Consider the following 144,179-nt stretch of genomic DNA (forward strand, 5'->3'; position numbering starts at 1 on the left):
TGTCTGCTCTCTGTGTCCATTTGCTATACATTCTTCTGTGTTCTTTTTTGTTGCATCATCTTGTTGCATCAGCTCTCCGCACAGGCCAGCTCTCTGTGCAGGCCAGCTCACTCTACGGGCCAGCTCGCTTTCACCAGAGGACCCTGGGAACCAAACCTTGGACCCTCCATATGGTAGATGGGAGCCCAATCACATGAACCACATCCACCTCCCAAAATGTCAGTTCTTAAATTAATGGACATATATAATGTAACCCAAATAAAAGTGTGAAGATAGGTTTTCTTTGCAACTGGACAAATAATTTAAATGTTTGTGCGGAATGAAAATTTATAAAAGTTTGTTGAATAAATTTGGAAAAGATTAATAAGGGGAACATTTACGTTATCAGAGAGGGAGCACAAAACTTACTATGAAACTACTAAGATCAGAAAAATATAGCTGTGACACAACTGGAACAGAATCCAATGGCAGATCAACTATATTTGAGAACTTGGATAATAACATTTGTGCTTCAGTTTAGTGAGGAAGAATGTTTATAAAATGGGGTTGGCATAATTAGCTACACATCGGGATATTTAGGAGGGTAAGGCCCAGAGTACAACTGTATGGGATCAAATACTACTTTTGTGCCTCAGCTGTGTAAACTTGGCTAGTGTCTTAAATTCTCTAATCCTTAATTTTCTTGTCTATATGAACTGTGTAAAGTGCTCAACAGAGCACCTGACATAGAAATTGTTCAGTAAATGCTAGCTATTCTTACTATTATTTCCCCACACTATATAAAAATAAATCCCAGATGGATGAAAGATCTAAGTTTTAAAAAGGAAACAAAAATAGAGGAAAATATAGGAGACTATTTATATAACCTCAGTTTGGGGGAGACTTAATCCATAGCAAAACAGGAAATCCAGAAGTCACAAAAGGAAAAACTGATGAATTCAACAATATAACAATTAGGAACTTTTGCCTGGCCAAAAAAGAAAAAAATGTAATCAAATTCAATATAGGACAGACAAGGAATTAATATCTTTAAAATACAAAGAACTCCTACAATCTGATAAGAAAATAGCAAAAAAGAAAAATGGGCAAAGGATATGAATAATCAATTCACAAATGAAGAACATCTATATTATCATATAGATAGTAAACATATAGAAAGATCTCAGGGAAACGGACTTTGGCCCAGTGGTTAGGGCGTCCGTCTACCACATGGGAGGTCCGCGGTTCAAGCCCCGGGCCTCCTTGACCCGTGTGGAGCTGGCCCATGCGCAGTGCTGATGCACGCAAGGAGTGCAGTGCCACACAGGGGTGTCCCCCGCGTAGGGGAGCCCCACGCGCAAGGAGTGCACCCATAAGGAGAGCCGCCCAGCGCGAAGGAGGGAGCAGCCTGCTGAGGGATGGTGCCGCCCACACTTCCCTTGCCGCTGATGACAACAGAAGCGGACAAAGAAACAAGACGCAGCAAAAAGACACAGAAAACAGACAATCGGGGGAGGGGAGGGGAATTAAATAAATAAAAAAATAAATCTTTAAAAAAAAAAAAAAAAGATCTCAACCACACTAAGTCAGGGAAATGCAAATTACAGTAGCAGTGAGAGCTATATTTTTCTTTTCTTTTGTTAAATATCTTTTCATTACAGAAGTTGTGAACTTATAAAACAATCATGCACATGTGTAGAATTCCCATTCAACACCCCTTTCACCAACACACCACATTGTGGTGGAACATTTGTTACAGATTATGAGATAATACATTAGGCATATTTTTCCATACCCCCTTCTTGTTACCACAGTACATCTTTTGCATTGATGCAAGAATATTAATGTATCGCTGTTAACTCTAGTCTTTAGGTTACATTAATTGTATTTTTCCCATGCTTCTCCATATTCCCACCACCCTGCAATAGTGACTTACATCCATTCTAGTTCACAGGTGGACATTCTTGAATTTGTACTGTTAACCACAATTCTCATCCACCTCTGGGTTCACTGTATTATATCTTATTTTAATCCATCACACTGTCAAAAACTTATAAATGTATCAATATATCATTTCACAAGATGGTCAACATCTCGCACTGGCTGGAGTTTGGAGAACAGGCAATCCTTGGTCTTGCTGGTTAAGAGTGCGACTTGCTACAATCCTTGGGAAAGTTAATTGCAAAATCAATTCTAGTTAGACATGCACATCCCTTTTGACCCAGCAACCCCTCTTTTGAGACTCTAGCCTATAAATCTCTATTAATTAAGGGAGAGATGTATAAGAAAATTTAGTATGCCATATTTTGTGCCCCACTCCCTCAAAAACACCACCACCACCACCACGACCAACAACAACAGAAAACACCCTGGAAATCATCTGAAGCTTCTGTTATAGAAAAAGGATTGAACAAGGTGTGGAAAATCATGCACTTCTGAAAAAGAATGACTTACAGATGTATGGATTGACCTGGAGTGACAAAGGCAAGTTCCAGAGTGATGAAAATTTACTAGCACTAACAATGTGCAGGCCACTTATATATAATATTCTAGTTAAACATCATTGTGAGGGGTTTCTTCTTGCCTATCTTTATCCTCCTCCATGGTGTATTCTGGGTTTTGACTTTCTCTGCTCTTTTATCTGATTTGTCTTCCAGAAATGCATGGTCCATTAGGGTGACTTCATCTCTTATTTTCTTTGCTGCTTTAGTTTTATCCTTTCTCCCTTTAAAAGATATGACCTCTGGAACAACAGGAGGCAAATATGTATGTTCAGTCCATTCTCTTGAACTAGAAGCCTTTCATTTCATTTTGTTAAGCATGAAATAGGGGGGAAAATCCTTGCATATGCATTTGCTTACATTGTGTGCAGCAGAGGAAGGAATGGAAGTAATATTTTTACTTCAGGAGGGTAGGCTGCTGATGCTTTGGAACCTAGCAATATACTGTCCTTGAGTAGAAAGGACACATGATTTTGTAAATAACATTATTTCACTTTGCACCTGTGGCTATAGCTGCTGATGCTTTGGAACCTAGCAATATACTGTCCTTGAGTAGAAAGGACACATGATTTTGTAAATAACATTATTTCACTTTGCACCTGTGGCTATAACCTGAATCAACAAGGCACTATATCTATTATCATCATATTCCTTTGTCAGTTTTGAATTAGTAACTCACAAAAGGCAAAATACTGTAACTGTCTAAATCAAATAATCAAGTCATCCTAGGGCCTTCATGCCAAACAAAGTCTTTGAAATCCCAACTGCTAGGAATAACTATCATCTTGTTTAAGGGTACTATTCCTCAGATTTCTACCTGACATTTAAAAGACATCAGTAGAGACAAGCTTATAAGAAAAGGAAAAGAAAACTACATTTTACATGTGTTCTGGGAGTGTAGGGGGATTTAAAAACTATTTTAGTTTTCTTAACGTGTGTGCATTTATAAACTTGTTTTCTTCGCTTCTCTGCTAGTCAGGGGAGTAAGCTCATTAAAAGTCAGGGGAACAGCATGTTCCATTATCAGTGCACTAAACCACAGGGATTAACGAATATTCTAGCTAAAGCAATCAAATTTATTAATGCCCCCTTGGAGCTGTGGTCTAAAAGATAAACATAATAGTTTGGTATCCATTAATCAAATAAATTAATTCTTCCATCTACCATTTCTAGTATACTTCAAATTCCCTGATAATAGAAAGGGAACAAAGGGGAAGGAAGCAGTTTGTTCACTTTAAAAAGGATAAATTTGGAAGAAGAATAAGCCCAAAGGAGTGTAAACAATTAATTTGCATTCCTTGGCGTAGTTTTGGCAAAACCACATGCAAAGATTTAACGAGCTCAGTTGACTGCATTGGTAATCACGTTCTCTAGTTGGAAGGACTGGCAGGAGCTTAGAACCAAAATGACTGCTTGGAAAGGTCAGCAGGGGACACACAAGATGACAGCAGAGAAAAGGGCAGTTTTTCCCTCATTCATTCACCCAATGTGCATTAAACATCTCCTTTTTACCAGTGTTAGGTGGTACAAGCAGCTGTGGCTCAAGCAACTGAGTTCCTGTTTACCATATGGAGGATCTGGGTTCAAACCCTGGGACCTCCTGGAAAAAAAAGAAAGAAAAAAGGCATCCTCGGCTCTGCATAGTGTGGAGAAGTGCAGGCCCCCGAGCAGCAAAGCATGGCACCAAAAAGACTGTGAAGCAACCAGAAAAGAAACAAAAAACGAAAAAAGATCTCATTTGCTTCTTTCACTAACCCTTGCAGACGAAGAAATCAGATGAGAGGGAGACAGAGAGACACACACATAGAGAAAGAAAGGCATGCACACATGGACAGAGACAGACAGAGAAAGAGAGAGGGAGAGTTGACCATAGTCACACGACTGTTAAGTGGGAGAACATAGTTTCAGATGCTGAGCAATCTGATGTCAAAGCCAGTGCTCTGTTATTCTCTTATCACATTGTTCGTGGGCTGTCGTCTACCCCTGCAATTATTTGCCTAATCTCTGCATCCCTTGCTAGAGGGTAAGCTCTTTGAGAGCAAAGCCTGTGTCTTGTTAGTGCATGTGTGCCTCATAGCTCTGCAGGTTCCTGTAGGTGGCCTCGAGTTGGGTGCAGGGCGCTTCCTGCTGCGTTTATTTGCCATCTGGTGCAACCTGCCCGAGGGTTTATTTATCTGACTTCGGCCAGGCCCCTAGTGCCCCTTTTCAGATCCGTCGTCGTTTGCCTGACTCTTCCAGTCCCATCTACGGTCTCCTCCTCTTCCTGTCACCGCAGGCGGCAACTAAACCTTGATATGTACCGGGCTCTTTGCACTTACCCTTATCTTCACCTCAAGCTGACAGCTTCTGAATTCTGTCTGTCCCCGTTTCGGAGACAGTCTTTTTGCTAAGATTAGCCCCCTCAGCAGTAGACAGGAATGAAGGTGATGGCTCAACACATGAGGCGTGCGTCTTCCTCTCCTGACAGACACTGCTTTCTGGCATGGACTCTGGGCAGTCTGGCCGGCTCAACGTGGCCCGGCTATGACTGGCCCCAGGGGCTATGGAACCGATGGACAGGAGCTGCTAGAGAAACCCCTTTTCCTCTTTGGTTCCTTCCGTGCCTGCTGCTATGTGATGATGCCTGCCTGCAGTGGGAGACAAGCAGGTGGGGAGAAGTGGGGTCCCAGTGGCACGGCAGCCCCCGCGTTCTCTTGCCCTAGCTTCACCCCTGCCCTCGGTGGTAGAGCAGCCAATACATGGCCTTTTGTGCTTGAGCTGGTTCAACTTAGGTCCCGGGCCCTTGCAAATGGAAGAACCTGGGTGACACACCTTCCATTAGTCACTTCCTCGTCCCCATCTGCACGAGAGTCCAGTCATGCCTGAATTCCCACAACAGCCTTTTACCTGGAATCACTGCCATCATTCTGGCAACTTCCCAGATTTCCCAGCAGGGCAGGGGTGTGGCCGTGGCCGCAGAGGTGAGGGGAAGGGCGCAGGTAGGAGCTTGAGACTGTGGTTCAGGACAGGGCTCTAGTTCTAGAATGGGAGATGGAAGGACCAGACAAGCGGCCAGTCACAGGCCAGGGGCAGGGACAGGCATAACCTACCTCGGAGCCTGAGCAGACTTGAGAGGGGACACGGAGAGCAGTGGTGCTTGGGTCTGCACGGGGCCTCAAGCATCTTCTCTCAGGGCCTGTGCTGGAGTTCTCTTGCAGCAGAGACCACCTGTGGACCAATGAGAGCAAGTGACCAGGCCCCTAAACCCATGGAAGGAGGGGAGACTGAGCTGGGAGGCAGAGCCAGGGAGCATGGAAAGACAGAGAAGGAAGTGGGCATGCATTTTCCCCCTGGCACTACTTTCTAAGTGGAATTTATCTCAGGGATAACAATGAGCATATAGTGAACACCAAACTCAATCACCTCTGCCCTTCCCAGGGGCTGAAAGAGTATCTCGTTGTTTCAATTGGCATTTTGCAGATGGCAAATGGGGCTTGGCGTCTTTTCCCTGCATGGACCAGTGGCCCTGTGTCCGCCCTTGTTCAGGCTCATGGAGAAATTCCCCGTTCCACCTTGACGAGGGAGGAAGACTTTTCCTTCTGTTAGAAAGAAAGCTGCACCTGTAAGAGAACAAAAGTTCACCCGATAGTGGAGGAGAAAACGATTTTATTAACGGTCTTCCAAAAATGGGAGTGCGACCTGGATAAAATGGCCGGCACGCCAAACAACAAGAAACACTGACATTTAGACCCTAAACCTAACACGCAGGCCCCTGCCTGTTCCCCAGTGACGGGGTTCTTCAGGGGTCACAGCCTATCCGAGAGGTCTAATGAACTTACCCGGTTCCTGCTCAGAGTCCCTGCTCCTGGTTCCCTACCCTTTCACTCCTGACGCTGCTTTTCAAATTGGGGCTGCTGCCCACCATTGGCCCCACCCTCGCATTGGCACCACTTTTCAAATTCTTGGCGCCAGCGCCTCTAGAACCCCTTTCCCTCCCTCCTCCGACTGCAGAGCTGGCTTTGGCTTACCCTTTATGTGAAAACTAAACCTAACCCTTTCCTTTTCACACTCCCTTTCCATGCCCAAATGCCCCAGTCCCTCCTCTCTGTTTAATGGGGACTATTGCATAGCAGGGGGTGGGTGGAGAAAAGGGGGGGGGGCAGCCCGGGGCCAAGCCCCGTCCACTGCACAGCCTAGACCTCAGAGGGAAGGTCTTTCTCCTTTTTACCCCATGAATTCCCAGGGCCCCTCACCCTCCTCTCTGGTCCTGTTGCTTCTTCAGCCTCTTTTCTCCCCATCCCCTCTCCCAGCCTAATCTAATATTTGACCATGGAAAAATCGCCTCTGCAAGCTTAGAGCTGGTCAGCAATTTCCGAGATTTTGATTCTGCTTCAGTGTGGGTACCAGTGAAAAAGCAGAGACCAGAAACTTATGCAGGAAATGAACAGATTAATGTCACAAACTATAACTCTGCCAGAGAGGGTTGTTGGCAATTGGAATTTCTTTTTCTGTGAATTGCTTATCCCTATCCTTTGCCCATTTTCCACTGGATTATTCTTTCCTTATTATTTTTGTCTGTAACATATATGCAATAAAATATGTTCACCCTGTCCTTTTGACTTTTTAAAATGGTGTCTTTTGCCATAGAAAAGGATTTTGAATTCCCTTTTTGTGATCACGACCTATTTCTGAACACGACTTCCCACCAAGCTTGTCTGTCTTTCTCGCAGATTCCCCATCTCAGTAAATGCCACCATGAGGCGTCAAGTTTCTTTAGAAGGAAATTTAGAAGCATTCCTCAATTCCTCTCTTTCCTTCACCACTCTCCCTCCCCCACCCCACCCCACCCCACCCTGCAATCCCCCAAACCTTGAGCAATTGCTGTCAACTCTATCTCCAAGCATATCTTTTTTTTTTTTTAAAGATTTATTTTACTTATTTATTTCTCTCCCCTTCCTCCCCCACCCCAGTTGTCTGTTCTCTGTGTCTATTTGCTGCGTCGTCTTCTTTGTCCGCTTTTGTTGTCGCCAGCGGCACGGGAAGTGTGGGCGGCGCCATTCCTGGGCAGGCTGCACTTTCGCGCTGGGCGGCTCTTCTTACAGGGCGCACTCCTTGCGCGTGGGGCTCCCCTATGCGGGGACACCCCTGCGTGGCTCAGCACTCCCTGCACGCATCAGCACTGCACGTGGGCCAGCTCCACACGGGTCAAGGAGGCCCGGGGTTTGAACCGCGGACCTCCCATGTGATAGACGGACGCCCCAACCACTGGGCCAAGTGCGTTTCCCTCCAAGCATATCTTGAACCACCCTTTGCTCATCTCCCCCGCCCCTTCTTAAGTACAAGTCGCCCTCATTGTTTGCCTGGACAATGGCAGTAGCCTCTTCTCTGCTCTCCCACTTCCACGGTCTCCCTACAAATCATTCTCCATGCAGCAGCCAGAGGGATCTTTGAAAATGTAAACCAGTTCCTCTTGACCTCAGAATGAAATCCAGAGCCTTACTGTGGCCTCCAGGTCCTATGACAGCCTCTGCCCACATCTGCCCCGAGGTCCCGGGGCTCCCCCTGCCTCCCGTGCTCAGGTCATTCCTGCGCTGTCCCTGTTTCTCTTCGCTCTGCGCTTTCTTCCACTTTGGAGCTCTTGCACCAGCTGCTTCCTTTGCTCCTTACTCCCTCTCTGCCCCATCCCAGCGCCCGCAGACAATCATGTCCGGGCTGCTTCTGATCCTTCAGGTTCCTGCCTCAGGAGCTTCATGGGGGATCCCCAAACTCCCACCCCTCGTCACTCTCCCTATCATTTGCCTTCGGGACTCATTTTGTCGATTTGCCTGTTTACTTCCTGCCTCCTTCTTCTGTACTGTAAGCTCTCGAGGGCAGGCATGTCATTTTATTCCCAGTGTTCACAACACAGTGCCCGGCTGGCATGTAGTAGCTGCTCCATTCAGCGAACACCACATTGCCTTATTTTCGTCTCCTTTTCCTTGCTTGCTGTCTTCCTTTACCTTCCTTTTCTTTACTCCTATCACACCAAAGCTCTGTGGGGGTTCTTGGTATCTTCTACCGAGGAGGCGTCATTTGAAAGTCACCGAAGGTATGTATCTCACCAGGAGCAGGAAAGTGCCGACAGCTTTCTTTGCTCAGCCAATGTAAGTTCCTCCATCCTGACTTTGATCTCTTGGCTTTTATTTAATTGACATTTACCGTGAGTCTTTGCCACAGGCCAGACACAGTTCTATTGAACACAATGTCGCTCGTTAAATCTGTCATAATATGTGAAGTAGGGAGTGTTATAATTCCCATTGCACAGGTGAGGAAACTGAGGCGGACAGCAATTAAGTTGGTTGCCTAAAGCAGAGTGACAGGCAGAGCCAGGGTTCCCTAGCAGGCAGGCTGGCTCCAGAGCACCTGCTTTTCTGCCAGGAAAGACCCGACTGCCCTGTCTTCCTCCAGCAGTGCTGGGGCAAACTGTCAAATTCTGGCTCTTCCTTTTTTTTTTTGGAGCGCCAAGCCTGAATGATGTTTTTTTTTTTTTTGGAGCGCCTAGCCTGAGTGATGATTATCAACAATTACTCTAGCAATTGACAAGATTATGACTTTCTTAACATTCTCCTCTGTACCACTTAATTCTGCCCTAAAGATACACAACCTGGCCCCTGTGGATTTGTTTAAGAGTATCCTAGTTTTTGTAACTGAATTGGGAGACTTGGAGCCACCTATGCTGATTTTTCTTAGTCTGTTAGATTGCGGTGCTTCACGGCGTGCTTGTGTATCCTGTCCCTGAAGATTTTGTTAAAGTGCAGACTCTGATTCAGTAGGTTTGGGGTGGGGCCTGAGCTTCTGCATTGTTAATAAGCTCCCAGATAAAGCTGACACTTGGGATCCAGGAACCACACCTGGAGGAGTGGTGTGTGAAAGGGAAACATTTTCTGACCTTGCCTCTTACGGGTGATTAGATTGTTTGGGGCATCCATACATTTACCACAGATACATGCAGTTACAGATTATTTTTCCTGCTTCCTGATGACATCTGAATCTCACCAATAAGCTCTCTCCAAAACATTATATGAATAGGCTACTTTTTGAGAAAAATTGTCAAAACACAAAAACGTGTTTAGACTAGTAGACATACTGGTGTATCCACCACTCAGAACTGATAAGAAAAGGTAGATCTTTGAAATTATTCTGTGTGGTCCATTCAGCCTTTCAATTGAAAAAATATATACATAATGTAAGGCAAGCATGTTCACAGAGTCATATTGTACAGATTGTGTAAAACAAAAGGTAAAACCAAGTTTCTCGTGTATCCTTCCAGAACAATTGTGATGCCTATGTCAGCATAAATAGATATATGTGTGTCTCATTTTTATTTACCCAAATAGAAACCTGCTAGAGATAGGTGTTCATTACCTTACTTTTCTCACTTAAGACAGTGAATTTTGGCAGGACTGTGGTGGTTTAGAGTTATGTGCCTCATTAAAACTTGCTCTTAATCCATTCCTGGGTGTGAACCCGTTGTACGTGAGACCATTTGATGAGGTTACTTCAGCTACAGTGTGGCCCAACTGAATCAGGATGAGTCTTTATCCTGTTATTGGAGGTCTCATAGGGAAGGCCATAGAAAGAAGCCATGGGGAGCAGCGAGAAGCCGAAGGCCAATGGAACCCATTAGAGAAAGGAGAGATGCCACCATGTCCCATGTGGCAGAAAAGCCAAGGAACACCAAAGATGGCTCACCAGTCAGAAGATACCAACAATGGAAGGAAGGAAGCCTTCTAGCTTCTCAAACCATGAGTCAATAAATCCCTGTTGTTAAGCCAACCCACTGTATGGTATTGGTTATAACAACCATGAAACTAAGACATGTACTTTAAGACTTCATTATTCTTTTTAATGGCTGCATAGTATCCCATTGTTGTAATATAGCAAAACGTAATTAACCAGTCCTCTATTTTTTTTTATTTTTTTTTATTTTTTTTATTTTTTATTTTTTATTTTTTTTAATTGACTTTGTAATAATATTACATTAAAAATATATATGTGAGGTCCCATTCAACCCCACCCCCCCACCCCCCCCTCTCCCCCCCCAACAACACTTGTTCCCATCATCATGACACACCCATTGGATTTGGTAAGTACATCTTTGGGCACCTCTGCACCTCATAGACAATGGTCCACATCATGGCCCATACTCTCCTCCATTCCATCCAGTGGGCCCTGTGAGGATCCACGATGTCCGGTGATCACCCCCGAGGCGCCATCCAGGGCAGCTCCACGTCCCAAATACGCCCCCACCTCTCATCTCTTCCTGCCCTTCCCCATACCCATTGTCCACCATGTCCACTTTTCCCAATCCAATGCCACCTCTTCTATGTGGACATTGGATTGGTTGTGTCCATTGCACCTCTATGTCAAGAGGAGGCTCAGATTCCACATGGATGCTGGCTGCCATCCTCCCATTTTCAGTTGTAATCACTCTAGGCTCCATGGTGTGGTGATTGTCCTTCTTCAACTCCATCTTAGCTGAGTGTGGTAAGTCCAATAAATCAGATTGTAGGTGCTGGAGTCTGTTGAGGCTCAGGACCTGGCTATCACATTATCAGTCCAGAGATTCAAATCCCCTAACTATATCTTAAACCCCAACGTTAACTGCACCTCCAGCAGATTAGTATGAAAGTCTCATGAAGGGAGATCCCATCTGAGTCCAGATTCATCACACATAAACACCATTTCCAGAGAGGGGCCATCTGCCCTGGTAGTAAACCCCATCGGCCATGACCATAACTCTCATGGGTCTCTTTAGCCTTCATAGGAACCAATATCTGGGGGTTGTATCTGCTTTATCTGTCTCTCTGACTCTGCTCAGTTGTGCATGAGGGCAATCCTTCTGCCAGCCTCCAGACTCTTTTTCAGAAACTCGTAGCCATATAAACTCATTTCTCCTTTCCATTTCCCCCTTACTTTAGGTCAAACAGCATTTTAAAGTCATGTTATTTTATGTAGACATGGATATTCTGCTGATCCGCATTGAACCTTCCATATAAGGTCCTTTTCCAGTTGCATCATCAGTTGGTATTTGATAGTGGTCCCTCGTTGCCAGGGAGGCTCATCCCCGGGTGTCATGTCCCACGCTGGAGGGAAGGCATTGCATTTACATGCTGAGTTTGGCTTCGAGACCAGTCCTCTATTAATAAGCATTTAAGTTGTTTGCACTATTCTGCAAACAATGCTGCCATAAGCATCTTTGAGTAGCATTGCTAAATTTTTTTGGTATATACCTAAATTAAATTTCTAACATGGGAATCCATGGATCAAATCATATGTGTGTATAAAATGTGGATAAAACACTATTAAATTGCCATCTAAAAATTTTGTGCCTATTTACTTTCCTACCAACAGACTGAAGATCCCCTGTTTTCTTAGAACCTCACCAGTACTGGGTATTATTAAACTTTAAATTTTCTGTCAATTCTGATGGGTAAAACATTGCATCTCATTTTAAAATTTGTTTTTCTTTAATTATCCTAGAGAAATTCACACCTGGGGAAGCACATAAAAGGATGTTTATTGCAGAATTGTTTGTAATACTACAAATGAAAACGACTTAATGTCCATCAGTAAGAGGAGCCTATGAACTATAGTATATATCCTCTGTACTTCAGAATATTATGTAGCAGTTAAAAAGAATGATGTGTGCACGGTGGGAGTGTAATTTGGCACCTGTGGAAGGCAATATGGCACCAAGCTTTTCATTATTTTTGGTGTATACCAAGAAGTGGGATTGCCAGGTCATGTGGTAATACTGTGTTCAACTTTCTGAGAATCAGCCAAAATGATTTCCACAGTGGCTGCACCATTTTACACTGTTATCATCAATCAATGTAGAAAGGTTCAAATTCTCTGCATTCTTGACAATACCTGTTACTCCCTTTTAAAAATAATAGCCATCCTAGTAGGCATGAAGTGACATCGCTTGTGGCTTTGATTTGCATTTCCCAGATGACCAATGATATTGAACTTCTTTACGAGCTTATTGGTCATTTGTATCTCTTCTTTGGAGAAATGTCTATTTAAGTCTGTGGCAGTTTGGTATTGTTTATGAATTCTAAAAATAGATATTGGATTGTGTTTGTAAACTGGTCTGTTCCTCTGAACATATTAGATTGTATTAGATTCAGAGGTTTCACTTTTACTTTACTAAGTGAAGATAAGGGTTTTTATTTGACCATGTCATTAGGGTGACTAGGTTTGAGTCCCCGCTCACCCCCCCCTTTTGGGCTGTATAAACAGATGCTCAGTCAAATATGGGAAATAAATATACAGAGAAGGAGAACACAGAGAATTTAGTTTTGGATCCTGGAACCCTGGCGAGAGAGCTGAGCCATCCACCTGATAGTTAGCAGCTGAAGAGACCAGAGCCCTGAACAGCTGAGAAAGCCTGGAAAGAAACAAGGCCAGGGAGAGAGGTGGGCCTTATGCTAGACCTACAGCTGAGATTGGAAAAAGATGAGACCATGGATCCTAAGGAAGGAAAGGAAGCCTGAATCCTCGTAGAGGTTGGCAGCCATCTTGCTCCAACATGTGGCAATAGACTTTGGCGAGGGAAGTAATTTACTCTTTATGACCTTGTGACTGTAAACTTCTACCCCATATAAATACCCTTTATAAAAGCCAACAGAGTTCTAGTACTTCACATCAGCACCCCTTTGGCTGACTAATACAAAGTCCTATGCTCATTTTAAAACTGAGTTGTTTGTCTTTTTGTAGAGTTGTAGGAGCTCTTAATATGTTCTAGATAGTAAACCCTTATCAGGTATGTGGTTAGCAATTATTTTCCCCCATTCTGTAGGCTGTCTTTTCACTTTCTTGATAGTGTTCTTTGACAAACAAACATTTTTAATTTCTTTGTAGTCCATTTTATCTTTTTCTTTTGTTGCTTGTGTTTTTGGTTTCATACTTAAAAAGAATCACCCCAAATTTAAGATTATGAATGTTTCCCCCTATGTTTTCTTCTATGAGTTTTGCAGGTTTAGCTCTTAGGTTTATGTTCTTCATCTACTTTTCTATATGGTGTGAGGTAGGGATCCAACATTGTTATTTTGTGGTTTATATTTTGTTAACCCCACAATGCTCAGGCTCTGACCACCTAATCCTGGAGTGGCTATAGCCACTCTTGGTCTTCAGGTTCTCCCCATGGTTATTGAGCCCAGGGTGTTTAGCATGCTTTCCTTGGACTACAGATCCAGGGGCTTGTACTTCTCAATCTTGTAGAGCTTCCTGAGGTGGCCTTTCTAGGTCTCGTTTTTAGCAGTGAGAGCATGGACAGAGGATTTGTGGATCTTGGAGAACTTGGATGTCATGCCCTCTGTTGTTTTGGTGATGCACAGTTGGGATGCTCCACCTACAAGTTGTCAAGCTGCAAATTTGCAGCCCTCCTTGCTGCAAAGGTCCTGTGCCTTGATCTTGGTCATTGCTGCTCTGCCAGCTACTGCTGCTGCCACCTGCTCCAAGAGCCTTTTTTGGATTGTAAATATATTACCTGCTCCGGCCTTCCCCATATATACATAATGAAGAAAGAGGTGAGTCTACTTGTACTGATGTGGAAAGTTTTGCATGCATATTGTTAAGAAAAGCATACAAGTTACAGAGCAATATGCACATGCATATCAATGTTTAGCAATACAAGGGAGCAGGGGTCGGAGAAGGGACCTGAGATTGTGAGGTATGGGGATGGCCAAGAAGGACTTCCTGCTGAGCTACAAGGCTAGATTTTTTTTTCCAAGAAAAATGTAGTATGTCTTTCTTATTGATTAATTGTAAACGAAAAGTGAAAAATGATTTATGAGGTGGAGTAGTGCCTGGTTGTGACCAGATCAAGGTTTAGGTTCTGGAAGTAGGTGATTGAAGTGAAGTGTTGGTGAGGTTGGAGTTAAAGAAGTTTAAGAACTGGTCATCCACCTTAAAATATTATGTCCAGTGAAAGAAGAGAGTCACAGAGGACCACATGGCTGTATGATTCCATTTCTATGACATTTCCAGAATAAGCAAATCCATAGAGACATCAAGTAGGTTAGTGGTTGCCAGGAGCTGGGGGGATGTGTTAAAGGGGTGATAGAAGGGGGCATGGGGTTTCTTTCAGGAGTAATGAAAAGGTTCTAAAATTGATTGTGGTTTTGGATGAGCAACTCTGTGAATATATATTGAATTTGTACACTTCAGTTTTTTTTCATTTTCTCCCCCCTGCCCCCTTTCCCTGCTCCTCGTTTAAGCTCACTGTCTGCTCTCAGTGTCCATTTGTTATGTGCTCATCTTCTTTTTAGGAGGCACCTGGAACAGAACCAGGGACCTCCCATATGGGAGAGAGGTGCCTAATCCCTTGAGCCACCTCCACTCCCCTGAATTGTGTACTTTAAATGGGTGAATTGTTTGGCCTGTGAACTACACCTCAAAAAAGCGATTAAAAAAGAAAAGAATTGTTGAGCCGAGCCATTTCCTTGATGTCCAGAGATGTTATTAAGCCAGTGTGATGCTGGGAGTGGGGTGAGACACCGTGGGACAGCTTTGAAGCCTACAGAGAATGAGGAGAATCACTAAGAGTCTTTTATCAGGAGAAGCAGCTCCGTGACATCCAGGAGGATACGGCTGGAGGACTAGAGCTACAGGCCAGGGCTCTCCAAGGAGAAAGGACTTTACCAGATGGGGGAATAGAAATAATTTAGACTTGCACTGTCCAGTATAGTGGACAAAGGACACATGGGGCTGTTAAACAATTGAAACGTGGCCGATGTAACCGAGGAGTTGGATTTCTTATTTTTAATATGTGCTATATTTGCTGAAATTTTTAAATTGCATTGCTTAGATTAAATATATTTTATTTATATTTTCTGTATTTGCTGACATTTCATTAGTTTAAATAGCCAGATATACTGGATTATCACATTGGACAGCGTAGGCCTGGGCCGAGGCTGTGTGAGGAACAGCTCTGGTGGTCTGAGGTGTGGAAGAGTAAGTAGCTTCCCCTAGGAATGCCTGAGGATGGAGCAGCGCCCTGAAGAGAGGGCCTAGGCTCTGTTGATACAAGAAGGAGGTAATGTATTCCCAGGAAAGAGTGCATATATAGGAGAATATTTATATTTAGTATTTCCATCAGTGCAGAGTTTTGTGGGACACTGCTGGTCTAGCCACATACTGCTATTGAGTCCTTGAAATATGGCAAGTCTGAATTGAGATGTTCTGTGAGTATAAGATACACACCGGGGCCGGCAGTCCAAGATGCCGAAAGGAAAGAAGGCCAAGGGGAAAAAGGTGGCTCCGGCCCCTGCTGTTGTGAAGAAGCAGGAGGCCGGGAAGGTGGTAAATCCCCTGTCTGAGAAAAGACCCAAGAACTTTGGCATTGGACAGGATATCCAGCCCAAAAGGGACCTCACCCGCTTTGTCAAAAATGGCTTCGTTACATCCGGCTGCGGCGGCAAAGGGCCATCCTCTCCAAGCGGCTGAAAGTGCCCCCCGCCATCCACCAGTTGACCCGGGCCTTGGACCCTCAAACAGCCACGCAGCTGCTCAAGCTGGCCCACACGTACAGACCAGAGACAAAGCAGGAGAAGAAGCAGAGGCTGCTGGCCCGGGCTGAGAAGAAGGCTGCCGGCAAAGGGGACGTCCCCACCAAGCGGCCGCCTGTGCTTCGAGCAGGGGTGAACACTGTCACCGCCCTGGTACAAAACAGGAAGGCCCAGTTGATGGTGATTGCACATGACGTGGACCCAGCTGAGCTGGTTGTCTTCCTGCCCGCCTTGTGCGGTAAAATGGGCGTCCCCTACTGCATCATCAAGGGAAAGGCCAGGCTGGGATGGCTCGTCCACAGAAAGGCCTGCGCCACAGTTGCCTTCATGCAGGTCAAGTCGGAAGACAAAGGAGCACTAGCTAAGCTGGTGGAAGCTATTGGAACCAATTACAACGACAGATAGGACGAGATCTGTCGTCACTGGGGAGGCAATGTCCTGGGTCCCAAGTCCGCGGCTCGCGTTGCCAAGCTGGAGAAGGCAAAGGCTAAAGAACTTGCCACTAAACTGGGTTAAATGTACACAGCTGGCTTTTCTGTACATGAAAATAGAAGTTCTCTTTCAGCTAGTGTCTATTTGGTATTCTGGGCTGGAGGCAGGAGGCAGAAGGCATGCCTGTGTGTGTGGGGGGATGGTGCTGGGGATGGTGAGGCTGGATGCAATGGCTGGTACAGAAGCCTGGAAGGGCAAGACTTGTGTGGGACTAAATTTGCTGTGCATGTCACCCGTGCAGACCACATGTGACAACCTCATACTCTGAACCCGGATTATCCAGTTACTAGCTTGTTTTGGTAGAAATAAAAAATACAATGTGTGAAAAAGAAAAAAAAAAAGATACACACCAGTTTTGGAAGACAGTACAAAGAGTTTCAAATACCTCCTTTTATGTTGGTGATTTATTGAAATGATAATAATTTAGACATATTGTGCTCAACAAAATATATGATTAAAAGTCATTACCACTGCTTCTTTTACTTTCTTTAATAAGGCTACAAGAACACTTCAATTGCACAGGTGGCAAATTTTTTTGGGCGGGGGGATGAATAGTGTCAGAAACACCAGAAGTGAAGGAATGAGGCAGACGCTAGGTCAGAGCAGGGTTGAGGATTCCGGGCCGAGAGGCACTCTGGAAGCCGTGGCCTTGCTCGGGTTCCGGAGGTGTCTGGTCCTGTCTTGGTTTGATGGAGAAGGGTCCCATGACATCTGCTGAGAGGCTGGTGGTGGGAATTTAATTAGTACATCCTTTAGGGAAGACGGAGTGACAGTGCTTATCGGAACTTTAACTGTACCCTTGGACTCAAACCTGGTGTTTACCCTATGTACTTACACAGCGCAAAATGGTGGAGGTTCAAGGGCCTTCACTGCAATAGTGTGTATAAAATCAAATGAATGGAAACAACTTAAACGCTCACCAGTAGGGACTGTTGCAATAAATTATGGGCATAATTTCCATAGAATTATAAAATAGAATGCACTTTCAGTAGCAGGCAGCTACTACAAGTAATAAGGCAAATTTCTATGAACAGACATAGAAGAATCTCCAAGATATATTTAGTGGAAAAATAAGCAAGGTGAGAACGGTGCACTAGTACACTAGTGGGGGAAAACTCAGCATATTTACTCAGCTCTATGTTTGTAAGATTATTTCTTCAAGGATGCATAAGAAGGAATTAACAGCGGTTGCCTCCAAGAAGGGAAAATATTGTGGGGAGAAGAGAAACTTACCTTTTACTACTTACTGCTGTGTAGCTTTTTAACTTTTATGATATGCATATATTGCTAATCCAAACAACCGAAATACAAAATTTAAAGACTTGTGTTTAAGTCAGGAATTGAGTAGAAGATTTACAATTCTATAGAGCTTCTTTTGCCTACACTTCACAATATAGCTCTTCATTAGAGCCACAGCTCTCTCTTTTTGCTTCCTATGGAGTCAGAGAGAGTCTCTTTCCACTTAGTAATTGGACATGACAATTTTATTTATTTATTTAGATTGTCGAGGACAGTATCTGGATTTATCAGTTTTTGGTTTGAAGGATTTTGATTTTTTAAAAAAATCTATTTTGTCCTATTTTCTCATAACTTAAACATTCTCTATTATGTTAATGAAATTTTTCTAAAACATTTCCATGGGAAAAATTGCTTTTCTCTAATCTTTGACGTTCTATCGAAATATACATTATGTGAAATTGAAAAATGAAAACCCAAATGCAATGTGCCCTCTAGTGGTTAAAGAAAACACTTTCTCAAACTATGTTTTAAAAAATCAGAGTGAAAACTCTAAGTTCTAAAGCAAAAAAAAAAAAAAATAGAAAAGAAAATCATGAGAAACATCAACATACTGAGTAGGGTTTCTTATATCAGCAACAGATAATAATTAAGGAATAAAACTATGAAAAAACATTGAATGTGAATTACCATCTACCTTTCACGAGCCAAATGTGATCAAATGTGATCTTCCAAAGTCTAGAGTCAGTTATATGGATAATGTAATTGAATTGGAAGTGGAAGACTAAATTAACTGTAACTTCAGGACTTCTTTTTGGGAAAACAAACAAACAAAACAAAACAAAGGATGCACCGGAAATAGCCATTGGAATCCGTTCATGAAAGAATGCCTGACACGTGGTAAATGATCTAAGAACAAAACTCATAGAAATTTTTAAAAAATTGTGTCATGGACACATGATGGCCGAGGCTTTTCGTTTGCACTAAGTGTCCTTGCGCCTGGTCATGGTGACCAGGGTTTCTCTGGAGAGGTCTGGAAGCCCACGGAGAGTTTGGACGTGGCCTTCTGAGAGCACGTTTCTCCGCCAGGGCTGGACGGTCAGCTTGGAGTGGAATGAGCTTTTGCCCCACCCTGATGACGGGGATCAGTGATTCCACCTACGTCAGAGGTAGGAAAACAACATCGGTGTGGATTCCTTTTTCAATGAAGGACACCTGTGTGTCACCCTTGGCCTCCGGCAAAAGTACACATGATATTAACATGCCACATTAAAAAAAAAATGTAACCCTGTAAAGGTGGTCCTTACACCAAGGTATAACCCTTAAATGTATCTTCTTCCCTGGGCTAGCCGTCCTTCTCCATTCACACTTTTTTTCCCCCTGAAATTGACAATTCTTTAATAGTTGATGATGACAAGAAACCTTGAGTGAGAAGGGAAGGAAGAGATGAAGGAGCTCTCGTAGCTATCTTTTTTATTCCTTGACCTCAAGGGCCGAGGTTTTAGGTCGTCACTGTTGGGGACTGAATCACATCTCCCACACAAGCAAGGCATGTTCGGGTCCCAGCCTCTGGACGCGTGGGTGTGAACCCACTTGTAAGGAGGAGCTTTGAAGATGCTGTTAGTTAAGCTGTGTCCAACCTGAAGGAGGGTGGGCTTTAAGTCAATGTGGCTGGAATCCTTAGAAGCCAAGGGAATTGGACACAGAAGGAGAAGCCATGGGGAACAGCCAGAAGCTGGAAATCAACAGACCACAGAAGAGAAAAGAGAAGATGCCACCATATGAATCGCCCTATGACAGAAAAGCCAAGGACCAAGTAAGTCTCCCCACAGCCGGCCCAGAATGAGACAGTATTTGGATAGAAAGCATTGCCTGGCTGACTTCTTGATTTTGGACTTCCCCATCCTTAAAACTGTGAGCCAATAAATTCCCATTGTTACAGCCAACCTATTATATTTGTTTTAGCAACTAGGAAATGAAGATAGCTGCACTTCTCAATTCAGGGTATATTTTATTGTTTGTCTGAGCAAGTCTCCTCTCGTGATTTATTTATTTTTTATCTCCTTTCCCCTTATCTGCTTCCCTTTATTTTCCCCAAAGGCACCCATTCTAATGGGTTTAATGTGTATTTTTTAATTTGTATGTTTCTTGTAAAAAATGTATTCTTGTTTGTGTGATGTATTTTTAATTGAATGGTATTATATATCTCATTGCTTCTGTTCATTCAGCATATGCTTTTAAGATCCATTTATATTGCTATGTGTATATTTATTCCATTGTTTTTAACTGTTGTGCAATACTTTGTGGTATATAGCCGTACTTCATGGTTTTTAACAATCCACTAACCAAAGGATATATACCCAATTACCTCCAACTTCCTGTGACCACAAATAATGCTGTCTCCTTATGAACCTGAGTGAGAATGCCTTTGGGCTATATATGCATAGGTAGAATTGCTGGGTTTTGGTATATGAATATATTTCACTTGACTATAATACCACATTTTTCTCTAGATTGCTATAGATTGGCATAGATGAGCCAATCTATACCCCTGTAGTAGAGGACAAAAAAAAAAGGTCTACAAATCTTTGCAGGAACTCTCATGAAAAGATGGACCCCTAGACATGCAAGTGAGCAGAGAGCAGCTAGACCAGAAAACTGCCAGTTGAGCCTGGCCCAGATTGTGAACCCATAGAATTGTGAGCTAAATAAAAGTTATTGTTTTAAGCCACCAAGTTTTGAGGTGGTTTGTTATGCAGCAATAGATCAATGATACACCCCATTAATAGCACGTGATGATTTCCACATCCCCACCAATACTTGCCATTAACCAGCTTTCTAATTTTTCCAATCTTATAGGTAAAAAGTGATATGTTGCTTTAATTTGGATTTCTTTAAGATTGCTAATAAAATTGAGTGTTTCTTCATATGACTTTGGGCTTACTCTTCTTAAATTGCCCATTTGTAGCCCTTCCCAGCTTTTGTTATGAAGTTCCATCTTTTTCTTGTTATAGGTGTTCTTCCATATTCTAGGTATCAATACCATTTCATTTCTAGACACTACAAATACCTTCTAATATTCTTTTATCTATTATTTTTATCCATGATGTCCTTCTTAATTTTTGATATGATCAAATGCATCAACTTATAGGGTCAGTGTTTGTAAGCTGCGATAGCCATTTTGTGACTCTGAGGGGAATGAGCCTGAGGAGAGTCTAACCCACTGAAGATGGTAGAACAGAGAGACAAAAAGAACCTTGGTCCTTGATGAGGCTGAACTGCTGAATTAACTAACCCTACAACAGCCTTACCTCTGGACTTCTTGATGGGTAAATAATAAAATTTCCCTCCAGTTAAGTCACACCAAGTGTGTGGGGGGAGCCTTCCGTCAGCTGCAACTAGAGGTAGCCTATATGTACATCCTAAGACAATGGGCTTATAAATCCTCAGACATCTCTTACGAGTTTGTCAAAAACGTAAGCAACCTCTGTGGGCTAAGCTTGTCAACTCACCCTGCTTTAACCTGGATTATGCACTGGAAATGCAGAAGTGAAAAGGGCATGTTTTGCCACAGACCTTATATTCCTGCTCTTTAACCTTCTCCTTCCCATCTCCAAGGACTTACTAATAGGGAAGTTGAAAAATGACAGTATAGTGGGTGAAAACCTATCGTACAAGTATAGAGATAGCCCAGCAGAGTGAGGGGGCCATCTTATTTGGGATATACGGCTAGGAAAAGAACTACTGCATCAGAGGGGAAGGGAATGAGGTGGGTTGTGGTAGAAGTGGGCAGACAGTGACAGAGAAAGAGCCAAGAGTTGGCTCTCACATTTTGTATAGGAGTTGTTAGGGGAAGGGATCTTAGAGGAAAAGTATTCCAAGCTGAGAGATGGTGTAAGTTAAGGGACAGAGACAGGAAACAACACGATCCAGTGCGGGAACTGGAACCCTTGGTTGTGGCTGGAGTGCAGGGGAGCCAGGCCAGGAGAGGCAAGCGATGAGCCTGAAAGGAAAGCATTTTTCCAAAAAAGGCAAAAAGAAAGGCAGTCTCCTTTTGATATGAAATTAGGTGACATGAGCCCAAGTTAGAGAAAGCATGAAAGAACTTCTTTATGGGTGGTGAATGTAATGTAGATGTATGTAAAAAAAGTTCACATGAGAATTTTAGAAATGGGCCTTTGGAATGATTGTTTTTGGAGGATATTAAAATTATTATTATTTGCCTTTTTATCTGTTTGTGGAATAAGCAATACATTCAAATTGCCCAAAGGGCATATAATGATAAGTAAGTTTCCCTCTTCCCCTGGCCCCCAGAATCCTGAATTCTCTTCCCCAGAGGCAAGCACCACTACCTATTTCTAAAGAAATGAATGCATGCATAAACAAACATACATATTTTGTTAATTGTCTATCGCTGTGCCACAAATTACCCCGTGACTTTGAGGCTGAAAACAATCAACACATGATCTCACACTTTCTGTGGGCCGGGGCTCCCGGCTTGGTGGGGGCCCCTGGTGCAGGGTCTCTCACCGGTTGTGGTGGAGCTGTCAGCTGGTCCTGCAATCACCTCTGAGCTCCCCAGCTCACTCAAGCAGCTGTAGGCAGACTCAGTTCCTTGCTGCTTATTGGCAGGAGGGCTCCATCAGTTCCTAGCCACGTGGGCCTCTCCATAGGGCAGATCACAACATGGCAGCTGGCTTCACCTGAGCCAAGGTGAGAAGAGCCAGAGAGGGCAAGCAGGACCAGAAGCCAAAGGCTTTTTGTAATCTCATCTCAGAAGTGTCATCCTGTAACTTTGACGGTATCCTATTTGTTAGAACCAAGTCACGCTGAGCCCACACTCGAAGGGAGGGGATTAATATAAGGGTACACATACCAGTGGCAAAGGACTCTTTGGAGGCTGCCTACCACACAGGTGTATTCTATATTTATATCCAGAGATGCCTTTGAAACAACAGCAACAACAACACAAAGTTCCGTGCGTTGCTTTCGTCACACAGCAATGTATCTGGGAGCAATTTCCAAGTCAGTACAGAAAGATCACTGTCACTCCTCTAATAGTAGCATAGCATTTCAGCCCCACGTCCACCCTGAGCATTCTTTGGATATGTGAGACTGATTAAATGGTTCCTTGTTGATGGATGCTTGGGGCGTTTGTTTCTTTTGCTACAATGATCTTTGCTGTGCATATTCCTTGCTTGCATGAGGGTGCATCTCGAAGGTCAATTCCTGCTGATACAATGGCTGGGTCAAAGGGCATGTGCAGTAACATTAAATCTAGTGAAGCGATGGCCAAATTGTCATCAAAGGGATTTGTACCAATTTGTTTTCCAACCCCAAAGGATGCAAATTATATGTATCACCACACTTTTTTGAAGCATTTTTTTCACACGTCATGAAAAAGGAAAAATCAAGGGAAAAAACTGTAAAATCTAAATCAGACAAATTGCAGTCATTAACTTTTATTAATGCAAAGTGGAACGAGGCCCTGTTGCAATGTTCATTTAATTTGATTTGGATTCACCTATGTATTTTCTTAGTATAATATGTAAATAAGAGTGACACACCCAGTGATCTACTCTGGCTCCACTACAAGCTAAGATAAGGTTTCCCGCTCTGAGAGAAGTGCAGCTCTTCTAGCAGCACTCAGCAGTTAGCTTATCAGATTCCAACTTCCTCTGGAGGACAATGAGTAGCAAACAAAGGTTACATCAAATAATTATTTACTTTGGAAACTTTACAGCTTCGGTCATTTTTATTTTTTCTCCTGCTTCAGGCACTAGAAAGATGGAGAATGCGGGGGTGAAAGAAGTCTTACCACCCAGATATACCTCAGATAGTCCAACTCCCCTCCAAATTCTGGAATCCTTTCTACCACCAGTCAGCTTCTATCTATGTATTTTCACTGAGACATACTTGTTTCATTAAGGTAGACTGTTCCATTGTTAAACAGTTTCAGTGCTAAAAAAAAAAAAAGATTTTGTGCATTGAGTTGAAATCAGAAACCTGGGGCTCTGTCACCATTCAGCGCTTCCTTGTCTGCCTTAGGGAGGAACAAGCAAAAATTCCTTGAAAACAGATCCCAGAGCTTCCTCAAGTTTGCTTTTCTCTAGACTGACAGCTTTGACCTACATCATTCCATCTTCCCCAAAATTGATTTCCAGGCACACCACCACACTGATTCTTCTCTGAACACATTCCTGTTCGAAGGTTTGAAAAAATATCAAGCATGCAGACTCCATAATGCCAGTTTTTCTGGTGCGCCCCATGATACAGGTGCATTTTTAAGACCATTGATTGAAGTATGCATAACAGAGCTGTTGTGAATTCAAGAATTGTAGCCTATTGATCGTGGTAGCATCTCCAAATATTTGCAAACTAGTTGTGCATGTGAGTGAGACCTACTAATCACACACTCCACAGTTGCTCTTAGCCCACGCCCCAAACACCACCCTGGCAATCCCGTTCAGAGCCTCTGGGCACAGGTGATTAGACCAGGAAAGAGCAGCTAGCCCAAGCCAGACTAGTCAGAAACGCATGCCTGAGAGTTTGGAATTTGGTACCAGAAACTTTTTGTTAGTCGTGTGTACGGGTAAAAATGCAGGGATGTATGGCAGGCACCGTCATCGGGACTGGGATTCAGCAATATCTCTTCCCTCCTGGATATTACAGTCTACTGAGAAGCAGAGCAAGTCTCACTGTAGAGAAATTATTTCTAATACTTTTATCATCGCTAATATTTTACAGACCGTTCTTTCCTAAATTAACAGCATTGTTGTGGCAGTTTGATATTATTTATGAATTCCAAAAGGATACATGATTATGTTTGTTAACTGGTCTTTTCTTCTGAGCGTGACAACCCTTTGATTATATTAGATTCAGCTGAGATGGCTTTGATTAAATTATGTTAAGATTAGGACTCTGAATTCATTAGGGCATGCAGGGTTGAGGCCCACCCCCGTTGGTAGGCTATGTAAACAGATGTTCAGTCAAGAACACACACCGGGAAGCTGACTTGGCCCAGTGGATAGGGCATCCGTCTACCACATGGGAGGTCCACAGTTCAAACCCCGGGCCTCCCTGACCCATGTGCAGCTGATCTATGTGCAGTGCTGATGCGCGTAAGGAGTGTCCTGCCATACAGGGCTGCCCCCCCCAGGGGAGCCCATGTGCAAGGAGTGCACCCCGAAAGGAGAGCTGCCCAGTGCGAAAGAAAGTGCAGCCTGCCCAGGAATGGTGCCACATACACCGAGAGCTGACTCAGCAAGATGACTCAACAAAAAGAGTCACAGATTCCCGTGCTGTTGACAACAGAAGTGGACAAAGAAGATGCAGCAAATAGACACAGCGAACAGACAACTGGGGCAGGGGTGGGGCTATGGGGGAGGGGAGAGAAATAAATAAAATAAATCTTTAAAAAAAAAAAGAACACACAGAAGTACATACCCAGGAGAACACAGACGAATAGCGACAGCTCCATAGACACAGCAGAGGCCCTGGAAAGAGAGATGAGCCTGCAGCTGCAGCCAAGCCTGGAGAGAAATGACTCCTGGGAGAGAGACGAGCCTTTTGCCAGCCCAAAGCTGAGACTGGAAGAAGCTGGGACCATGGCGCCTTAGAGGGAGAGGAAGGCTGAGCCCTCGCAGACATCGGCAGCCGTCTTGCTCCAACGCGTGGCAACAGACTTTGATGAGGGAAGTGACTTACTCTTCAGGGCCTTGTGACTGTAAGCGTCTACCCCAAATAAATGACCTTTATAAAAGCCAACAGATTTCTGGTACCTTGCATCAGCACCCCTTTAGCTGATGAATACAACTGTATACCATGGCTTTTTATCACATTTAACGTCCTTGTCTAGGTTATTTTTCAGCATGTTATTCAGCACCAGTGCTAGCGGAATCACTTGATGAAAGCTTGCTTTGCGAAAACAGGATATTAGAAAGATTTTTAATAATAACAATGAATGGGACAAGAGCACCACAATCACTCACAAAAGTTCAAGTGTGTGTTCACAGGGACCTACAAAGGATGATGGTTGTTTTTGTTTACCAGCCGCAGTAGGCCACCACATGGCAAAATACTAAATGAGGTTTACAGTCCATTGAACCTGCCTGCATGGAAATTACACAATTTTTTGAAAAAAATTTCAAATTGGGAATAAGAGAAGATTAGTATTATTTAAAAATTGTAGGGAAGCAGACTTGGCCCAATGGATAGGGCGTCCGTCTACCACATGGGAGGTCCACGGTTCAAACCCTGGGTCTCCTTGACCTGTGTGGAGCTGGCCCATGCGCAGTGCTGATGCGCGCAAGGAGTGCCCAGCCACGCAGGGGTGTCCCCCGCGTAGGGGAGCCCCACGTGCAAGGAGTGCGCCCCATAAGGAGAGCCACCCAGCACAAAAGGAAGTGCAGCCTGCCCAGGAATGGTGCCTCCCACACGGAGAGCTGACACAACAAGATGACGCAGCAAAAAGAAACACAGATTCCCGTGCTGCTGATAAGGATAGAAGCAGTCACAGAAGAACACACAGCAAATGGACACAGAGAGCAGACAACTGGGAGGGGGGTGAAGGGGAGAGAAATTAAAAAAAAAATATTAAAAAAAAATAAAAATTGTACATGAAGGGAGACTTTTCAGTCTGTTTCAAATTAGCATAATTTGAATTTTCTTAAAATGTAACAAAACTGTGCTAGGATCTCCCTGAGCCACCTCTAGCAGCTCTGGGACTTAGCTCCAGAGATAAAATCTTGAAAGTCGGGCAGACACACCCAATGGTTCTATAGCATCCTTCATGAGGCCTTTCCTGGCCCCGCTCAGGCAGTGCCAGTCTTCTTCTAAAAGAGGTCTCAAAGGACCACCTCTGATGTTTATTTCATTCACTAACACATACTTACCGCGTGCCTGCAGTGTGCTTACTCTGGTCTGTTTTAGGCCCTGCGGAAACAGCAGTGAACAAGCCAGACTAAAATGTCAGCCTGTTACTGTGACACATCTATCCACTTCATCGCCCAGTAAACCCTTTGGCCGCTGGGACCCGTCTCGTTGCATCTTCACGGGAAGCATGCTTTGCACCTGTTGAGTCTCAGAACTCAATGTATTAGAGATGACTGTATTTATTAGGACAATTCCCACGTCAGTTATCCAGTGAGAGCAGAGCTGTGCCCTGGCAGCTGGGAACGAAACACAGGTGCAGAAGGGTCATTAAAGATCCTGTGCTAGAATGAATAATGGTCCTCCAAAGATGTCCATGTCCTAAACCCTGGAACCTGCGAGTGGCAAAAGGGCTTTGTAGATGTGATTAAGAATCTTGAGATGGGGAGATTATCCAAGATTATCCCAATGGGACCAATGTAATCACCAGGGTCCTTATAAGGGGGAGATAGTAGTGTTACACAAGGCCTGAAGTGGGGGGTGGGGGCAGTGAGGTGAGGGGTGGGGGAAGATGCCTGGAAGACAGAGGATGGCGCTGTGAGGCAAGAAGTATGGGTAACCTGTAGTAGCTGGAAAAGGCAAGGAAAGAGATTCTTTCCCAGAACCTCTAAAGGGAATGCAGTTCCACAGACACGTTTTTAGATTTCTGACCTCCAGAACTGTAAAACAACAAATTCGTGTTGTTCCAAACCTCTAAATTTGTGTTAATGTGTAATAGTAGCCCTAGGAAATAAATACAGATCGCTACCTGTCCTCTTTCTAATCTGCCCTCTATCTTGTCCATTCTCCTGGTGTGCAGAGCAGGCCATTTCTACTTTGTTTCCTTATTTTCCCAGGTCATGGAGGTGTCCTCCTGGTTTACTGATCTTTACACAAGTCTGTAACAGTGCTATTCTAACAGGATTGGCTGACCATTGGCATTCTTTGGCATATCTTTGGTTTCCCTGAGTTTTCTATGAGAATTAAAAATTCTGTATTTTCAATGCTATGACTAGCTAAAAATTAATATGTAATTCACTTACTACCCAACAGTCAGTTTCATCCTCGTGACAACACTAAAAACATTTTCATATTCAAGTCAGGAACAAGACAAAGGTTCTTTTTCCCCTCTCTTATTTAATGTTATTCTGGAGGTACTGGGTATCACAAGAGACATAAAGAATAGGACAGGAGGTAAACTTGTCATTATTTGCAAATGAGATGATGGTATGCCTCAAAGCCCAAAAGAATCGACTGAAAAACTGCACAAATAATTTTAAAAATTCAGCAAGGGCCTGAGCACAAAATTAATGAATAGTAATTGATACATGCACAAATTAGAACAGATATAAATAATGGAATAGCTGATTCCATTTTTGGTAACAACAGAAAACAAAGAATACCTAAAAATAAACCTAAGAAGAAATATGCAAAGTCAATGCAAACAAAAGAGACGAAAACTTGAAAATGAAGAAAGGTATGCCATGCATTTAAGATCACAGCAATTGAGCTTCTGTTACTCAAATGAAAATGTTGCAACCAAATGAAATTGCTAAGGGAAATAGGCACCTTCTTTCATTTTCTCTTTACAACTTCATTCTTTACCCAGCCTTTTATATTATGTGGTCCTGTCTCAAGAGACTCAGTTTCCCTGGGGATACACAGGCTCCAAACAAGCCAAAGGGTGGTCCAGGCTAAGCCCACCTTTAGAATGCCAGATCACAGCATGTGAGGGCTCCCTAAGAGATGTGGCCTGCTGCTGGTTCTCATGACTGGCTATGGGCACTTGCAGCCCTCCTATGATTTACACACACACACACACACTCAGGAATGCCCATCACCCTTTTCTGGTTTGGAAAATGCTCGGTTTTATTAATCTTGATGGGTGCAATGATGGCTCCATAGTCTTCTCAGCAGGTGACAGGTAAAATAGAAATTTTATTGTTTTCAACATTTGTCACCAGCCCATTTTCTATAAGCTTTTTGATACTGCTTTAACAAATCTCTTACTTCCCAGGCATTTGTAGTTTTAAAAAGTCACTAATTGTTATTGTCAAAGAAATTCTAGATGTCATCAATAAGTAAGCTGGTACATTGTTTTGGTGTTGGAGGGGAGAAAGGCAGAAGACAGGCTGTTGCTGACATTTAAACCTGACTGTAAGGCTAGCAGTGTGGGGTATTGTGGGGCAGGCAATCAGGTTCATCAGAATCTTCCATGCCACGAAGATCACATCCTTAAAGACTGTTCCCTGACTATTCCTAGACACAGCTGGGATCAAAGAGGCTAGATTTGATTTTTATCTGTCCCTCCTGTTTTCCCTATCTCTATCCCTTTCTTTAGAGTCTGGCACATGCCAGAAATTCAATAAATGTCAAATGAGCCAATGGATGGGATTGTGCTTTCACCAACCTATATCCTCAGTCCTAGAGAACAGGGAGACGCTATTAAAATTTTTGACAGAATAAAAGTGCCACGGGAAGCTGTTGTGGCTCAAGTGTTTGAGATTCTGCCTACCACATGGGAGGTCCATGATTCTGGTACCTCCTAAAGAAAACAGCGAGCTGGTGTGATGGGCAGGCGCAGCAAGCTGACATAACAAGATGACACAACAAGAGACACAAGAATAAAAACATGAGACACAACAAAGCAGGAAGCAGAGGTGGCTCAAGTGATTAGGCACCCCCCTCCCACATTGGAGGTCCTGGGTTCACTTCCTGGTGCCTCCTAAAAAACAAAGAAGATGAATAGACACAGCAAGTGCAAACAATGAGGGAGTGGGGAGTGATAAATAAATCGTAAAAAAAAAAAATGCTACAAAATATAAGTTCTTTGGCACAATACCGGAGATTTTAGCTTTGGAGGAATCATTTTTAAGGTCTTTAATATATAGCATATAAAGGCACCAGAATCATTAATTTTGTTAAATGGCTGCTTTTGTCCCAGCCTCTTCACTGCACCTTTAAAAAATTATTTTAAAAGAAATGAAAACATTGGGGGTGGGGGGGTGGGAGGAGTTGCTGAAAGTATTGTGGGCCCTAGGCACTGAGCCTTTGTACATAATGGATAAAACCATCTGGTTGGTAGTTGGGGGACTAGTTGTTAAAAGTATTGTTCATCACCCTGAGTAAGACTTAAACAGTATATCAGAAGCAGAAAACTCAAATGCTTAAAAGCAGATTGAATGTAGGGCATTTATCTACTCTACACGGTGAGTGGTAAAGGCTCTACGAAACTGGAGTGCATCATCTCCTTTCCAAGATGTTCTGATGGCTCATCTCCAGTGGATTTTTGCCCAGTGTTGCCAGAACTTCCCATTTCATGTGTCAACTTGGCGAGGGTATGGTGTCCACTTGTTTGGTTAAGCAAGCACTGGCCTGATGGTCACTGTGAGGGTACTTCCTGAATTTAAATTATTGGTGAGTTGATTGCATGTGTAACTGGTTATATTTTCAGTCAACAAAGGAGATTGCCTTTAGCAACGAGAGAAGTCTTCTCATCCAATAATTTGAAGGGAGAATTAAGGATTTGAGCCACTTGCTTTGACAAATATCAAATAGAAAGAATTTCTATTTCTATTGCAGTCAGCCAGCTTCTCCTGGGAAATTCCACGTCACCATCATAGAGTTCCCAGCTTGGGGCTCTTCCTGGGGAAGTCAATGTCAGCCTCATTCAGTTTCCAGTTTAAGGCATACCCTACAGAATTCACACTTACCAATCCCCGTGGTGTGTGAGCCAATTCCTGTGATAAATCTCCTAATACTTACATATATGTATCCTGTCTATTGTTTTTCTGGAGAGCCTTCACTAATATACCATTTTCCAAGAAAGTTGGAAATCTTAAATTTTATGTAAAAGCACCCAATTAAAAAAAAAATACTAGCTCAAATTTCAAAGACCCCCCCTCCTCCCCAACTGGGAAAACAAAAACAAAAACAAAACAAAAAATAACCCCAATGGACTGTAGCTGGCACTATTTTGTAATCTTTTAAAACATAGTTTCAGAGAGAATCTTTGAAAATGGTTCATAGGTGTGGGATCTAAAGAACCAATACACCAGGAAGAGAAAAATGGCATGGTTTTAGTGACTGTAAAAAAATATATTAATTGCAGTAAACTATATGCATTTTTTACTAGTTATATGTAGTCCTTTGGTGATAATAATTATGAATCTAATTAAATATTTGAGATTCTGTAAAATTTCATTTGGATTCTTTTCATGCTATCTCAGCCTCTTTAAACTGTGGAATGAGTAAAAGGCTCAAGTTTTCATGATTTAAATGTATCAAGTAGAACTCTACTTATAACTGTGATTGTGAGTTTTTGAGAGTGCTCTTATTTAGGCCTTAATAAAGACTGCATCAGTTTTGCCACCGGCTTTGATAAATATCACACAATGAGTTAGCTTAAACAACAGGAATTTACTGCCTCCTACTTTTGGAGGCTAAAAAGGCTTGCTTCCCCCCATGACTGGTAGCCTTCTACCAGTGCTGGCTTGCTGCAATCCCTGGGGTTCCTTGCTTGACTCCCTGTCTCACATCACATGGCAATGTCCTCTCCTTTCTTTTATGGGTTCCCGCTGACTTTCTGCTTCTTCTTATCGCCTTTTCTGACTCAGGATTTTGTTTTTTTCTCTTTATAAAACCTTCAGTAATCCAGATTAAGACACAACCTCAACTCAATTGGGGCACACCTTAACTAGAAACAACATCTCCAAGAGATCCTATTTATAATGGGTTTATACCCACAGGAGTAACCCATGGATTAAGATTAAGAACACGGCTAAAGTGGGGTACATAATTAATCTACCACAAAGGCCTATATATTACTTCTCGTCATATCACCTTTGTCTCACTTGCTTTGGGATTTATTGTAAGAAAAGGAGAGATTTTTAACTCATAGGGGTAAATGTAGAAACTGCTACTTACCAACCCCCTTGAAACTGTCACTTACTAACCCACTTTTCAGATTAGCCCCTCCTTTACTGATTTGTAGAAGTTTCTAGAGCTTCTATTTCCCTTTTGTTCAAACAACTACCTCCTCATGTTTATTCATAAGAGGCTTGCTGCCTTGGGAGATAAATTACTCTCTCTTCTCCTCCTTGCATCATCTGCTAAATCCAGGTTTGACAGATTTTAGTCACTGACCTGCTAGGCCTCCATTTTAAGACCAATGATCACTTGTAACTGAGCGTGTTCTGTTCAACCCCCTTTCCCAAACTAGATTGGCCTATGTCATCTCCCCCTATCCTTAGCCACTCCCTTAAGCCCACCTTCCCCAGACCCTATAAAACCCAAGTATCCATTTTGTTCAGTAAATTGATCTGAGGCTTGCCTCCAGTCTTCTTGCTGGCCACCTAAGAAGAAACTCTTTTCTCGAAATTCTGGTGATTCATTATCAGCTTCTGTGTGCACGGGGCAAATGGGCCCTCTTGGTGGTCTCAGTGTTTAGTGAATATTATTATTATTTTTTAAGAGAAGTAGGATTTTGGTGATTTAAATAAAAAGCATGCATATATTCACTTCATAGCAATAATGCCAGAGGCATTTCCAGAATACTACTAGGCAAACACAACTGCATTCCTTCCCTCTTCATCTCAGCTGATGATTTCATTTTCTATTCCTCAGCTGTAACCAGAAAATTAATATCTAGTATGATGAGTTTCTTGAGTGGAAAAGAAACAGAATTAAGGTCTCTACTGCAGACTTGGTGGGGAAAGGCTTCCCATATGTGGCATTTTCAGTAAGAGTAAAAGATTATACTTCCAAAAGAGGCAAGGTTGAGGGTGGGGAGAAGAGGCCCAAAGATGAGAAACTGATAGGATCCAAGACTGGAAAGAAATTCAGTTAGGTTGGAGAGTAGGATGCATCATTATTTTAATTTCATGTGTAGCATTCTAACACTCATCACTTCCTCTATTTTGCTTACTTGTGTATTGGCTGTTTTTCTATCTCACTACCTATCCCCTCACTTAGAACTGGATCCCTAGCCTGCTGATTCCTTGGCACTTAAGTCATAAGGAATGTTGACCTTTTCTGAAGGCTCCCACGGGTCAGACCCTATTCTAAATGCTTCTCCAACCCTTCTTAACCCCCACCACCCCAACACACTCCCATCCAACAGACAAAATTTTACTTCTTCAGAGCTGTCTCAAATCCATTCCGTCTGTGAAAACCTCCATTTCCTATCCATCCAAAGCTGTCAAACTATTTATTTCAGAGTTCCCACAGCACATTGATCTTTCCTTGTAGCATCAATTTAATTCTGCATAGTGTGTAGTTTCCTTGTTTTTCTCCCCTATTCCTCACTAAGTTTTAAATCATAAGAAGACTGTATTTTTATTCATCTGTATAAACCTCACAACACTTAATGCAGCATTTTGTATGCAAATATATTTGGAATAAATGAATTAGGGAGAGAGCATCATGAACCTTTCTTCCTCTTCAGTACTTTGGTCTTCCCACCTTAAATCCTTCACTGTCCTCAAAGCAAACTTTTAAAATGAAAATCTGACAACACAGCCTTACTTAACCCCACTGAAGACAATCCTTCCCATTCTCCGTGGTTACCTTGGAGCCTTGTTTGTGTTAATTGCTTCTTCCACCTCTCCAGCCACATCCCTTCTTCTACCTTCTAGTTTAATTAAACTCGACTGCCTGTGGGGTCCTGCATGCCACAGGCTTTTATTCCAACTTCTCCCTTTGACTGAAATGCCCTTCCCACCTTCTTTGTCTGGTTGGGCTCAGGAATGCCCTTCTCAAGCAAGCTCTCCTCTGAATCCAGATCCTGATTAAGAACGTTTTAAAAATCCTCAGTAGGGAAAAGGGTATGGCGCTTTCCCATTTATGTGATAAAAAACTGAAAACAATTAAACCTTAGAGTGTAATTTTTAAGTGACATAAAACTTACATACATGTTTAGATTTGGAATACCGTCTTTCTATAGTTCTGATTTTCCCATTCACCCTCTCTGCGCAAAGCCTATTTTGCAAACGCCCTACAGAGTCTGTATGGGGTAACGGCACTGCCGGATTCTCTGGCTCTGCCAGGCTTTCCAGACACAAGTCTATCTCAACAGTGACCATCTTTAACGCGAGCAGACAGCAAGTCTGATTTTCCCACCAGGGGCTGAGCTCCCGAGGCGGCGCGAGCGAGCAGCGTCTTCGTTCACGAGTGCGAGCGCCCCACTCCCCGCAGGTTCCAGACTTGTTTTCTGAGTTGAAGACTCCCCCCCCCCATTTGGTCAGTGCTTTTTTCCTTTAAGGAGTGGCTCCATCCCTGTTCAAGAAATACAATTAGCTTGCACCTATCGAAGGGGTGACGATGGAAAGAGTGTGAGATATCAGCCGTACCTGAACGTGAGAACAAGCAGACTCTACCTAAATTTACCAGTCTAACAACCCAAACAGACCAGAAGACGTCAAGGAAAACGAGCGGAATGGGCGGGGCCGGATTTTTACTGGTACCGGAAATCACGTGGGTCGACCGGCCTGCACGCAGTATCTCGGCCATCGACTACTCAGCCTTGCGGGCATCTCTGGCGGGCTCCGCTGAGATCCGCTTTTTCGGTGCTCGACTTACCCGTGCTGCTGCCGCCGCCGAAGGAGGGGCAAAGCTCAAGATGGCGGACAAAACGCCAGGCGGCTCTCAGAAAGCCAGTTCAAAGGTAATTTCTTAGAGGACTTCGGAAGTCTGTGGGTCTATCACAGTTGTCCGGGGCCTGCAGACGCTTCTGGTCAGCGGAAGGCGAGCTGGGTGGCGGTCCGCGTTCTGGTCGTGGCGGAAGGCCCGGGCGCCGCCGCACCGTGGTGCGCAGGTTGAGAGGCCTCATATATCCCCGTAGTGCCAGCCTGGATTCGGCTCGAGACTGGCGGGCCTCGGGGCGGGAGTATATGGACGGGTTATGAGTAGTTTGGCCCGCCCTTGGCTTTGGAGTGAAATCGGTAATTCGGGTTGAGGTCTTAAGCCTTGAGAACGCGCCCCTGTATCCCTGCTTGTTGCTCTCTGAGGCCTCGGGATAGCCCATGGGAGAGGCGGGAATCGCTTCTCGGTACTTATATGGTTTCTTCTTTTCGGTACTTTGGTTTTAGATCTCACATTTTTCCAGTTTCGCTCAATATTCCTCATGCCCTCCAGGGAATAAATAATCTCTAGGGCCGCAAGTTGTGAGGGGAGGACTAATAGTGGAGGGACGCGAGAGGGAAGTGCAGAGGCGGGAGCAGCTCTCCTTCGCAGTGCTGCGTCGCCAAGGTTAATGCTACACTTTACACGTGTTCTGTACTTCGTTTTAGAGGAAGTATATAACATGAGCACTTCTTTGGGAGTCGAGGATCCCACCATCACTATATTGTGTGTTCCACTCAAAAGAAAACTTTCATAGGCTTGGAAGCCACCTAAGATTAGGAAATTGCATTTGTGTTTATAGGGAACTTTCTGCGTGCACATACTGTGAAACCAGTGGAAGTAGTTTAGCACTAGTAAGGTTGTAGTTAGCATCAGATGTTAGTTGCCATCTTGGGCTCTTAAGTTTATTGATTCCCGTGCAAGAAGTTGTGTAATACTTACAGGTTCTAGGGGCTGTTCTGTTCTACTTAAGGAGTGTTATGATTATAAGACGGTTATTAGAAAGTGAGCAAGTTTATGGTAGAAAGGGCAAGTGTTTACAATTTGTTCTTAGAAAAATAACCCGTTTTATACTTGCTTTTTCAGTTTCTAATCTGAATCTTTATGCCATTTGGTGAATGATGTTCGTAATTAGCTCGTAATTAGTCATACATTCTTTAGTTATTTAAAAACTGGTTGAAGGCGTTTTGGCGGCGTTGTATCAAAGACCTATACTCCATGTTAGTTTCCCCTCTCCCTAGTACTTTTCCCTTTAGTTTCCCCTCTCCCTAGTACTTTTCCCTTCTTGAGTAAGGGTAGGGGGATAGGTAAGTGTCTCACTCCTCTGCCCCTTCTCAGTAGACTCATCAAAAACAGCCCCATATTTCCTACATGTAGTGCACAGTTTTGCTTCTTGTCAAAGTAATATTTTAAGTATCTCCTATTTGAGACTTTGGATACAAAACTTCTTTCTGTAGTAGTATGTCTCATGGTTATCAGTGTGTGACTGTTCCCTGTACGCCAATTAATGAATCTTCCAGTAATAAATCTTTTTCAACTTACATTGTTGATGCTGTTAATAAATTTATCCATATCTGTAAAAGGAATCACTCTCTTAGAAGTAAAATGATATTGACACGATTTTCTTCCTTAATATGGAGGCTTCATGATGTAGTGGAAAGATTACGGACTTTAATAACAAAAGATTTGAATTCAAATCCTGATTTGGTAACTAACTAGATTTGCAATATTAAGGGATTGCTAAAACTCTTGAACCTCAGTATCTGTAATATGGATATGATTTTTTTAACAGTGTTGATATAAGGAATAAATAAGTTAATATCTCTAAAGTGTGTAACAAATCTTAGTTCTTTTCTGTCCTTTTTGTTCTTAGAGGAGATCAAAAGTCCTTACTTTTCAAAATATTGGGATAAATTTTGATCCTGGTTATTATAATGTTAGCCCAGAGTGTTTTTTATTTCAAACACAAATCCAGAAACTTGGAAAAGTCAAAAGTCATTTTGGCTAATATTACAGTATTTGGAATTTCTAACCTTTGATCTCCGTGGTTTGATCTCTCTCCTCTGGGGAGAGTAGATGAGAGGCTTATGTTCTACATTACAGGTGGAGTGAACAGATACTTCTGTTTCATGCTTATCTGCTTCTTTGGTAGTTAGATTCCCATGGAAATGGGTAGGGATGCTTATTAATCATATTTCTAGACATTGGGGAAATATTAATTTTAAAATTCAAATATACAGGATTTTGCTGTGACAGTAACAAAATCACTTATCTCATAATTACAAAATAAAATGAAGTTAGATAATCTCTACAATTCCTTTTAACTTTAAAATGAACATTTTATGTATGTATATTCAAATAGATTACATTGATGCATAGTGGGCCCTAATGAAGAGGCCTTTTGCCCTTTTATTTTCTGTGTAATTTACCTGTAGTTTTTGTTTAGTTTTTGCTTTAGCCTGGCAGGTGTAAAAACTTAGTAACTGTTTCGGAATGAGCTAAAAAAGACCTCTGCATTTATACCTTTTTAACCCCAACCTAGAATATTGCTTTGGGTGGTGATGGGAGATGCTGATGCTATGTTGTAGCTTTGATTTTGGGAGAAGCAGAGAGAGAGCATATAATTGTTTACTTAGAATATTGTTAAATATATATATATCTCTTTCCTTTGGAATTTAATATATAAGATTTAATTTACTTTTTTATATTTAAGCATAGTTTTTTTTGCATGCTCAGCAAATGAGGGTAAGAAGAGAATGTGGTATTTTCTTCTGTATCCCTTGTGCTAATAATTCTGCTAATATAATGGAATTTTGTGGACTGTTATTTCACTCTGACAGTGCTTATTTTCCTTCATATTGTCAAAAATTGAGTTAGACAGGTGAATGGATAAAGTAAAAATACTTCTGGCTTCTTTGGACATCTAATGCTGAATTGTTTTGGGAATGATATTGATCAACTGCCTTTGCTGATTAACAAGAGTATAGTTTTTAAGAAATAAGTAAAATGAGTACCCATTTAAGATATGATCCTTAGGGTTTTTTTTTTTTTTGGTTTGTTTGTTTGTTTTTACTGCCAATGTACATTTTTTGTGGTATCTGAATATTTTAAAATATAGTGGAAAAACTTGAAATGGAAAACAAACCTTAACAATTAGACTCTTCATATTTTGCCAGTTTTAGTTTAAATTAAATCTTCATTATGGTGTGGTTGTAACTGTGTCTTACGGTATGAGGTGTTTCGTCTTTTGGATGGAAAGTTGTGTTTTTGGATGGAGGGTGAAACTATTGACTTCCATTTTCTTTTTTGGTGCCTTAGAAACTTTAGTGTCTATAGAACTGGTACTGGAACATGACTGTTGCTAATGCTGTGGTCTTTAATTGTTGCTGAATAAAATAGGGATAGTTATTCCTTATTTTACTGGATTCACTTGATCTCTGAAAGTACAGTTTTAATGTACTTTTATTTTTAGGTGGTACGTGGGATTGAACCCTTGACCTTGTGCATGGGAAGCAGGCACTCAACCACTGGGCTATAGCCACTCCCCAGTGAGAGTTTTTTTTTTCCTTCATTTTTTTGTTTTTAGGAGGTACTGGGGATCAAACCTTGGACCTCGTACATGGGAAGCAGGCATTCAATCACTTGAGCTACATCTCCTTCCCATAATGTACTTCTAATGAAGGTTTTTGTTTTCGCTGGAAAGTAAGTCTAACAGAGCTACCGATTTACCGTATTGACAATGAGAGGAGGGATCGTTTGATTGCAAGTTGAAGACTCCTGCCTCTGCCCCCTTTTACAAAGAGCCATCATTTTTGAAATAAAAATTAAAAACTTGCTCTAAGATATTAAACTAAAAAACATTAATATTACAAACATTTACCCTTTATACTATTACTAATAATGTTAACATTTTGTTGCAGACCATCCTTGTGCAGGTATTTTGCTAAAATAACCTATTTAAAAGGAAGATATATTTGTCAGTAGCACTTGAGGTATTTGATATCAGTTGTCTCTTGTTTTGAAAAGTTAATTTTTTTCACTGGGCCATTTCTCAGTTTAGATATTCTAAGAACATTCAAAATATATTTGTAACTTTTCATATATGAGTATTGTTTGGGTTGTAACTTTAAAAAGCATTTCAGGTTTGTTGTTATGCATAGTTCATGCCTCATTGATCTTCCTTTGGAAGGTTTGGCTTTGGTTAGTGGTATTAAGCTAGGTAGCTGCTACTTGTTATTTTTTTTGGTAAAGATTATTTATTTTATTTCTCTCCCCTCCCCTCTCAGCCCCGGTTGTCTGTTCTCTGTGTCTATTTGCTGCATGTTCTTTGTCTGCTTCTGTTGTTGTCAGCAGCTCGGGAATCTGTGTTTCTTTTTGTAGCGTCATCTTGTTGTGTCAGTTCTCCGTGTGTGCGGCGCCATTCCTGGGCAGGCTGCACTTTCTTTCGTGCTGGGTGGCTCTCCTTATGGGGCACACTCCGTGCGCGTGGGGCTCCCCTATGCGGGGGACACCCCTGTGTGGCACGGCACTCCTTGCGCGCATCAGCACTGTGCATGGGCCAGCTCCACACGGGTCAAGGAGGCCCGGGGTTTGAACTGCAGACCTCCCATGTGGTAGACGGATGCCCTAACCACTGGGCCAATTCTACTTCCCTGCTACTTGTTATTGAGTGTACAGCATATGTGGACAATGTGAAGTTTAACTTTTCAGGGGAGGTACTTGTTCTGATAGAATAAATTAAGTATGTTAAGTCTTTGTTGCTTGCCAGAGTTCTTCCTTTTAGGGAGATGTTAAATAAGACTGTACCCATTTGGAGGATCATGCTGTCTAGTAGAAGAAGACAGTCAACCCTCATAATAATGTAAGGCAGAGCTATCAGAAGTCTCTAGAAGTTCAGAGAAAGAAGTGACATCTTGGTGAATGGAGTAGGAAAGGTCTTCAAGAGTATACTGGCATTTGATTGAGTCCTTTGAACAATGAGCAGAGTTTTGAAGGGTAGAGATAGGAGTGTAAAGGAGTGGATGAGATGAGGAAAATTAATTGCTGAAAGAAGGATTGGCAAATGTTCTGGTTTAGTCAGGATATAGGGAATAAAAGGAGTTGAGATTAGAAAGGTTAAGTTGGCGCCAAATTGTAGAGGCCTTTGAATGCTAGGAAATAAAATAGCCATGGAAAATTTGAGGCAGGAAAGTCCCTTATGAAAGCCTGTTCTGGGAGCTGGTGGTGAGGACGACTAGTTTAGAGCTTATTGCAGTGGTACAGATAAGTATGGAGGCATGCTTCAAAATCTCACCTCACATCCTCTCCTGGAAAGCTTTTCCTAACATTCACTCACTTCATTAAGATTTGCCTGCCCTTCTGTGCTTTAGTGGCATAACCACCTTGCTTTATTTCTTTTTTTTTAACTTAATTTTTAAATTTATTTCTCTCCCCTTTTCCCCATCCCTTCAGTTGTCTGCTCTCTCTGTCTGTTCGCTGTGTGTTCTTGTGTCCACTTGTATTCTTGTCAGCGGCACAGAGAATCTGTGTCTCTTTGTCGCATTATCTTTCTGCGTCAGCTTTCCATATGTGCGACCACTCCTGGGCAGGCTGTGATTTTTTCGTGTGGGGCGGCTCTCCTTGTCGGGCGCACTCCATGTGCATGGGACTCCCCTACGTGGGGGACACCCCTGCTTGGCAGGGCACTCCTTGCGTGCATCAGCACTGTGCGTGGGCCAGCTTACCACATGGGTCAGGAGGCCCTGGGTATCAAACCCTGGACCTCCTATGTGGTAGGCGGACACTCTTATCAGTTGAGCCAAATCCGCTTCCCTGTGTTTCTGTTTTTACTGACTTCCTGGGGCAGGTGCTATATCTTATTTTACTTTATATCTCCAATGCAAGACATAGCACAAGCCTCAAGAGTTGCCGGGTGAATGGTTGAATTAAGGGAACATTTGAAACCCAGTGATATCTGTAGAAAGAGAAGAGTCATGGAAGAGCTACGTTAGAGTTGGGATGAAAGAGCTGGGTTAGAGGTGGGATGTGTGGGATCTGACTACCATTTGATAATGGAGGGTAGGCAGGAATAGCAGTCCAATATGACCTGATTATAATGCTGCTGCTGCTGCGGTTGCTGGTGAACACTTACTGAGCAATTATTATGTACCAAGCACTCTACTAAATACTTCACCTATATTTGTCCTTCATTACACTCATATGAGGAAGTTTCTGTTCTTTTTCACAGATGAAGAAACTAGGCCCAAGTTTATAAAACTGGGATTCAAACCCAGGAACTCTGGCTCCAGAACCTGTGCTTTTAACAACATTCTTCTTCAAGATTATGACTGATTGAGAGTTAGGACCCAGTGCTGGAAATAACAAGGTCAAGAAGAAAAGCCAGTTTGGGAGGAGTTTTGGACAGGTTAGATTTGAGGATCATGTAGACATCCAGGTAAAGATGTTTAGAAGGTGGTTTGAGAATAGATTGAAACTCAGGAGAGGGATGACGATCAAAGGGAGCCATCAGTATAATAAAGGTGTTGATGAGCTCCCTTTGGGAGAAATTGTTAAGCTTGTGGAGATGAAAACTGATGCTTTGGAGGGTGAGAGGAGAAAGAAGACATATAGGAGATAGGTATATAGTAATGGAAAGCTGACTAGGCAGAATGGTGGTGTTGTAGGAATACTGTGGATAGCTTGCTAACTTGAGAACTATGGTTTGGGCCTTTTACTTGAAGTGAAGTAGGAACAGCCAGGAAAAAATGGTTTTTATTTTCAGTCTACAAGATACTGGGCCATGTGGTGTGGTGTAGTTAGTTTCTCCTTTTATCTCCTTTTTCCTTCTGGATTTTCTTGCATACCTGTACTATCACCACATCTGTACTGTCTGCTTTCTCTAACCTAATTCCTCCTGTCTGCTTTTTTCATTGCCTCAGATCTCCCTTTTTCTATACTGTTTTGTTTTTTGCATTTGGGATTTTTATTTGGATAAGGAATTGTACTGTAGATGTCTGTTTTAGTTTGCTAAAGGTGCCAGTGCAATACACCAGAAATGAGTTGGCTTTTACAATGGAATTTATTAACTTATACACTTACAGTTCTGAGGCTGAGAAAAATGTCAGGTGAATCTCTCTCCCTAAAGGTGGTTGCTGGCAATCCTGGACTCCTGCCATGTGGCAGAGCACAGTGGTTTCTCTGCCCCTGCCTTTGTTCTCCTGGTTGTGTTGCTTTTAGTTTCTTACCTTCCATTGGCCTTCTATCCCCGCCTCTCAGGGACCTCTTTTTGTGTCTCTGTGCTCTGCTGATTCTGGCCTCTGGCTTTTAGGACCTTCTCTCTCAGCTTCTGGGTTCTTCTCTGTCTCTGCAGCTACATTCTGTGTCTGTGGCTTTTATTCCTCCATTTATAAAGGACTCCGGTAAGAGGATTAAGACCCACCCTGAATCCCAATTAAGGCCCTTAACTGAAGTAATTTAATTAGAAGTTACCACCTACCATTGGTTTATATGCACAGGGATGGATTAGCTTCAAGAACAGGATTTTCTGGGACCCACCCAGCTTCAAACTGTCTTGTCAGAAAATATTTAGGCATCATTAGTTTGTGTTCTTCAATTAAAAGTTGAAAACCCAAACCCAAGCAAATAATACAGTTCAGTTGTAGGTTAAGAAGAGGGAGGAGCTCAGCTTCTGAAGAAGCAGTGTTATATTTACTATTTACCTCATCCACTAGCATCAGAAGTAGGTTATTGCTCTCTTTAAAATCTTACTAATATTTTTATCTCTCTAACTGTTCTTTGCCTAAAGAAGTTCCATTCTGAATGCCATGTAGCTGTAGCTGTACATCTGGTTTGCAGTGAATAGCACCAGTGACATCTTAGGTTAATTGAAATGACCTAAAGGATGCTGTTACTTATTGGCTCAGCTTGCAGATTCATCAAATTATGTTATTTAGAAAGCTGACAAAACTTCAGCTTTTGAACTTCTATTTTAGAGATTATTTACCGATTTGGTGGATAGTTATATAAGTGAGTTTCTTGAAGCTTGTATTACAGAGCTTCATCTTAAATGACTTAGAGTCAGGAAAGATTTAGCTATATGAAAATAGCTAGATGTTTAGGTTCTTGTAGCTTTTATTTTTAAATTACACAACTGATGATTTGGATATAATGGCATAGAAGATCAAAGAAAGACAAGTACTTTCTTAGTAACTTAGCATGTTTATTCTTCTGGGTGAACTCTAGAATTATTTTGTCATTTCCTTGCCCCCTTAAAAAGATTTCATTTTGAGATTTTGAGCTCTTGAATGAAATTGCATTGAATATATAAATAAATTTGGGCCTAATTGACATTGTTTTAAGATGTGTGTTTTCTCATCCAGCATATGATGGGGTTTTTTTAAAGGTGACTTGAATAAATGAATTCTTCAGTAAAGTCTGTGTTTTCTTCACATAGGTTGTCACACTGCTTAAATTGGTTCCTAAGTGTTTTGTATCTTTTGTTGCTTTTATTATTAGGCTATTATTTTTGTTGCCTAACATGCTAATATGTCTAGCACAGTTGGAAAGCAGTTTTTTCTTTCCCCATTCCATTCAGCCTCTTAACTGAATTTGTTTTTTCTTTTCTCTTGGATTTTCCAAATATCTGCAAATAGACACATTTCAAGGTATCTTTCAAATGGTTTTGAAGTGCATTCCACAGAATTAAGTTTAAATATCATAAAATATTTCTTTTTCCATAGCATCTTGCCTTTTAAGAAAGGTTGGCTGGAGAAAAAAAGTGAATGATGTGGAACATGGTGAGAGCTGAGGACAGAAAAAAGATGGAAAGAATGGGGTTAGGAGGTATCTGAATGCTTGGTTGTCTTGAGCTGATTTTACTTTGGGCCCAGTACAGTGGGGTTCAGATTCATTCAGTGTGAAATCTAACTACCTTAATTCTTGGTCTTTAGAGGCATAGGGAAAAAGCAAATAGATTATTACATGCCATATATAATCTGCAATGTAGATCAATTTAAAAAATAAAGGTCAAATTCTACTAGTTGACATTCTTGGAAAGTGCAGTTATTTGAATTATTTGATGAAGTCCAATCTCTTCCTGTGGTATGCTAGAGTAGAAGCAGCCCCTGAAAAACAGCTTGCAAATGGTGGTCTGTCAGGGATTTGACAATAGGGTTTTCTTTGTCTTGAATTATTTCCTCAGTAGAATTTGTACTTCTTAGTAGGCAGTAAGGGTTTGTGTGTGTATTTCCTTGCTGCTAAAATCTGCTTTATGTGGCTTTGTGTCATTAGAGAAAGGGAAGGTTTATTTGCTGTGTTTGTTTATGGCAAAACAAGAAGTTGCTGCTTGGAGCATCAAAGAGTATAGCTTATGAGTTGGAAAGAGCATCTGCACAAAAATTCTGTTGTAAAATAGGCTAGGTTTCCATTCTACACTAATGACTTTATTTTTTAATACTTTCAGACCAGATCATCAGATGTTCATTCATCTGGATCTTCAGATGCACATGTGAGTATAAAGGGCAATCTTTGATATTTTTCTTAATAGTTTTTCTTTATATAGATCCATACACCCATGATTTTACTTGATACATAAATATGATTATATTGTGTGTGCCTTTTATCTTTTACCCGTTACTGGCAGCCTTTTTTTTTTTCATGTTCTAGTGGGATAAGTTGGCCCTCTTATACCGTGTTTATGACCTAGTGTGTTTCCTTATGTTTTATTGTGCTCATATAATTCTATTCAGACATAAGTGTATGTACCTATTCATTGGTTATGAGATTGCATAACACATGCTCTTTTCTTTTCTCACTACACAGTACACCTATTGGAAATCCTTGCATATCAACTGGCATAACTGTAATCTGTTCTTTTTAATGACACCCTAATGTTTCATGATGGAGAGGTGCAGTTATTTATTCAGCTCTTTCTCTGTTAATAGGCATATGCTTTTTAAAGCTTTTTGACATTTTAAATAATAGTGGGGTAAACATTCCTTTATATATGTTATTACAGCAATGCCCAAAGTATGGTCTGGGGTCCCTGAGAATCTTTCAGGGGGGTCTCTGAGTCTAGAATTATCTTCATAACAATACTAAGAAATTTTTTTTTTCCTTTTTGCTCTGTTGACGTGTTTACCATTGGTGCAGAAGCAATTGGGTAAAACTCTTGGCACCTTAGCATGAATCATGGCAGTGCGACCAAAATGTACTTGCTCATTGTGTTCTTTACCATAAGGCACAGTAAAAATATGCCAGTTTCATTTAAGCATGTTTTTGATGAAGCAGTAAATATAATTTATATTGTTATATCTTGACTTTATGTATGGGCTTTTTTTTTTTTAAAGATTTATTTTTTATTTTTGTTTATCTTTCCCCATGCCCTCATTGTTTGCACTTGCTGTATCTGTTCATCTTCTTTGTTTCTTTAGGAGACACCAGGAACCAAACCCGGGACTTCGGATGTGGGAGAGAGGCACTCTAATCACTTAAGCCATCTCCTTTCCCTGCTTTGTATTGTCTTTTGTGTTTTTCTTCTTGTTTTTCTTATTGTGTTAGCTTGCCATGCCTGCCCATTGCGCCAACTCGCTGTCTTCTTTAGGAGGCACTGGGAACCAAACCACAGTCCTCCCATGTGGTAGGCGGGAGCCCAGTCACTTGAGCCACATCCTGTTCCCTATGTACAGGCTTTTTAAAGATTCTGTGTGATGAAATGGGAAGTACATGAAGTACTTCTAATTACCAAAGTGTGATGTTTTTCTTGAGGAAAAGTTCTTATTTGATTATTGAGTTGAGAAGTGGCTGCTTTTTCTGTGGAATACCATTTTTACTTTATTTCAGAGTAAAGTATGGTTAATCGGGCTTGAGTATTTGGCATATATTTTTTGAAAGTGAAAGATATGAACCTGTTACACTTAACAGAGAACTACTGACTGTTACCACTAATAACATTTGAGCCTTCAAGGGCAAATTAGAATTATTGAAAACTTTCCCTGTACTTAACAGATTTTTCTTAAGAGATCAATAGTGATGTTAGGCAATGTGATTTTTGATAGTCTATGATGAAATTTGTCAACATTTGGACATTTGGACTGTTTCTAGTTTTCAGTGATATATATAAATATATATATATTTAAAACTTGTTTTACTTTTCCTGAAGATGGATGCATCTGGACCCGCAGATAGTGATATCCCAAGTCGGACACGACCTAAGAGCCCAAGAAAACATAATTATAGGAATGAAAATGCCCGTGAAAGCCTTTGTGATTCTCCCCATCAGAATCTCTCAAGAGTGAGTATTAAGAAAGGTTAGAAAAGATAGTTGATTTTAATTTGTCCTGATTGAATCAGGTGGTTGAGTATTTTGATTTTGTACTTTGTGTAATTTTTACCTTGTTTAAACTTTTTTTAAACTTTATTATTATTTTTTTTTAAAAGATACTTAGATTACATAAATGTTACACAAAAAATATAGGGGATTCCCATATATCCCTTGCTCCCCACACCACCCACATTTGCCCCCGTTAACAACATCCTTCGTTAGTGTGGTACATTTATTGCAATTAATAAACATGTTTTAGAGCATTGCCACTAAGCATGGATTATAGTTTACATTGTAGTTTATATTCTCTCCCACTCAATTCTGTAGGTTATGGCTGGGTATATAATGGCTTGTATCTGTCGTTGGAGTGTCATTCAAGACAATTCCCAAGTCCCGAAAATGCCCCCGTATTACACCTTTTTTCCCTCTCCCTGACCTCAGAACCTCAAGTGGCCACTGCCTCTACATCAATGATAACAGTTCTTCCATTGCTAGAATCACAATAAGTCTGTAGTAGAATACCAGTAAGTCCACTGTAGTCCATAGTTCATTTCCCAATCCTGAAGATTCTGGGATGGTGATGCCCACTCTATCTCTAATTGAGATGGGGCTTCAGTCCCATATGGCCAATGATGGGACTTGCTTGCAGTTGTAGGCTCTTTCACTTCCTTGGTGTGGTGGTTATCCATCCTCACCTCCTTGTTAGTTGCCCTGGATGAGTCCAATAAACTGGATAGTAGGTGTTGCAACTCTGTTGAGGCTCAGGGCCCATCTGGCACATCGACAGCCCAAAGATTCAAGTCTCTTGGACGTACGCCTGCCAACTCCATCACCAACTATAGGTTCAAATAGAAGGAACTGAAGAGCCATGTGTAGGGAAATCACAACTGAGTCCAAGTCTGTCACACTGGGGAGCACGAACCTCAAAGTAGAGCCGACATGTTTAAACTTTTGGAGTAGAAACCGAAGATGCTGGATGGTGGCAATTTTTTTTTTACCTACTTTGTGGGAAAAATTACTGTGATTCTGTTTCTGAAACCCAGTATTGATTTTTGGGTCATTAACTGCTTTATATTTTCACAGGATTTTAGTAATAACTTACTTGATTGAACAGCTAAAGAGCTATAGACAATTTATTCAGGTCATAATTCAAAAGATACTGTTTCTTTGTTACATAAATGAAGATTTCATGAAAATACTATTTTCTTATATTCAGAATTAATTATGTAGCTTTACCTGAGCTGAAACTGGAAAAACTGTAGGTGATACATTGTCAGCAAAGTAAATGAAGTTGTTATATTCATAAATATCAGTATTGTTGATGAAGAATGAGGTAATTTATGGAATTATAAAGGGAAGTGATGAAATTTATGGGTACCTGCAATGGGATTAAAGATGGTATTTAGTTTCCTGCTATTGGACAGTGGAAATGTATGCCTCCTCCTTATTGAATGTTTCTTGTCATTACTTTTGCTCACAAACATCTGTGGTTTTCTTCCACTGATGTGCTTTTATTCTTGCTGCCAACAAGTGGGTTGCATTAGTTCTAAGCCTTGATATTTGTCTGTGTTACATTTTTACCTTTTTTTAAAAATGACTTTTGAATGTTTCTGACCTTGAACTAGCAAAGAAAGACTATAATGAATACTTTTATCAGAATCAAGTGCAAGGCAAGCACCTGATGCTTAAAGTAGCCCTAATTTTTCTTCTTTACAGTGAAATTTTTTCAAAACAAATCATTTCTTCTGAAGACCTAGCTATCAGTTGAGGTATATTAAAGTTATAGAGAGCATAAACTGTGTATGTAAAGATATGCTTTTTATTTCTTTTCATAGCCTCTCCTAGAAAATAAGCTTAAAGCATTCAGTATTGGGAAAATGAGTACAGCTAAGCGAACTTTAAGTAAGAAGGAGCAAGAAGAATTAAAGAAAAAGGTAATCTTTATAATGTATTTTGAGGGAGTGGATGTAACTCCAGTGGTTAGTGCCTGCTTCCCATGTATGAGGTTCCAGGTTGATCCCGGGTACCTCCTACAAAGAAACAAATGAAAAAACCAACTGTCATTGGGGAGCAGATGAGGTTCAGTGGTTGAGCACCTTCTTTCCATATACGAGGTCCCGGGTTTAATCCCTAGTACCTCCTAAAAAAAAAAGTATTTTGAATTATCTTTGGAAATGAATGTTTCACAGTGGGGCAGTAAGTGTGGAGTCAGTAGAGAAGTGTTTTCCAAAGAGTCTTGACCTCTAAGGTATCTTCAGCTCCTGCCTCCAAGTCAAATATATAACATATGGTATATTCAGAGGAGTCCAATTTATATCCCTGTCCCCTCCACCCTGTTTCCTCTCTTCCTTTCTGTGTAACAAGTTTGGTTATTTTCTGGTTTATTCTTTTTTCTATGTAAACACGTTCACGTGTGTGTACATATCATATCCCAGTCCCCTTTCTTAGATTCTTCAACTTGTTTTTTTCACTTAAATTATATCTCAGATTACTTGGTAGAAGTCTATAGAAATAAGTTTTTAAAATTTTTAAATTTTTTTAGTAGCTGCATAGATGTGCCATAGTTTATTCAGCTAAATTCCTGTAGAGGGTTTTTGTGGTTTTTGAAGGCATTGTGGTTTTTCCCATTACAAATAGTGCTGTTATGAATAGTGTTACTCATATAAGTGTTTCCTTTTTTTGGTGCTATTAAAATTTTTTTATTTTGATAGTGTACCTTTGGAATATATTCTTATAAGTGAGATTTCACGGTTAAATGGTAAATGCATAAATGTGGTTCTGCTAGATATTGTCAAATTACTGTTCATAGTTGCAGGGCTATTTTGTATTTCTACTAGCAGTGTATGAATGAATGATTGTTTCTCTAGCCTTGCCAACAGAGGATGTTACTGAAGGAGTTTTGCCACTCTGCTAGGTGAGAAATGGTTTCTCAGCTTTTTTTTTTTTTGAGGTAGTGGGAGCCAGGGATTGAACCTGGGACCTTGTATGTTTGGTAAGCCAGTACTTGACCAGTGAGCCACATTGGCTTTCCTGAGTTGGGGTTTTTGTTTTGCTTTTTTTTTTTTTTTGCTTTTTCAGTACCTGGAACGGGGAACCAAATCTAGGACCTCCCATGTGGAAGGAAGGGAGCTCAACTGCTTGAGCCACATCTGCTCCCTGAAATTTTTTTAATTTGTATTTCTCTTATATGCAAGGAGGAGTAGCATTTTTTTTGTGCTTGTTTCTATGAACCATCTGCTCATAAGTAAATCATTTTTCTCTAAATTAGTAGGTCATCTCTTTTTAGAAGCTCTTCTATATTTAGTGTGTTAAAACTTTGCCTATGATACAAGGTGGAGTTTGTCATTTGTCTTTTTATTTAGATACTGGTGTTTTTTCCATACACAAACTACTTATTTTTATGTAATCAAATTTTTCAGTCTTTCTCTATGGTTTCCGGTTTTTTCAGTCCAGCTTTTCCCATCCCCAGGTTATGGAGAAATTTCTCCATTTTTTTCCCTAATACTTATATGGTTTCATTTTTTAAAAATTAAATTCTGATTTATTTGCAATTTATCTTGGTATATAATGTGAAAAATTATCTTTTTAAATGACAGTACAACTATCCCAGTGTCATTTATTGAGAAGTGCATCTATTCCTTAACTGATTTGAGATGCCCCTTTTATTGAATACTAAATTCCATGTGCTGTTTGATTTATCTCTGGATTTTTGTTCTATTACATTGACCTTTCTTTTCATACATATTTTGGGGGCATTTAGGATATTTGTAATTGAAAATGTCATGGTTCTGATTCTTTCGAGCTTTTTTCTTTCTTTCTTTTCCTCCTCCATACCACCTACCTAGAGTTTATATTGTGTCTCCAAATTTGAATGGTTGTGTCTTGGATGGTTTAAAAAGGAAATATTTATATTCACTAGATTAAATCATCATACCTTGGATACTTCATAAACAGTAATAGAATAATATATTTTCATATAGTCAGTTGTCTTACAGTTTGGCACTTGAATTGTCTCTAAAGAGATTTACGTGCCAGCCTATATTCAGTGGGTCCTTTTCTTGTTCCATAAATTGCCAGTGGAAGAGCAAAGCTTCTCTTACTTTCAGTGTTAATTAATATCTAGTAGTTATTAAAGATTAGATATCACAGCCTACTTGTATCGGTTACCCTCTTTTCCCCAGGGAAGGGAGGTTTCATCTGTATCATTCCTTAGTGAATAAATGCTATGTATGGTGGAATCTTTTATTAGGTGATAACAGATTAATATCTTAATGTGTGTTTAGGAGGATGAAAAGGCAGCTGCTGAGATCTACGAGGAATTTCTTGCTGCTTTTGAAGGAAGTGATGGTAATAAAGTGAAAACGTTTGTGCGAGGAGGTGTTGTTAATGCAGCTAAAGGTAAGTGCATATTATAGTTATTACAGGTAGATACTTATGAAAGTGGTTTGGTTGCTGTTGAGTTTCATATATCCTTTCTGTCAGCACCCTCTAGTGGGGATATTAATTAGCAAAATAAATAACCAAAATGTTGATTAATGAGGAAAAATTGGAGCCTGATTACTTTAAAAATATTTAGTACATTTCAGGTTTTGAGATTGCAGACCATTTTGCAAAAATTTTATTATATCACATTTTTATTCTAAAATGATTAAATTAACATTTTAAAGGTGGTGATAATTGAATTTAATTTCATATTTTGTCAGTAGTGAAAAACCTTAATACTAAAAGCATTTTACTAATTTTTGTTTATATTGAACTAAAATATTAAAATAGGGTGTAAAAATATCTAAATAATGTGATAATTAGTTTTAAAATTTAATATTTTAAATTTCAGATGAACATGAAACAGATGAAAAAAGAGGTAAAATCTATAAGCCATCTTCAAGATTTGCAGATCAAAAAAATCCTCCAAATCAGTCATCCAATGAAAGACCACCATCTCTTCTTGTGATTGAAACCAAAAAACCTGTGAGTCATATATAAATAATTGACCATTTATATTAGAGATGAGACACCGCCCATGATATTTTCAGTACTTCCACTGTAAGCAGGACTTTGGCTTTTTATTTTTAAGTTTTTGGGGATAGAGGTTGAGTTTTGATGCTTCCTAATAGTAATATACTCAAATGATGGATAAGTAAATTAGAGTAGGATGTGTAGATCTTCTCTTTGCCCTCTTTGATCAGTGAACATTTGCTATTAATAAACTGATAGCATATTGCATGCTACTACTGTACTAATGGCATGTTCCTATAGGCTGAGCTTGTAATTCTTATTAGTTAGGGTTTCTGTTAATATAAGTCAAAAATTGACTATAATTTTAGGTGTAATTGTAAAATAATGTTTGTTTTTTAACAATTCTGAACTGAAGTATTTATATTAGTATCTATATATAAGTTACTTTGGAATACCGTATGTATTCTAGCAATGTCTCTGTTACCTAGAACATTTTTGGAACTTACTTGGTATTACTGTCAGAACTAGTGATACTTTTAAAAAATATTCTCATTACTAGAAAAATTTTTATTTTTTGGGGTGGCATTTTTATGAAGATAGTAAATAGATGTGGGTCAAGTCATTTGGAGCCAAATTTGGTGATAACTTTGATTATACTGAATAATGGGGCTGAGTTTTCTTGTGTGGCTTTAAAAATACCTCTGAAAACAACTTTGTAAAATAAGTTACTGAGATATAATTCACATACTGTAAAGTTCATCTCTATTTTAAAGTGTACAGTGACTTAGTATATGCACTGATTATGCCACAGTCACCACTACCTAATTTCAGAACATTTTCCTCACCTGAAAAAGAAACCTCGTACCCATTAGCAGTCATTCCCCATTCCCCTCTTAACCTCCAGCTTCCAGCAACTACTAATCTACTTTGTCTCTATTGATTTGCCTATTTTGGACATTTCATACAGGTGGAATCATACAAGGTGTGGTCTTTTGTTTCTGCCTTCTTTCACTTAACATAATGTTTTCAAGGTTCACACAAGTTGTAGCATGTATCAGTACTTTATATTCTTTTATGTCAAATAATCCATTTTATGGCTTTTTCAATATTTTGTTTATTCATTCATCACTTGATGGAAATTTGGGTTATTTCCACTTTTTGGCTATTATTAATAATGCTGCTATGAACATTTGTGTACATGTTTTTATGTGGATCTTAGGTTTCATTTCTCTTGGGTATATACCTAGGAGTAGAATTGCTGGGTCAGATGGTAACTACGTTTAACCATTTGAGGAACTGCCAAACCGTTTGCCAAAGTGGTTTTATCACCCCACCAGTAATATATATGGGGCTCTTATTTCTCTGCATCCTCATCAACAATTGCTATTGTCTGTTTTTTACAAATTTATTCCTCTTAAATGGGTGTGAGGTAATACCTTATTGTGGGTTTTGATTTGCATTTCCCTAATGACTCATGATGTGGAGCATCTTTTTGTTTATTGTCCATTTGTGTATCTTTGGAGAACTGTTTGTTTAAATTTTTGGCTCAGATTTTAATTGGGTTATTTGTCTCTTAACAAAATACTGTGTTGTAAGAATATTTTATATATCTGGATGTAAACCTTGTAGCAGACAGATGATTTATAGATCATTTTTTTTTTCATTTTCTTGATGGTATCCTTTGAAGCACAAAAGTTTTTATTTTGATGAAGTGCAATTTTAACTGTGGTTTTCTTTTGTTGCTTGTCCATTTGGTTTCAAAGAAACCATTGCCTAATTCAAGATTTTGAAGATGCTTTCTTCAAAACGTTGTACAGTTCCAGCTCTTACATTTCAGTCTGTGATCCATTTTGAGTTAATTTTTATATATGGTGAGAGATAGGGGTGCAGCTTAATTCTTTCGCTTGTAGCTATTCAGTTGTCCCAGCATTATTTGTTGAAGACTGTTCTTTCTCCCATTGGCACTCTGAAAGTAATTTTAAAAGAGGGGTTCCAAACTTGTAATTCATAGCCTCTTAAGGCAATTGCTTTGAAGAGGCATACTTTTGGTATTTGTTCATGGCAGTTAATTTACATGGCAATTCAACTATTTCTTGCTTATTAATATTGCCCCTGTCTCCCTAATTCAGACCTAAGTATTGCAAACTTTGGGGATAAAGTTAATGGTTCCTTTACTTTAAGACTACTGGTTGTCATTTAAAGATAGCATCAATTGTTATTTTGGAGAAGTAGGAAGGGAAGTTCAATGATAACAGCATTCTTTCTTTTTAATTGAAATAATTAGAACATGTAAATGGCATTAAAATAATGATTTAAAATGATCTAATTATTGACCTGTTAGTTTTGCTTAACCTTTTGTTTGAAGTATAACTTGTCATATCCTTTATAGCCACTGAAGAAAGGGGAGAAAGAAAAGAAAAAAAGCAATTTGGAACTCTTCAAAGAAGAATTAAAACAGTAAGTTTTATAGTGTGGAGAATAACTATCTTAGGTAAATTGAGCTGATACTTACAGATGCAGGTTTGAAGAACATAATGTACCAATTTTTATTTCTAACCAGCTTAACCTTGAGATTTTTAAAGATATTAGAGTGATATTTTGATTTAGCCCAGTGCCTAAGTTGCTTTCATTACATGAATTCAATATGATTGATTTATCTAATATCCGGAGTCCTGTTTGCATTGGAAACAATGTAATTTGAGGGGGAGGGAGTTAGCCAGGAAACAACAAAATTGGTTTTACTGTTTCCTTCTTAAAAGTGGACTTTGTATTCTGTTGTTAGTAGGATATATCAGAAATTTGTTCCTGTCTCTGTAATAGCTGAGGGACTCTGTAGTCGAGGTTGTCAGTATTGGCATTTGGTTACTCACAAATACAAGTTTTTTGAAGATGGTACCTTGGTAAGCTTTATTCTTATTAAATGTAAACAAGCAATTTTTGCCTCATTATTAGTGATTTTAAATGTTTTCAACAGAATTCAAGAAGAGCGTGATGAGAGACATAAAACAAAAGGCAGGTTAAGCCGATTTGAGCCACCTCAGTCAGATTCTGATGGTCAGCGTCGTTCTAGTAAGTGACATCTATTTTAATGTTTATATTTGTGATTAATTATTCTGAAAACCTGAGAATTGTTTTCTTTTCTCCCTGTTAAAGTGGATGCGCCTTCAAGAAGAAATAGATCATCTGGTGGTAATACAGTTTTTTGATTTTTTAAGTTAATAGAAATTTTCTAAATTTTGTATTTTGCAGGTTATAATTTTTTTTTTCCCTCCTTGCCCTAGTTCTTGATGATTATGCACCTGGTTCACATGATGTAGGAGATCCAAGCACTACTAATTTGTACCTTGGAAATATTAATCCACAGGTAATAATAAAAATGTAAGATGAATATTTACTCATTCACTTTTGGAAGAAAGCTGCTTTATCAATCAATAAAATCAAATATCTGTAGTAGTATATCTGTTGGAACTAAATAGTCTCTAAAATGATCTGTAAGCTTCAAACTTACTGGTATGGGCCTGTGTTTGTATTTATGAAGTCCTACTATGACCAGTGCTGGAAAATACTCATTTGAGACTACCCCTCTCTGGTATACAGCTTGCTTCCTTTTGGGTTCCTATGTCTCTCTTTCTCCTTGTAATACCAAACTCTAGTAATTTTGCCTTTCTGGTATGAAAAGATTTGTGAATGGCCCATGAGGGCAGGATTTTACCTGTGTAGAATTCCTAGTACTTGAGTGGGAAATTGTAACATTAATGCTCTTTTTCATTTTATAAAAACTATTTTTGCTTTATGTTACATGGAATTTTTAAAAATTTTTGCATACCAATGGACTCTTATGCTTTTTTATAGATGAATGAAGAAATGCTCTGCCAAGAATTTGGAAGATTTGGACCATTAGCTAGTGTCAAAATTATGTGGCCAAGAACTGATGAAGAAAGAGCAAGAGAGAGAAATTGTGGCTTTGTGGCCTTTATGAATAGAAGAGATGCTGAAAGAGCTTTAAAAAATTTAAATGGTAATTTTATTATCTGTTTGTAGAATTCAGACCTTCTTTTTAAATCACTTTTCTTAAGGTGTTTTTAAAAAACTCTAGGGAGAAAATGGCTTGGAAATGGAAATGATGAATATGAAAATTAACTCAATTCACAAAAAATGTTTTATTTTCTTTTGAAGTGACCTTTCTTTTCTTTTTTTGTAGGAAAGATGATTATGTCTTTTGAAATGAAATTAGGTTGGGGTAAAGCTGTACCTATTCCTCCACATCCAATATACATTCCGCCTTCTATGATGGAACATACTCTTCCCCCACCTCCATCAGGACTGCCTTTTAACGCGCAGCCTAGAGAGCGATTAAAGAACCCCAATGCTCCCATGTTACCACCGCCTAAAAACAAGGAGGATTTTGAGAAGGTAATTTAAAAAATGTATATAGGGACTCATCTAGTTTGTAAATACTAAGTCTGTGGTAGTATTTCTTTTCAACAATTTTATAGAAAATGCGTGTAATTCTGTTTGGCATCTAAATAAGTAGATGTGTTCCCTGCCTTAGCCCATGGAAACCCTATATTGAAATACTAGGTCATATTTGTATTTGTGACTATCATTCCTTTTTTGATCACCTGTTAAGTTTGTTTTTTTCCCCTTTGTCCAGTATTGTATCCAGGTATGCTTAAGTGAAGTAGCTAAATTTATTTTGTTTTGAGAAAGTGATATTTTATATTTGGTTACGGGACTTTTCAATTAGAATGACTTCCTAAATAGTTAAACTGTTTGGATGGCAACTAGATAACTTAGTCCTCAAGGTCTGAGGTATTAGAATATTTGGGAGCATATGTGGTTTTTAAAAAACAGTTAACTACTCTAGTAAAAGCAAAGGGTGAGTATTTCTTCTTATTAAACATACAACCAACTTAATTTCAAATTATAAGAATTTGTTGGTTCTATTATGAATTAATTACACTTAAACTGACAGGGCTGGTTTTAAAGGCTTGGGAACAAAGTAGTGAAACTGTGTGGTGAGAGACAAACAGTTAATTATTTCACAAATTAAAATCTTTATCTGATAATTCTCAGTGTAGTACCTATTTCAGTGCATTGATGTGCATTCTGGCAGGAATGTTCTGATTCTTTGCATTTGGTGAACATTTAATTGTTCACTGGACACATCCATTTGCATTTATGTAATTGCTTAGTGTATAATTACTTCAAATGCAGTGATTGCCTGCAAAACTTGTGATTAGATGTGTAGTATTTTCAATGCATATGTATATTTTTGCTTGTTACTTGTTAACAATACTCACATATTCTATGTTTATTATCTGATGTGACTTCATATACAGACTCTGTCGCAAGCCATAGTCAAAGTGGTTATCCCAACAGAAAGGTACATGTTTTTTTCTTTATTATTACTGATCTAAATATAGACAATATCCCCTTCTGAATTTAAAAAAAAAGTGGTGTTGAGGAAAAGGTAATATCTTGACTGAGCAATGGTTCCTTCCCATTACTTTTGGGGGGATATGTGAAATTTAACTAACTAGTATATTGTGTAATTTTGTGGCATTATCTTTTTTATTTTTATTGTTATCAATGTAGGGACATCTGTAGCTTTAGTTGTTAGAATGTGTTTAATAGATTTAATCTGGAGTTGCTAGTTAAAATAATAGTAGACTATTGTGATGGGAAAATAGATGTTTTAAATGTATCTTAAATTCTAGGTAGTGTTACAATTTGACCCAAACTGTTGTTATTTTTTCTTGGTGTCTGAATTAGCTACATTTAATATACAACCTTGGTTTGAGTTTTCCTTACTGAAGACATAGCTTTGTTGTTTTCCTGATTGTTTTAAAGAAGAAATTCCTCTTATTTTCATGAGCACTGGAGTAGAGAGTTTTCTTTTCTGTGGTGACAGTGGAGTTTGGAATTATTTTATTTTCCTTTCTTTTTTTAATTTTCAATATAATGTTAAAGTGGAAGAATTCATGCTCTAGGTGTGCTCTTGCTCAGTCAAGCTAAGCCTTTTCCCAAACACAGGAACACAACACTGGTTGAATAATAAATGAACACAAAAGAATACCAAATTCTCTTTGACATTGGCCTTGGTGAGCAACACCAGCTGAACTGTCTGCGGCAGCGGGGGACCAGGAAAACATCATGGGATGGATTGGGAAAGTATACAGTTTTTGACCAGACATTGGTACGATCGACTCCAATAAATGTGGTTTTATTATAACTGAGAGACAATTTTTTTGTTGTTATTGCCCAGAATAAGATAATTTACCATTTAAAAATAATGCACTTTAAAATATATATCATCTTTTTGTACTACACTGTTTCATTCTAATATAAAACAGTCACCATTTTTTAAAAATAAGAAATTAAACACACAGTCTCTAGGGAAAAAGTTTGATTACAATTCTTTAATAATCTTGAATTCAAGTTAGCTGCAGCTAATTGTCAGATTTTGATTTTAAATAATCATATGAAACATTTACAAACTTCTTTTAAACTTTAAATTTTCTGAAAATAGATTTTATCAGAGTTACAAGCCTGTTTAAAACTGTAGTGGGAGTTTTTTTCCACTGATAAAGCAATCACAGGAAAGTATATATTCAAAAAGCATATATCCAGTAGTATCTTTACATGTGGCTCAGCTTATTTCTAAACAAAATTTTAGTTGAGTATACATTTTGCTGAAGTCTTGACTCACCATTAGTATGAATCCTTTGTTTTAAATCTGCTAAACCATTTTTCATTTATCTTTAATGTTGAAGTCAAGTTGCTTTTGACTTCATGCAAGTTTCTGGATGTCTAGCGTTTGTCCATCTAGTAATTGGTTTTACATATTATGATAATTACAGAAAATTGCCCTTACCTTTAGTTTGGTTCATACCAATGAGAGCTTTGGAAGTGAATCATAACTACATTATCTCTCTTCCTTCAAATAATAGGGATGCTGAGAATACATTCCCATTTGGATACCAAGTACTGCTTGTTGCAGAGCAGTTAATAGTTTTGTGAAAGAAAAGTAGTTTTTAGATTTAAAATTAAGTGATGCTTTTGGTCTTTTATTTGAACAATTGGAGACTGAAGTAATAGTTTTAAATGTATAGTTTCCCCTTTGTGAAGATTTAAAACTTCATATAATTTTTTGACCTCCTCTAGGATTAAATTAACTTTTTTCCATTATGAGAAATTTTAGTGTCCACTTAAGTAGGTGTATTTGAAAACTGTGAGAAAAATGATTATAATCACCATGAGATAAATTATTTTATTGTTCATGTACTTTGAAGCAGGGCATTAGAGAGCCAAAAAACAAAACAAAACAAAACCAAAAAACTGCCTTGTTCTACAATTATATATATATATTATTTATATTCTATTCATTATGTGATCTGAATTTGAGCTGGGAATGCTAAAGGTGTAATTTAGTGTGTACCTTGTACCGAGAGCCAATATCCTTTTGCTTTTCCCAATTGTTATTTGCCCGCTTTGTTGATGGGGGACTGGTGAAATGAGAAATGAAAAGCAGCTTATTATAAAGCTGGATCATTTTTGCCTGACACCATAATCAATTTCTAAAATTGTGTTTGTAGTCTAATAAGAAATTGCATGATTTTAGGACCCAGCTTCAGATTTTTAAAATACAGGCTTTCTAATGAACCCTAACAATAAAATGACTGGACCAGAAATTTCCTCATATATATTTATATTTGGCTTGAATATTGGAAAACACTTGTTATTGAAAAGGGAAAGCATCTCACCATGTCGTCCATTGTGAAATATTTTGGGCAGAATAGGACTCTATTTATAAGGCTTTGGAACTATAATTGCTTCATTGACTCCTAACATACAGGCAGAATTATACATTTCATGAACTGTGTGAACCAGTTTGAAGTGTGGTCCAAAGGGATGTTGCCTCCTTAAAGGTCAGATCCAATAAAAACTCCATCTGGTCTGTGTGTACTAGAAAAGCACAGAGTTGGATGGATTTTTTATTAAATCAGGCCTTAAACTTGTTAAATAATTTTGCATTAAAAAAATTATAGTCATGGTTATAGTATTTCAAAACCACTACAAAAGTTGTTGGATTAGGTATATTTTCTTTTAAAATAGATAGCCTGTAAGTTTTTAGATGGCTATGATATCATGTAAGCGCTAAGTATTGATTTATATATTTGCAGCTTTCCAATTAGTTGGATTCATAATTTAATGTTCTGCATTTGGAAAATAAACTTAAGTGGCATTTAGAAAATTAAATCTTTATTACTATGAGGCTGTGTTGTGGTTTCCCACCCTCCCTTTACCTTTCCTACCCCTCCCATCCCCCACCCCCACCACCCCACTCCCTCTTAATGCCCAAGGCATTAACATATGCTCCAGGTTACTTTTTTTTTTTAATAAAATCCTGTATTAGTCAGCAGCATAATCCTTTCCTGCACAGTTGTAATAATTTAGGTCAAGTATAGTTTTATATAGTGGTAGGTCTGAATCCATTTTCTTTAACTGTGTTGTTGTTGTAGGAATTTGCTCGCCCTGATACATCGAATGATAGAGTTTGTTGTACGTGAAGGGCCAATGTTTGAAGCTATGATTATGAACAGAGAAATCAACAATCCTATGTTCAGGTGTGTCTTCTAAAGCTACTTTTAACTTATTTCTGTTATTAAGAAATATTTTCAAGAATAAAATTCTAAAAGTTTGGGATTCTTTTTTGTAATGGAATAGAGCAGTTTTTGTAATTAGACTGGAATGTGCTTGGGTTCATTTTCCATCTGATTTTGATTTAATTAATTAAACAGCATCGTTTCTGGCGCTCTAGGAGGAAAATACTTTTCATTATGTTTTTCAATGAGAGTCTTTCATAAATGAGACATATTAGAATAAATGAGATTTAAAGGAAGTTACTAATTTTCTAAATTGATATGGTATCTGAGAAATTAATTTAACACTATTTTTACTGAAGTAGTGTAAAATCACTGCTTTTGAAATTGTGTTGGCAAAATCTCTCCATGCAGAGTATCTCAAATGTAAGTATTCAGTAAAAGTGATTCTAAGACTAAGCAAGATGCTCGATGTCCTCTTGAATATTAATGTCAGTCAGTAAGATATCAAGGCAGTTGGAGTCTGGGAGGGGTGGTGGTTGGTGTGGGAGGCAGCAGTGGATGAGGATTTCTTTTCAGGGATCTTTGCTTTCAGTTTTATGTAAAACTAAATAGAAAATTAGTATTTCATATTTATTCACTTTCACTTGAGTATAGCTCTTCATTAAAGAAATATGATGTTTAATATGTGTTTCTTTTTTTGCTTTTAGGTTCTTATTTGAAAACCAGACACCAGCCCATGTTTACTATAGGTGGAAACTTTATTCCATTCTGCAGGCAAGTAGAATCAACTACTTTGTTAATTTTGACTTAGAAAAATGAGACCTTTCTGACCTTTCTGGACCTCTTTTTTAGGGAGATTCTCCAACTAAGTGGCGGACTGAAGATTTTCGTATGTTCAAAAATGGATCCTTTTGGAGGCCACCACCATTAAACCCATACCTGCATGGCATGTCAGAAGAGCAAGAAACAGAAGCTTTTGTAGAGGAGCCTAGTAAAAAGGGAGCACTTAAGGAAGAGTAAGATTTTTTTACTTTCTAATATAGATCCAGAAAGGTTATTTACTCTTACGATTGTCTTACTGAGATGTTAACTCCTAAATGAAATGTTTTTTTTTTCACTTGAGTGCTTAAAATAGTAACATTTTATTATATGCCTTGTCCTTTTAAACAGTCATCTTGACGAGTAGAACTGTATATGTGCTGTTGACCTCAGTATCATCTTAGTGATAAAAACTAATGATTTCTTCAGCATGGTTAACTTATTTTTCTAGTATTGGAATATTTCAAATTCTTACAGAAATTATCTAGAAACCCTTCGAATTACTGGTGTCTCTGAATGCAACATAGAGAAGAAAAATTACTTTATGGCTAGTGGGATCAGATGGTTAGCTATGCAAAGCATTTCCACAGAGTTTGCCAGTATGTGGTGAGCTGTTAGACCACCTTGGAAGTATATGTTGTTATTGTACTCTGTCAGAACTGGTACAGTATAGAGTCAGCCCATTTTGTGAAGCAGAAACAAATTTACCCATTAACTTTCAGAGGAAGTCCTTATACCACATAGAAAAAAAATGGCTAAAAGAATTTTTAGCAGATAGGATTATTTACTTCACTGTTTAATCTATAAATTTTAGTACTTGCTTTACTGGTGCATTGTTTGTGAGAGCTTTTGCTAGGGGAGGGCTATGGTAATTATTTGAGGTTGTGTTTGCTTCTGGAGAGGTATATTATTACTTTAGCCACAGGCCAAATCTGACTGCTGCCTTGTTCTGTAAATAAGGTTTTATTGGAACACAGCTGTGACTCCTTCCTTTTTGAATGGTCTATGGCTACTTCGATGTTAAAACAGCAGAGTTGAGTAGTTGTGACAGAGACCAAAAAATATTTTGCAAAGCCGAAGATATTTTATTTTGACTCTTCATAGAAAACATTTGCCAACTTGTTTTCGCTTGTTCTAGTCCTATGTAGAAGTCCTAAAAGAATAGACAATTTCCTTCAAGGAAGGGGAAAAAGAACAGAAGGTTCTTCTTCAATCTAATGGGATAATAGGACTGGGACACTCTCAGAGACTCTTGAAACATGCCCATTATTTTAAATTTACTTCATTTATAAACTGAAAGTCACTAATATCATTTACTAGTCCAGGAAAAGTTATGTTAGGGTCGTATTTTTCCCCATATAAGTTCTATGAAAAATTGTCACAAATTTGAGGTACTTATTACAATTAGATTTCCTATAATTCAGAGTTATTTTATGTGTTGGGTTTTAAAGACATTAGTTCATGAGCCGAAGCTATAATAGTATTTGATATTTCTATTTGTAAAATATTTATAAGTTAAACAATTTGTGTTCAGACAGAGGGACAAATTAGAAGAAATCTTGCGGGGATTAACTCCAAGGAAAAATGATATTGGAGATGCGATGGTTTTCTGTCTTAATAATGCTGAAGCTGCTGAAGAAATAGTGGATTGCATTACCGAGTCATTGTCCATCTTAAAGACACCCCTTCCTAAAAAGGTATGGGGATGATTTTTCTTTATGAACGCTGAATAAGGAAAGGGGGGAAGATGATAGTAGACTTACTTTTGAATTGGAATTGATTTGTTATTTGCATGACTTGTGACTGAAGAAATCTTTCCCATGCTGTCTTATCTTTCTGCCTAGGAAACTTGTTATGTTCATTGACACACAGGTTATTAACAGGTTGAAACAGAAAAGAGCTACAGATTTATCCCTGCTAAAACACATGGTGTTACAGTAATGTTGAATATCTCTTAACTCTTTTCATTATTAGCTATTATTAAAATATAGCTAAAGGGTAAACTTATATGCCACTGATTCCAAGAAATAGACCATACAGATTTTTTTTCTAGATAGGTTGGTTAGATGTATTACTTAACCATTTTTAATCTGCTTTGTGTTACTTTTTGTTAGATTGCCAGATTATATTTGGTTTCTGATGTTTTATACAACTCTTCAGCCAAAGTTGCCAATGCCTCATATTATAGAAAATTGTAAGTATAATCATTTAAACTGATACTTCTGAAATAAAACACTTAAGATAAGTAGTTCAGAAAAAGAGGGGTTTTTGTTAATTAACACCCCACTCTCCCAATAATAAGAAATAATTTAAATTTCTTTGGGGTTTCTGGGATTTAAAAAAAATGTGATTGCATTTATTCAACTAGACCACTGTAAAGCTAAATTATTCCAGTGTTTTGACATTAAATAGGTTTTTATTTCATATCAGTTTCTTGATTAATTGATAGTAGAACATATATGTGGAGTGTTAAAATCATTTTTTTTGCATATCTAACCACATTTATAAAGAATGAACAAACAGAACGCAAATAATGGTAAGCACAAAGGAAGAGACCGAAGACATAATGTTGACTATGTATGGGATCTGTGTTCTCTTCTTTTTTTTTTTTAAAGATTTATTTATTTATTTAATTTCCCCCCCTCCCCTGGTTGTCTGTTCTTGGTGTCTATTTGTTGCGTCTTGTTTCTTTGTTTGCTTTTTTGTTTCTTTGTCCGCTTCTGTTGTCGTCAGCGGCACAGGAAGTGTGGGCGGCGCCATTCCTGGGCAGGCTGCACTTTCTTTTCACGCTGGGCAGCTTTCCTCACGGGCGCACTCCTTGCGCGTGGGGACTCCCCCACGCGGGGGACACCCTTGCGTGGCACGGCACTCTTTGCGCTCATCAGCGCTGCGCATGGGCCAGCTCCACACGGGTCAAGGAGGCCCGGGGTTTGAACCGCAGACCTCCCATATGGTAGACGGACGCCCTAACCGCTGGGCCAAAGTCCGTTTTCCTGTGTTCTCTTCTGATCATCATTATTCATTATTAATGTTTTCCAAAGCAATAGGAAATTATGTTGCTGCACTGTAGTTAATATATAACTCTTCCTCAATTTACTAGAGTTCTTTTTTGTTTAATTTTTGACTTAATCTCAGGGAAGTTGTTCCTCAAGAACTGACCATGTCTAAGGTTCTGAAAGGAAATTTGGAGGCCTGTCTCCTACTTTTAGCTCTACCATTAGTACAAACAAGTTGCTTAATGCTTCTAGTTTCTTTTTCTATAAAACAGAGAGGTTGGACGATGACTCCTGAGTATCCTAGGTGTAAAACTCCTTGGTCATAAAGGGAACTAGTTCTTGAGACTCTTTTGGGGGAACTGAAGGAGAAAAATTCAGAATAATAGGAGGTAAAGCAATTCAGTTAGGATTTTAGGTTTTAAACACCTACTTTTCTTGATTTTTAAAAATTACGTGATTATTTTACAAATATTTTCAGTCCAGGAGGGGTTTTCACTGACTGACATAGTGGATAGGAACTTTTAAACAAATTTGGTTTAAAAGAATATATTATTTGAATTTCAGTTTTGAAACAAAGTTATGTCAGATATTTTCAGACCTCAATGCTACCTATCGTACAATTCAAGGCCATTTACAGTCTGAAAACTTTAAGGTATGTGTATTATTTTACTGTTTTTCATAGGGGTGGGGAGGGAAACATTTGGAGGACTAGAATGACACTTAAAACAAGTCTAAGTCATAACTTAAAAACTTGGATGTTTTAGAAAATACTGTTTTAAAATTCTTTTTTAATTTCAGTGTCAAAAGATGTTACGAATTTTAAAATGTATTAGCTAATGTTATTTTATCTGGTGTGTTTGTTTTTAGTTTTTCTGTTTTATTTAAGTTTTCTTTTTCTACAAAACATTCAGAAGATTACTTGTTTTGTAATGGAATATACAATTTGGCTGGATTAGGGAACATGCATTCTAGTTTACAAGATGTTTTGCTAAGGACAGTTTTTAGCTTGGGAAGATGCTCAGTGACTCTACCTCTTAAGGTAGTTAAACAGACAACTCCATTTTATTTGTTTTTTACCTTAAAGTTTGATGGTAATTGAGAACTTACAGAAGAGTTTAGGGAAGGGGCAGAGAGAAAGAGAAGTGTTAACCAAAATTAGAAAGTTCTTCAGTGGACCATAAAAGATTCAAGTCAAAATTTGGCTAACTTAATTTTCAAGTGCTAGTGTTTCCCAACTCCCTTACCACTACCGTAGTACTAGTGGTAAGGGAGTTGATGTTAGGTGGTCAAGAACAGTTACTGTTTCTTTTTCATTATATTAATTTTTCTCATTACTTGTTTTTCTTTTAATGGAAGGTAATACTGACTTTTTAAAATATGGTAATGATATATTGTTGTTTACATAAGTTTTATGAAGAATGCCAATTTAAAGGAAAATCCAGTGAATTGTAGTGGTAGTTTTCATGAACTCAAGTTTGAAACATACTGCCCTATGATATTAATTCATTGTCTATTTCCTATTTATTTAGCAACGGGTAATGACCTGCTTCAGAGCATGGGAAGATTGGGCAATTTATCCAGAACCATTTTTGATCAAGCTACAAAATATTTTCCTAGGACTTGTAAATATTATTGAAGAAAAAGAAACAGAGGTAGGTATTCAGTATATTGTCTGATTGTTTTTAAAATTTATTTGTGGGAGATTCTTAGATACAAGTAGCATTTTATGGTAAAAAAAAAAAAACCCAAAAAAACCTGTCTACCTCTAAATAGTAGAATTTTGTTGCTGGAATTGCTTCTGCCTAGGAATTGAAATTATATATAACAGAAACTCCCTGATTTGTATCCTTATGTGAAAATTGTTGGCTGGTTTTCATATGATGACATGAAAAAATTTGTGATATATTAGTAGGAAGAAAGCAAGTATTAGAGCAATTTATAATATAGCCTGATTTCATTTTGTAAAAGATAACTATATAAGTTAATATGCATGTGAAAAGATGCACCAAAATGGTAGCAGTTTCTCTTCATCACCATTATGTTGTTTTTTAAAGATTTATTTTTTATTTCTTTCCCCTTTCTACCCCTCCCTCCCCGTTGTCTACTGTCTTTGTTCATTCACTATGTCTTCTGTGTCCGCTTGCATTCTTGTCAGCAGCACAAGGAATCTGTCTCTTTTTGTTGCGTCATCTCTCCGTGTGTGGCTCCACTCCTGGGCAGGCTGCACTTTTTTTGCGTGGGGTGGCTCTCCTTGCAGGGCGCACTCCTTGCGCATGGGACTCCCCTACGTGGGGGACACCCCACTCCTTGCGTGGCACAACACTCCTTGCATGCATTAGCACTGAGCGTGGTCCAGCTCTCCACACGTGTCAGGAGGCCCTGGGTTTGAACCCTGGACCTCCCTTTTGGTAGGCAGATACTCTATCAGTTGAGCCAAATCCGCTTCCCCTAGTTTTCTTTTTTTTAATGCTTTTTATTTTTTTATTTATTCCCTCCCCACCCACTCTCCGTTGTCTACACTCGTGTCCATTCGCTGTCTTCTGTGTCCGCCTGCATTCTTGTCAGCAGCACCAGGAACCTGTGTCTCTTCTTGTTGTGTCATCTTGCGCCAGCTCTCCGTGTGTGTGGCACCACTCCTGGTTAGGCTGCACTTTTTTTGCACAGGGCGGCTCTCCTTGTGGGGTGCACTCCTTGCACACAGGGCTCATCTACGCGGGGAACACCCCTGTGTGGCACAGCACTCTTTGCGTGCGTTATCTCTGCTCATGGGCCAGCTTACCATATGGGTCAGGAGGCCCTGGGTTTGAACCCTGGACCTCCCATGTTGTAGGCGGATGCTCTATCAGTGGAGCTAAATCTGCTTCCCTAAGTAGTTCTCAAATCCTCCTTCTCCATTTTCATTTCTTCCACCCTAGTCAAGTAATTATATTTTCACTTTTACCTGTGCAAGAACCTCCTACTTGATATCTTCGAATCCACTCTTGTGTTCACCTTCAGTTCATTCCTACTATACCCAGAGTGATCTTTTTGAAATGTAAACCTGATTTTGTCTTCCTATTGCTCAAAACATAATGTAATACGGACTTCAAGGCTAGCCTTGTCTTACACCACAGATTGATTTATTCCCTGCTCCAACCACTGTGCCTGTATTTCAGTTTCTTAAACGTGTGTTTCCTCCTACCCTAGGCTCTCTATATGTTCTTTCCTCTTTCTGGAACTTTTGTTTACCTAGATCCTTCAGATCTCAGCTTAAGCATAACATCATAGAGTCTAAATAGATTCTTCTCTAACCTCATATTTATTATACACTTTGGTAGTATGGCATACCTCTTCCTTGTAGCAGTTACATGTATATTGTTATGATTATCTGACTGTTTGACTCTTCCCCTACCTTCCCCTCGAAAACAAACACAAACACAAACCAAAAACTGCTAAGCTCTCTGATGGGGGACCAAGCCTGGTTGTGCTCAATGTATCCTCAGTGCCTCACATGGTGCTTGGTACCAATAAGCAGTGGGTAAATGGTTTATAAATAAATGCACAAATGACTGCCTATCTGGCATACTAGATGATAAAATATATTTTTACAATGTCCTCATACTGTACTTGGGAATGTGGGTATCCAGTCGGTTGGTTTGTACTGGATTACAGATTAATCTTGTAGCAGTACGATTTTAGCAAGCTGAGGAAACTGTTACAGTAGTATGCATGTTTCTGTAGGATGTACCAGATGATCTTGATGGTGCCCCTATTGAGGAAGAGCTTGATGGGGCACCTCTTGAAGATGTGGATGGCATTCCTATTGATGCTACTCCCATTGATGACCTTGATGGAGTCCCTATAAAGAGCCTTGATGATGATCTTGATGGGGTGCCTTGTAAGTTCAGATTTCTTATTAATTATATCTAGCTAATAGATTTGGTTATCAAAACTCTTTAATTTCTACACATGTGGATATAGCAAAAGGTCATAAAATCTGATTTAAAAGGTGTCAAGTCATTTACTTTTTTCTCTCTTTTCTCTCTGGCTTTTCAGAATTTAAATAATACATTTGCTAATGCCAAGAAAAAGATTTTCTTTCTGGTTAGACTTTTGTAGAGATACTCAGCCTCCTGTAATAGTAGCAAGTTTCTCTTTTTTTTGGTCAGGGAACTATAGGCTAAAACATGTACTCAGTTATATTCAAGCAACTGCTTTTTATCAGTTCTGTTTTTATTAACTTCCCTGATTTATAGATTATTTTTTGCTGGCTGCCTGAAATCATTTTAGGAAATAGAGAGTATGTACTGTCCTAAGTACATTTAAATTATATGTTAAAATATTGTAATAGTGAGCATTATATGAATTCCTAATTTAAACAGTAATTCTGTAAGTGTTTTAAGATTTTTACTTCAACTTCCCCATTGCTTGAAATTTTTAATCTATGTTTTCTGAATTGATATATTCTTTAAAATTTGTACCACGGGTGCAGAGAATTGGATTAGTCATAATCTTTGGTTCTTGAAACTATTGTTATTAGTACATATGTGGCTTTTATTTTATTTTACTTTTTAATAATATAGTGACTTCAATGAATCCATTACTTTGGCTTTGGGTCATCCCCTAGTAGTTGTGATTAATGGTGCATATTTCCCCAATAGTAGATGCAACTGAAGACTCAAAGAAGAATGAACCGATATTTAAAGTTGCCCCATCAAAATGGGAAGCTGTAGACGAATCTGAATTGGAAGCACAGGGTGAGCAAAACTTTAATAATTATGAACTTTGAAAAATTAAGCACTGATATGTGTGTCTGTGTGTCTATGTTAAGTTTTCCTTTTGTTTTATATTGTGCTTGAACCTTAACACCCAGTGTTAGTGTATTTTATGTCTAGTGGCTAAACTTTTCATTGTAGTTGATATTATAATTTTCTTAGATCCTTCACTTTGGAAACTTATGTGAATAATCAGAGAAATTGCCAGACTTCTTTTAGGTTAAGGTATTTCAGTAGAAAAAGTAAACTGAAAGCTGTGCCAATTTTAAATTGAAGTTCAGAGTTCAATTTCAAAGAAACCAAGCTTTGACCCTTTAATAATGCTTGACTTGTTAGATGCATTTAGACCTACTTGCCTTTTTTTTTTTGTTATTTCTTTAATTAAAGTTAATAGATCACAAGGAACGTTATATTAAAAAACATTTAAAAAAAAAAACAAAAAATATGAGGTTCCCATGTAACCCACTCCCCATCCCCCCACCTCATCATTTTTGTAAATTGTATTTTTTTGAAGATATATACATCACACAAAAAATGATACATTAAAAAATAAGAGGTTCCCATATGCCACCCCACCCCTCCATCCTATTCCTCCCACGCCAACAACCTCCCCCATCATTTTAGCATACTCATTGCACTTGGTGAACACATTTTGGGGCACTGCTGCACTACATAGATAATAGTTTACCCTGTAGTTCACACTCTCCCCTGGTACATTCAGTGGGTTATGGCAGGATATATAAAATCCAGCATCTGACCCTGAAAAATAACATTTAGAACAACTCAAATCCCAAAAATGCCCCCATATCACATCTCTACTTCCCTTTCCCTGCCCTCAGCAAATACTGTGTCCACTTTCTCCACCTCGATGCTAAAATTTGTTCTATTACTTGTCACAATAGTTTTATAATAGAATATTAGTAAGTCTACTCTAGTCCATATTTTATTCCTCCATTCTGTGGACCCTGGTATGGTGATGCCCTCTCCACCTCTAGATAAAGAGGGGGCTTAGATTCCACACGGATGATGGATGCAATTCCTCTGCTTGCAGTTGTAGGCACTCTTGATTCCCTGGTGTGGTGGTTGACCATCTTCACCTCCCTGTTAGCTGACCGGGGTAAGACCAACAAACCAGAGAGTAGGAGTCGCCACTCTGCTGAGGCTCAGGGCCCAGCTGGCACATGGACAGTCCCGAGATTCAAGTCTCCTGAGTATACACCATCCCTAGTGCCAACCACAGGTTCAGTGAAAGTGATAGAAGAGACGTGTAGAAAAGTCACATCTGAGTCCAGCTCCATCACACTCAGGAGCACAAATTCCAAAGTAGGGCTCTCTGCCATGGCACAGAGCTCCAAATCCATCTGCCATGACCATATACCCTATGGATCTCCGTAGCCTTCAGGACCTACTTGCTTTTGATACTTTATTTGGACATGTATCTTAGTACTTATGATCTCTAATTGTTGATATTTGTAGGTTCTGATTATTAATAAATTTTACCATCCACAGAAATATGTGTGACCAGAGTATTTTTCACTTCATGCACTTGATTAAAATTATTGTGTAAGTATGAGGAAAGAAGTAGATGTGTCATGGAAATGACAATGGAAAGAGTAGGTAAACATAGATTAAAACTTCTTTAATATAAACTTTTAATTCTAAAGCTGGCCTTCTATGCCATGCAAAAATGCTAATTTACCTAGTGGTATTACATTCTTTTTTTCTTCCATTTAGCTGTAACAACTTCTAAATGGGAGTTATTTGATCAGCATGAAGAATCAGAAGAAGAAGAAAATCAAAAGTAAGAATCTAAATTTTGAATATACTCTGTTAAACTTTTTCATTAAGAGGTAATAGTGAACAGGAGAACTTCACTCTTAAAAAAATCTTGTAAGAGGGTCATTTTTAGTTTTTCGAGTGAATAGTTTTTGATTTCTGGTCTTGATGAATCTAGTTTCACCTTGCTTTGAGTTTATTTTCTATGCTTGGAAAATCTGGCAATGAGGATATCTTTCCAAAAATGTTAGTGTGATCAGAGGAAGTCTGCAGTGATTACAACAAAAAATATAGATGTGATATGCTAATTGAAATAGCTGTCTTAGGCTGTCGAGGAGTACAGGAATTGGGAATAGTTCTGTTCAATTTTATTTAAAATAGAGTTTTTCTTAACCTTTATGTCTGTGATCTTGTCATTAGGACTTTTTCTCTCACCGTTTTAGAATTAGTCCTTTAAGTATATATATTTACAATAATAATTTAATTTTGAGGGGTGAGAAGGATAGAAAACTGTTTACTTCTAAATTGCCATCGCAGAACTCAAAATATTGCCTAATTGGGTTTGTTTCTAAAGGTAGTATTTTTTTTGTGTGTAAATTGATATTTGTATTAATGTTTGGAATACTAATGCATTTGAATGTTGACATGAGCATAGTCACACATTAGTACAGTGAGGCATGGAATGTTAGAATTTTTTTAGAAACTCCAAGTAAATCATGTTAATCTAAAATGACCAAAAGTATAAGGCAAAGAATTTGAAACCAGACATGCAGATTAGATTCTGTTGCTAAAAGGATTTTGAATGTGAAAAGCATTGCCATTCTAATTTGCTTCCAATTTAGTAATTTTTAGAAAAAGAAAGTCATTACTATATTTATGTAAATAATACAAAAGTCCAGGATGTCTTAAGAGTTTTGTTCTAAAGTAAAATTGCTCAGTTTTAAAATTTCTATAAAGAATCTAAGGAAAATAAAGGACAGAGTACTTTTTCACATACAACTTTACCCATCCTTGAAATTTTCTTATGCCTCACTACTTCTCTCTACTGGCTGGATCTAAAATGCCTTTTTACTAGGGTGTTTTTTATAACTAGTAATTATTGCATTCGGGTAAGAAAAGTGATTAAAAAAATAGCACTACCAACACTTTGGAGAAAATATCAAAAAAGCATTTTCATTTGTAGTGAAGTCTGTATGGATTTTCAGTCTTCAGTTTCCATTTCCTAAAGGAAGAGAAGAATAAGAGAAAGGTGTGATGAGAGCTGAACCTAAAATTGGTAATTAAGAGCAAAGACCAAAACCAACTAAAACAGATTTCACAGACTTTGAAAAATTGTAGCGATTATAAAATGTATATATATATTTTAAGTTATCAAAGTAGTATAGCTTAATTTCAGAATTTTGAAAAATGTTATTGTTTGATTTCCAGCCATCTAGCCACACATACACACATATATAAACATGTTTATTTTAAGTACAAATGATATACTGCTATTTTTGGTCCGCGGTTTTTTGCCTAAGTACCGAGGGTATTATTCCTTGTCAATCCATATATTTATCTGCTCTGCATTCATCAGTGGTTGAAAGCAGATATTCAGGATGAATAGGTATATTTACCAAGGAATGTTTGAAATTCCAAAAAAATGTTGTAAATAGGCTGGAATTTGTTAAGTAATTTCCATTGTATAGATACCACAGTTTAATAAATCAAGCCAGGTTCTTATTGATTGATCCTTTTCAGCATAATTTATAGTCAACATTTCTGTTTGCATACTCATACACACTGTAGCTATATAAAAGTATCTAAGACACCTGTAAAACTATTTTCACCATAATAGAAGAAATATAGATGTTTTTAAAAATTAACTAAAAACTATCTAGGAAGTTCTTCTAGAAAGAATATAGGATTGTGGGTTTTTTGTTTTTATTAATTTTGACTTTTTCTTCTTTTCCTAAGTGTTGTGTTGAGTTGTAACTAAATGCGGTAGAAATTATTTTGGGGCCCAGAATGTGAAGTTTGGGAAGCATTATGCTCTTGTGAGACCTAGACCCAATACAAATTTTTAAAATCAAATATAACATGAATACTAATATGTACTAATATTTACACCTTGCTTTTTCCTAGGGTGTTTTTTTTGGTATGCTAATTAGGGAAGGTCTTTATTGTTCCATAGTAACCCTGTGTGCCTCATGCTTATGTCTTCTAGATGATAAACTAGAAGGGAGGATAAACATTTGGCTTATTAAACATTAAACTTTTTGGCCTTATTCTGAAATGCGAAATATGCAGAAATCATTGGCTTGATTGATTTCATAAATTGCTGCAAGGAAGATTAAGTGCAGAATGAAAGGCACAAAAATAACATTGACATAGATGGAATTTTTAAAATATGCCATGTTGAAGTGCAAACTTTATCTCTGAAGGAACAGGAATTTTAGAAATTCCATAAAATATAATTTGATCAAATAGTTTGTAAAAAAAGTTCTAGCGATGATTTGTCTTCTTATGTTTCACTAACATTTAAGCTTTAAGACAGTGCAAAATAAAATACCCAGACTGTAAAACGTAAAATTTTTTTTACTTTCTTGACATACAATGTATCTGCTTTATTTCCAAAGCCAAGAAGAAGAAAGTGAAGATGAAGAAGATACTCAGAGTTCCAAATCTGAAGAACACCATTTGTACTCTAATCCAATCAAGGAGGAAATGACTGAGTCCAAGTTCTCTAAGTACTCTGAAATGAGTGAAGAAAAACGAGCTAAACTTCGTGAAATTGAGGTTAGTGTAATAATGGCATTTAAACTGCAGTCCAGTCTTTTTTTTTTCACTTCTGCCACCATTCTAGCTCCCTCTTGACATCATACCTTTATACATGATTTTCCATCCTCTGCCTAGTGTCCTTAACCTTCATACCAGCTAACTCTTCCTTCAGGCATCATCTCAAGCATCCCTTCCTCACAGTAGCCTTTTCTACTTTTATTGACTTGCTCACTTCTCCCTATTTATTTCTCTGTTGTGACTTTACATGTGTTGTGTGATTTTATATATATATGTGTGTATATGTATTTTGTTCTTTTTCCATGAGAGGAAAGGATCATGCACATTTTTAGTTTATAATTGTATCTCCAGGCCCTGGCTCATAGGAGACCCTCAGAGCATTCATTGAATTAATGAAAGTTGCAACTCATAAATATAGTTTATTTTAAAGTGAAGACATTGGTTTTAATGGGTAGATTAAAATCCATCACATTTTTTGTGGTCTTTTATTGTACATGGAGCAGACAATCCTGTTGGAACAATAGGAAAACCTAAAATTATTTACAGACCTGTTGAAGTTGTGTTTACCTTTATTATGGTAGGCTTATTTTAAATGTTTGTACCCCTTAAAGATGGGGCAGAGTAGACATTGAATAGAGCTTAACATCAAGGGAGGAAAAAATTTATGTGGAGCCCAGACTATCTCAAGCATTCTTTTCCTTCTCCATTTCCTTTTTTTAAGGCATCTTGTTTACCAAAGATTATTGAGACATAAAATAGAGGAACGGGTTTACCCTTCCCGCCATCATTTTTTTTTTTAAGAGCAGGTGCAGGTTTACAGAAACACTGTGCATTAAGTCCATAGTTCCCATATACCCCCTTCTCAAATACACATTTTTCCCTGTTGTTAACATTTTGCATAATTATGCTATTAACTTTGGCCCACTGTTTATACTAGGGTTCACTCTTTATGTTATGCGGTTCTGTGGGTTTTTGCATGTGTGTGCTAACTTAGATACACTCTAAAATTTCCCCTTTTTGAGTATATAGTTCAGTAGTGTTGATTACAATACCCAAGATTGTGCCTCTGTCTCCATCATCCATTGCCAAAACTTTTCCATTACTCCAATGAAGTTCCATACCATTAAAACATTAACTCCCTATTCCCATCCCCTTCTTGGCTCCCTGGTAGTCTTTTACTTGTTTTCTGACTTTATGAATATACATACTCTGCTTACTTCATATAAATGAGATCATATAGTATTTGTCCTTTTCTGGTGGGCTTATTTCACTTAATATGCTATCTTCAAGGTTCACTCATGCTGTAGCATGCATCAGAACTTCATTCCTTTTTTTAGCTGAATACTATTACATTATGTGTACATATAACATTTTGTTTTATCCATTCCTCTGTTGATGAATTCTTGGGTTGCTTAAACCTTTTGGCAATTGTGAATAATGCCGCATGTTCACATTAGTTTGCAAATGGCCAAGTCCCTTTCAATTATTTTTTTTAAAGATTTTTAAAAAATTTATTTCTCTTCCCTTCTCTGTGCCCCCCCCCCCGAGTTGTCTGCCTTCTGTGTCCATTCACTGTGTGTTCTTCTGTGTCTGCTTGTGTCAGCGGCACCCAGAATCTGTGTCTCGTTTTGTTACGTCATCTTGCTGTGTCAGCTCTCCTTGTGTGTGGTGCCATTATTGGACAGGCTGCGCTTTTTTTGCGCTGAGTGGCTCTCTTTACAGGGCGCACTCCTTGCACGTGGGGCTCCTCTACGTGGGGGACACCCCTGCATGGCAGGGCATTCCTTGCGTGCATCAGCACTGTGTGTGGGCCAGCTCATCACACGGGCCAGGAGGCCCTGGGTTTGAACCTTGGACCTCCATGTGGTAGGCAGACGTCCTATCCATTGGGCCAGATCCACTTCCCCCATCAATTCTTTTGGTATATACCTAGAAGCGGAATTTCCACGTCATATGGTAATTCTATACTTTAACCTTTTCTGAGGAAGAGCTATGCTTTTTTCCACAGTGGCTATACCATTTTACATTCCCACCACCAATGTCCTAGTGTTCCTGTTTCTCCATATCCTCTTATCCAGTGCTTGTAATTTAAAATTTTTTTTTAGACAAATCGATTTTCTTGATGCCTATTAATAAAGCGTAAAATTCATCCAAAGTGTACAATCAGTCGTATTTTGTATAATCAGAGAGTTGTGCGTTCATCACTTCAATCTTTAGAACATTTTCATTATTTCAGTAATAATAATTATAAACAAAAAACACACAAACAAGAAAATTCCTCACCTCTTGATCTCTCTGTGCTTCCCCCACTGTACATAGCTGCTGTTTCTGTCTATTCTATCCAAAGTGTATGATCAATGGCTTTAGTATAATCACAATACTCTATATTCATCATCTCAAAAATTATAGAAAAGTTTCATTACTCCAAAAAGAAAGACTTCACACCACTTAGCATTCCTTCCTCACGCCTACGTAACAATTAATCTCATTTCATCTTTATAAATTGATTTATATTTGCATTTTCTGTAAATGGAATCATACAATAAGTAGTACTCTGTGTTTGGTCTCCTTCACTTAGTATAATGTGTTTTTTTTTAGTTTGTCTGATACTAATATTTTGTAGTATTAACTTATATTTGTTCAGCTTCAAAGAAAAATGGTCTTCATGCAATTCTACCCATAATAATATTTCACATAATATATTTATATTTCACTTAATATATTTAGTTCATAATAAGGCAGTTATACACTTTCTGTCCTTTTGTGTCTGACTTGCTCCACTCAACATAATGTCCTCTGGTTCATCCATGTTGTCCTGTGTTTCACAACTTCATTTTTTCTTACAGCTGCATAATATTCCATTTTGTGTATACATTACAATTTGTGTTTACCCATTCACCAATTGTCGGATACCTGGTTTGTTTCCAACTTTTGACTATCGTGAATAATACTGCTGTGGACATCAGTGTGCAGATACCTGTTGGTGTCACTGCTCTTAGTTTTTCTGGGTATATATATATATATACACCTTGCAATATTGCTGGGTTCTGGGGCAAGTCTACATTCAACTTCCTTAAGAACTGCCAAACAGTCCTCCACAGTGGCTATACCATTCTACATTCCCACCAACAGTGAATAAGCGTTCTTTTTGCTCCACATCCTTTCCAGCATTTACAGTTTTCTGACTTTTTAATAGCGGCAAATCTAATAGGTGTGAAATGATATCTCATTGTAGTTTTGATTCGCCTTTCCCTAATCACCAGTGTTGTTGAACATTTTTTCATGTGTTTCTTTGCCATTCATATTTCTTCTTTGGACAGTTGTCTTTTGCCCATTTTTTAACTGGATAGTTTGTCTTTTTATTGGTGAGTTGTGTGATCTCCTTATATATCCTAGACATTAAACCTTTATCAGATATGTGATTGTCAAATATTTTCTCCCATATAGTTGGCTGCCTTTTCACCCTTTTGACAAAGTCCCTTGAGGTGCAGAAGTGTTGAATTTCGAGGAGATCCCGTTTACCTATTTTTTCTTTTGTTGTTCATGCTTTGGACGTAAGGTTTAAGACACTACAGCCTACCACAAAATCTTGAAGATGTTTTCCTACGTTTTCCAGGAGTTGTATGGTTAATGTTTTTAATATGTGAGTCCTTGATGCATTTTGAGTTACTTTTTGTGTAAGGTGTGAGATAGGGGTCTTCCTTCTTTCTTTTGGTTATGGCTATCTGATTCTCTTCGCACCATTTATTGAATAGTCTGTTCTGGCCCAGCGGGGTGGGCTTAAACAGCCTTGTGAAAAATCTGTTTACTGTAGATGTGAGGGTTAATTTCTGAGTTCTCGATTTGGTTCCATTGGTCAATCTGTCTATCCTTATATCCATGCTATTTTTTACCACTGTAGCTAAGTAATATGATTTAAATTCAGGAAGTGAGAGTTCTTCAACTTTGTTCTTTTCTTAAGACATTTTTGCCTATTCCCCTTACCTTCCAAATAAATTTAGTTATTGGCTTTTCGATTTCTGCAAAAAAGGCTGTTGGAGTTTTTATTGGGGTTGTGTTGAATCTGTAAATCACTTTGGATAGAATTGACATCTTAATGATACTTAGTCTTCTAATCCATGAACACTGAATGTCCTTTCGTTTATTTAGCTTATCTTTAGTTTCTTTCAGCAATGTTTTGTAGTTTTCTTTGGACAAGTCCTTTATGTATCTAGCTAAATTTATTCCTAGATATTTATTCCTAGATATTTGCTATTGTAAATGGATTTTTTTTTCTTGATTTCCTCTTTGGATTCTTTGTTAGTGATTTTTGGGTGCTGATCTTGAACCCTGCAACTTTGCTGAATTCTTTTATTGGCTTGAGCTTTGTTTTGGGTTTTTCAGAATTTTCTATATATAGGATCATGTCATCAGCAAAGAGAAAGTTCTACTTCCTTTCTTATAAGGATGACTTTTATTTTATAGCTCTGGCTGTAACTTGTAGTAGAGTGTTGAAAAACTGATGACAGTGGACATCTTTGTCTTGTTCCTGGTCTTAGTGGAAAGCTGTAAATCTTTCACCTTTGAGTATAGTATTAGCTGTGGAGTTTTTCATATATTCTTTATCATGCCAGGGATGTTTCCTTCTGTTCCTCATTTTCTGAGTATTTTTATCTGGAAGTGGTGCTGAATTTTTTCACATTGCTTTTCTGCATCAATTCAGATGATCATTTATTTTTTTGTTAATCTGATACTGGCATTTATTTATTTTCTTATATTGAAATCCCCTTCTGTGGTTTCTGAGGAGAGTTTGGCATGGATTCTTTCTGAGGATGAGTCACTTTTCTCTTGCTGCTTTCAGAATTCTCTCTTATCTTTAGCATTTGACATTTCGATTAATATGTGTCTTGGAGTAGGTCTGTTAGGGTTTATCCTGTTTGGAGTATGTTGAACATGTTGAACACGTATTTATGTCTTTTGTAAGAGTTGGGAAATTTTTGGCCATTATTTATTCACATGTTCTTTCTGCCCCTTTTCACTTTTCTTCTGGGACTCCCATAATGCATATGGTGGTCTGCTTCATGTTGTCCCATAAGTCCCTAGGCTCTAACTTCTAAAAATTTTATTTATTTTTAGTTTTTACATTTTTTCCTGTTAACTTTTAAAAATACTTTTATCTCCTCCAGGTGAATGCTTTTGATTGTCTGTGTTTTGTTCACTGATTATTTCTTCTGCCGGTTCAAATCTGCTGTTACATGCCTCTAGTGTATTTTTAATCTCCATTATTTTGTTTTTCATCTCCATGTGTTATGTCCTTTTTTAAACCTTAAAAAATTATTTTTGTTCATGCATTGTCTAATATCATTTAGCTCTATAATTTTATTTAATTTATTTCTGTTCATATTTTTCTTTAGCTTCTTGAATTGACTTAGGATATTTGACTAAACATCTTTGATTAGTTCTAATGTCTATGTTCCAGTGTCTTTTATGTCTTTTTTTTTTTTTTTTTTTTTTTTTTGACATCTGGGCATTTGCTTATTTTGATATGCCAGCTCTGGAAGTCAGTTTCTCCCTCTTGCCTAGTGTTTTTTATTGTAGAGTGGCTCTTCTTCAACACTTGATCCAATTTATGTTGAATCTTTAGAGTAGCCCATCAGTTTAGATTTTCTCAGATCTTTCTGTACCTGCCTGTACTGAGCATGCACAGTAACTTTTTTTTTTTTTCCCATGTAGTCACAGTAACTTTTAAGATTAACCTGTTCTGTGGTACTATTTCCCCTCCAGGAGAGGATTTCCTTTCCTCTCTTCCTCCTCTGGTATTCTTGCACTGTTCTTTTTGTTCTTATGCAAATCTTCCTTGCCAATGGCTCTGTTTGCTACTACTCTCCCATCCTCAAGGATTATTTCACTACAGCTTTCAGTCCTGGATATAACCCTCCTTTCAGCAGTTCAGTTCTCCCCTTTCCTTGTGAGGCTTTTTCTGCCTCCTGTAATCTCTGTATTAGGGGAGCCAGTTTTCAGAAACACCTAAGTTTCCATTTGGCTGCACCAGTAGTTAGGGACTGGGCTGGAAGCCTGCACAGCCTGCCAGCAGTTCTGCAGTGGGTCACTTGTTTCCTGGAGGCTACTTTGTATGCACGTTCTTGCTGTCGCTACGCCACTGCCCTGGGTCCCTGTGCCTGAATGTGCTTGCAACTCTCAAGTTGCTACTCTGGATGGCTCTTTCATTAGAGACCTCGCCAGCAAGTGCCCAGGCCAGAGTGCTGTTGCTGTGTGCCCTTTACGTCATATGGGACCAGGCATGGGGAAGGGGTCCAGACGGACATACCCAAGCCTCAGCTCTCCCTTTTTTCCCCCTTTAAATCAGCATTTATGGATTCTTTCTCCAGTTTCTATTGTCCTGCAGAGTTCCAAGCCAGTTGAATATGCCTTTTTCTTTAGCTGTCTCTAATGGGAAACATTTCCAGGATGTCTAAGCTGCGATTTTGATCATGTCACTCTGCAAATCAAGGGCAGGGTTTGTAATGGGAACCTTCCTCATCCCTTGCCTCAAGGTGTAAAAACTTTCCCAGTAAATGCTTGCAATAATGCAGTCTGTCTAGAACCTTAAAGAGTACTCGTAGAGTGACTTTTTTTTTTTAACAAATCAATGTTATTGACATATTAATAAAACATAAAATTCGTCCAGAGTGCACAGTCAGTGATATTTTGTATAATCTCATAGTTGTGTATTCATCATTTCAATCATTAATACATTTTCATTATTTCAATGATAATAAACAAAATTGAACTAACAAGAAAATTCTTCACCCCTTGATCTCTCTGTTCTTGTCACTTGAGAGTGACTTTTGATACTGTCCATTTACTTACCAAGTATTTTTGAATGCTTACTTTTGTAAGCACTATTCTTCTTGGACCATTTTCCAGCCGTGCATTCCCTTTATTTTCTTACCTTACTGAGAATTCCTGCCTTAATGAGTTGGAACTATTGGGGTAAAAGACTGAGTTCAGTAAAGATACATTTTCTTGATAATTGATACTACTACCTTGGAGATGCCAGAACAGACTTTAATCGTTTATAAATGCTGTTTCCTCATTTGCTTAAAGAATAGAAAACCACTTAATTTAATTTAGCTTTTTGTTGTTAACTTGAGTGGTTTATGAATGTTGTTTCCACACTGTATGTGTTAATGTATGTATGGGATATACATATGTTTGCAGACCCACACTTTATATATTTCCATACTTTGTGTTTTCATTCAGCAGTTGTTTCTTCTGCTCTCATGGCCCTTGCCTTTCACAATTTACTTGCCCTTCTGGGATTTAGACGTGGACCAAGTCCCAATTTGAAAATGTAGCTCTCTGCTTCATGACTCAGAATTTTTTAATCCTTCCCTCTATTTACTATGAAAGATTTAGTCATATGGAATAAGGTTCCAGAACTAGTGACAAATGTGGCCTAGAATCAGAACTCATGAACCTTATTCCAGTGATTTTCTTATCATAATTCTCTGCCCCTAAATTTGAGTATCACTGTCTAAATTTATATTCCAGTAAGTACTAACCCTTCTATTGGAGAACCATTAAATAAAGAATAAAGTTCTAAATTTTAGCTTATCCATTTAGTTTTATTGTATACTATAGTATCTGTAGGATGTGTTTTATGTGTATCTTCCAGATACCACATAGAGCAGTGTCTAGCTTGGAGTTGTCTGTACCTTTTCTGTTATCTCCAGTTCTTCTGGCAGGTTTTGGAAGAGTGGAACAGTAGGCTAGTAGCTAGGTAGAAGATCTGCGTTTTTGGGGGAAAAGCTTGGTCTTGGGAGGCATCATGCAGTGGTGAGCTCATTTAAATTATTTCACCATTCTTTATATCTTTATATCCCCTCAACTTTATATCTTAACTATTTTTTTTTTTTTAAAGATTTATTTATTTATTTATTTCTCTCCCCTCCCCCCTGAACCCCGGTTGTCTGTTCTCTGTGTCTATTTGCTGCATCTTCTTTTTTGTCCGCTTCTGTTGTTGTCAGCAGCATGGGAATCTGTGTTTCTTTTTGTTGCGTCATCTTGTGTCAGCTCTCTGTGTGTGCGGCCCCATTCCTGGGCAGGCTGCACTTTCTTTAGCGCTGGGCGGCTCTCCTTACGGAGCGTGATAAAAAATGGAAAAACTTCCTAATAGTATTGAAAGAGGAGAGAGAAAAACTTAAAAATTCTGATTATGAAAGACAATTTATAAGTTGAATTAGATAGAAAAAGGGCAAAAATAGAATTTATAAGAAATATTCATGAAGTAAAAAATAGTGAAAGCACTTGAGTGGAATAAATGTTTTTGAAAACTTGTTTTGATTTTGTGGAAATCTCTTGTAGTGAAGAATAAAAGGCCTAATGTAAATAGTCTTGTTTTTAAATATAAATAAAGTACTGTAGTAGCATTTGATCTTTTAAAGGACAGATCAGTGACTGAATAAACAGTAAGAATGTTTTCTCCCTCCTTTCAAGTGAAACAAGATTAGACAGATTTGGGAAAGCATATCAGTAGTATCAGCTGGGATTCTTGTGCCTTCCACATCATCCTCCAACATCCTCTGAGTCCTCATGCTTTTCACCTTATTTACCATTCCCCACGTTTAAGAAGTAATTATTCTCATCTTCATAAATTTCTTACATAATTTAAGCTTCTCTCTTATGCCTCCAGATAGTTTTTATTTTAACCATTTTGTGAAGTCTTTAAGTTCAATATGAATCATGAATACATAGTGTTAAAAAAACAAAACCTTAAATCTTTAGAATAAGAAGTAATTGTCTTCACTCACTCCAGTCTTTTTCTCTCCCTTAACTAATTTTACCAGTTTGTTGCTTTCAGATCTTTATCTTTGCACTGTGTGTGTATATATATATGTGTGTGTATGTATAATTAACAAGCAATCTATTGATAAACATTTAGGTAGTCTTCATTTTTTTACAATGTTGTCAATATTGTGAACATAAAGCTGTGCACATGTTAACATTCTATGGGATAAATTATAAGAAATGGAATTGTAAGTTTTTCTGATCTTTTTTTAAATGAGTATATACACTTTTCTTGTTGTCTTAGAAAGTACATTCCAAATATGATAATATGATTTTTAACCTTCATGTCTTTATGCCCTCTTTTGAATCTCAGTGATTGTACTGTGTTGTAAATAGAGTAAAACTTTCAGATATGCAACTTGGTATTTATTTGGTCCTAAATGAGCTGTGACCAGAATACACTTTAAAGCAAACAGGCAAATAAACTCATAGTTTGTAACAAATATTTCACAAAAAAGGCAAGGTGCTGGTGGTAGGGTGATGTATGGGAGCTTAATATGATGATATGCATATTTGTTTTGTAAGTTCACAACTTTTGCTATATACATAGATTTAGATGTTTATATGTATGATATACTTCCATAAAAATATATTTTTTAAAAACCCTCTTATCTTTACCTTATGCTTGCTATCTTATCTTTTTTAAAAATTAAAGTTTGGCTTTTACATATTGGTGGCAGTGTGCTTGCCTTTAGCAACCTTGCCTTTCTGATTTGGGGAAGTAGATACCGCATTCATTACTGTGCTGCGAGAATAATTAAGTTCTTTAGGGCATGAACCACAGATCATGGTTTTTAAGACACCCTGTATAGCTGTGCAGAGAGCTTGTGGGCTCACACCTGATCTCTTGAGACCTGACAACTGGCCTTCAGATAACAGTTTTATGTTGAGGTTATATTTTTACCGAGTCCTGATAAATTACTGATTTGTTATATTTATATTCTTTCTTAATACACATTTGTTTCAAAGAAGAGGATTTTTTTTTTAAAAGGAGCAAAGTACTTAATTTGATTTTCTTTGGAAGATAGAGTGATGAAGATACTTATTTGTCTTATTTTACAGCTCAAAGTTATGAAGTTTCAGGATGAATTGGAATCTGGAAAAAGACCTAAAAAACCAGGTCAAAGCTTTCAGGAACAAGTAGAACACTACAGAGATAAACTTCTTCAACGAGTAAGGAATAAGAATACTCAGTAATTTGCATTTGGCAAAATTATTTGTTTGACTCTCTGGAATAGTGATACTTTTCTTTAAGGAAATGTATATTTCAAATTATACCACTTGATTGTGAAGTCTGAATCAATTGGTATACAATTGGGAACATTTGAAATTTGATGTTTTAGAAATATTTCAACTTAAAAAGGGAGTCTTAGAATAGCACTGTACTATTTTATCCTGGATATTTATTACCTCTAAGCTAGAAGGTTAATTCTGTTAAGACCATGCTTTCAGAACTAGAAGACCCTACAGAAGAGTCCTGTTTTTGATGGTGAGACACCAGCAACCCTGAGAAGTGGCACAGAGACAAAGAGTTGGGATTTGGGAAGTTCTGGGGCTGGTTAGTTCATTTAGGACTCCTTTCCCATTGTTTCCAAAAAGGGACAGTAAGTAATAAAATATCCCATGGATGAATTCTAAAATTTAGGGACCTGTGTTATTCTCATACATATAGAAATATATAGGAATCTGCTGAGAATTTTAGATCCAGAAACTCCTCGTGATAATTGTTGAAGGAATACAGTAATTTGGTTGGGATTACTTTTAATTTTACCTGTGACATGGCTGTCATTGCAGAGAAAACCATTAGATTACAAGGAAGAGAGAGGGAAGAAAGAAACAAAACAAAACCAGAAGGGAGCTTGTAGCCACTATGAAGCTGTTAGTGGTACAGAACTGGTAATGGGGAGCAGTATAGTGACTTTGGTACTACATAGACCTATGGAATCCTGGCACCAAGTTGCTCTGTACTCCTGGGAAAGTTACTGAAGCCTACTCTTTCTGTGAAACTAGGTAGTTATTCCCAATTTTGCAGGGCTGTTATAGATAATAGCTACCATTATTACAATTACTCATTATTGAATTAGACTTTAAAATATTTTAAGTAATTTTGGCTATAGTGTGGTTCCTATAAAATTACCAGTTCCTCATCAGAGGAAGTCAGTATCTCAGCATCACATTTTAAATTTGTATTCTATAAGTTATATTTGGGAAAAGGTAAGATTTTTTAGAAGGTGCTCCTTACCTGTGTCACATGGAGTGCTTTGGAGATGGTGGTGGGTTACTGATTGTGTGGAAAACCTTAAGACACTTACTCGAATTTGCTGTTAATAGGCTCAAAATGAGTAATACATTTATTACCTCTTCTGTTTCTTTGCTTTCCATGGTTGTAATTGGAAAGAATATTTTTCATGAAGGTATATACCAAAGAGTCAGCAGACTATGGGCATCAGTTGATTTTGTAAATAAAATTTTATTGGAACACAGCCGTGCCCATCCACATTTATAATTGTCTATGGCAGCTTTCATTTACAATGACAGGGTTCAGTAGTTGCTACACAGACTGTATGTGGCCTGCAGATGAGAAAATACTTGCTTTGTGGCCCTTTGCAGAAAAAGTTTGTTGACCTCTTTTCCACCTTTCAAAAATTAGAGTCAGCTATTAGACTTGGTACATACAAATCAGAGATAAAATTCCTGTTAATAAAGGAAAAGCTAAATTGGCTTTGTGCTTTCATTGTCTGTAGCCACTCCTTTAATTCTACTATTATCAGAAATCAGAATTTCAAGTGAGAGATGGCAATTGTATAACCGGGGGATGAACAAATAAGTTGTTTTTCTGGTTTAAATAATTTTGCAGTTATGTAGTCAGTTTGTATCTTTATAAATTAAGGTTTTAAATTTACAATACAGTTGGTACTTAATAATACAGTTTTCTCTTCAAGATTATTTTGAATATCCATTTCTCCCATTGCTTTGTTGAGAGCTCTTGATTAAATCAACTTGCTCTACAGTTAGAATCACTCTTTTATTGTATGCAATGATGGAAAGGTCAGTGCATTGTTAGCTTTTTCTGATTTTTTATTTTTCAGGAAAGGGTATTCTATAGGTTTAACTCTGGCTCTAGAGCTTGGGATCAGATTCTTATTTACCATTTACTCCATGTGTGTGAGATCAATAGTGGGGGGAGTGGAGGCAGGAGATACTTAACCTTTCCCAGCCTCATTTATTCTCTCAGATGTGGATAGGGGAGTGGATGTAGTTCAGTGGTTGAGTGCCTGCTTCCTGGGTTCAGTCCTCAGTACCTTAAAAAAAAAAAAAATTAAAATGTGCATAGTAGTACTACTCAGGGGTTTTGTGAAGGATTACGTGAAAGTTGTTACTATATTGTTTGGCTTATGCTAAGCACCTTCAGTAAATGTTTAGCTATTGTAACTAGTATCACTGTTGTCATTTAGTGTAAGTAGAAGAAATTACTAGTTTTTCTGGGAGAGTAGGGTTTTTTGTTTGTTTGTTTTACAAAGGTAATGTCCCTTATGTGGTGATCTAAAAATAGTTTCCTAGACAAGAAATATTGATATCTAAGAGAAATTAATCTAGATTGGTATTTTTAAACAACAAAATATCTTTCCTTTAAAACAAACTAGGAGAAAGAGAAAGAATTAGAACGAGAACGAGAGAGAGATAAGAAGGATAAAGAAAAATTGGAATCTCGATCCAAAGACAAGAAAGAAAAAGATGAGTGTACTCCAACGAGGAAAGAAAGGTATAACATTTTTCATGTTTAATGCTCATACTCATTTCAAGATTTTGAATGGTGTTTTATTTTGTAATAATTTTTCATTACTGCCAACAATTTAGAAAAGTGTATTTTCATGATAAACATGTTTGACTTCTGCCAGCAGGAGGCAGATTTAGCTGAGAAATGGGGAAGTTGGCATTTGGCTTAGTTAACTGGGGCATCGTCCCTTTATATGGTTCAGATGGTATCCTTAGCCTTAAGGTTCAGTGTAAGAATTCAGTTACAGTTTTAGGTATCAAACCTGAGGCTTAAATAACAAAGTACCTTGCTGGATCTTCCTTGTTATCTCTAATATTAGCATTTCTTCCAAGGGCTGAGGCTGCTACCTGTAAACTTGAGTCTCCCAGTCTTATCTTGAAAGGGGATTGTGTACACAGGCCTAGGGACTTAATTGCCTCATTCTTAATTTTCATTCTAACGAAAAGCATTTCTCTTTCAAGTTTTATTTCTTACTTTCACAGTTTCTAAATCTCTGATTTAGTAAAGAAAATTGCATCAGTTAAGAAAGGTGAGGTTTTCCTAACCAAAATGCAGATAATGCAAGTAAAAAAATTCTCACTTGGACATATTACAGATAGTTAAAAATAGCATAGTTATACTAATTGATTAAATAATAAACCTGTCACTTTTTTGTTTTTTCTTTTGACATAATTTCAGATTTCAGAAAAGATGCAAGAATAATACAATTCCCAGATACCTTTTATCCAAATTCCCTAAATGTTTAATTTTCTCCTTTCTCTCTCTTTCCTTGCCTTCCCTCTCTCTCTGAATCATTTAAGAATAACTTGCCAACATGATGCCCTTTTACCTGACTACTTCAGTGTGAATTTCCTAAAAATAAGAAATTCTTTTATATAACTATAATAGTATCCAAATCAGGAAATTCACATTAAAACATTAAAGCAATAGCTAGCTAATCCAGAGATCTTAATGAAATTTTGTCAATTATCCCAATTTTTTTTTTCATAGCAAAAAAAGTGGGAGGGGGGATCCAATTTAGTTTAACTGAGCCATTGTGTTTCTTGATCAATCTCTCTTCAAGACTTGTTTGTTCTTGGTATAGAGGGCTTTGAATGTTCCTGGAAAGTACCAATTTTAGTGAAAATAAAATTACTGTAAACTGGTGGCAGTTAATGGCTTATTTAGTAGGGGAAAAAAATGCCTGATCCTTTGCTCGCTTATGGAATGTTTTGGGGGCTTTGTTCCATAGGAAAAGGCGACACAGTACATCCCCCAGCCCATCTCGCAGTAGCAGTGGTAGACGAGTGAAATCCCCATCGCCAAAATCGGAGCGATCAGAGCGTTCAGAAAGATCTCATAAAGAGAGCTCTCGGTCCAGGTCATCTCACAAAGACTCTCCCAGAGATGTTAGCAAAAAGGCCAAAAGGTAAATGCAAGTCATTTTTGTAAGTTTTCAAGTGCCAGTTACCTTACCATTCCACCAGCTTTTGAAAATAATTTGGTTAGCAGCCATTTTTAAAAGGATTTTAGAAAATCAAAGAGATGTATTGTCATTTTGGGTTATTCCTTCCCAACTCCCTCCTCATACCCCTAGTCTCTCTCATGACTAAGCAGAAGAAAATTTCCAGTAAGTAAAGACCAGCCAAGAATTTTAAACATATCCAGTGTTTCATAGGGAACACAATATAGCTGCTTTACTTTTCATTCTGTTCTTTAGTTTCCATAGAATATTCTCTGACTTTGCCAAAACTGAAAGAAAAATAAATTTTTTTTTCACAGCAATCTTGTTAGCAAGTTCATGGGCAGAGATTTGTGGAAGTAAATACCATAAATACCATCTCTTCAGTATGTAATTTAGTATTTTATATATTTTTCCCTTAGTTCCAGAAAAGAGATTTAAAAATGTTTTGTTTATCTGGTATTACATAGAGGAATTTTCCTAATAGTTAAAATCTGCTTTCTATGCTAAAACTTTATCATATTAACTATTTTTAGTAAAATCCTTATAAAATAGATACATTTCTTCTTTTCTAAATGGCATTTGCTATTTTATATGTTTTTAAAAATGATCTTCATGAATAGCATTTGCAAAACTATGATGCCCTTGACTGATATTGTAGTAGTTGATGCTTTTTGCCCTCAAGATGATAGCCTGCAAAGCTGCTGTGTTTTTAAAATTTCGTGAATGATCTTATTTGCCATTTTTGAATTTTATCTTGTAAATTAGAGGTTCAAACTTTGGGATGTATCATTTATTTGGGAAACTTGTTTAAAATGCAAATTCCTAGTCCCTTCACATAGGGATTGTAATTCAGATCAGTGTTAAGGGGCTTAGAAATCTTTTATTAAATAAGTGCTCTACTGATCACACAATGCATAGTAAGTACAAAATAAACCCTCGTGTACAATAGGCAAGATAAAAATTTGAGAAGTATTACAGTCTTGTTTGTTTCAATGACTTTCATTGTGCTCTACTAAATAACAGATGATTTTAGATAGCTTAAGATTAATCAGTTTTGGCCATATATGAGTACTTTAATAAATTGTTTTTTGTTTGTTTTCTCAGATCACCATCTGGTTCAAGAACACCTAAAAGGTCTAGGCGATCACGGTCTAGATCCCCTAAAAAATCAGGGAAGAAATCCAGATCCCAGTCCCGATCTCCACACAGGTCTCATAAAAAGTCAAAGAAAAACAAACACTGACATAGTGTTCACAATTTTTAAGATGCTGTCACTTATTGGAAATGCGATTTTGTTTTGTGCCTGAACAGTCTGTTTTTTTAAAAAAAAAAAAAAATCAAATGAAAGAGCATTCCTGGGTTTTTATTTTTTGTTTGTGAATGCATGTGTAAACTCACAAGTAACTGCATCTGTAGATCTGTCATTGTTTTATATTGTACAAATTACTTTCCTTGTGGCTGTTTCTCAAGATGAAATTTTTATTGTGCTAATGAATTTCATCAGAAATGTGTATAATGGATCTGCTGGCAGTAGTAATATTTTGTTTTAGGATGTTGTGACTTAGCAAAATAATACAGATGTCTTCCCCTTTTTGTAGCTTTGACAATTTGAATTAGATTTCAAATAAAATCTGAACAGAAAACTATAATGTTGTTTTTTTGCCCCAGTGGTGACAGCAAATCCCTAAAGTCCTACTAAGTGAGTTTGGCATACCATTGTGTTTCTTATACATAATGCACTTTACAAGCTCCAATGCTCAAGTAGCTAAACTTTATGTTTACTAAGATGACTATCAAATTTAAGGGACCTGAGACTCCAACTAATTTCTTCAATAAGATTATCTTGGGTAATACTAGTACCCAGAGATAGAAAGACTAGGTGTATATGGTATGGTGTTTTGTTAATGGGTGCCTGGCGAAAACTTTCTTTTTACAAAGAATGCAAAATGATTTCAGTACACCCAACCATGAGCAACTACTTATTTTTTGGGAAAAATTAATCTCCATCTTTTGATTTTCTCTATATCCTGAAAAAGTTTATTTATTAAAGAAATTTTCTAACAAGTTAAGGCTGTAGAATTTTTTGTATGATGGTTGCCTCTTTATAGCCCTGTATTTGGTATCAGAATATTTGTACAAGTTTCACCTTAGTTTTTAAAAAGGATTTGGTTTTAAGTAGTTTAAAAAATAAAATGGTTTTCAGGAAACTTAGCATCCAGTGGTCTGTCAATTCAAAGTGCAAACGTTGATTTAAACCATTTACAGGGTTCAAATCTTTTTGCAATGGTAATAAACTAGCTGTAGTATGAAGAAGAAATAAGAAAAAGTATAAAATGTTGACCATAATATTTCTGTAAACATAATGTAATAAAAGGTTATGTAGACTTGTACTGACACTACTACTTGTACTGACATTTGCTTCCCATTTCTCATTTAGACACTTAATTGTACAGTGGTTTATTTCTCATTTAGGCATTTAGTTGTACAGTAGTTTGATTTTTTTTTCTCCTAATTGAGTTAATAGAAAACTAATAAAGGTTTATTTAGGTTGTTTTCTAAAAATGTATTTTCAACTTGTTTTCCTTAATATTGCTTAGTCACAAGATACACTGTACACAGGACTTGGGGAGTAAATGTATTAGCAGAGCCCTGGAGGCGTGCTACTTCCAAACTGGGCAAACCTTCAGTGGCTTTGGAAATGAGCCAATCAGATTATTTTACTTAATGGTTTTTATCAACATGCAGATTTTCTTAATACTCTCTCATTGTTTACTCTTGTTAATTGTGTTACAAAATGTTAATTTCTGAAAGTTGTTCAAAATAATTAATGTGAACATTTGGTGCTGCTTTTTAAAAACGGTCCTAAATATAGCCAATTTTTAAGTGACATTTTCTCCCCTGTTCATTGCCTGGGAGAATGGCATTTTATATAATCTACCTTTCTTTGCAAAACTAGCAATAGCATTGAGTTGCTGATGATTTTGGCATTTTATCATTCATTGGTGTCTAGTATAGTCTTAGAAATAATTGGTCAGATAATGATTTTACCATTCAGATTACAAGGAGTGTTTATTTCCTCTTCAAAAATATCTTGGAAGAAGCAGGAGTGAATAGAAACTGTTAGGTCCGTTTTGGGTGCTTATTTGTAATATTTACCCTACTGCAGAGGAATTTAGCAGTTCTCTTTATCAGGCTCCAGAAAGAACTATCATAGTTTATCTTACAGTAGGGTAAGACAGACTTACTTTTGGGACAGGTGGAGGGATTGCTTAAGCCTAATAGAATATATTTTCTGTGAAATGTGTTGATGTATTTAGATTATTTTTTTTTCTCGAATTGCAAATTGTATTGGTATATAGGCTATTTGCAATTTAACTTTTTCAGGAAATACCTAGTAAGCCTGTTTATTTCCCCATGGATTCAATGAAAGTTTAATGGGATCAGAAATTGGTGAATTGCAATGGGGAAAGGTATTCTACCATATTTTAATAATAGCATATTATTCGTCTATGCCCTAGATAAAGAAAACACTAAGTGACATAGTAAAATTTGTACAGGTTAACTAAAATTTCTTAGGCATGGCTTCTGGTGACAGGAAATAACCTGTTCCAGCTCTGTAATAGACAATTGTCCTCTAACACAGCCACATATAATAGGAAATCCTCCATTGTCTACTCCTTTTACAGAGGAGGTGGCTTAAATTCTTTTCTGTACACAAGGATTCCTTTCCAGCTTAATACCATTTTTATCCCCTCCTTTCTGTAGGTGAGAGAAAAGTAAATGAGTGCCGGTCTGTTTCTTACCAAAGAAATTGAAAAGAATCATGTAGGTGAACTTTTTTTAATACTGTACTATCTTTTTACTCTTAGTAAGTTTATGGAGACTTCTGATCTGTAACATGTTGAAAGCTGGAGATTAAAAGACCCGAAATAACAAAACACCCTGACCCAAAAGGATGCTTTTGTTTGGCTCAGAATGTTCTTGGTTGTTCTGCTAAAATGTGCAGAAATTACTGTACAGTGACCAAATTTCTCTATTCCTCTGGGCTTGCCCTGAGACTTCTATGCCAATTAAACAATCTTGGAGGCAAATACTTGCTTATGACTTCTGTATTTTTCCCTCAAACGTAAAAATTCTTGAGACTTAAAAGTATTTTTAAGAAATTCCAGTCATCAAGTTTAGTTTTTGAAGAATTATTCTGTACACATTTGCCTCCATTATGGAATAATTTCTAAATTATATTGCTGTGATGGTAGTTTTATTATTATTATTTAAAAAGTAAGAGCAAATCTCTATATTGCCAAGTGACTCACCTATTCTGATGACCATGACAGTGTAATTTAAAATTTAGCAGGAAAGAGTTGCTTTTAAAAATAAGTTGTCTGGGTTCAATCCCTGGTACCTCTTTAAAAAAATTTTTTTTGGTACCGCTTTTATATGACTGACCATTTAATAAAGAAGAGCATTTTTTAAAAAAAATAATTTTCTGTTAACATTTATTTTACTTTTTTTTTTTTTTTTTTACTACTGTTAACATTTAAAGACATCAATTACATAAAATTCAGTGCAGACACTAGTGAAGAAAATATCTAAAGGAACATGCGACTGGTTGGAAAAATTGATATTTTTCAAATTGCTTCTTTTCATAGTGCACATGCATGTTTTAGAATAGATTTTCAGGGGGTGTTTGAATTCATTATGTTTTAGATTTTTCCATTGTTTTTTTTTCCATCAACTTCCTAGGATTTAGGTAATAATAGTATACAAATACAAATCCCACGGGAAGTATTGGGATGATAGACTTAAAAGGTGGGAATGTGCTGCTGTTCAGGGTGAACCGTGTTCCGTTTTTGAAATATCAATGCCTCAGTGTTTATTCAGTACCACCTCATGGAGCTTCAATGTAAATGGATTGTATGTATAATCGGTTATTTATATAGTTTTGTAGATCTGTAGATAAAATGACCTAATTCTTTTTCACGTGTAATTGTGCTTGGAGAATTTGTGTTTTTTCCCTTTTACTTCCACAGGCTCTTGTATGTCGAACCTCTGATGATTTGAAATATCAGGAAAGAAATTTTTCAGAAATGAAAATAATATAGTTGAAATCAGCTCAGCTGAAAATTCTGCAGCAAGACAATTTCTTTCAGTTGAATTGATTCCATAATTTAGTTATTCTTGATGTAAGAATTAAGTTTATTGTGGAGCTGCTCTCCAGATAAGACTGTCACTTTGTAGTTTTTCTACATAAAAATTATATAGTTGCAAACAAAGGTTGTGGAATTTCCCTTTTGTTGTTGTTTTTTGACTTTTAATTACTTTAATAAAAATATGTTGTTTTCATAGCAAACTTAGACTGCTTATGTAATTTTCTCCATATTGTAGTTTTTCTAGTGGAAGTAGTTAGAAAACATACCTAGTTTTAAACAGCTTTCTCTCAAGTGAAATAAGTGGTGTGCCATGCTTATTGGTTGTAGCTGAAATGTTCTCACCGTGTAGGTGTTTAGCCGCTATATAGTCAGCTATTTTTATGAGAGATCATTCTTTTGATAGGAAATTTCATTCATTTCCTCATTGCTTACCCCTTTTCAAAGAATTGTATTTTTGTTGAGGAAAATTTTGAGCATATATGAAAGCAAAGTAGTATAACAAAATATACTTATTGAACTGTTTTAACATATGTCTTCTCATTTGTAAATGTCTCCTAAAGCTTTTTAAATATAACCACAGTATCATCACATTAAGAAATAATTCATGGTCCTTTTGAAAGCGTTCTTTCTGTTGAAGTTTCTATATTTCCTTACAGTACTTGAAAAAGAATTTTCCCCAAATGGTACATTTGAAGTTTCTGTTTGGAGTAAAAACTTCAAAATAAAACACAAAGTTATACCAAGTTATGCACCAACTACTCACCCATCATACTAAATTTCTTTTTGGCATTTTTACTACTATTTTTGCTTTGTGTTTTTAATGGTTTATATATGATGTAATTTCACATTAATACTTCATAGTATGGAATACAGAGTAGACTTGAAATGAGCATATTACTTTGAAACTGTAGCATATTAATATGAATGACCATACTTGTGTTTTTTAAGTTGTATTTATTGCGTAATGCAAAGGAAACAAATGGTGGTATAAAAGTTTTTGGGTTAGATATTTTGCCACAAAAAAAGATCAAGGAGATTTTGTTCTAACTTTTGGTTATATTTCTCCATCCTTAGAAAACATAGCCTCAAACTATTTAGGAATACAGAACTTTTTGATTTTTAAATGAGTTGTGGCATTAGTGGTTGAGTAAGAGCAGAGCCATAGGATTTGTAGTCACATTGGAATTGAATACCAGCTGCTCCCTTGTACTAGCTGTGTGATACAGAATCTTATTTTCTCACCTGTAAAGTGGGGATAATAATTTTGTATATTATTGTAAAGCATGTAAACCACCAGCACATAGTGTCATACAGTGGCATCTAAAATTAAATATTCAACATTCCTGAAGCTGATGATGGGAATATCTTCACAATTAGAACAAAATAGAGAGTAACACCACAATTCCTTGGCACCAGCACCTTTAAAAGATATTTGATTTGCATTTAACATGTTACAAACCTTTACTGGGGAATATATTGGCATATTTATTATACACTGAATACTACTTCATAATCTGTCCAAGGCTCATAGATAACATTTAATTCTTAATCTTCTTTGAGAAAAAGTTTAAGTAGGTACTTTAAAAGTATTTAAAAAATACTTTTCATTAGTTGAAATTTATTGTAGCATTCCACTAACCAGATTTCCTGAAATAAAATCCATAAATAAAAAAAGGAAAACTAAATGTAAGTAGCTGGAATAGGATATATGTGGAAAGAACCTGGAGAATAGGGTGAAATATGAAGTACTGGATTCTTTGTCCAAGTTCAAAGTAAAAACTTTAAAGTGTACACATATGACCAGAGCTGAGCAGCAATATGCAATTTTCATGTAATGAGTGAATGGAGAATAGTATTCTGAGAAGAGTAAAAAAAGGTTAGTAACGTGAGTGTTATTGAACTCTTGTGTTTTGTGTATATTTGCAAGTTATACAGTTTGTATTTTCGGATTATGCAGGAATATGAATGTACCCTAAAACAGCAGCAATTTACTTTTAAAATAGTGCACTGAACCTACACTGGATTTGAAAAGGAAACTGTGCTTTAAATCCTACTCTGAAATAATGGCTGCATAGTAATATTCTTAGGACATTTTTAAAGCTCTTTGGAATTCTTGCAGCTGCACAAACATGAATCTGGAAGAGCAAAACTTGACTAAAACTACTATTTGGTCTTCCTTATAGCTTAAGCTTTGAAACTGAAAAAGAATAAGCACCTCAGTACAGATTAGTTGCCTTAGCAGCCAATTATTCCTATTACATATTACAGGAAGTGATAATTAGATGGTTTTTCTTTTTGGTATAGATAAATTATCTAGCATTGCCCCAAGTTCATAGTACCTCCCCAATAAATGTAATCCAACCTCTCCCCATCATTTCTTTAAATCCTGTGATTCCTTTTCCTGCAGCAGAGGCTTAAGTATTCATCCTAAGATTAACCCATTTTGCCTTTCTTATAAAACAGAAATTGAGCCAGTAGATGGCCAGGCCCATAGCTCTCCTGTTGTTCTTGAATTGGTATATTAGGAAATTACAAATATTGTGGAATATATAAATCCGGTATATTTCTACCCACTTCAGTATATAATAGTCCTGTAGGGTGTTAATAGGTGTTACTTGGAAAAAGAAGTCCTGTGGTCAGGTAAATTGGGAGACACTGGGCTAAATTATGGTGTATTTCTCAGTCTTTAATATCTGCTGTGTATCCCCAAGTGGGAGACATGTTGGATTTCCTAAACTTACACAGGAGGGCTCAAGTTCCACCAAACATGCTTTGGAAAACTTGAACTATGAGCAACTTGATTTTTTTAGGGTCTGATTAATTAGTGGGTTGGCTAGGTGTGTCATGGTCCTTTGGTACAAACAACAGACACCCTAAATTAAGTGAAAGGGGATTAAGTGGATGCCTCAGAAGCTCAGAGAACTTGACAGTGAAGCTGGAAAGTAAAGTGTGGCAGTCAGCAGGACTTAAGACAGCTGTAGGCGGAGGAAGTCAGAACCACGGCGGTGGGCAGTCTGTCCAGGCGCCAAGCAGGAAGGAGTGTAGCTCCAACCTTCTTCAGCTTCTTTGTTTTTCAGTTGAAGGTTCAGATTCTAGGAAGCGAGCACCCTACGGGCCTAGCTTTTCATGTTAGAAACTTAGAAAATATAACTTTAAACAGCTGCAGACTCTTCATTTAGTATAATATACTGTAGTTTTGCCAAGTTTATGTCATTAGAAATTTGGACTGCTTCCATTTTTCTCTAGTATAAATAATACTGTGATGAACATCATTGTGCATAAGATTTTTGCTTGCTTTCTTTTAAAAAATTTTGGTTTTCCCCAGAAATTGAATTGTTGGGTCAAAGACTATAAATTTTTTAAAGCTCGTGATACACATTACCAACTTTCTTTCCAAAAATGTGCCATTTTAGACTTCATTTAAGCTGGAGAATGGGTATTTCACGACACCTTTGCCAGCATTGGGAACTAGTGATGTATGAATAAAATTACTTGCTCCCAACTGGGAGATTTCTGGACTCTATAAAACAGGGAGATTTTGACAAGTTATAGATGAGTGAAGTGGCCGGCCTGGTCATCTGAAGAAATTTGTGGGTCTAAACCAATCCTACGTGCATGAACTTAGATGAGTGGCAGCCGTGTCCCTAGATACTCACTGATTTCCTCTGGCAGCTGAGGTAAAGTCTAAAGACTTACAATATGAAACTATTGTAGCCCTGTTTTTAAAAATTTACTATTTTATTTTTAGAAGAGAGAATTGTATAATAAATATAAGTCTTTGGATGATGTCAGCTCTTTTCAATTTTTTATGTGTAATTTTGCCAATTTTTTTTTTTTTTTGGTGTGTAAGTGTACAAGTGTGGGTGTGTGTTGCAGAGTGATGAATGCGGGAGATAGAAGGGAAAACATTTCTGTCAAGTTTTTAAAAAATCACACCAGGCAATGCACTGTTCTGCTTTCTAGACAAGGGACTGTCTTGGTGGGTTTCAGTCTTTCAGCCTTCTTGTTTCATTGGTCTGCGGTTAGGGGGAAGTTCTTCCTGCATGACCCTTGAGATGGAATGCTGACAGATCTTCCTACTCTACTTGTTACTCAGCAACTGGCACTTCATATTCTTATCCTCTGTGTACCCCAGTTTGGATATTTACTTGGTCTTGGTTGTGGTCTGCATTCTGGTGGATGTGTACCCATTATAAAGAAGATATCTTCAAAATGTTACTTCATTTAAGGTGTGGCCCAACTGAATCAATATGAGTCTTAATCCTATTATTTGGAGACCTTACAGAGAAGGGAGCCATGGGGAGTAGCTAGAAGCTGGGAGTTACCAGAATCTGGAAGAGAATGCTGTTATGTGTATTGTTATCTGATGGAAAAGCCAAGGAACCCAAAGATTGCTGGCCAGCCAGAAGATACCACCCTAGGAAGAACTAAGTCGTCTAGCCTCTGAAACTGTGAGCCAATGTTGTTAAGCCAACCCATTTATGGGATTTGTTAGCCAGGAAACAGTTTTTGTAGTAGAAACGAGTGCTACTGACAAATTCCTAAAAATGTGGAAATGGCTTTGAAATTGGGTAATGAGGAAGGTTGGAAGAATTTTGAGGTGCTTGTTAAGACAAAGCCTAGGTTGCTTTGATGAGACTGTTAGAAATATGGATGTTAAAGTTATTTTCAGTGAGGCCTTAGAAGGAAATGATGAATGTGTTACTGGAAATTTGAAGGTGATCCTTGTTATAAAGTGGCAGAGAACTTGACAAAATTGTGTTCTGTTGTAGGATTGGAAGTGAAACTTTTAAGCTATGAACTTGGATATTTAGGTGAGACATTTCCAAGCTAGGTGCAGAAGATGCACCTGTTCTCCTTGCAGCTTATAGTGAAGTACAAGAGGGAAGGGGTAAACTGAGAACTGAACTCATAAGCCCAAAAGTTGATGGTTTGGAAAATTCTGAGCCTATCCAGATAGTGTGATCTGAGAGTAGGACCTCAGAAGTGGCACTATCTGGAACCTCCTTGAGCTTTTGGGAAGTGAGTTCCCAGAGGACAGAGCACATGTGAGGGTTCAATTGAAAAGCCTTTTGTTAAAGAGGGTGTGTCTGAATATGGATCCATTTGGCCATTTTGGTGGGAAATCAGGATTGGAAATGCAGTTACCCAGGTAGAATCTGGAAAGTTCTATTGTCTGATGGTGTGGACTCATTTGAACTGCATGTAAAATGACACGGTTTTTTTTTTTGCAAAATGAGTGTGAACAGAACCACTACCAGCCTGGACTGAAAGGAACAGAGAAGAGATGAGTTGAAGAAAGAATGCCTTCAAGGGCAGAACCATGCAAACAAAGGTCTGGACTGAGACGATTTTGGGCTATAAAATGGAGGAAATGGAGGTACAGAGAGGTTAAGTGACTTGTGTCAAGTCACAGTACTAGAAAACTGTAACCAGGTAACCAGGTCACCCTGCTATAGAGTCCATGTACCAATCAAACCATCATCCTGCCTCCTCAATCTGGCAATAGTTCCTTGACACTTTTGCCTGCCTTCTCACCTGGGTTGTGATTTCTGTCATCTTCATGATAGCCAGTTACATGTTTCCTTAAAAGGAAACAAGTTTTTGCCAGCCTGGTTTACTGTGCACCACTCAACGCCCCCCCCCCCCCCCAAGAAGAGTCTGTAGGAGTGGAGTTAGACCTTGACTAATTACATTTTTGAGGCTCTGAGTTTATTTCAAAAGATACCAAGAGATTCCAAACTAGAGTTACAGTACTTGTAGTTTATACTAAAAGGTTAACATTTTACATATTAGTGGTTTTACCTAAAAGGGAAAAAATACTGCAACACAGAGCAATTATGCTAGTCACAAGCCTATTACAGGATTGATAGAAAAATTAATTCATGTGCACCACAGAAGACATGGCTCAGTGATGAGACTCGAATGTAAAGCTGTGGGATGCATATTCTCTCTGTCCCAGCCTGCCAGTGCATCCTTGTGACTTCTATATTTAATTCATTTGGAAATAACATTGGAATTGTAAGTGAGGTCCCATGTGCAGGTGTAGCTCAAAGGGCTCCCTCTCCTTCCATGCTAGACACTGAGGTCCTCATATAGCAGATAGCTCAGTGGGAATATTATTTCAGGGATGATGAAAGAGCCTCGACAACTCCCAGTGAACCTTCTGGACACATGCAATTTAAACCGAGCAAACATCATGTTACCTAAGAGGGGAGAAACAAGAATCTTGTGAGAACATAGGCAGTGCCTAATAAAAGAAAACAGACCAATATTTCAAGCCCTCAATATTATTGCATGTAACTATGAACCTTATTGTTCAAAAACTGAAAGTGGTTCCCATAGGTTCTGAGGGGAGGGCAAGGAAGGAATAGAATGGTGAAACATAGGGCATTGGAATTGTTCTGCATGATCTTGCAATGATGGATAAAGGCCATTTTAAATTTTGTCAAAACCTATGAAAGTATATAGTGCAAAGTGTAAACCATTGACCATGGTTAGTAGCAGTATTTGTACATCAATTGTAACAAATGTACCATAGGCATGTAAAATGTTACTAATAAAGGAGAGTGGGAGAGGGAGAGGAGGTTGTGTATACGGGAATCCTGTATATTTTCTATGGGACTTTTCTGTAACCTAAAGCTACTTAGAAGATAAAGCAAAACAAACAAAACAAACAAAACAAAACAAAAAAAACAAAAAAAAAAAACCACTGGGAGAACATATGGAAGAAATTGTCACTGTACATACAAGATCTTATGGTGATGAAAGACACATTGGGAAAAAAGTTTTTACTGTTTACTTTTTAATTTTATTTGGTACTATTTATTATTTTTAAAATTTATTTAGCTTTGTTTTAGGGGAGGTTTTGGATCACAGAAGGGTCACAACTGTGGCAGGAGAGGATCACTGGTGCAGGGTGTTGGTGATGGGATGTGTGGGGAAGGGTGCACCTGAGGTGTGCCTCTATGGCATATGAATATGTTCAAGTGGTCATGGGGCCTGGTCTCAGTGGGTGGAGATGAAAGAATACTGAATTCCCATCCTGGGAAGTCCTGCTACATTCTCTAAGGCAAGAATTCCTTGAGTACATGGGCAGTGCCTAGCAAAGGAAGACAGATCATTACCCCAGGCCCTTGATATTAATGGTTGTACTTATGAGCCTTCTTTTGTGAAATTTAAACTTAGCCTAGTATTATATTTTGCCTAAGAATTATTTCTGAAAGCCTCCTTGTTGCTCAAACGTGGCCTGTTTTTAAGACAAATTCAGCATATAAATGCACTATCTTCCCTCCAGCGTGGGATGTGACTCCTGGGGATGAGCCTCCCTGGCACTGAGGGATTGTTACCAAGTGCCAACTGGCAAATGCATTTGGAAAAAGACCTTGACCAAAAGGGAGAAATAATAAAGACAAGTGAATTTTTATGGTGAAGAGATTTCCAAGTGAGTCTGAGGTCATTATGCTTATGCATGTCTCAGCAGGATCTCATTGACAGCCACAGTAAACAGTGCCTCAAACAGTGGGGTTCCTGAGGGCTCTAGTGACATCTAGACACTATAGGCAGGGCAGACAATCTCAGCAATTTGGCACCCTGTCAGTGGGCCCTACTTTGGAATATATGTTCCCCACTTTGGAATATATGTTCCCCAATGTCACAAAAATTAGACTCACTTATAATTTCCCTACACATGAATTTTCTGCCCTTTTATTTGAACCTGTAATTAGCACTATACTCATCTTCAATTTGCTAATATTCCAGTTAAGCCCTGAATCTCAGCAGAGTCACGACACCTACTCTACAGTTCATTGAATTCACCCAGGACAACTAACAAAAGGATGATGATGGTCAATGCCCATCCCAAAAAACAGAGTAACTACAACCATAGGCAAGACAGTTCCATCCATCTGCCCTATGGGATCTAAGCCCCATCTCAATCAGAAACAGAGTAGACTCCATTATTCCAAAATCTTCAAGATTGAGGCACCAACAAACATAAGGGGAAAATGCAACTATGGACTAAAGTAGATTTGTGATTATTCTAGCAATAGAAGAACTTGTATTAGTGATATAAGGGCAGTGGCCACCAGACGTCCTGAGAAGAGGGAAAGGGAAGAAGAGGTATAACATGGGGCATTTTGGGGACATTGGAATTGTTCTGCATGATACTGCAATGATGAATACAGGCTCTTACATGTTTTGTCAAAACCTATAAAATTGTGTGGTGTGAACTGTAAACTACAATGTAAACTGTAGCCCACGGTTAGTAGCAGTGCTTCAATATGTGTTCATCAATTGTAATAAATGGACCACACTAAAGAAAGATGTTAATGGGGGAAAGTATGGCAGGGGGAGAGGGTAGGTTATATGGGAATCCCCTGTATTTTTAATGTAACATTTATGTAATTTAAATCTTCTTTAAATTGAATAGATAAATAAATAAAAGAATCACATGGGGATTTCTCAAAACTCAGATTCCATATCCCTACCTCTTAGAATCTGGTTCAGCAGATCTGGGGTGGGGCCCAGGGCCTAATATATGTATATAATTTTTTACTTTTAATTGTGGAAAATTCAAACATAAATCCTACAGAAGTAGGGAGAATAGTATAATGAACCCCCTTTAATGCATTACCCAGCTCAAATAATTATCCATTCGTGCCCACGATAATCTATATAAATGCCAGGCATATTGATTGTACTTATTTTAGTATGTTTCTCTACAAGATAGGAACTTTTAAAAAAATATCCACAGCTATATTATTCACCAGAAAAAAATTCACAGTAGTTCCTTCTTTTCATAGAAATCCTGTCAGTGTTCACAAATCCACAACTGTCTTAGAAAAAAAATTTTTTTCTTTTTGTTTGAATTGAAATTCAAGTAAGTTTCATGATTGGTTAATATATCTCTAATGTAAACTTTAATCCATTGGTGTCTCTCCATTTAATTGTTTTTCTTTGAATTTTTTTTGTTAAAGAAACTGGGTGGTTTGTCTGGAGTTTGCTGATTGCACCCCTGCCTCTAGATTTTTATTTTTCATAAACCAGTACTTGATCTAGAGGTATGATCAACTTTAAATTAAAAAATTTTGGCAAAACTACTTTATAGGTAGTGGTGTATACTTCCAGCAGAAGCTCACAATGTCTGGTTGTGTCTCTTTTTTTGTGACATTGGCATCTGTTGATGGACATTGCCTGAATCTATTAATTCATTAGGGTTGCGGTATCATTTCTTTTTTGTTTAGTAGCTGAGATAATGCAGAGAAACTTCTTTTCATCTACCATTTGGTCACAATACAGTAAGGTTCATATAGGAAAGGCAGCATAAATGCTTGATTCTCTCCTAGTTTTTAAAATCATTTTGATCCTGGGATATAATTACCATCCTCCAAAGTTTTATTTTTATTTTCAGTATCATTATAGTGTCATGAATTTTTTCATTAATATTTTTATTATTTTTATCTGTCTTTTCTGTAGTTATTTTTTCTTTCTGATTTTGTGTTTTATTTACTCGTGTCATACAGTTGTGTCAGGGGCTTAGCTACATTACTATTTTCAAAGAAACAGCTGTTTTAAATTTTATATGTTTTCAAATGTATGCAAAAATAGAATAGTATGATGCAATTCAAGAATTATCATCTTATGGCCACTCATATTTCATCTAAAGCCCAAGTGACTTCCAGCACTTATTTTGAAGCAAATCCTAGACACCATGTAATTTTATCCATCAATATTTAAAAGGAAAAACCATTGAATTTGCTTATTTCCATTGCCTTAGGTTATAGATTAAATTGGCTTCTGCTCTTAAGGTAATATTTCTTTCCTAAATTTTCTTTTGGTGTTATTACATTCTTTTCTTAGCCTTTCAAGTTGAACACTTAGCTCTTTTACATCTGATAACCCTTATTTTCTGATAAATTAACTACCTTCAACAATTACCAACTCCTGGCCAATCACATCTTAACTACACAATCATAGGCCATATATTTTAACTGTGCATATGTTAATGCTTGCAATATCTTCAAGTTATACTTATCCTTTAATGAGTATATAAATACCCTTGCCACTTATGGTTTTGCTTTGAATTCTGATTTGTCTAATACTAAAAATGCTTGGCATTCTTTTGGTTTATATACATGTATGTGTTTTAAAGAGTTTTAAATTTATTTCTCCCTCTCCCTCCATTGTTTGCTGTCTGTGTCCATTTGCTGTGTATTCTTCTGTCTGCTTGTATTCTCATTAGGAGGCCTGAAACTGATCCTGGGACCTTCCAGAGTGGAGAGGCGATCATTCTCTTGCACCACCTCAGCTCCCTGGTCTGCTGCATCTCTTATTGTCTCTCCTCTGTGTCCCTTTTCATTGCATCATATTGCTGTGCCAGCTCTCCGTGTGGGCCAGCGCTCCTGCATGGGGCACTTCTTGCACAGGGCAGCACTCCACATGGGCCAGCTCACCACATGGGCCAGCTTGCCTTCACTGCATGGGGCACTTCTTGCACAGGGCAGCACTCCACATGGGCCAGCTCACCACATGGGCCAGCTTGCCTTCACCAGGAGGCCCAGGGTACTGAACCTTGGATCTCCTATATTGTAGATGGGAGCCCAAGTGCTTGAGCCACATCCACTTCCCTGATTCATATTTTTAAAAATATTTTTCCATCCTCACTATAACCTTCTTTTTCCTTTTGTTCTAAATTTGTCTCTTATCTGTCATTTTTTTCTCAATTTGGAGTCTGCCTTATGATGGAGTTTAACCTATTTATATATTTTTTAAATATATTTTTTATTTCTTTTAAAGAGATACTTAGATTACATAAAATGTTACATAAAAAAATATAAGGGATTCCCATATGCCCCACTCTCCATACCTCCCACTTCTTCCCACATTAATAACTTCATTAGTGTGGTACATTCATTGCAACTGATGAACACATTTTGGAGCATTGCCACTAAGCATGGATTGTACTTTACGCTCTCTCCCACTCAATTCTGTAGGTTATGGCAGGATATATAATGGCCTGCATCTGTTGTTGCAATGTCATTCAGGACAATTCCAAGTCCCCAAAATGCACCACATTATACCTCTTTTTCCCTCTCCCTGCCTTCAGCACCTCCAGTGGCCACTGTCTCCATATCAGTGACATAATTTCTTCCTTTACTAGAATCATAATAAGTCTATAGTAGAATACAGTAAGTCTACTCTAGTCCATGTTTTATTCCCCAATCCTGAGGATTCTGGGGTGGTGATGCTTGCTCCACCTGTAGTTTGAGAGGGGCCCCTGATCCCATATGGCTGATGGATGGGACTCTTTTGCTTGCAGTTGTAGACTCTCTAGGTTCCTTGGTGTGCTGGTTGGCCATCCTTACCTCCTTGTTAGTTGTCCTGGATGAGTCCAATGAACTGGATAGTAGGTATTGCAACTCTGTTTGACTCAGGGCCCAGCTGGCACATGGACAGCCCACAGATTCACGTCTCTTGGACGTACACTCGCCAACTCCAGCATCAAGGTTTTCCCTTGGGCTTTTTGTCTATTTGTCCAGTTTCCTTCAGATCGATGCTCTGATGCCTCCTGCTCTGTGGGTTCCGAAAACAGCTCACTCAAGCAGATCTTGCCCCTTCTCAGCTGTTTTTTGCAAGAGCGCTGGTGAGTAACTAAGGCCATCCTGCTGGGTCTCCCTATTTGTATTTAATATGGCTAACTTTATGCCTTATTTCTTCTATTCACCATATTTTCATTCCCTCCCCATCTTTTATTGTTCTTCATTGGATGGGTTGAATTTTGTTGTGCTGGTTTAAAAATTATGCATTTTGCTTTTATATATTGGTTGATTGCTTTCTAATTACTAAGGCCCATAATCTTAATTTCTTATAATTTTCTTGAGCTTACCAGTTTCTATATTCTCCCTGGGGAAGAGAGCTAGGCAGCACACACTCCTGTCTTCTTCTCCTCCTGTCTTCTCCTCCCCCAAACACATAATTCTATATGCTTTCCGTAACTTCCACAGGAGAATTCCTCCCTCTAATCTAGTAAATCTAATAGTAAATTTAGAGGACAGAGAGTACACGGTAGTTTTTCACACATGTTGTGTTCCTCTCTATATTAGAAGATCCTGAAGGGCAGGAGCCTGGGGCACCATGTCTTTGTAGCATCCATTATCTTGCACTACATCGGCAAAAGAACAGCGACTTCCATCGTGCTGGAACAGGCACCCATCAGCTCCAAGAGTCGGTTCCACACATCTTATCCCAGCTCTGTCCAGTAACGTCAGGTTGGCAAGTTGAAATAAACAACATGGGTAATCTCAGGACAGATACCAACACCCACCACAAATTAATCTTTTCTGCAGATAGGAGGGAGGGCGCAGTGCCTGGCTGGGCATGTGGAGAACCGCAGGTGCAGGGAGCCGCAGGGGACACTGGGGCTTGCAGAACCGCAGGGCTGTGGAGGCAGGCCAGATGCTTGGCGGGTCAGAAGGGAAGGGCAACTGCAAAGCGTGTCTATGACACACAGCAGCTCCTGTGTGTCTGAGGAAATTCTTCCCAGGGAACCGTGGTGGCGTTCTTGTGGGCCTTGAATGGAGCTGGGAAGTGCAAGATGTGTGCTCTTAACATGCTTGCCTTAACTGGTAATGATTCCCACCCGTTCTTTTCTCCAAACATGTTGGATTGACTGAGTGAGTCCAAATTAAGACGTCAATCCAGTACATTTAATTGAGAAATATATGGTTTTTGTTCAACTGTGTTTTCTTTTTAAATTATTGTTTATATTTTCAATGATTAAGTGTACAAAATAAAGCTAAATTTTTTTTTTTTAATTGAGGGTATTTTACTAGTAAAAAACAAATATTAAAAGAAAAAAAAAGAACATCAACCACTGCCCAAATCAGGGTCTTTGAGAAATCCTACCAATCACACCTCAGGGAAGTGTTGATTAAAGCTATATTAAGGTCACATTGAGGGAAGCAGACTTGGCCCAGTGGTTAGGGCGTCCGTCTACCACATGGGAGGTCTACGGTTCAAACCCAGGCCTCCTTGACCTGTGTGCAGCTGGCCCACGCGCAGTGCTGATGTACGCAAGGAGCACCCTGCCACGCAGGGGTGTCCTCCGCCTAGGGGAGCCCCACGCGCAAGGAGTGCGCCCCATAGGAGAGCCGTCCAGGGCGAAAGAAAGTGCAGCCTGCCCAGGAATGGTGCTGCTCACATGGAGAACTGACACAACAAGATGATGCAACAAAAAGAAACACAGATTTCCGTGCCTCTGACAACAACAGAAGTGGACAAAGAAGAACACGCAGCAAATAGACACAGAGAACAGACAACTGGGGTGGGGGAGGGGGTTAGAAATAAATAAATAAATAAATAAATCTTTTTTAAAAAAGGTCACATTGAGAGAAAAATGAAGGCAATATTTGGAACCCTACCATGCTAATGGATTGCCCCTGTCTTTTTGTAATTTAATTCTCTGTAATTAATTTATTTCATGGTAAGAGAAAGTGTATTCTTCCAGAACCGTGCCCAATCTGTGTGAGATGCTGGCAGAGTCCCATGGAGGGGTGGTGGAAGCAGAAGAGGTCATGGGCCTGGCCACGGCAGGGGGGGTGGGCGGGCAGCCAGGGTCCTTTGTCCCCTGGCTGCAGGTGCCACTACAGGTGCACATTCCAGGGCTGCCCCCACTTCATGGATTTTTCACAGATTTGGTGTTTTAAGCCACTACGATTCTTATCCTTACTGACGGTCAAATCTCTACTCCTTGGCCAGTGGCAGGGTCTCCAGGTTTGCTCCTGAGTCCTTCTGACATATTGTTATTTTCTGATATGACAAGATTCTCCAGGCTCATCTTGTCCATTTTCTACTACATTTCTAAAACAGCCATTTCTCCAAGGAGCTCTAGTGGACCTCATTATTGAAAGAGTCCTCCGGTAATTCTGATCAGTAGCCAAGTTTGGAAACTGTTGGGTTAGATCCGAGGTTCCTTCCAACTCTACAATGCTATTTTTTCCCTCCTGCCAATTGAATTAGTAGAAATACCTTTGATATAATTTTTAAACATTTATGTTAATTAAAATAGTTTTTCATGACTGGTATTCTTTTTCTTTTCTAGTTGCACTTTATATTCGTGCAGCTTTTTAAAATTCAGTTTGAGCAAATGTATCATGCTTCAAACATTTTCATACACTTTGACCCAGAAATCGTACTTTTAGAAATCCGGTCTAGGGAAATCAGTAAAAAGTACATATGAAAAAATCTGTACCCAAGTTTTATTTGTAAACTAAAAAATTAGAATTAGCACAAACATCTAAAAATAGGGGAGCAGTTTGATAGATTGCGAAGAAATTAGGAATTTACTGGAAGAAATATTTATAAAGTCATTAAGTGGTGCTTGGGAGGACTATGCAGCCAGATGCAAAATTGTGTTTATGACTTTGTGTTAAAATATGCCTGTGCAGTTGGGCCCTGAGTCTCAACAGAGTTGAGCACCTACTCTCCAGTTCACTGGACTCACTCAGGACAACTAACAAGGAGGTGATGATGGACAACACCCATCCCAAGGAACAGTTCTGAGAGCACTGAACATATTTAGATATAGCAAAATTCAGCATTAGTCTAGCTTAGGTCCCGAAAATGCCCCCCCATCACATCTCTTCTTCACTCTCCCTGCCCTCAGCAAATACCGTGGTCACTTTCTCCAGACTATGTTACAGTTTCTTCCATTACTGGTCACAATAGTTTTGCAGTAGAATACCAGTAAGTCCACTCTAATCCATATTTTATTCCTCCATCCCGTGGGCCCTGGGATGGTGGGTCGAGAGGGAGCTTAGACCCACATGTCTGATGGATGTGATTCTCCTGCTTGCAGTTGTAGGCACTCTCGGTTCCCTGTCAACCGGTTTTCTATACTTTCTATAGCTTGGACTTACGTCTGTGTCATTACTTATAAATCTGCCTCCCTCTTTCACTACATTGACATTTTCCAACTTCAATATTGCTTTTGTTGTTTTTCTTATTACAAACATGGCCTCAGTAAAATGCCCTTTGAGCACCTGTGAGAGCACTTCAAGGAATTTATCTACTGGAGGATAAATTCCTTGGAGTGGAATTGCCATACAAAGGGTAGGAAAGGAACACTTTACACTTTTTGATAGGTTTTAAAATTTCCTTCCAAAAATATGACTCCAGTAGCCTTAGTGAAGAGCAGAAGTGGTGGGGCCGAGAGGGGGGCGTGGTGCAGAGGAGAATGCAATCTTGTTTGAGGACTTTGGGGAGACAGAGGGACGGGGTGGAGAGAGGCTCAGCACTCCCTGGGCTCCCGGGGAGAACCTGTTCCGTCACTGTCACGTGGGCCCTGTGCTCAGAAAGGTCCCCGCCTGGTTTAGTGACCTGTGGTTACTGCATTGAAGCTCTTAGTTCTGATTTTTGAGGTGGGGGCCCCACGTTTTCATTTTATCCTGGGTCCTACAAAGTGTGTAGCTGGTCCTGGCAGGAGGGAAAGCAGGGGCCAAGCCAGTGAACACCCATCTTCGTGGTGAGCAAGGGCAGGCAGGTGCAGAGGTCAGAGGGAGTGGCCCGGGCCCGGGCAGGTCAGCGAAGGTCGGTCTCCTAAGGGGGCTCCTGGGGGCCAGGCACTGGGAGCAGCCGGACTGCGGGGCCCACGGAGACCTCGTGGAGGGAAGCCCGGCCCAGCCCCGGCCCTGCAGAGCTGCCCTCCTCCTGGAGGAGATGCTCACCGGCCTGCTGCAACTGCTGCGGACAGACGGAGAAGCAAATGACAAAGAAGTTCAATGGCATTTCAGAAACGAGTGGACAGAAGGGGAGGAGAAATTGGCTGCACACACACACCCAAACGAGCGAAGAGCCAATTGTCTGATTATCTGATTGTAGAAGATGTGCTGGTCCCCTCTCAGTTGGGGGTGGAGCAGGCAGCATCACCCCAGAATCCTCAGGATTGGGAATGAGCAATGGACTAGAGTGGACTGACTGGTATTCTACTCTAGACGTATTGTGTCTCTAGTAATGGAAGAACTGTTATCACTGATGTGGAGGCAGTGGCCACTGGAGGTTCTGCGGGGAGGGAGAGGGAAAACCAGGTGTAATAAGGGGGCGTTTTCGGGACTTGGGAATTGTCCTGCATGCCATTGCAATGACAGACACAGGCCATTATAGAACTTGTCCTAACTTACAAAATTGTGCAGGAGAGAGTGTAAACTCATGCAAACTATAACCCACACTTAGTGACAATGCTCCGAAATGTGTTCATCACTTGGAATAAATGTACCCCACTAGTGAAGGATGTTAATGTGGGAAAATGTGGGAGGGGTATGTAGCGGGGCTTATGGGAATCCCCTATTTTTTTACGTGACATTTATGTGATCTAAGTATTTTTTTTTTAATAAAAAAGTACATTTAAAAATATGGAAAGTAAATGCCTAGCCACTTATTTGTTGATTTTGATTTTAGAGGCATTATACAGTTTGTGCACACTTGGAAGGAAACTAATTTTCAATACTGTTGTCTCCCAGGATGGCGGCAGGGTTCCCAAACAAGGCAGCCTAGCTCCCTGGACCACTGTCTGCCTTACTACAGAGGGTCGAGACGAGCATGAGGCGGACCTGGGGCCACGGTACGAGGCATGTGTGTGCATGGGTATGCGTGTGTGTGTGTGGGGGAAGCAGAGTAGGGGAGTACTGAGGAGAAAGCCAGTTCAGGCCAAGCAGGGGACCCCTGTGGGAGGGGCTTGGGGTTTCATACCCAGACGTAAAGTCCAAGCACACAGGTTCGGGGTCTGTATTAGTCAGGGCTCTCTAGGGAAACAGAATCAACAGGAGATACCTGCCAATAGTATGAGGTTTTATAAGAGTCTCTCACGTGACCGTGGGGATGCACGAGTCCAGGTTCCGCAGGCAGGCTGCAACCAGGAGCGCCGATGAAAGTCCAGTGAAGGTCCTTGAGGAGTTCTGGACCAAAGAGCAGCTGGGAAATTCTCTCTGAATGCTGAATCACTTCCCCTTTTAAGGCATTCAACTGATTGGACAAAGCATCACTCATTGCTCATGGCAATCTCCCAGACCGATGTAGATGTAATTAGCTATCTAAGATTTACCACTGCAGTGAAGTCAGTGGCGACTAACGTCCATAAATGCCCTTGTGTTAGTTAGCCCAGTGCTCGCTTGACCAACAACTGGGCACAATTACCTGACGGAGTTGACACATTAGCCTAACCATCACAGGGTCTCATAGACTACAGAATTTGCTCAGGCCTGCTGTGTTTAATCTCGTAGTTGGGGACCCAGGTTACATCATTTCAGAAACTAGCAAGGCAGTTTCTCCTAGAGGGTTGCGGGTGAGCTGGTGCAGGACTGGGGCTATCCGGGCTCTGGTTAGGGAACATGGGTGCCTTGCCCCTACCCCTCCTTAGAGGACTCGGGCTGCTCAGAGGGTGACGAAGAGAAAATCAGTAGAAATGACTGGAAGCAGGTGGTGGTGGAGAGAGGTCCGCCTGCACAGGGACGGCCTGGGAGGGGCTTGCTGAGAAGAGCCACCCCAAAGTCTGCTTCTGAAACATCAACACGGAGAGCACACGGGTTTGACCCCGAGTCATTGTTCGGGTTCGGCTGGTCTTGCTCTAGAGCCTGTGTTCCTTGGTTTCCTTAGTGTCCCCCAGAACGGTGGCCCATTTTGGAACCTAGTGGTTCTCAGAGTGTGGTCTCCAGACCAGCAGCATCCACATCACCTGGGAACTTGTTAGAAAGGCAAATTCTCAGGCCCTAGCCCAGACCAGTAGAACCAGAAGCTGGTGGGGCCCGGCTGTGCTTAACAAGCCCCCCGGCGGGCTCTGATACACGCTCAGGTTTAGAGCCACCTGTCCAGACCAAGCCTAAACCTCTCAGAGTTGGTCTCCATAAGAACATCGACCTTCTGACCCCTCGAGGAGGCTTCAGACAGAGCTCTGGGCTAGAAGTGAGCCTCGGATAGGAGACCCAGGAGCCTGACGTTTCCCTTGCCGTGACTCCCAAATGGGAGCCCTCCCAGGCCGGGGCTCCTTCCTTCTCTTTCCTTGAAGGAAAACCTTTGAACCAGTACAAGTCTCCAGGGGATGTTAACCTTCCTTTTCTCTCTCTCCCTCTTGAACATAATCTCTTGTGCTAATAAAATGCCACGCAGACTTCATTCTGTGGTCCCCTTGTGTATCCAAGAGATAACATAGAATAAGCCCACACACACAAGGGGATAAAGGGAAGCTATGCAAAGAGGAATGTCCTAAAAGACATATTAACGAGGTGAGATCTTTGGAGAAGATAAAAGCCACCGAGTTAGCTAATAGCTTTTTGACAATATTTTAGACTCCTGGAAGTTACACATATCTAAGGAAAGGGGCCTCTTGGGACACACAGGATATGAGAATTGAAAGGGCAGCAAGATATGGTAATAAAGTTGTGTCTCATCTAGGAATAATATTTTTAAAATGTTAACTCAAATTATTTAAACTCTCTGAAGTGTTGGTTCTTTGTGCTGTGTGGCTCGGTCGAATGGGTCGAGGATGCACTGGGTAGAACAGAAATTACTGACCAATGTTGGACGTGGGGGGTGAGCCGAGGTCTGAGCCCTACTCTCCCCCTGCCAGGGAGAGCAGATGGCATTTGAACTTGCAGTGGCCGGTGTTGAGGGGAGAGCCTGCATTTTGAACCTGTGCCGAGGAAGCCCTCAGCTCTGATGGAGTGGAGACCTTTTATAGTGTCTTGGATGAGGGGCACAGAAGGCTGAGGGCAAACCTGGGGTCCCACCAGCCCCTACCCCGGGGCTGAGGCTGGCACCGCTGGGCAGCAGGGAGAGGCAGGAGCTGGGCTCTCTTCACAGTCTTCCTTCCTCTTAATTCTACAGGTATTTTTTCAGTCTCTCTCTGTGTCGGGCACTTCCTCCAGAGCGCAGAAGTTTGAACAAACTTAGCCTTCAGACTTGGAGAACAGTGATGCCTTCCCTGTGCCTCGGTCACTCGAAGCGGTGTCTGGTTCTATGGAGACAGCGTCTGCAGGTCTCCCTTCTGTGCGCCCAGCTTTTGATTTTCTTTTGGGAGCAACTTTCCCCAAAAGGAATTTCTAGGTTCGCCTTAGGCCAGCTGGCCGCCAGCTTATCTGTGCCTGTTGGAGACAAGCCTGGGGTGGACGAGTGGTAGACTGATTCACAGAATTTTCTCTTAACTGCAGGTGTGAAAAGATGATAGGTCCAGGGTATCATAACCACTGAAAATGGCTCAGAGCACCAGAATTGACTTTCCAAGTCATTGACCCTGGTGGGAAAGCGTTAACTCGGCCCAGCAGCTTCTTCTGGTCTAATGTCCCCTTGTCCCCTACCCCTGGGGGACTGCATGCCTTCCCTGCGATGTCCCCCTGGGAACAGGCTTCTGCTCATTTACGGCGAGAGTGGACACACAGCTGTTGGATGAATTTGCAAATGGCTTGCGGGATAGTCTCTAAAGTTGTGGATACTGCTACTTATAAGATGAAAAGGAAGTCTTAACGAAGTAGCATCCTCCAGCTGCGCTCCATTTAATTTCCTTCATAATTTCCCCCCTTAAAGTGAACATAGTCTTCCGAGAATGGGCCTCTGATGTTCAGGATTTCCTCATATTTGGTGCTTTTTCTCCTCCTTGGCTCATTCTTTGTGACATGATTACAGCGTCCCAGCCTCTTCCTCAGATGTTGTGGTTGGAGGTCACAACTGGTGAGAAGGAAACAGCTCACGCAGATGAATTAATAAGAGACCAACGGCCTTCATTTATCTCAGCAGCTGATAGACACAGGGCAGGGGGACACACAGAAGCGGTGACACATGGGGGATTATGGATAAGTGGAACACTTTGCAGAGCTTTAGATGGCATTGTTGGGTCTGTGAAAAAGCGCTTCTTCTTTCCCCGGTGGCTCCATAAATTCTGAACTCCAGGCAGGCTGCTGTGCATTGGGCTCGGTTCCCACTCACGTTCTAAAAGAACTGGAACATGGTTACGGAACAGCATTTCTGCACAGATCTTTTTTTCTCTTCTGGCTTTGAAATTTGCATTCCTTTAGTAAAATAAGCTGCTTCAAAAACATTCACACGCTTTTGCCCATGTCTCTTAGCAATTTCCAAAGACTGCTTGTACTTCTACAAGTTATTTTCAAGAATCCAGTGAACTAGAGGCTCGCGTTGACAGCTTCGTATTCAAGGAGGGAAACCGAGGCACGGCGTCCCACACTTCTGATCTAATAATGCATGAGTGAGGGTTCTTCAATGCATGCAAAAGAAACTGACTCCTGATGATCGAGGAGAAAGGAGTTACCGGGCAGCTCCCAGAATTACCAGGAAGGCAGGCTGGCGAGGCTTGGAGGAGGGTCAGGGGTAGAGGAGCGGGCAGCGCAGCCCTTTGCCTGCCGCCGCCACCGCCGGCAGCCTGGATGCCCATCTGTTCTCACCTTTGCGTGTCTGATGGGTGGAACCGAGGTGGCAGGCCTGGACTCGAGACGCAGTTGAGTCTGGGAATGTATGAAGGCCCCTTTTCAATTCTCTAGCGGGAGATGGGCTCTGCTCTCACGGGAGGGAAGTTCTCAAATATGGGGAAGGGATTTAGTTGCCAGGCGGCCAAAATATGACCACATGAATGCCACGTGGCCCATAACTCTAATGCTCCTGCGGAAGTCTTCTGCTTCCCTAAGTTACTTTTGTCTGAATGTAACTCATGCAGGTATCAGCTGTATGACTCTAGGTTTCCAGAACAGTCCCACAGACAGTGAGATGAGGAACGGGCTGCCAGAAATCTTGGGAGAAGGCAGATAACGATTTTTAAAACCTGCTTTAGTGCATTATAACTGATATTCAACAAACTGCATATATTCAGAGTGTGCAATTTGGTGAGGATGTGTATACACTTAAAACTACCACCACAATCAAGATACTGGGCATATCTGTCACCCCCAAAAGTCAGCCTTATGACTGCTTACGGTGTCCCTCCAGCCCTTTTCCAGGGAGCCCCTGGTCCACTTTGTGTCACTATGGCAACTGTCACTACAGGTTCTGTGTTCTAGAATTTTATGTAAATAGAATCACATACTGTGTATGCGTTTGGTCTGGCTCTGTTTACCCAGCACAATCATTTTGAGATTTAGCCATTGTTGTGTGTATTGATAATCCACTCCCTTTTATTCACATCCATTGCATGGATATACCATAATTTCATTACCCCTTATGGGCTCCTGGACATTTTGGTTGTTTCCAGTTTGGGCTATTACAAGTAAAACTGTTGTGAGCATTAGTATACAAGTCTTAGTTGGACATCTGCTTTCACTTCTCTTCTGTAAACACGTAGGTGTGGAACGGCTGGATCATATGGCAGGCGTAAGTCCCCCCCCCCCCCTTTTTTTTCTTTTTAAAGAAACCATTAAATTGCTTTCTAAGGTGGTTGTGAAATTTCACATCCCCACTAGTGGTATTTAAGGACCCCAGGTTCTCGCCAACACTCAGCATAACTGGTCTTTTTTAATTTTAGCTCTTCCAATTGGTGTGTAGTGATATTTCATTTGCACCTCCTTATTGACTACTGATGCTTATTTGCCATCTGTGTATCTGCTTTGGTGAAATGTCTGTTCAAATCTTTGCCCATTTCTTTATTTGATTTGATATCTCATTTAAAAAATTCTTTCTGAAAATTTCTTTAAGGTTTCTTTCTTCCACATTTACCTTTGGGAAATTTCTGGGAAACGATAAAAACCTGAAGAAGCTGAGAGCCTAAATATGAATTTAACGCTAAATATATTTATTTCTCAGATTAATTTATTGCCAGCAGTGTCTTAAGTGGTGTTTCTTGGAAATGGCTTGTTCGTAGAATAAATAGGGAGCCCTTGGATGTCTTGATCGCTCCTTTTTCTAGCTATCAGGCACAATCCCGCAGGTGAATTAAAAATAATTAAACAACCGAAGGAAAAAAAGAATTTTGTTTGCTGTGTTTCGATTTTTCAGAAAAGGCAATATGCTAAAGCCATAACCTCAGCAAACTGAAGAGCTTTTTTTCCTTACTTTACACTGACTATTTGAATCTGTTTGCTTTTCTGTAATCCTATTAAAAACATTTAACTCAGAGTGCATTGATCTAGATTTCCATACCACTTGCTTTAAACTGCACGATCCATTCTTCCTACCACATCTGTTAAGATTTATTGAACGTTCACTATAACCTATCATTAAGGAGATGGAGAGAGACCCAGTCTTGCAGCATTTACCAATTAGGTGAAGTGGGCCGGCTCCCGTGAGAGCATTGCCTTTAGCTACTGCATTTCACAGAGGAGCGGAGCTGCTGAACCTCACGGCCCCGTGGAGGAGGCGGGCAGCGGCCCCCTCACTCGAGGTCTGGTTTGATGACCTTGTCAGGGTATTTCATGGACTTTCCTAATATCTACATCGAGCTCTGTCCTTGCTCCTGGACCTGCCACCATTTTGGCATCCTGTCTTCTCCCTTACCTGCTCCTTATTCAGACTCTCCACATCTCTGACAACCAAAGTCAGTGACTTCTGCCAGCACGTTTTAGGAGAAAGGGGATGGAGCTGTCCAGCCCGTAGAGCCTGAACAAAAGGGTGCTGACCCCACGCAAAACGAGGGAAAACTTGGAAAGTTCCCAGATCAAGAAAGCAAAAGCCAAAGACCCATGTGCGAGTCTAGGCACGTGGGTAGAACAGCTTTTTACCAGATTTAGAACAATTCTATGGTCTCATCTATTGAGTTCACGGATAGTTTTTCCTGTGGGAATGAGGTAGAGTTGCATCCAGGGACCCTGGGACCAGCTCTTTGTGAAAAATTGATTCCTCTATCTCGAGTCTGTGTGTTAAGATGGTGGGTTTGAGCAACTGGTGTGTTGAAAGAGTAGGAGTCCACGAGGACTGAGAAGAAACAACAATTTCCTCCCTTACACTGGCCCCGTGGGAATGGATTTCCCCACGTCTTGAATGACATACCAGAGGACTGAATGAAAGAATTTTCTTGGCACACCCAGATAGCAAAAAGCCTGCAGCCACTTTGGGTTACAAAACAGTGTCTTTTCAGCCATCAGATCGCCCAGTTCCACGTAGGAGTCAAAACTCCCCAATCATGTAACGTCAAAGTGTCTTCCACTCTCCAGGGAGTGGTGTCTACCCCACTCCCTGCCCCTTTCCCCTCTGTCTTGCTGCCAGTGTCCCCTCTCCCTGAGCACCTCACTTTTGCTTAGCACCTTTCAAAGTGGCTCCAGGCCATGTATCTTTTGTGGTCTCCTCTCTTGTACCATGGCAAACTCTCACATCCTTGTCTTGCTCTCACTGCCACCTCCTTCTTCACCTACCACCACACACACCTTCAGAGACTACCTCTCACCTCTGGTCTTCGCAGGGTGGGGTAGACACCAGGCTTTTGTGTGTCCCCACCCCCCTCCCCAAGTTGTCAGGCTCACACATTTAGCTCTGCAGATAGTCCTCTCAGAGCTCTTCTTGCTGAGTTTGAGGTGAGAAGAATTACTCCTCTCTTCCCACATCTTCCCTAGGAAGGAGAGAAAAAATTTCCCATCTTGCTAACAGCCTTCTCCTCACCCGTCAGTCTCGGCAGCCTCAACCCTTTAATACCTGTGAATTGCTAATGACCAAGGATTGCAATTTTTGACTGCCCTTTTGGAAGGCTTGTATGGGTGGGCTGGTACTTGCCAGTGCAATGGGAAGTACTTGCCACCTTTTGCTTTGTTCTTGGCCATATGGAGCTTTGGCTGTTTTAATGTCCTGTTGTGTTACATCGTCGTCGTCATGATCATCATCAAACACAACTTCTCCCAAATTGTTAGATATCATCTTTGAGGTAGCTTGCAAGGATACAAAAGCAAGCCAAGACTGCAAAAAAGGTTTAGGAAGGTGTGATAGAAAAAAGGAAAACAAGTATGGATACATAGAAATGGATTGGGGCTACAAAGCCTTGGCTTGGAGCTTTTTAGCTGAACCAGGAGGAGCCCAGCTCGTCTTCGAAGGTGAGCCAGTAGGAGTTTTTTCTGGGTCCAGGTAATCAGTGATAATTAAAGTACTTTTAATCAGTTTAAATTAATTTTTTTCTTTATTAAATTGTTGGTTTATGGAACAATCATGCATAAAATACAGGGGTCCCATATACCACCCTATTATTAACACCTTGCATTGGTGTAGAACACTTGTTATAACTGACGATAGCACATTTTAATAATTGTACTGTTAACTATAGACCATGGTTTAACTCAGGGTCCACTGTTTGTGCAGTCCAGTTCCATGGATTTAAAAAAAAATTATTGTTACCATATATAACCTAACAGTTTCCCCTGTAATCACATTCAGATACGTATTTCAGTGCTGTTAATTACAGTCACAATGCCATGCTACCATCACCACCAGCCATTACCAAGATAGTTCCATCATTCCAAATAGGAACCCTGTAGATTTTAAGCCTTAATTTCCCATTCTCTATCTGCACCCCACCCCCTGGTAACTTACATTAAAAATTCTGACTCTATGAGTTTGCTTATTCTAATTATTTCATACATTACTTGTTCTTTTGTGCCTGGCTTATTTCACTCAACATGATGTCTTCATGGTTCATTCTTGTCAGAATTTCATTCCTTTGGCTGAGTGATATGACATTGTATTATATACCATGTTCTGTTTATCCACTTATTGATTGATGGACACTTGGATTGCTTCCATCTTTTGACAATTGTTAATAATGCTGCTGTGAACATCAGTGTGCAAGTATCTGTTTGAGTCCCTGCTTTCAATTCTTTTGGGTAGTACCTAGTAAGGGGTAGAAGTGATATCTTAAAACTTAGTCTTCAAGTTCATGAACAAGGAATATCCTTCCATTTATTTAGGTCTTCTTTGATTTCTTTTAGGAATGTTTTTAAGTTTTCTGTGAACAAATCCTTTCCATCTTTGACTAGATTCATTTCTAAGAATTTGATTCTTTTAGTTGCTATTTTAAAGGGAATTTTTTTCTTGATCTCTTCTGATTGTTCATTACTAATATATAGAAACACTGCTCCTTTTTGTGTTTTGATCTTGTACCCCACCAATTTGCTGAATTTTAAAAATCATCTCTAGCAGCCTTTCTTGTGCATTTTCAGGATTTTCTGCATATAAGATCATGTCATCTGCAAATAGGGAAAATTGTACTTCCTCCTTTCCAATTTGGATGCCTTTTATTTTTTTTTCTTGCTCATTGCTCTGACAAGACTTGTCTTGTTCCTAATTTTGAGGGAAAGCTTTCAGTTTTTCACCATTAAATAGGATGCCAGCTGTGGGCTTTTCACATATGCTGCTTATCATGTTAAGGACGTTTCCTTTTATTCCTAGTGCTCTCAGTGTTTTTATCAAGAAGGAGTGCTGGATTTTGTCAAATGCCTTTTCTGAATCCACTGAGATGATCATGTAGTTTTTCTTCATTCTGTTAATGTGGCATATTACTTTGATTTTCTTACTTTGAATGACTCTTGCCCAACAGGGATAAATCTTACTTGATCATAATGTATAATTCTTTAATGTGCTGTTCAATTTGGTTTGTTAGTATTTTGATGAGGATTTTTGCATCCATATTGATAAGACATATTGGTCTGTGTATTAGTCAGCCAAAGGGGTACTGATGCAAAATACCAGAAATCGGTTGGCTTTTATAAAGGGTATTTTTTGGGGTGCAAGCTTACAGTTACCAGGTCATAAAGCATAAGTTACTTCCCTCATCAAAGTCTTGCCATGTGTTGGAGCAAGATGGCTGCCGACACCTGCCAGTGTTCAGCCTTCCTGGGTTCCTCTCTTCCCGGGGCTTGCTTCTCTCTGGGCTCAGTGTTCCTCTCTTCCTGGGGCTTGCTTCTCTTTCCTCACAACCAAGTGCCTCTGTGTGCTTAATTCCTAGGCTCCAGCTCAAGACTCCAGCATCAGAACTCCAATATCAAAACTCCAACTTTCTTCTATTGTGGCCATTAAGGGGTGGGGACACAAACTCAGTGCCCTACTGACGTGGCCCAGTCAAAACTGTAATCATAATTTAATTAAGTAAATGTGAATCTTCAGACAGACCAGTTTACAAACGTAATCCAATATCAATTTTTGAAAGTCATAAACATACCAAACTGCTGCAGTCTATAACTTTCTTTCCTTGTGGTGTCTTTTTCTGGCTTTGGTGTGAGGGTGATGTTGGCCTCATAAAATGAATTAGGGAGGGTTCCATATTTTCACTTTCAACCTACTGAGTCTTTGAATTTAAGGCGAGTCTCTTGCAGACAGCGTATAGTTGTGTCATGCTTTTTTAATCCATTCTGCCGGTCTCTGACTCCTGACTGGAGAGTTTAATCCATTTATATGGATTAAGTCCTACTAATAATGTAGGACTTTCTCTGCCATTTTGTTTTTTAGTTTTGTAAATCTTATATCTTTTTTCCCTCAATTCTTCCATTAATGCCTGCTTTTATATTTATTTGATTTTTTGTATTGTAGTATTTTGAGTGCTTTCTATTCACTATCTGGACATATTTTTCACATACTTTCCTTGTGGTAACGTGGGGTTAAAATTTAGCATTCTATATATATAACTGTCATATTAGTTTGATACCAACTTGGTGTCAATAGCATACACATGCCCTTTCCCTATACCCCTCCATCCCCACCTTTTTTGTACTTCTTTCCACATAATAACTTTGTACATTGTATGTCCCAAACCATAGATTTATCATTGCTTTTTATGCATTTGCATCTTAGCACCTGTAGGAAATTAAGAAGTGGCGTTACATACCAAACAATACCATTCAATAATACTGGCATTTATAATTACCCAAATTGCATCCTTTACTGGACTTCTTCATTTCTTTACACCACTTTGAACCACTGTCTAGTGTCCTTTCCATCCGCTCTGAAGAACTCCCTTTAGCATTGCTTGTAGGGAAGGTTTGGTGATGATGAACTCCCTCAGCTTTTGTTTATCAGGAAACGGCTTAATGTCTCCCTCACTTTGAAAGGAATTTTGCAGGATACAAAATGCTTGGTTGGCAGTTGTTTTCTTTCAACACTTTATGTATCCCAACCCACTGATGAATAATCAGCACTCAGTCTAATTGGGACTCCAATGTATACAATGCATTGTTTCTCTCTTGCCACTTCAGAGCTCTCTCCCTGCCCTTTGCTTTTTTTTTTTTTTTAAGATTTATTTATTTATTTCTCCCCACCCCTCAGTGTTTGCCCTTTGCTTTTGATAGTGTGGTCGGTCTATAATGGGGTGTATTTTTCTTCATGTTTATTCTATTTGATGTTCTCTGGGCTTCTTGAATATGCATATTCGTTTCTTTTGCTAAGTTTGGGAAGTTCTCTGTCACTATTTCTTTAAATATTCCTTCTGCCCCTTTCTTTCTTCTCCTTCTGGGATGCCCATAATGTATATACGGATATGCTCAATGGAGTTGCAGAGGAGTCTTGTGCTATTTTCACTTATTGTAATTCTTTTTTCTCTCTGCTCCTTAGCCTGACTCATTTCAATTGTCTTATCTTTGAGTTTGCTAATTCTATCTTCTGCCAGCTGTGGTTGTTGACACCCTCCTGGGAAGCTTTCATTTCAGTAATTGTGGTCTTCAACTGCAGTAGTTCTGTTTGGTTCTTTTAAAAATTTCTCTTTATTGACATTCTCATGTTGCTTATTCATTGTTTTTTTTTTCTGGTATCCTCTAGTTCTTTTGTGTATTGTCCTTCACCTCCTTAAACATTTTTAAGATCATGTTCTTTAAAGTCTTTGTTTAGTATGTCCACATTCTAGTCTTCTTCATTGGTGTGTTCTAGATTTTTATCCTCTTCCTTTGGATGGGCCATCATTTCCTGACTTGTTGGTCTTGTACTCTTTTGTTGCACACTGTACATTTTACTAATTTAAAATGTTAAACTCTGGAATTTATTCCCTGAGATGTCTCCCCCCTCCCCACTGTGTGCTGTCTGTGTCATTTGCTGTGTGTTCTTCTGTGTCTGTTTCTTTTTGCCTTCTCTTCTTGTTTTCTCCTCTAGGCCTCACCGGAATTCTATCCTGGGGACCTCCGATGTGGGTGAGGGGTACCCCGTCAGTTGCGCCACCTCAGTTCCTGGTTTCTGTTGTGTCTTGCTTTGACTCTCCCCGTGTCTCTCTTTTTGTTCCGTCATCATCTTGCTGTCTCACTTGCCACGCGGGCCTGGCACACCTTTACCAGGAGGCCCTGGGGGTTGAGCTGCAGTCCTCCCATTCGGCAGGTGGAAGCCCAATCGCTTGAGCCTCATCTGCTTCCCAGGTGTCTTTTTTCTTAATTTCGCAGTCAGCTGGAGGTAAGACAGATTTTCTTGAGCTTTAGCCCTCCTATCAGGAAGATCTGCCCAAGGCGAATGCAGTGTGCAGGGCCTCCCTGTCTTTTCTGGTCCTGTGTCTTGTTCTGGGCTTGTGCGTGTTAGTTGCTTTGGAGTTCCCCCACTCGAGGAGTTTGAATGCCCCTTCTGTTTCCCAGGAGAAAGCCCTCCCTCTCCTGGGTGTTTAAAGCAGGCAAGCCTTTGCCCAGTACTGTCTGCCTCATTAGTTTTTTACACTCCTTTCTTTGTCTCAAGCTGCTTTTACCTGGAGGGAAATTCTGGAAGGAAGGGCATACTGGAAAGGAGTTTCCCGGGTCAGTCTTTCCTGGCTGAAACAGGGCCAGGGACCCACGGAGGGGACAGAGACTGGGTCCCAGGTACCTGGGCAGGTGACCAGGGAGGGTGCCAAGAGCGTCTTCCCTGGCTCCCCAACCTGAGCTTTCCTGGCCTGCCCGGCCAGTGCAGCCTGCCCACTAACTGTCCCCGGCAACTCGGAGGAGGCCTGACATCTTAGAGTCTGCTCCTCCACCCAGATTCACTTTTAAAAGTTAGACAACTATGTTGCTGTTAATGACTTCTCTTGTCCACCCTTCCTACAGAAAAGCGCCGACGTTAAAAAAAAAAAGAACAACATAAAAATCCCAAAAAAGAACCAATTCTGCCCAAACAATGCAGTTTTTTTTCAGTCCATCACACATGTAAAGTTGGTAACTCACTACCCATGAATATTGTTGCAGAGGTAGTGTTCATTTAAGAAGAGAACAAGAGTCCTCTCATTGTGGGTAACGTTTCTGTGAGGGTCCAGCATCTAGCCCATAAATTGTACCTAAGCAAATAGCCATGGGATAGGCAAGGGACCCAAGCACGTCGATGGGAGTTCCCTCCCTGGAATCTGAAGCACGGGGTGATGCAGAGAGAGAAGATGCTTGGCTGTCACTCACTCCAGGGGCAGTGCCCAGATGGGGCAGGAGCAGCCCCTGTGCCTTCTCCCCCCTGCCGCCCAGTCCTCCTGGCCCTGCCTTGTGAGCCTGGGCTTCTGCCCTTGTCCCTGTCCTGGAATACCTCCCCCTGGCCCAGCCCCACGGGTTTCCAATGAGTTCTCCTTTTACTTCAGGTAGCAGAGTCCATTCCTCTTTCTTGCAACCCAAGTATTCCTGACTGATCCGCTCTTGGTATGGCTTCAGAGCGGTAGGTAGTCAGCAGGATGACTTTAGGTGGCACACAAGAAATATTTGAAATGCTCCATTATGTAATTATTTTATGCAGAGTGAGAAAACCATCAACAGCACATCAGATCCACACCACGGGAATTGCTTAGATTGAAGATGCATTTATTTAATAAAAAAGTGAGTTATTTTAATGAAAAGCACTGACAGCACAGGTGCCGACGCCTGTGGGAAAACGACCACCACGAAACCTTAAACGTGGGATGGGATAGCTAGGGGAGGCCACGGAGGATGTCATATTTCAGCAGGACACTGCATTTGCCTTTGAGGAAGTTCATCCTGCACCGTCAAGGGGGCAGGTTGGAGAGAGGAGGAGCTGAAGGTGCCGGGAGCTGGGGAGGAACCGCCGCCCCGGGAGAGGGGCCGAGAGGCGTGTCAGGGCCAGGCCTGGCTGGAGAGGAGGGTTCCAACTGCTCCAGGCCCCCCAGATGGCCTGTCCTCTTCCCCTTCCCAGCCTGCAGGTGGAGAGCAGAGCAACCGAGCCTGGCTCAGAGAAAGGGCCCTGCTGGAGAGCCCTTCCCTGGGTTTCTGATCTTCCTTTCCCTCTCCCCCTTCACCACTCCCCTTCCTCTTTCCTTTCCTTCGCTTTCCTAGAACTCTGACCACACCAGCCCCCCCTCGGGCCTGTCTGGCTTTGCTGCCTGAGCAGCCCAGGGTGGTTAGGCCAAGTGTGGATCTTCAGAGGCTGCTCTGCCCCCAACAAGGGGATAAATATGGAGTTGAACCCCAAGTTCACAGCCGCTCATCGTCGGGACAGATGCCTTCGACGCTTGCTGATATTTCTGCCGTTTGTCACCCTCTGAGCTAGACTGCACGGGCTAGGTGGGGACCCCGCCAGCATCTGTGGGTGGGCGCCTCTCCCGTCTGCCCCTCCATACACTGATCTTGAAGGCTCCCGGGTACCTCGCCAAGTCTGGCAATGGGGAGGCTGGGACGCTGTGGCCTGCAGCGGGGCCTGCTCTTTCACCTCTCCTCATCTACCTGGTTCTGGTTCCCGAGCTGGCTGCCCCCGAGTAGGTGGGTGCAAACCCCACAAGAGCCTAGCGACTCCTTGGGTTCCAGCATTGATCTGCTAGAGCCCCACCCTGGGCCAGCAGTGTCGGGGCCCTATCCCAACTCTGCCATCACGGACCCGGCAAATCGCTTTCCCTCTTATTCCTCAGCTGTGAAATTAGTGGGCTCTGCTATCTGATCTCTGGACCAGTTGCTGGTTGCTGCTAACAAGCCACCTCAAACTCCAGCGGCTTGAAACCACCATGACACACGATTTCACAGCTCTGTGGGTTGGCTGGGCCGTTCTGGCTTGTCCGGTCCTGCTCGCTCACGGGCCCTCTCCGCTGGTGGGTCGGCCGGGCTGGGCTCAGCGGGGACATCTGGGGCTGCTGGCTCTCTCTCCACACGGTCTTTCCTCTTGGGCTGCTCCGTGCCATGGGGCCCCAGGGTGGCCCCCAGCGGACGGGGTTGGAAGCCGCGAGGTCTCTTAGGGTCCAGGGCTCAGACGTTGTGCAACTTCGTGTCCCCCATGTTGGTCAAAGCAGCATGTAAGTTCAGCCCAGATTCGCAGGGTGGGGAATGGACGCCTCCTCTCTATAGAAGGAAGGTCAGATTCATGTCACAAAGGACCGTGGACCCAGAAGCGGGCGAATCATGGGGAGGGGGCAGGAATTCTGTCACCATCTGCCTATCTCTAAAATCCCTTCTGGCACAAACTCTAATGCTGAGAACCAAATTACACTTAAAAATATTGGGGGATGAAAGCACAGTGTTTAGAGGAAGTGTAGCTTAAGGAGGAAGGCAATTGCCTCAACTCCATCTCTTTCTTGCTGTGCAACCTCAGGTAGGTTACTTTACCTCTCTCTATCTCAGTTACCTCATCTCAAACACGGGGGCACTAACAACCCCTGCTTCCTAGGGTGATGGCGAATTTTTAATAATGCATATACATATAGAACAGGGGGTGTGCTCAAGATGATTTAGCAATACTTGGGTTGCTGGAATCAACACTTAGGAAGTGTGCTTAAGATGTTTGCTAGTATCACCAAAATTTGTCATGTCCCTTTGGGCTTTAGACAACAGAACCTGCAATTCTGGAGCCACCCCTGGGACCACACTTTCTCTTCAGTGCCTGCGTCTTCTCAGATATGGCAGAAGACAGACACTCTCAGAGGTTTTCTCTCATTCCCAACGAAAAGACGCAACCATATTTTTCTAAGAGTAATTCTAACATTAAGTTGGTCCTCTCTCCACACACATGCACTGTACACACACACACCATCAGGGAATTTTTGAGACATTTAAAATTCTCAGGCAGGTGTTCTGAAGCACGTGCCCTTCCCCCAGGCTCAGGGCTGCAGTTACAATTAATGCTAAACGTTCGCCTTTGGTGGGGAGCCATGGACATGCCTTCGGCTTTGGGGTCTGGAATTTTATTTCTGAGCTGAGATTTTTAAAGGCTTTGAAACTGGCTGACACTGGGAATAAAAAGGGACTTGCTTGTAATAGCAAGACACTACATTTTTATTGCTGCTACAAAGGTGCCAGGGTTATCGTGGAGATACCCAAGAGAGAAACACTTTCCAATTATTTCATCAAAAGAAATGTGGACCGGGCACTGGGAGCTTTCTATATTGTTTGCTAAGATCCTAGAAGCTACAGGGGTTTCTGATTTCCTTAGGAATTCTACTTGCTTTCAACTTTCTTGTCCAACCACAATAAAGAGATATATCATCATCATCACTGAGCTTATGAAGAGCTTCTTACCATCCAGAGGGTAAAACGTTGCACAAGTTTTTCCTTAATATTGGCATGAAGTATTTGGTTACAGTAATCATAGTAATAGTGTAGAGTCATGTGCTTATAAGTGAATCTAAAATTGTGTGTGTGTGTGCATGTGTGTTTGCCTTTTTCAGACACCTATACGTTTTTTCTCTTAAAAAAAATAAGTACAAAATTTCTAAGGCTTTATTTTGATTTTTAACACCCAGCTAAATAAAGTTCTTAAAAGATAAGTGAATTTTGAAATCTAATGAAGGCCATGAATTTATTCAATTTCGTATTTTCCTATTAACAGTTTTTGAAAAACATTGGTGAAGAATACAATGCTATACTGTGAAAATTCATTTGTTTAAGTTAAAAAATTCTGCAAAAATATAGATCTATGGTAAAGTAATACACTTCAAATATAGAAGATATAGAAGATCTGAAAATGAAAAGTAAAAATCTTCTCCAACTACCAGGAGCCATCTCCAGAGGGAAGCACTGTCAACAGTTTCTGCCATAAATTCTTCTGGCACTTACCATTGTAACCTTATATAAAATACTCATGTCTCTACTTTTTGATTTATCAAGTTTTTTTTAACTTACGCTCTTCAGGTATCCACACCAGCTGCTGGAGGCTTGTTATTTTTCTAATTCTTCTAGACTTTGCCTCCACCAGCTGAGCAAATCCATATGGATTGCCCATTTACTCTTCCTTCCCTCTCTTGCCTCTTCTTCCACCTCCCAATTTATAGTTTTTATATTTACAACATCTTAGTTTATCACAACTACATTCTGTTCATGTGATCTTAATTAAGCCTTCCATCCTGTCTTTAAGCTCATTCTAAAAATTGAAACCTACCAACAGCACTTATAATACTTTGATTCACTGAGAACCACCTATGATTTGACTCAGAGAGTAGAAAATGTCATCCTTTTTTTTCTTTTCTTTTTTTTAAAAAAATCCTTACTTGTTGAAGGGGAGTTTTCAAGTATCTCAGCCTAATGGATTTTCCCTTAAATTCTCATTACCTTCACTTCTACAAGATCATATTCAATAACCGTTCCTCTATTACCTATATATAATTTCTTTTATTTAAGTTTCTTTCTTAGTGCTTTCATGTAGTGTAAGTGGCTGATAAATCTTTTGGTACTTGTTTGACTGAAAATATTTTCTCATTACCCTAATATTTGATTCCATTTTCCTGGGCTTAAAATTCTAGGCAGAAAGTCATTTTTCACTAGCTTATTATATTCATGGCACTATTGTATTTTAGAGTCCAGGGCTGCTTCAGAAAAGCCTGATTTTTGTTTATTTTTGATAATCTGATTTTTTGGGGGTGGGGGAACCCTTTAGGATTTTAAAAATTTTATCCTTGGAATTGGGAAATGTTAGCTGGATGTGTCTAGATGAAAGTCTTCTTTTATTAATTCCATTTGAAAGTTGGTAAGCCTTTTCAACCTGAAAATTCACATCTTTCTTCATTTCAGGGGCATCTTCTATGATTATTTCTTCTCTTTGGGCATGCACTGTTCACTCTTACTGTAATCATGATTCGGCAGATATCAAATCTTCTGAATTTCTTCTCCATGTCTCCTAACTTTTCTGTCAGATTTTCTATTTCTTTGTCTTTTTGCTCTGTATTCTTGGAGAGTTTTACTCTGCCTTTAAAGTCAACAACTTGTTCTTCAATCATCTCTACCATTCTCTTTAAAAAATTCTCTGCTGTTTTTTCTCTCAGTCTAGCCATTTCTCAAGGACTCCTTAAAGATCTTGGTCTGCTGATGTGTCTTCCCTGAGAACCAGGGAAAGAGAGAAGATCGACTACTGTTCTCAGTTCACTGTCAGGAGCCAGAGGACTGGAAATTCTTTATCTTGTGGGGTTTGGAATTCTGCTATAAAACTCCCCGTTGTGAAATGCTTTCCCAGAAAGAGCCCATCAAGTTTAAATGTATGCTGAATTTCTAAGGTAGTTAATATGCTTAGTGTCTAGATGCCCAATTAACAGGAATAAGATGCAGCTCCTGCCCATTCTTTGGTTAATTAGATCTGCTATGAAATCATTCATTTGATGACCACCCTAATGAAGCTAATAAAAGCCTCTTCTGAAGCAGTCTATTCTTTGTACCTTAAGTACTGTACCTCACTCAGCTCCGCTGGCAGCAGAGCTATCAGACTCATTATCTTCCAAATTCTCGTCTATTTTCATGCTCCGTTGGTTTCATTAGATATAAAATAAAATCACCACCTATTAAAATTGCATTAAACTACTAACTTAAACTGACAAAAGCTTAGAAACTTAGGCCTGGCGCCGCTCTGCCTCCCGTGTATGGGGAATGCCTGCATTTTGCAGGCCGGGGAGCAGGCCTGTTACGAGCTGTAGGGCCGAAATGTTCTGCCTTTCTCTGGGCTGGGTCGGGAGCCAGGAGTGCAAGCTGCCAAGGAAATCACTTGGTTTCTCATCCATCAGTGAATTAACAGTCTTTTAATGGTTCATCAATTATTTTTTTACTTTCCGGAATCAAATGAGGCAAATATGAGGGTGGGAAGAGAGACAATTTTATAGAGCCATTGTGGGGCCTCCAGAAGGATCACCCCTGCAGAGCTTTCCGTTGTGGCGGGGTTGGGGGCTGCAGGTAGGGAGGACAGGAGAGCGTTGATACAAGTACCACACGCGGTCAGTGTGTCTGTTCCCAGAAATTAAAGCCACAACAGACAAACACACAAACAGAAATTCTCTTGGCTCTTGTAAAGAATTGGAAGAGAAGGTTAAGTGCCCGTGGCTTTCTGAATGTAGCCTGACAGTATCCAGGGACTGAGGCAGAGTGGGCACCTGAGAGCAGGTTTTAGAAGTATGCGGCTGGCACTTGCGCAGGAAGAAAGGTGCTGGCTGAAGAGCTGGGAGAACTTGGTTTCTGACCCAGAGCTGGGCTAACCTGTGGCCTTCAGCCTGTCACTCTGTGGACTTTAGCTTCCTCATCTGTCAAATGGGGCTGTCACACGAGATTATACTATTGCCAGCCAATCCAATGGGTGCGTGTGTGTGCACATGTGTGTGTATGTGTGATTTTAAATAGCTGCCCTCAAAAGAAAATTTTCTCTCCAAAATTGAGTACCACTCTTCTTTTTGTTGTTGTTATTGTTCTCGATCTCATTTATTGCTGCTCCGATCTTTACTACTTCTTTATTTCATCATGGTTTGGGATTCGTTTGCTGTTCTTTTTCTAGTTCCTCCAGGTGTGCAGTTAGATCTTCAATTTTAGCGCTTCTCTTTTAATGTAAGCATTGAGGGCTATAAATTTCCCTTTAAGCACTGTCTTTGTGGTATCCCATAGGTTTTGATATGTTGTGTTCTCATTTTCATTCATCTCAAGGTATTTGCTGAATTCTCTTGCAATTTCTTTTTTAACCTACTGATTATTTAAGAGTGTTATTTAATCCAGATATTTATGAATTTTCTCTTTTTCCATCCATTATTGATCTTCAGCTTTATTCCGTTATGATCAGAGAAAGCGTTTTATATAATTTCAATCTTTTAAAATTTACTGAGACTTGTCTTGTGACCCAACATACGGTCTATCTTGGAGAAGGATCCATGAGCACTTGAAAAGAAAGTATATCCTGCTGTTTTGGGGTGCAATGCTCTATAGATGTCTGTTAGGTCTAGTTCATTTATCATATTATTCAAGCTCTTTGTGTCTTTCTTTATCTTCTGTACAGATGTTCTATCCAATACTGAGAATGGTGTATTGAAGTTTCCAACTATTGTTGTAGAGACATCTATTTCTCCCTTCAGCTTTGCCAGTATGTGCCTCTGTATCTTGGGACACTGACATTAGGTGCATAAATATTTAGTATAGTTATTTCTTCTTGCTGAATTGCTCCTTTTATTAATATATAAAGACCTTATAACACTTTTGCAATTAAAATCTGTTTTGTCCAATATTAGAATCACTACTCCACTCTTTTTTGATTACTATTTGTGTGGAATATCTTTTTCAACCTTTCACTTTTTTTATTTTAACTTTGAATTCTTTAATTACTAGTATACTTTTTTTTCCTATTTCTTTTTTAAAAAAATTTATTGAAATATATCATTCATACATAAACATACATAAACAATAAATGTGTAATAGTTGTGAACTTACAAAACAAACATATATAACATCAAACAAACATATATAACATCAAACAAACATATATAACATCTCACCCTACCACCAATAACTTGCAGTTTTTAAACCTTTTAAACTAACGATTAAAGAGCATTCTCAAAATATTACTACTAAACAAAGTATTTTTCCCCTAACAATCCGATTATTATCTTTATGTCATTTATACATGAACATACATAAACAATTAAGTGTATAGTAAAAGTTGTGAGCTTACAAAGCAAACATGCATAACATCATATAAGGGTCCCATATATCAACTCTCCACCAGCACCTTGCATTGCCATGAGACATTTGTTACAAACTATGAAAGAACACTGTCAAAATCTTACTACTAATCATAGTTCTTATCTTACATTTGGTGTGTTTTTCCCCCAACCCACCCTATTATTATTTTTAAATATATTTTTTTATGACAGAAGTTGTAAACTTATAAAACTATCATGCACATGTGCAGAATTCCCAAATAACACCACTCCATCAACACACCACAATGGGGTGTGTCTGTGCTACAGATAAAATAATATCATCTGATGGGAAGCAGACTTGACCCAGTGGTTAGAGCGTCCGTCTACCACATGGGAGGCCCACGGTTCAAATCCCGGGCCTCCTTGACCCGTGTGGAGCTGGCCCATGCACAGTGCTGATGCGTGCAAGGAGTGCCCTGCCATACAGGGGTGTCTCCGGCGTAGGGGAGCCACACACGCAAGGAGTGTGTCCCGTAAGGAGAGCCACCCAGCACGAAAGAAAGTGTAGCCTGCCCAAGAATGGCGCCACACCCACAGAGAGCTGACACAACAAGATGATGCAAAAAAAAGAAACATAGATTCCTGTGCTGCTGACAACAACAGAAGCGGACAAAGAACACGCAGCAAATAGACACAGAGAACAGACAACTGGGGTGGGGGGGAGAAGGGGAGATAAATAAATAAATCTTTAAAAAAATATATCATTTGATTATTGCCATGTCCATAGTATACATTTGGCTTACATTTTCCATACTGCCTCAGTATCAACACAGTACATCTTTTGCATAGATGCAAGAATATTATAACTACTAACCACAGTCCATAGGTCACTCCAGCTGTATTTTTCCCATGCTTCTCCACATTCCCAACACCGTCTGTAGTGATATACATTTGCTCTAGCTTACAAAGGACACTCTTGCATCTGTACCATCAACCGCAATTCTCACCCACCTCTTGGTTTACTGTGCTATCCAGTTCCTAGATTATTCTCAAGCATTCTGTCAATTGGCATTTATATAACTAGACTATCATTTTCAGTCATATCCCCAATTATAAATTAGCTCTTACTCACTATGTGTTACCATCCACTCTATACATTTCCACAATTTTACATTAAGGCTAATTAAAACTTCTACACATTAAACATCAGTAGTCCACTCAGTCCTTCTCTTATCTCCTTTAAGAATCCACCACCTACCACCAGGTCTTGAGATATTTTCCAATAATTTCTTCTAGAGGTTTTATGATTCTTGCTTTTATTTTTAGTTTTTTGATCCATTTTGAGTTAGTTTTTGGATAAGGTGTTAGATAGGGATCCTCTTTCCTTCTTTCAGCTATGGATGTCCAATTCTTTCAGCACCATTTATTGAATGGATTGTTCTGCCTGAGCTGTGTGAGTTTGACAGGCTAGTCAAAACTCACTTGACCATACCTGTGAGGGTCTTTTTCTGAACCATAAATTTGGTTCCATTGGTCTATTGTGTCTGTCTTTAGGCCAGTACCATGTTGTTTTTACCACTATAGGTAGGTATTATGATTTAAAGTCTGGAGATGAGGGTTCACTTTTCCTTTTTATGATGTTTCTGGCTATTCAGGACTCCTTACCCTTCCAAATAAATTTAATGATCGTGTTTTCAATTTTTCTTTAGGGCTGGTGGAATTTTTATCATTATTGCATGAAATCTGTATATCCATTTGAGTAGAATAGACATCTTAATGATATTTAGTCTTCCAATTCATGAGCATGGAATGTTCTTCCATGCTTTTTCATTTGTTTAACATTGAGTTGCAGTTTTCTGAATACAAGTGCTTTACATTGTTGGCTAAGTTTATTCCTGACTATTTGAGTTTTATCTGTCATATTTTATTTTCACCACTCTTTTGACATGTTAAGTTACTTTTATTGATATAATCTTCATTTCTAAACTCTCTTCCAGGCCCCTCCCTCCTGTGTTTTCTTTTCAGGCTCTAGCACACTCTTTAGTATTTCCTGAAAATCTGGTCTCTTGCTTAGAAATTCTCTCAGTTTCTGTTTATCTGTGAATGTTCTAATCTCACCCTCATTTTTTGAAAGACAGTGTTGCTGGGTATAAGATTCTCTTATAGTATCATATACATCAGACCACTGTATTCTTGCCTCCATGGTTTCTGGTGAGAAATCAATAGTTAATCTTATTGGCTATCCCTTATATGTTATGCATGGCTTTTCTCTTGCTGCTCTCAGAATTCTCTCTTTGTCTTTGGCCTTTGACATTCTGATAAGTATGTGTCTTGGAGTTGGTCTATTTGGATTTTTTCGGATGGGAGTATGTTGTGCTTCTTAGACAGAGATATCTATGTCCTTAAATAAGGTCGGGAAATTTTCTACCATTATTTCTTTGAATATTCTGTCTGCCTCTTTTCCCTTCTCTTCTCCTTCTGGGACACCCATGACACATATGTTTGTACACATTTTGCTCATTTAGTTCCCTGAGACCTTGTTCAATTTTTTCCATTCTTTTCTTCATTTCTTCTTTTGTATGTTTACTTTTAGAGGTCATTTCTTCAAGTTCACCAATCCTTTCTTCTGTCTCCTCAAATCTGCTATTATATGATTCCAATTTTTAAAAATTTCATTGATTGCACCTTTCATTCCCATAAGATCTGCTATTTTTCTATGTACGCTTTCAAATTCTTCTTTGTGCTCATCCAATGTCTTCTTAATATACTTAAACTCTTTAACCATCTCATTGAATTTATTAGGGAGATTTGTTTGAACATCTATATTTAGTTGTCTCAACTCCTTTTGTGTCATCTGGAGGCTTATCTTGTTCCTTTAACCGGGCCATAGCTTCTGTTTCTTGGTATGGATTGTAATTTTTGGTTGGTGTCTTCACATTTGGCTTACTAGAGTATTTTTTCTGGGTGCAGTTTTTCTCTCTAGTTTAGGGCTTCCTATCATTTCTCCCTTGCTGATTATGCAGTAGGAGCCAAGCATGTAGTTGGTGCTGTAAGCTGTGGAGGCTTAAGCTGCCCTCATTGCACCAGGGACCAATGAAGCTTCTTCCAACTTTCTCCTTCGCCAGGGGTAGGGACAGAGTCATAGTTATGTGGAATAATCCACATGCAGGCCTAGACTGTAGTTGCCCAGAGAGACTGATGGAGCTTCACATTCCTTTCTTCCCTGCCTGGGGCAGGGATGGAGCTGCAGCTGTGGGCATCAATCTAAGCAGTGCAGGTTCTAAGATGACTGCAGTTGCCCTGGTAGACTTCTGATTTTCAGTCTATGCCAGTCAAAGTTCCCTGCAGTTACCTGCATAGGCTGGTGCAGGGCTTCTCAGCCTCCTCCCTGCCAGAGGAGGGGCTGAAGCCTAGGTGGGCTGCAGGCTGATCTGTGTGAAAGAAACTGTCAGCCCAGCTTCCCCTCAGGCTGGGGGCAGAGTCAGAAGGGCAGCTACTGGTCTCTTTCTGACTTGGGCTGGTTCTCATCCCAGCTGTTCCCAGGGTTATCTCTTAGCCAGCCAAATCTCCCATTCAGTAGCTGAAATCAGGAGCCAAACAGCTCCTCCTCCCCTGTTTCTGGGAAATGGAGCTTCCAATTTTTATCACAGAGCAGCTCCTGGGGCGGCTTGTAGGATGATCACTGGTCTCCATGGCTTGGCCGGTAATTTCCTGGAGAGGCTGGCGCGGGTCCCCACAGCTTCCTCCCTGCTGGAGGTGGCACTGGGGTCTGGGCTAGACCTGCAATATGATCTGGATCGGAAGAAGCTGATCCCCACCAGCACTGGGATTTTCAGCCCACCCTGCTTCCCCTGTTCCAGGCACAGAGTTAAGATGGCCCCTCCTGGCCTCTTTCTGGCTTGGACAGGCTCAAACCTTAGCTGTTCTCAGGATCATACTGTAGCCCACTGAATTTCCTCATAATAGCTGAAATTGGTGCCCAGCCAATTCTTCCTCCCTCACTTTGGGGAACTGGAGCTTTTACTTTCAGCCACGGAACAGCTCCTGAGGTGGCTTGTGCCTCCAGTGGAGGATGGGCACTGGCTTCTGTGGCATGGAGCCTCTACTTACGAGTCTTCTCTGCAGATGGGCAGTCTCCTCCTTCCACTTCCCTAAGGACGTTTTTGCAGGATGCTCTTCTGGCTTCCTGGAGCCTCTAAACAGATGCTTCAGCTAGCTCCAGAGAGCTCTGGGTGTTTGCTAACTGCCCTGTAGCAGGAGCTGACTCTAGTAGCTCCTTACTCTGCCACCATCTTGCTGGTCCTAATTCTCAACCTTTCACTTTTAACCTGGTTGTGTCCTTATGTCTGAGGTGAGTCCCTTGTAGACAACATATAGATGATTCATATTTTTTAATCCATTCTCAGTCTATGTCTTTCGATTGGGGAGTTCAAGCCATGAACATTCCACATTATTACTATAAAGGCATTACTTACTTGAGTCATTTTGACCTTTGACTTTTTGTTGTTGTGTCATACTATTGTCTATCTTTTTACTCTTTAATTTTCCCTTTCTAATGATCTTCATTTCTAAACTCTTCTCCAAGTCTACCACCCTTGGTTTTACCTTTCAGGCTGCAGTACTCTCTTTAGTATCTCTTGTAATTCTGGTCTTTTGGTAACATATTCTATCAGTTTTTGTTGTCTGTGAAGGCTTTGAACTCCCCTTCATTATCCCCCCACTCCCAAGATGGCTCCCTTGTCGGTTTGCTTGTTGTTTGCACTAATTGTCTGCCCATTGCTTTTGCTCATTGTCTGTTTGTAGTTTTTGCTCATTGTTTTCTTGCTCATTGCTTTTGCTTGTTGTCTGCTCATTGTCTGTTTGTTTCTTCTCCAGGACACACTGGGAACAGAACCTGGGACCTTCCATTTGGGAGGAGGACACTAACTGCTTGAATCACATCTGCTTCCTGCTCATTTGTTTTTTTTTTTAAAAGATTTATTTATTTCTCTCCCCTCCCCCCACCCCGTTGTCTGTTCTCTGTGTCTATTTGCTGTGTCTTCTTCTTTGTCCACTTCTGTTGTCGTCAGCGGCACAGGAATCTGTGTTTCTTTTTGTTGCATCATCTTGTTGTGTCAGCTCTCTCTGTGTGTGGTGCCATTCCTGGGCAGGCTGCACTTTCTTTTACGCTGGGCGGCTCTCCTTATGGGGCACACTCCTTGTGCATGGGACTCCCCTATGTGAGGGACACCCGTGCGTGGCACGGCCCTCCTTGCGTGCATCAGCACTGCATGTGGGCCAGTTCCACTCGGGTCAAGGAGGCCCGGGGTTTGAACCGCGGACCTCCCATGCAGTAGATGGATGCCCTAACCACTGGGCCAAGTCCACTTCCCCTTATTTGTTTTTGCTCATTGTCCACTCATTGTTTGCTCGTTGTCCCTCTTGTTGTCTGTTAGTTGTTCTTACTCATTGTCTACTTGATGTTTCTGCTTACCGGCTGCTCTTTGTTTTTGTTTTTTCTTTTTCTTTTACTTGATGTCTGCACACTTTCTGCTTGCTGTTCATTTGTCCCCCCTAGGAGGCACCAGGATAGGAACTCAGAACCTCACATGTGGGAGGCACATGCTCAAATCCTTGTGCCACATCTGCTTCCCCTCCACTTCATTTTTGAAGGACAGCTTTGCTGGATAGAGAATTCTTGGCTGGCATTTTTCCTCTTTCAGTACCTTAAATATATCATACCATTTTCTTCTCTCCTCGATGGTTTCTATTAAGAGGTCAGTGCTTAACCTTATCATGGTTCCTTTATATGTGATACTTTGCTTTTCTCTTGCTTTCAGAATCCTCTCTTTATCTCTGATATTTGTCATTCTTAATAGTCAGGTTAGGTTCATTCAGGTTTATTTTGTTTGGGGTGCATTGTCCTTCTTGGATATTGTCTTTCATAAGGGTGGGGAAGTTTTCAGTCATTATTTCCTCAAATATTCTTTCTGCCCCTTTTCCATTTTCTTCTCCTTCTGGGGCACCAATAATGTGTGTTTTTGTGTTTTGCATTATCATTCAATTCCCTGAGACCCTGTTCCATTTTTTTCCATTCTCTTTTCTTTCTGTTCTTGTCTTTTCCAGTTCAGATGTTCTGTCTTCAAAATCACCAATTCTGTCTTCAAGCAATTCAAATCTGCTCTTATGTGCCTCTAAGATATTTTTAATCTCAGCCATGATATCTTTTATTCACATAAGGTCTGTTACTTTTCTTTGCAGACTTTCAAATTGTTCTTTATGCTCACCCAGTGTCTTCTTAATATCCTTTATCTCTTTCATCATATTTTCTTTCAATTCTTTAAATTGATTTATGAGACTTATGTGATTATTATTGGTTAATGTCTTAAATCTTGTATCTCTTTAGGCTATTTGGTTTGTTCTTTTGGCTAGGCTGTCTCTTCCTGTTTCCTAGATTAGCTTTTAAGTTTTGGCTGATGTCTAGGCATCTGAATATATTGGTGAATTTACTCTGATGCCCAATTTCTCTCTCTCTTGCCTATATTATTATTTTTTCAAAGCTCTTCTTTAATAGTTGGTTCAACTTATCCTAAGCCTTTAAAATTGCCCAGATTAAGTTATCAAGATCATGCCAGCGACTCTCTAATGGGACATAGATTTTCTCCCAGAAGTTAGAGAACAGAGAGACCCAATTGCCTTTTTAAAAAAATTATTATTTTTATTTTAAAAGAAGTTTTAGATTACATAAAAGTTATGTAAAAAATATAGGGGATTCCCATATGCCCCACCCTTTCCCCCTCCCACAGTTTCCCACATTAACAACTTCCTTCATTAGTGTGGTACAATTGTTACAATTGATGAACACATATTGAAACATTGCCACTAACCGTGGACTATAGTTTACATTATAGTTTACACTCTGTCCTGCACAATTTTGTGGGTTATGACAAAATATATAATGGCTTGTATCTGTCATTGCTGTGTCATGCAGAACAATTCCAATATTCCAAAAATGCCCCCACTTTACACATATTCTTCCCTCCCTCCTCTCAGGACCTCTGGTGGCTACTGCCTTTGTATCAGTGATACATATTCTTCCATTGTTAGAATAATAATAAGTCTACTTTTGTTCATTGTTCATTCCCCAAACTTGAGGATTTTGGGATGGTGATGCCCATTCTGCTTCTAATTGAGAGGGGGCTTAGATCCCATGGTGTAGATGGATGGAAATATCTTGCTTGCCATTGCAGACACTCTCTGTTCCTTGAGTTGGGTGTTGTCCATCTTCATCTCCATGGTAATTGTCCTGGTTGAGTCCAATGAACTGGAGGGTAGGCGTTGTAACTCTGCTGAGATTCAGGGCTCAGCTGACACATGGACAGACCAAAGATTTAAGTCTCTGAGACATATATTTATCAAGTATAATGCTAATTATTGATTCAGATAAAAGGGGCAGAAGAGCCATGTGTAGGGAAACCATAAATGAGTGTAATTCTGTTACATTGGGGAACATAAATTCCAAAATAAGGCCTACAGACAGGGTGCCGAATTCCTGAGCTGTCTGTTCTGGTTATAGTGTCTGGATGTCTCAGGTTAACGTTCCCATTGGACTCCTGGTCAGGAATTTTGTTCTGATCACCTTGAAGACTCCTTGTAGCTCTGACAGCCTCTGAATATGTTGCTTAGGTGGATGGGATAGTCTGTGCTTAAGGCTCTGGAGGAAGACAAACACTGTCTCTGTTTTCCTCCCTTCTTCCTATATTCCTGCGTTCCCAGAGCCCCAGTGTTGGAGTTTGTCAGCTGACACCTGAGGTTGGGTCTCCAGGGCAGGAATCCAGGATGTGCCAGGCCTTGCAGGCCTTGAGATCCTAGCAGGTGCACAGCAGCTCTCTGGGAGCCATGGCACTCTAGAGGGGGATCCAAGCAGTTGAAGACTGTGATACAAAAGTAGAAAGAAAAACTGACAACAAAGTCATCATTTATTGACCACCTGTTATGAACCAGGGGCTCTGCTAAATCCTCATACACATCATGTCCAATTATAAGAACTTAGTAAAGTAAACATTCTTATCCCATATTACAGATGAGAACACTGAGACTCAAATAGGTTAGGTCATTTCCCAAGGCCTCAGTGCTCCTTAAGTGGCTGAGCCAGGACTGGAGAGAAGCTGAGCTCCTTGCTACCTGGCCAGGTGAAGAGGAATCATGGAGGAGACTGATGCTCAAAGTGTGGGTTGTAACCCATTTGGGGGTCATGCAAAAATCCAGGAGGGTAAGAGTAGTGCTAAAAAATAAAATAGAAAATATCAAAGTGAATTTTGTGCAGTGATGGGAATATCATTTTGCGATATTTTGCTTTGTGTGTGTTGTGTACAGGGTTGTGACATAAAATAGATATTTTCACTGTGAGTTGTGATTTTTAAAAAAGATTTGTAAAAGTCTTTAATGAGATGCAGTAAAAAGGGCAAGGTGTTGGCAAATCTGGATTTTCCCTCCAGAACTTTACCAACTCATTTCCTCATTGTTCTTTTTCCTTCCCTCCTTTTCCTTTCTTTTTCCCTTCTGCTTCTTCCTTCCTTCCTTTCTTTCCTCATTTCCTTCTTTCCTTTGTTCTTCCCCTGCTTTGTTTTCCTTTCTTCATTCCTTTTATTTTTATTTCCTTTTATATTATAAAATGCATCAGACATAAGAAAAGTATGTAAATATAAATGTATATTATAATGACTCCTGATAATGCTAACACCCTTGCATCTCCACGAAAGTCAAGAAATATAAGCACCTCCGGGTGTTCTTTTCAATCATATATCTCATTTTCCCTCCTCAGAGATAGCCACTACCTGATTTTTTTGTGGAAAGCACTTTGGGCTCTTTTTTTTCAAAGATTTATTTAATTTTTATTTATCTCTCCCCACCCTTTCATTGTTTTGCACTTGCTGTGTCTGTTTGTTGTGTGCTCGTCTTTCTTTAAGGAGGCACTGGGAACTGAACCAGGGACCTCCCACATGGGAGGTAGATGCCTAATAGTTTGAGTCACCTCCATTCCCTGCTTTGTTGTCTCTCATTATGTTTTCCTCCATGTGTCTCTTGTTGCATCATCTTGTTGCACCTGCCCATTGTGTCAGCTTGCTGTCTTGCTCATCTTCTTTAGGAGGCACCAGGAACTGAACCTGGGACCTCCCATGTGATAGGTAGGAGATCAATCACTTGAGCCACATCTACTCCCCTTCTTGCTCTTTTTAGAATATAATTTTGTTATTTGTGTATACATTCTTGTTCACCTGTTTTTATGAATTAAATAATACTGTATGTCTTCCTCCTTTTACTCAGTTCTCTCTGTAAGGCTCATCTAAGTGTTTGCTTATACTGTAGTTCATTCATTTTCATTGTTTTATTGTATTTATTGTTTTTTTAAAAGATTTTTTCCTTCCCTTCCCTGTCTCCCTCCCCATCCCCTTGCCCCACCCTGCTGTATCCATTCACTGTGTGCTCTTCTGCATCTATTTCTCTTTTTGTCTTCTCTTCTCATCTTTCTCTTCTAGGATTCATCAGGATTTGATCCTGGGGACCCCTGATGTGGAGAGAGGTTCCCTGTCAATTGTGCCACCTCAGTTCCTGGTCTCTGCTGTGCCTGACCTTGGCTCTCCCCTTTGTCTCTCCTTTGTCTTGTCATCATCTTGCTGCATGACTCACTTGCGCAGGCACTGCCTCACCACTTAGGCACTCGGCTTGCTGCATGGGCACTTGTCTCATCACGTGGGCACTGGCTTGCTTTTCTTCTTTTTCACCAGGAGGCCCCAGGTACCAAACCCAGGTCCTCCCGTGTGGTAGGCAGAAGCCCCAGCACTTGAGCCACATTCGCTTCTCCTGTATTTATTGTTTGATTATACAATTTATTAATTTGCTTTGATGCTGTTGATTTTATAAACTGTGGTTATGAAGATTCTGGTCTGGGTGTCCTGGCGCACATGTCCACAGATTCTCTAGTAAATATGCCTCTGTGCAGAATTGCTGGGTCATTGGGTATATTAATTAGCCAAAGGGGTGCTGATGCAAAATACCAGAAATCTGTTGGCTTTTACAAAGGATATTTATTTGGGGTAGGAGCTTACAAATACCAGACCATAAAGCACAAGTTACTTCCCTCACCAAAGTCTATTTCCATGTGCTGGGGCAAGATGGCTGCCGATGTCTGCCAAGAGTTCAGGCTTCTTGGTTCCTCTCTTCCTAGGGCTTGTTTCTCCCCAGGTTCAGCTGCTGTGCTCTCTCCACAAAGTCAGCTGTAGACTTTCAGGCAAACAGCTCTGTCTCTCTCCCTGGGGCTCAATTCTTTCCAGGCTCAGCTGCTCAGCTCCTCTGTGTGCTTACTTCCCAGGCTCCAACTCAAAACGCCCAACTCTGCCTTTGCCATGTCTGTTATCTTTGAGTCCCCACCCACCAAGGGGTGGAGACTCAATGCCCTACTGTGTGACCCAATCAAAGCCCTAATCATAATTTATAGTATGGGGTAGGTATCTAGTGTCGTTTTTCCATGGGGACATCCAATATCCCAGCATCATTTATTAAAGACTGACTCTGTCCTAACCTTTTGCAGTGCCAAAATTGTCATAACTCAGTGTCCATATATGTATGAGTCTGTGACTAGTTTATTCCAGTCCATGGTCCATGTGTGTTCCTGCATCAATTTCACACTCTTAATTATGGGAGCTTTATACCATGTTTTGATATCTGGAAGAGAAAATCCTCCTACTTGTTCTGTTTCAAGTTTCTCTTGGTTGTTCTTGGCCCTTTCCATTATATATCAATAACCTTTTATAATCAGGTGGTGGGTTGATTCAAATAACCAAGTTTGTCATTAGTAGAAGCAGAGACTTCTGAGCAGGACATTTTTAAAGATCTTGGTATGTTGTAGCAAATGGTCCTCTTGCAACATGATACCAGTGTGCAATCTCACAAGCAGAACATGACAAGATTTTCAATGGAAAACGACTATAGATAACGGTTTGAGTTTTAATTTAGGTGAGAAAATAACATTGACAGCATGACTCAAACAACTGCCCAAAATTATGTATCAAATATATGTGTCTAATATATTAGATTTTGGTTGTTGAGTAAATAAAAATGCCGAGCCTAATGTCAAACAGAATATACTTTTTCTTATCATATCTGCATGTGTGGTATCTGGTACGGCTCTGAATTTTGAAGATAATGTATAATATTCTGAAAAGATGGTATAGATATACTTAAAAACAAAGCTAGTGTTTATATAAATTCTTAATGATAAAACATAACAGCAAAAGCAAACTGTAGCTATGTGTATATATACAGTTTATACAAGCATTTCAAAAGAATTCTCAGATTTTCGGTCCATGGAGTTTATTGACATCTTTTGAAGTACCCGTGGGCCAGGGATGAAAATATTTACAGTTAATAAGAAAACAGCAATGACAAGTTTTTCAGTGAGCTGGAGCCAGAGCTGCAGGTTAATTGGAAGTGCTTTTGGTTGCATAGCTATAAAGACAAACCTTCCAGGTCAGGGAAGGTAAGGTGACAAGAGAATTCATAGTAGATGTTCAACCCTAAGCCAAAATCTGAACTTGAAAACCCACCTTCATAAACCATGAACTGCAGGGACAGTTGCTGGACATGGTATGTCCTGCCATGGCCCCTGGGTGGACTCGGGGAAAGTGTAAACTATAAATGTAAACCATTATCCACGTGGTGCAGCAGTGCTCAAAAATGTATTCACCAAATGCAATGAATGTCCCATGATGATGAAAGAGGTTGTTGATATGGGAGGAGTGTGGTGAGGGGGTGGGGGTATATGGGGACCTCATATTTTTTGAATGTAACATTAAAAAAAAAAAGACAAAAGAAAATATTAAAAAAACACAAAAACCATAAACTGCATGGTTCATGACCTAACATAAATGAAAGGGATGCCTGGGCCTGCACAAGATGGAAAGTGTAATAAACAAACCCAAAATCCACATCTGCCTCCATTAATGTGCATTCTGACCACAGTCAAATCACATGCAAATCAGGCGTTGTTTACTTGGATTGTGCAATTGGAACTCACCGCACGTGGGAAGAAATTCATAAAATGGGATTTGTATTGTACAAGAGAGACAGTGAACCAACAACTAGAGGTTAATGGAGCAGTTAAACAGTGAAAAGCTGCAAAATCAATTTTATAGCAGGGATGTTTGTACATTCCTTCATTCAGTCACTCAGTGAATATTTATTCAGCACACTCCTTATGCAAAGCATTTGTGCTAGGTCCTGAAGTGCCTCTAAAGATGTGCATGTTGGTACTACAAAATGTTCAGGTTGATTTCTTATGTGCTAATATATCTACCTTTCAATCATTGCATTTTCCATGAAAATATGGACCTGGTCTTTGGGAAACTTTTAATTTTGGGGTTGTGTTTCTCAAAGCGTAGGAAACCTAACATTCATGGTATGGGGGAATGAACAATTAGTTTCAATTTTTGTCAGAGGCTGGTCTGTCTTTAACACTTTATAATGCTTGATAACCTCCCTCCTTTTTTCAAATACAGAGAGGATAGGTCTAAGCTTTTAATAGGCTATTTGCCCAACTAGAATATAATAGCCTCCTTTTGTTTTTGTTATATTTATTTATTTATTCATTTTTTATAGCTGCTATTTCTAGCGATTCTTGGACACTTATTTATTTATTTAGCCATTTTATTGAGATATATTCACATACCATATGATCTAAAATGTACAAACAATGGCCTTTAGTATAATCACAATATTGTGTGTGCAACACAAAAAATTTTATAATTGTTTTATTATTTCAAGAAGAAAACGCCACACCCCTAAGCAAGCCTTCCTTAGTCCTACATAACCGCTAATTGAATTTCATCTTTATAAATTGATTTATATTTACATTTTATATACATGGAATCATACAATAAGTTTCACAACATATTTAGTTGATAGTAATGCAATCACACAGTATTTGCCCTTTTGTGTCTGCCTTCCTTCACTCAACATAATGTCCTCCAGGTTCATCCGTGTTGTCTTATGCTTTATGACTTCATTTCTTCTTACAGCTGCACAATATTCCATCGTGTGAACAGACCACAGTTTGTTTATCCATTCATCTGTTGTGAGCACCTGGGTTGTTTCCAACTTTTGGCAATCGTGAATAACACCGCTATGAATAGGTGAACAGATGTCTTTTGGTGTCCCTGCTCTCAGTTCTTCTGGGTATATATATATCTAGTAACTGTGGTATTGCAAGGTCAACAGGCAAATCTATATTCAACTTCTTTAGGAATTGCCAGTACTTCCACAATGGCTGTAGTATTTTGCATTCGCACCAACAGTAAATCAGTATTCCTCTCTCTCCACATCCTCTCCAACATTTGTAGTTTTCTCAATTATTAATAGTGGCTATTCTGATAGGTGTGAAATGATATCTCATTGTAGTTTTGGCTTATATTTCCCTCATCATTAGTGATGGTGACCATTTTTTCATGTGTTTTTTTTTTTCCCATTTGTATTTCTCCTTTGGACAAATGTCTATTCAAGTCTCTTGCGCATTTTATTTTATTTTATTTTATTTATTTATTTATTTAATTCCCCTCCCCTCCCCCAGTTGTCTGTTTTCTGTGTCTTTTTGCTGCGTCTTGTTTCTTTGTCCGCTTCTGTTGTCGTCAGCGGCATGGCGGCACGGGAAGTGTGGGCGGCGCCATTCCTCGGCAGGCTGCTCCCTCCTTCGCGCTGGGCGGCTCTCCTTATGGGTGCACTCCTTGCGCGTGGGGCTCCCCTACGCGGGGGACACCCCTACGCGGGGGACACCCCTACGCGGGGGACACCCCTACGCGGGGGACACCCCTGTGTGGCACGGCACTCCTTGCGCGCATCAGCACTGCGCATGGGCCAGCTCCACATGGGTCAAGGAGGCCCAGGGTTTGAACCGCGGACCTCCCATGTGGTAGACGGACGCCCTAACCACTGGGCCAAAGTCCGTTTCCCTCTTGCGCAGTTTAAAATCAGATCTTTGTCTTTTTTATTGTTGCCTTGTAACATTTTTATATATCATGGATGTTAAACCCTTATCAGACATGCGATTTCCAAATATTTTCTCCCATTGAGTTGGTTGGCTTTTCATCCTTTTGACAGTCCTGTGAGGTGCAAACATGTTTAATTTTGAGTAGGTCACATTTATCTATTTTTAGTTTTGTCGAACATGTTTTGGGTGTAAGATACAAGAAACCACCACCTACCACAAGGTCTTTAAAATGTTTCCCTACATTTCCTCCTAGTAGTTTTACGGTTCTGACTTTTATATTTAGGTGTTCCATCCATTTTGAATTGATTTTTGTATAGAGTGAGATAGGGGTTTCTTTCATTCTTTCAGTTATAGATACCCAGTTCTCCCAGCATCATTTATTGAAGAGACTGTTTTGTCCCGCAAACAAGAACTTGATAGGTTGATAAAAACCAGTTGGCTGTAGAGGTGAGGGTTTATTTATGGACTCTCAATTCTATTCCACTGATTGATGTGTCTATCTTTATACCAGTACCATGTTATTTTGACCACTGTAGCTTTGTAATATGTTTCAAGGTCAGGCAGCAAAATGTCTCCCATGTTGCTTTTCTTATTTGGAATGCTTTTGGCTATTTTGGTGCACTTTCCCTTCCAAATGAATTTGGTAATTGCCTTTTCTATTTCTGTAATTTAGGTTGTTGGAATTCTGATTGGTATTGTATTGAATCTATAAATCATTTTGGGTAGGATTGACATCTTCACAATATTTAGCCTTCTAATTCATGAACATGGAATGTCTTTCCATTTGTTTACATCTTCATTGATTTCTTTTAGCACTGTTTTGCAGTTTTCTGCATATAGGTCCTGTACTTCTTTGGTTGAATTGATTCCTAGGTATTTGAGTCTTTTTGTTGCTATGTAAATGGAATTTTTTCCTTGATATCCTCCTCATATTATTCAGTACTAGTGTACAAAAACATTACTGATTTTTGCGTGTTGATCTTGTATTCTTCCACTTTGCTGAACTCATTTATTAGTTCAAGGAGCTTGTCATAGACATTTCAGAATTTTCTAAATATAGGATCATGCCATCTGCAAATAGTGAAAGTTTTACATCCTCTTTTCCTATTTGGATTCCTTTTTTTTTTTTTCTTCTTTTTTTCTAATTGCTCTAACTAGAACTTTTAGTACAATGTTGAGTAAAATGGTGATAGTGGGCATCCTCGTCTTGTTTCTGATCTTAGAGGGAAATCTTTCAACCTTTCCCAATAGAGTACGGTGTTGGCTATTGGTTTTTCATATATGCCTTTTATCATATTAAGGAATTTTCTGTCTATTCCTATCTTTTTAAGTGTTTTTATCAAGAAAGGATGCTGGATTTTGTCAAATGCCCTTTCCGCATTGATTGAGATTATCATGTGTTTTTTCCCCCTTCAATTTGTTAATGTGGTGTATTATGTTGACTGATTTTCTTATGATGAACCAGCCTTGCATACCAGAAGTAAATCCCACTGGTCATGATGTGTAAGTCTTTTGATATACTGTTGGATTCGATTAGCAAGTTTTATTTTGTTTTTGAGAATTTTTACATCTATGTTCATTAGAGAGATTGGCCTGTAATTTTCTTTTCTTGTAGTGTCTTTATCTGGCTTTATTAGGTATTAGGTATTAGGGTGATGTTGGCTTCATAAAATGTTGAGTAATTTTCCCTCTTCTTCAAATTTTTGAAAGATTTTAATCAGGATTGGTATCAATTCTTTTTTGAAATCCTTGGTAGAATTCAACTGTGAAGTCATCTGGTCCTGAATTTCTCTTTGTTGGGAGATATTTGATGATGGATTCAATCTCTTTAAATGTAATTGGTTTGTTAAGTTCTTGTATTTCTTGTAGCATCAGTGTAGGTTGTTTGTGCATTTCTAGTTATTTGTCCATTTCATCTGGTCTAGTTTGTTGGAATACAGTTTCTCATTACATCCTCTTTTGATCCTTTTTTTCCCTGTGGATTCAGTCATAACTTCCCCCCTTTCATTT

At 39.4% G+C, this 144,179-nt stretch overlaps 1 protein-coding gene and 1 pseudogene across 2 annotated transcripts; both read left to right on the forward strand.

Annotated features, from left to right (window-relative positions):
- The first annotated feature begins 15,725 nt into the window (after window positions 1–15,725).
- Window positions 15,726–16,572, forward strand: LOC101416850 (large ribosomal subunit protein eL8 pseudogene; annotated as a pseudogene).
- A 17,586-nt stretch (window positions 16,573–34,158) lies between these two features.
- On the forward strand, window positions 34,159–91,658 carry U2SURP (U2 snRNP associated SURP domain containing). 2 transcript variants are annotated; one of them, XM_004462027.2, is made up of 28 exons: window positions 34,159–34,313; window positions 43,710–43,754; window positions 45,408–45,539; window positions 47,405–47,503; window positions 49,853–49,967; window positions 50,404–50,537; window positions 52,915–52,982; window positions 53,500–53,594; window positions 53,679–53,714; window positions 53,807–53,889; window positions 54,378–54,543; window positions 54,727–54,938; window positions 55,868–55,911; window positions 59,051–59,155; window positions 59,842–59,908; window positions 59,987–60,150; window positions 61,488–61,650; window positions 62,068–62,147; window positions 63,514–63,601; window positions 64,479–64,601; window positions 66,670–66,826; window positions 67,590–67,685; window positions 69,438–69,504; window positions 72,098–72,257; window positions 82,149–82,259; window positions 84,731–84,849; window positions 86,096–86,272; window positions 87,413–91,658. In XM_004462027.2, the coding sequence occupies exons 1-28, from the start codon at window positions 34,269–34,271 to the stop codon at window positions 87,549–87,551; spliced, it is 3,090 nt and encodes a 1,029-aa protein (XP_004462084.2). In that variant the 5' UTR covers window positions 34,159–34,268; the 3' UTR covers window positions 87,552–91,658. The 2 variants fall into 2 exon arrangements, with proteins under 2 accessions (XP_004462084.2, XP_058151096.1); XM_058295113.2 differs by having other exon boundaries at window positions 34,189–34,313; window positions 53,679–53,711.
- Window positions 91,659–144,179: the final 52,521 nt, after the last annotated feature.

Source organism: Dasypus novemcinctus, chromosome 4 (assembly GCF_030445035.2).
Source record: "Dasypus novemcinctus isolate mDasNov1 chromosome 4, mDasNov1.1.hap2, whole genome shotgun sequence".
Taxonomy (NCBI): domain Eukaryota; kingdom Metazoa; phylum Chordata; class Mammalia; order Cingulata; family Dasypodidae; genus Dasypus; species Dasypus novemcinctus.

Coding starts and splice junctions, on each gene's coding strand:
- U2SURP (XM_004462027.2), top strand. CDS start 34,269: ATGGCGGACAAAACGCCAGGCGGCTCTCAGAAAGCCAGTTCAAAG. Junction 54,544..54,726: donor AGCTTTAAAAAATTTAAATG/GTAATTTTATTA, acceptor CTTTTTTTGTAG/GAAAGATGATTATGTCTTTT. Junction 84,850..86,095: donor ACTCCAACGAGGAAAGAAAG/GTATAACATTTT, acceptor TTTGTTCCATAG/GAAAAGGCGACACAGTACAT.